Source organism: Sitophilus oryzae, unplaced genomic scaffold (genome assembly GCF_002938485.1).
Source record: "Sitophilus oryzae breed Bouriz unplaced genomic scaffold, Soryzae_2.0 scaffold_88_pilon_pilon, whole genome shotgun sequence".
NCBI lineage: Eukaryota > Metazoa > Arthropoda > Insecta > Coleoptera > Curculionidae > Sitophilus > Sitophilus oryzae.
In genome coordinates this window covers 122,751-255,613 of record NW_022147516.1, presented here as the reverse complement: position 1 = coordinate 255,613, position 132,863 = coordinate 122,751, and the positions used below count along the sequence as shown (strand labels likewise).

Sequence of the window (132,863 nt, the reverse complement as noted above, 5' to 3'; positions counted from 1 at the left end):
TAAATAGCCTATACCATAATAGGACTAGTTGGAGTTGAACACAAAATATATTTTAGTTGAATTTTATTGTTTTTATTTTCATTTTGACGATCTTTTGACAACTGAACAATAACCTCACTTTTTAATGTAACGATTTGAAATTCCGAGTTTTTGTCTCTGTCTGTTGTATCGACTTTTCATATACATATAACCATCTCAATTTCAGATATCTTATATTGGCAACACTTTCTCTACGGAGTGTCTACCGGTCCGTAGGCGGCCGTCCTCCAAATTGTTATCTATTGGATTGATTATTTTGTATGAAAATACCCAAATGTTATATCCTATAGATATCAGGCTCTAGATTGTTTATCTTTTAGATGGTTATTTGTTAGATAAAAGTTATTTATTTATAACTGAAGAGACTAAATAATATATCTTTTCGCAGCTTTAAACTGTTTGTTTAATTATTTTAATTATTCGTAGGGGTACTTGGTAATTATAGTTGTTAGTTTTATAGATTTATTGGGAAAAGCAAATTAATAGTGGTTTACCTGTTTCTGGTAGCGATGCATCTCGCCTACATGGGTGTGTTAATCTAATTATAGCCTTGGTTCAATACATTCAGTGATAAATTAGATAAATTTTCGAATGCCTATGTATATTTTACGAGTATTTAGTTTCTGTCTTAATTTCCTCCTAACGTATAGGTTTAACGGCTGTTAAATATTTACACGTTGGTTACGAAAAGCGTGATCTTGAACTCGTTAATGTTACCTTATGTACCTGTTTGTTGGTTTTGGTAAGTAATAAATTTCATATTCGTGACTAATTCTACTTTACCACGATAATATATTAAAATGTAATAATTATCAAAATTTAGGTGTAGGTATAGCAGAAATTTAGTGAGAAATAACTTTATTTAATACACAGTAATATAATAACAATATTTTTGAAGTGAAACTTCTTAACGTGCGATTGGAGTAAAAATTGAAGGCACAAATTGTGACACAAGAGACGCGAGACGCGAGAGGAAATGTGGTGTCGATCGGAGGTTACAATAAGTTACAACTAAGGTCCGATCGAATCTGGATTTTTAGTCTCGGTCGAGACCGAGACCGAGACACGATAGTGTTTCATTATATTCTTTCTGAATAGTTGTTTGCGAGAGACGCTTGTTGGTGGTGCAGACTAGAAATATACCGGGTACGTCTCAAAAGTGGCTCACCCCCTATAACTTTTTTATTTTTTCAGATAAAAAAATCGAGATTTGGTATGGTAGTATATGACATAAATTAGGATTCATTGACGTATTCAATTGTTTTCGGTCACTTCCTGTTTAACCGGAAATAACTACCATTTTTTTATTTTTAAATGACGGTATTTTGTTACTTTATTCGACAGAAAATGACACTCTGAATAGAATGACATATCATATGTCAACTTTTGACATTTTCAAATATGGTTTATTTGAAATAGCAATATGCGATTCATAACGACTATTTGACTCGAAATACCAAGTGTGTGGAATCAAATTATTCGTAAAAAAATGCTTTTTCCAAATATGCTGATGAGCTTGAAAAAAATTGCGATATTATTAAAAATACGATTGGGGCATATTTTATATACATGGCCAGGACAAGACACTAAAAACATTAGACGATCAAATCTATTTTTCCAAGGCTTCTTGATTAAAAATTAGTGTTTTTAACACAGCCATGGCACTCTAGATTGAAATTTAAAATTCAATTTTGTTTTAAGCGAAAACGTCAAAAGTTGATATATGTTATGTCAATCTTAGGAAATTTTAGGAAAAATATCAATCACATTTTCATATATATTATTATTTTTTTCTAAAACGGTATGGTGATTTGGAAAAGTATAAGCGGGATTAACCATTTTAGAACACAAGAAAAAATTTTGATGATGATCAAGTTATTCTCAAAATGTCAGTAATAAAAAAATGTTTCCTCTTGTAAAGCCAATCCGGGAGCCATACTGTACATATAACAACACTAATGGAACGAATATAAAACGAAATGGTATAATAACAGCAGCAGTATAAAATGAGTCGTTAATACTCGTCTATGCTTATCTCAAACTATCTGAATTCATTATTCAGTTCGTGCTGAAGTTTCTATACACGCTTTGAAATGGTTTGTAAATGGAACCGAATAACAATGAAATCAGTTCCCAGCCAGACATAAATGTTTAAAACATCCGAACAGAATATTTTAGATATATAGAAATGAATTCCGCTTTTAACAATTAGTTTTTTCATCTCTAACCATTCTATTGTTCCAAAAAAGTCCTATATGGGTATTTCGCCACTGCACTGCAAGAAAATCTACAAAATAAAATAGTTATTTTTTGTAAACACTTCTGCGTTAAACCTAAACGGACACTGCTTGTCAGAAGTTATGTTTACAGTTATACAAATTTGCCTAACAAAGAAAAAAAATGCTTAACGTTTCGAAAAGTTTATCTCTTTCCGTCGTCGGAAGCAAGAAAAATACAAAAAATAAAGAAAAAACTATTTAAAATATTTAAATTCATCTATTCCAGACCACTTTACTTTTTTAAAATAGATACGTCTACAAGAAACCGTTGACGTTCTGTTAGAATGACATTATATCAAGTTAAACTTCAAAATTAACAATTACTACTTATAACAATTACTTAATAAAGTAAAACCAAAAAGCCCCAAACCTTCTGTATGATTATTTTTAAATTTTACGTATGTTATGTTTATTTACGTTATGTTCTTTAAAATCAAAGAAGCGATTGCCATACATTACTAACATCTACAGATGCATGAGCAATACTTTATTATTTACGTTATTTTTATTAGATTGAATTAAAAAAGCCTCTTTTATTTTTCTTTTAGAGGCTATCGCTTCTTTCATTATAATTTTGGCGTTTTTAAAATTTATTCTGTGCCCTTTGTCCCATGAATGCTGACAAATCTAGATTTGTGAAAATCTCCCTTTCTTATATAATTTTTATGTTCTTTAATTCTAATATTTAAGGGTCTAGATGTTTCACCAATGTAAAATTTATCACATTCACAATTCACATGGTATTTGGTATATGGTATATTACATTTTTTGTTTGTTGTTCTGTATTCATTGGTTTAGTATGTGATAAAATGGATCTAAGTGTATTTTGTGTTTTGAAAGATGTTCGTATGTTATATTATTTTTCTATCCTTCTTATTTTTTTCCGAAACGCCTCGTATGTATGGAATTGTAAGTTGTATATATTGTGTATTGTTATCATTGTGTCTATGATTTGAGGTTTGTATTTCGTTTAATGTTTTGTCAATAAAATATGGTGGATAGTCGTTGTTTATTAATGTATTTTTTGTGTGGTTTATATCTCTGTTTAGTGAAATTTCGTCTGTACATATTATTTTTGCCCTATCATATAAACTTTTTATAAGACTTTTTTTACACTTATACTGTGATTAGATTGTAACGTTTTTAGTTCGTTACATGTCTTTGATTATGATATATGATGTCTGGCGTATCATCACCGGATTCCCTATCGTTCCGGCCGGATAATTTATTTGACGAATTTTTACGTTCTCTAGTCCACAACCCTGTTATCGTTTGACACAATCCTGTTATCGCTCTGTGGAGGCGCTGTCAACATCGCTTCTGTCAACTCTCTGTGCTGTCGACTGACTTTTGCTTTTAGCGCTCTGTAGCCTAACCTAACCATCCCGGCTTTTAGAAATGGTGATTATTTAAATCTTGCTGTATAATCTGAATAGCTGCTATTTCAAAGCAACAGGTAAAGATGAAATATTATCCTTTTAGATTCGATATTATTACCGCATATTTTTAGGGTAGAGTTTTGGATGTCCCAACCTAACTTGTATTTGTATTTTGCTGGCACGTTGGCGTCCCTTTTCTTTTGTCCTTCAGAATGTCACATTGAAGAAAGGACATGTTCTTTATTATTTAGTGAGCCCTCGGAAGTAATTCGAGGTAGGTTCATTTTGTTTATTAGACCTTGTTTGATTTTAAACAAGAGTTTCGTATTTTTAGGGTCCAAGGTACGGACTATTTACAAGGTACGGGCATTATCCAAGGTCCTAGTAGTATCCAAGATACGGGTAGTGTTCCCCTGTACCGTTGTCTTATGGACGGACTGTGCCCAAGGTTATGGTCCAAGCTACGGACATTATCCAAGGTCCTAGTAGTGTTCCAAGGTACGGGTAGTGTCCCCATGTTGCCACAGTATGGATACAGCGTAAGCCCCATGCTGCTTCGCTCCCATTTCTAAGCCTAGTTAGTAGCTACGGCTGTATTGAGTCATGGTGTCCTCATTCTGGCCCCTTTTTTTGTTTTGGCTAACAGGATCGCCGACAGACAGTACAGAGATATGAGCCTACCTCACGCTGCTACTCTTCGAAACAGGATTGCCTCAAGAACAGCTAAGTGTAGATTTAGGTTCTGATTTTCAGTCGATTTTCAGTCTTAACTTAACGTACATTTTAAATAATATCGTACAGACTATATTTGGTAGTTAGATTATTAAGAACATTTATGTCAATTTAGTATTTAAAATATGATTTAGATCTTAGGTTTCATTACATTATGTCTTGTAATGGTATTACTTTTATAGATATTTAGTACAATTCTTAACACCACTTTTGTTGACATATAACTACTATAATAATTATTAAAATTGTACAATGCTATTTACCATCACAGTCCATCTTGAATAAATATAGTCATTAGTTTTAAGTAATATACAACCGTGTTTTCTTTCTCTGTACATGCGTGGCGCCCAATATCTGTATTTTTTTGTTTATTGTTATTGATTGGTTTTCTCTCTAGTGAAATACCTTACCCACGACTGCTCTCCGATGAAAAGCTGCCGTTCGCAGTGGTAATGTTTATAAAAAAACGCTACAAGATGTGAAATTTAAGTATCTATCTGTGTTTGTGTGTTTGATTAGTTGATTAAAAAAAAACCTTTCAATATACACAGCAGAATAAAAAACTTGGAGAAGAGTAGCTTAAACAGAGAGTGTGTCACAGCCTTGAATTTTTACCCCCAACGCGCGAAAAGAAGTTTTTCTTCAAAAATCAAATTTAACTAATTCAAGAACAAATATTTACAAAGACCCTTTTTTTAAGAAATGAACTTGTTACAAAGGAATAGGCTCTAGTGTGATTTAAACCTAAAATGTGTTAAAATTATTACCTGGTTAAAAATTTAAAAAACTGCATTAAACCTATACCACGAAGAAGGCTATAAAAACGAAATTAATAAAAGCCAAAAGCGACAAAGAGAAGAGCAGGGTGCAATTTGCACGACATTAAACCAACATTACCGACTTTTTAATAGCCCCGTCTCAATGCGTAAAAAACAAGAAAAACATATAAAACGCGTACTAAAAATAACAAGTCGAGGAAGTCGGTACTGTCAGAACTTTTAACGATTTCTTTCGTTTTCTCGGCGGGTCCGTGGTCGCTTTGATAAACGCATTTTTCTGAGTATACAACGCCCAGTGGCGGAGGGGGTTCAATATTTTAGGGGTAAATTGTATGGAAGGGTTGAAGTTAACCACCGACCGCCACCTTATAGATCTATTGTGTCCCCTTTTGTTGAGTTATGGCTCATCATAAACTCTCAGGGCTTTGACAAAAGCCAGTAACTGAGTACGAAGGGTTGTCGTCTCGGCATACCCAGTGATGAGTTGTTCTGGTGTTTCAACAATATTGATCAGCGCTAATTAACATTGAATAACGAAAATCAAACCAATTGAAAGATTCAAATAAATAATATCCAGGTCAGCAATTTGAAGATATTATTTATAACTTTTTTTATTGTGAATTTGATATCTCAGTGTACGATCTAATAATATGCATAATATTAATCGTAGTTATTATAAATATATAAGCTTCTACAAACTAATTTTTAATGCTCTCCATTTTCAAACGGGTTACCAAGATAGCCTTAAGAAAGTGGCTATGAGTATATGCAATTAGTTTTTTGATTTTTAAAAAGTAACGACAGGAAAAAATAAAATTTGATTTTCAAGAATTCCGTTTTTTTTCCAAAAAACTCAGCAATCCTTGAAATTTTTAAAACTCGTTTGATGGCGTCTTGGTGAACAGCCTAAGTGCACGGCCACACAGGAAGCGTTTTTTGCGTTTTTAGCGTGAAGCGTCTTTTGCGTCTAAAACAAAACAACAGGATTATATAGGAGTGGCCCCACCAAAAGCGTCTAGCGTTCGGCGTGTCTCGCAAAAAACGCAAATTTAAACAAATCAATTTGTTTTCTGTAGCGTCTTTAGCGTTTTCTATGAGACCCCGTCATAGGCGGACGTAATATTTAATAATACAATAAAAACAAATTAAATCGTATGCATTTTTTTCATTTTAGCATATTATCTAAAAATATTTTTATAAAGAACATCTACTGTTTAGGAAGATTCTATTAAATTCAAAAATTTGAAGGAAATGTTTGAAAAAATAATGTAGTTTGAAATGTTGGAAAAGTAATAAATTAAAGGAATATTTTCTTACGTGTAAAAAATATTTTTTTCTGCGTAAAAAAAGTTTTTTAACAGAAACAAATAGCTTTTGACGCGTAAAAAATAGTTTTTTACGCATAACAAATAGTTTTTTAAACGTAAAAAATATTTTTTTTTGTAAAAAAGTTCTTTTTATCAGAAAGAATAAGTTTTTGACGCGTAAAAATTATTTTTTTACGTGTAACAAATAGTTTTTTACACGTAAAAAATATTTTTTTGCGTAAAAAAGGTTTTTTACCAGAAACAATAAGTTTTTGACGCGTAAAAAATAGTTTTTTACGTGTAACAAAAAGATTTTTACACGTAACAAATAGTTTTTTACACGTAAAAAATATTTTTTTTGTGTAAAAAGTTTTTTTACCAGAAACAATAAGTTTTTGACGCGTAAAAATGAGTTTTTTACGTGTAACAAATAGTTCTTTTACACGTAAAAAATATTTTTTTTTGGGTAAAAAAGTTTTTTTACCAGAAATAATAAGTTTTTGAAGCGTAAAAATTAGTTTTTTACGTGTAAAAAATATTTTTTACACGGAATTTTTTTTTGCGTAAGAAAGGTTTTCTACCAGGAACAATAAGTTTTTGGCGCGTAAAAAAAGAGTTTTTTACCTGTAGCAAATATATATTTACACGTAACAAATAGTTTTATACGCGTAAAAAATAGTTTTCTACCAGTAACAAATTGTTTTATAGGCGTAAAAAATAGTTTTTTACGTGTAACAGTTTTATTGGCGTAAAATAATAAAAATAGTTTTTTACGTATAACAAATGTTTTTTTTACACGTAATAATTTGATTCACTTTTACAAAATTTGTATTAAAATATCAATATTTTTGATAAACACGTGGATTGCTCCACAAATACACGTCGCGTCACTACGTATTTCTAAGGCGTTAACACGTTTCCTTACAACGAGCTCGTGTGTCAGGGCCGTCTCACTAGCTCGTATGTCACGGCTTTGAATTTTTACTCCCAGCGCGCGTAAAGAAGTTTCACTCCAAAGTGTTTCATAAATCATGTCCTAAAATTGCATTAGCAACTAGAAATATCTACTTATTCTATTATATTATTATAATTATTTATTATATTATTATATTATAATTATAACAAGTACTAAACACTGCAACATAAAAAAACTATACACATAATATAAACTAAAATTCGTAAAATAAATGGCAAAAAATAATTATTATTTTTACTCACACCACTGGCACTAGCAGTAGATTGTGTTTGTCTCCGAATATATGCCCCGGCCCGTCCACAATTCAATCTCAGAATCCTTTATCTTCGTCTCTTCAACGCTAACGACGCCGATCTCGCCTATCTCTTTCTCACAGGATTGATTGTTGGACGGGCCGGGAATACACGAGCTTGCGACGTTACTAATTGACATCTTGTTAGAAACTGCAGACCTGCCGCGACTTTTGCGTGTTTTTAATGGACACAAATCGAAAAAAGCACTTAAAACGGTAAAATCGCAAAAAGCGCTTGAGACGCAAATAACGCAAAACGTTACAAACGCTTTCTGTGTAGCCGTGGGTTAAAGCGCAGTAGAACATTTTTAGCGCATTAGAACAGCCTTTGCCCCAATATCTTTTACAGTTACCGAGATACCAATGCTCATACCCCGAATTTGTAGCATCCTGTATATAATTTAGCAAGGGATTATTTTATTGATAAAATCTATTTTTTGTTTAAGAAAAAAAAGTACCTTTATGATCAGATGTAGATAACTTTACACAAAAAGATACGGCTGGCAAATACCATAAAGTAACCCAATCTACCTCTGATTTATATGTCCGACAGGAAATTTATAGGTGTATTCATTCGATACACCGATATCGTAAAAGCTGCCAAAGAAAGAAGCTCAGTAAATCAGGTTTTGTAGAACTCGATGACATGTTATTTTTACACAAAAACTTATGGTGCATATTCGCTGCTACGTAGCAAGAATCTTGGTTTGCAGGACTATTTTACAACTTTACGTATACAGTTTACTATTCAGTATTTTTTTTATTAGAGTACTTTATAATATTCGTATTTTTAGAATAGAGTTTAAATCGCATTTCTGGAAATCGATTCTATAAAAGTTATTAATGATACAAGTTCGATACGAACATCATAATGACACGCGTGTAACGTTTAACGGCTTAATTACACAAGTTTCATTAAAAAGTTCGTATCGAACGTGTATCATTCAAAATTTAATCTACAACGCGACAAGAGGGACGATCCAAAGAGATGTGATTTAATTTAAAATATCAGAGATATCCTCATAAAAATTAAAATTCAAAATTATCAGGTGCCCATATTTGTCGACGCCGCGCCGTGGTAACCAGTGGTAACCGTGCTTGTTGATTGTTTCCATTTTGACTTTGACAACTCAATTATTGATGTTCAATTTTGTGTTAAACGTTCAGTTTTAGCAAAAAGCAAAAAATAATATTAATATGGGTGATTTTGATTCTGAAAGTGTCCCTTCGGATATTGAAGGCATTGCGCAAAACATTGTCGATTCCCTACTTCCCGAAAAATCAAGACAAACTAACACAGTGGCAGAGAGCTATATAGAAAATTCCAAAGAAAATAAGAAAAAAGTGTCATTTAATATTTTGGGTAACATTTCTGGCAATGATGGGTCTTCAACAAGTTCAAGCACTCAGGAAATAAATTTACTTTCTAAGAATTCAACTTACCTGTCACCGTCTGGAATTAATTTAACCAATTGTACTGATAAGTATAATTAATTTTAATTTACAATAAATAAACGTATTTAGGTACCTTTTCTTGTTTGTTTCTTATTTTAAAATTTTCGTGTTATTATGAATTCATAATAGCACTAGTGCTATTATGAAAGCCATAATGACATCCAAATGATAATGTTAATTTTTGAAGAAAATAGACTGCAAATTGTTTCAAAAATATAAAATTTAATAATACTCCTGTACTTATCCTACTAACTATTACTATCGAGAAAAAATAATATAAACTACACTGTGTTGAAGTTACCTTGATCTAGTTATTAATTGAAGGTTAGATCGCATCACTGTAAATTGATTATGGAAATTAGTAAACGTGCCTTGAATAATTTATAGCAAAATGAAACGCAAAGCTACGGTCGAGTCATCAGTATCTCCATATTGGAAATATTAATACTTTTGTCGGCAAAGATCAAATTGGTTTCCGAATGACATTAAATCCAAGTGCTTTGGATATATCGTGAGTAAACAATCATGTCAATGACGGCTCAGGAAAGTTTTTGTAACGTCACTTTTATAAATTGTAGTGGGTATGGTATTTTTATAAATTGTAGTTGTTTATAATTGTATATAAATCTAGCTGACCCGGCTAACCTCGTAACGTCTTATAGTGAATTATAAAAGAACCTAGTACGCATAATTGTAGCTGTCATCAATGGGAACTACCCCACGGGGGTAAACCTCGTGATATGGAAAATTTCCAAAGACGACTACTACAGAGAGTGCGGAGAGGAAGAAACTATAGAGCACCTGCTGTGTTACTGTCCGGCACTGGAATACAGACGTTTTAAAACTTTAGGACAAGGTTCTTTGGAGGGACTAGAGGAAGCAGCAGAAGCCAACATCAGCGGTATCGGGAACTTTGCAAAGAGCTGGAAGTGCTTTAACTAGAAATGAGCAAAAAATCGCAATTAATATCGCAATCACAACCTGCGATTGGCTGGCAGGAAACTGCCATTGCGATTTCTTCTATTTGCGACTTTCAATTTAGGCAACCATAAGTAAATCTATTTCGATAGTTTTAGAGATATTAATAAAAAAAATATATATACCTATGTATTTTTCAGCCTTCTTAAAAATACAAGAACTGTCCGGAAATCAAAACTATATTAGGTATTTACTTTAGATGGTATATACTTACTTTGCTATAAGTATGGTAATCGTATATCAAACAGGATGTTCTGCGCCAAACTTTCTAAAATATAAAATATTTTTTTTTCATTTTTTTGTAATAAAACACCGTATATTATTTTTTCAATAGACAGAGAATTAAAAAATGAACATTTTTTGAACTTAGAGTATTTCAAAATTTTTAACGGTTTCACAGATATTCGCGATTTTATATTTCATATGTCATTTTCTACTGTGACTTTTTTACCAAAGCTTCTCAATGATTTTTCTCTCGTATTTTACCGTTGAAAGAGCCATGTGAAATAATACTGCGTGTATCTGCGAAACTACAAAAAAATTTGAAAACCTTTAAATACAAAAAATGTTCATTTTTTAATTCTCCATCTATTGAAAAAATAATATACAGGGTGTTGTTTTTTAAACGAAGAAACATTATACAGGGTGGCCCATCGAAAACGTTCCGCAAGACATAACAGCCAGAGTATTTTTTTTTCAGAAAATTCAAAAACACGTCGATTTTGTTTGCGAGGGGGACAAATTTTGTCCCAAAAATGATTGCAAAATCTTCAACCCTCTAAGCGGGGGTGTCATCCTCCCGTTTTTTTCAAATGGGAAGGGGGGTCAAGTGGTACCGCAATGAAAAGGGCTTTCTATTCTCTATACTTTCCCGCTTCGTTTTTGAAAATTGGTCGAGTCACTGAGAAAATATGAAGGATTGAAATTTGAAAAACTTATTTAAACATTTATCAGAGTAAATGATAAGGATAAATTCCTTCGTCCAATTTGCTGTTTTTTCTTATTATTTCTAGATGTTAGGTTGGACGATCAGGTTGCTGTAGTTGCTAGATAGCTGTTCTGTGAATTGTGCGTTGAAGTTCTTCTCAATATCGTTCAACTTTTTAAAAATTATGATGTACTCACATGTAGAAAAAGTGAAAATAAGTTCCACCCGTACAAAATTTAGTTAGTACAAGAACTCAACGAAGACGATTTTGACGATTTCGCTTGCAATTTTGCGAAACTATGAGTGAACGAGTGGCGAATGATAATAATTTCCTATTTAATGTGTGTTTTTCGGATGAGTGTACTTTCTTTTTGAACGGTGTAGTTAATCGGCACAACTGTGTGTACTGGGCTGAGGACAAACCCAGGGTTTTTCACGAGGTGCACACACAAAACCCTCAGAAATTGAACGTGTGGGCTGGTATTTTTGGAAATTCTATTGTAGGTCCTATTTTTTCTTCCTAGAAATCTAACAGGTGATCTGTACTTGGATTTACTGGAAAATACCATCGACCCAGCCCTAACTGACATCATAGAGAACAATCCTGGATACATTGAAGCCGAACTAATATTTCAACAAGACGGTGCACCTCCACATCACTCTCAAAATGTGCGTAATTATTTAAATAATAACTTTCCCGGTCGGTGGATGGGACGAAGGGGTGCAATTGAGTGGCCTCCCCGGTCACCCGACTTGACTCCTTTAGCCTTTTTATCTATGGGGACACATAAAAAGTAAAGTGTATAGCTCCAGTAACCTAACCCGCCTCATTAGAAGACCTCCGAAGACGAATTATTGATGTTGGTTGCGAAGTGACCCCGCAAGTTCTTCAGAATGTTCGAGAACGGTTTGAAAATAATTTCTATTACTGTATGGAGGTTGACGGGCAACATTTTCAAGGCTTTTTCCGAGAGATTGAGATCAGAAAAAGATGCGTGGTTCAGCGTCCGACGAATCTCAGAGAAAAAGGGCTTTCTGAAACACTTTTCCTAACAGTAAAGGCACGGGTATCCAAAGGTGGAGATTTGAAATCCTGTAGAATATACTGTTCAGAGCCTAGTTCGTGTTTTTTTGGCCTTTTCCTGGAATAAGATCACAGTAAGTGTATCTACCATTTTGTATCGCCATGTCTAACTAAATTTTATTTCAGTTATTCCTGTTTTTATTTATTTTGATAATGTTTGATTGTGCATTACTGGTTTGGATCAGCATATAGTTTGGCTATATTTTTGGAATGTGTACAGCTGATTTTCAGACCGTAAGTTATTTTTTTTGGTATTCGGTGACTGTTCTGAGAGTTTTTTTTTATATAGAGTAACTGGCGTATAAGAAAATTGACGTATAAGTAATTGGCATATGAGTAACCACTTTTGAGACAGTATTTATGACTCTACATTTATTCTACTGATATCGAAGACTCCTGCTACTATCGAAGAGTACATCCACTTCCGTTAGTCTGGAGACTGCCTGCCTACCTGTTCACTACGTCACAAAATTAAAAAAAAAAATACAGATAAGTTCTAAGTTCAACACACAAGGTATTCCCTAAATTTTTTTTTACTTTGAGACAATATTTTGAATATCTCTGTAAATTGTTGTCATTTATTCCATATATTATAGTCAAAATTTACCTTTTAGTTAACATTATAAGTCATGCTTTGTCCTTAACGGTACGTTTTACTTCAGTATGATCTTTTATGTGAGAATCGCTAACACGGATTCATTTTTGAAGGTTATTGTACACGACTTGTTTCGAAACATCATCGTTATTGGTACTTACATAAATTTCACCTGTTTATATATTACGTAGTATAGTATACTGGAGAGAACTCTAACTAAATTTGAGTTTACTTAAAGTAACTAACGATTTCATTGGGATAATTGAAACTGGGTTTAAACTGATTGATAATTGTGTTCGTTTTTAAATAAATGTTCAACGTAGGATAGTTATATCTGACTTTTATTCTTGATGAACATAATAGACCCTTATTGCTGTTGATTATTTTATTTTAGCTATTACATGATCAAATTTTCTTACTGGTTTCTTACTTTACCTTTTCATACCCAAAGTAAGTGGCGCCCTTTTTACTGTCTTTGACCATTACTATTTGAATACTTAACATCAGTTTTAGAATCTTTGCAGCCTATACATTATTACTTTTATTTTATTATTTAACAACATTATTAAGTCACCACAGGTCACAAGCCGTACCTACGAACCCAGCTCTCCTCTAACCCTGAGCAACGGATACCTTTTTCTTTCTGTTTGAGTGATGACAGAAAAAGTCGTCACACCCATTTGAAAAAAGTTGGGGGATGACACCCCCGCTTAGAGGGTTAAAGATTTTGCAATCATTTTTACGTCAAAAGTTGTCCCCTTCACAAACAAAATTGACGTGTTTTTGCATTTTTTGAAAAAAATATACCCTGACCGTTATGCCTTGCGTTTTCGATGCATAATTTGGAAAGTTTGGCGTAGAATTTTAAACATCCTGTATAATTTACGTTTACCATATTTTTAGCAAAGTAAGTGCAGACAGAGTAAAGTAAATACCTAATATTGTTTTGATTTCAGGACAGTTCTTGTATTTGTAATAATTTTTTAAGTTAGGTCGGAAAAATATATATTTCTTATTTATTTATTAATATCTCTGAAATTATCAAAATATATTTACTCATATCATAGGATTATGTTAAAGTGATCTGAAAGGAATCCAAAAGTGCAATAATATACAGGGTGTTCCATTTCAAAAAAATCATCCCAATCAACTTTTTTGAGCCACCCTATAGAAGTTAAATATTTTCCTGAAATACATCCTCGTATATACTTTAGGTTAGCACTTAAGCAAAATTCTCTAGATGTTTATTCTAGGAGCTACATATGCCCGACGCACTATTACCGGGCCCTGTATTTATTGGATTATCTTGATTCCCTTTTAATAAATCTTTTCTTTTTATACCTCATTTTGTTTCTACTTTCTTCACGTTCTCTAAGATTAAACTTCTTGTATTAGCCTTGTATGGCCATATAATCCTAATTATAAGTCCGCGTTTGATCTGGGTAATCCACATGTAATGTTTCCAGTTCATGACGAAAATAAAGTGCCACACGAACTGAATTTTATTCTATTTATATCTACCTAGATTCACAATTCACATACATTCTCAGATATAATCAGTTTTGAGTTTGAATTCAAATTTGAGTATACTTTTTGTCATAGAATATTTATTTATTTATTTATTTATTCTACAACACTCTACAGCTTACGCCAATTACAGAGTGGGTTACACACAAAAAAAATTTGTCCGTCGAACCTCCATGGAATCTAGAGAATGTTTCTGCAATAAAGAGCTGTGACAGCAGCCAATTTGCGGGTAAACCCCATCAGTTCTTAAACTCAGATATTTCAGAAAACGACGCTGTACCTGCTCGAGAGCATTAATATGTGCCGCATAAAACGGCGACCATACAACTGATGCATACTCTAGCTTTGATCTTACAAAAGCATAATAGAGTAGTTTTAATGTGTTACTATTGCTAAAATCTCTAGTATTACGCACAATAAATCCCAAGGCCTTAAAACGAAGATTGAACGACTTCAGATATATGCTGAACGAAAGATAGTTTACTGTCAAATGTGACACCCAAATCTTTAAAAACAGATACTCTACCTATCATCGTATCACCGATAGAATAATTAGAAATTTGTGTTTCCGATTTCAAGGTATAAGACATGACTTTACATTTTTCAACGTTCAATGGTAAGTTATTATATGAACACCATGCAACTAATCGATCAACACACCTCTGAAGCCGTTCACAATCATGAGGCGAATCAATGCGGGAAAATATCTTCATGTCGTCTGCATACAGTAAGACACTTAAATCAATTATATCAGTGACACCGTTTATAAAAATGTTAAACAATAACGGTCCCAAAATAGACCCCTGGGGTACACCGGGAGTAGCGCACAGTTCGACCGAATTCTGGCCACAATACTCCACCCTCAACAATCTGTTTTTTAAATAGGACTCAAACAACATTAATAAGTTAGCTGAAAACCCAATCCGATCCAGATGGTAAAGAAGGATCCCATGGTCAAGTCGGTCAAACGCTTTAGAAAAATCAGTATACACAACGTCGACCTGACTCTTTATAATATTGCTAAATTATAAAAGCATGGTCTTTACGTGAAACTCCTTGTTATCTATAAGTATTTTACTAAAAAAGTTTTTACTATAAATAATGGTTTTCCTGGAAATTCATCAAAAATACCGCCAGCAAAGTATTAATAATTGATATGTCTCTTAACTCTATGCTAGTTTGTGGACTAAAATAACTTCCTGTATCTGCTCCTCAGTTTGTAGATATGATATCTTAAAGTAAACTATTCCCAATTTACAAATTAATGTTCCTAGTTAAGATTAAGACTCGTAGCATTCAGTTTATTTTTACACATGCAAAAATAGTCAGTCGACTTTATGAATGGAGTTTGTTCTATTTATAAACACAGTTATTTTTACTACTGTACGGAGTACTTTACATTGTAAAGTATATCGACCTTGTTAGTATTATGTAAATAAACTTTTAATGAATGAATACTACTATTTATAAAACAGTGGAAACTATTAGTATTATTTATGCTGCATTTTTGGATATTGAATCATTAGACAAGACTGAACCCAAGTAGTATTTGGACGTTATCTAACGTTGGGTATACGTCGCATTCAATAAACCCGACGTCGGGTACCAACGTCGGTTCGACCGCCTGACGACCCTTATTTGCACCTAAATGGGGAATACAGATTCGGGTCGCCTCGACGTCGGTATCTGACCTAATAGGGAATGTAATTCTACCAATTACCAACGTCATATTACGTTGGATTTTAGTCACTTAAAATTCGTCGCTAAGCACTTACGTTACGTTTGGTTTCATATTCGCTACCAAGAATACATAAAAACCTAACCAAACTACCTAATTACAAATGGATTCATAATCACTCCTCGAATATAACTATATATAATAATAAGTGCCTATCTAATTTCATATTATAATAATTCTGAATCATTAAACCAGACATCAGTTTTGTCAACGGAAGTCACTTGTTTGATATATCTGATTAAAATACTCCGGAAAACAACGAACGCCTTCAAAATTAGGTAGATTTATGAAATAAAAATATCTATAAAAAAGTAACTCCCAAAATATTTTTTTAATTTTCTAGCTGGTTTAATCATAAAACTGTACTGTGGTTCCCCAAACAATATTATTCTACTAGAAATGGAATGTGAATATAAATTTTAAAAACAAAAAACGATTTTAAAATGGCTGACAATCGGATACTTGTTAAGAATGGCGGATTTCTGTGTCCGACTTAATATGAACTACCAATAAACCAATTCCGACCGGGTCTCCAACACTAGTCGTCTCACACGACCGAAGTCATCAAACCGGATGACCGTCAATCGTATTATGACGTATATAATTCCAATGTACGCCACGTAACCTCACTTTGCGTATCAGTGACACATCAGTGATTTGTGGATTTGTGCAACTATATTTTAGTTTTTGTTTTCTCCTTAAAAAAAATGGGCAGCCACTTTTGTGGGAGGAGGATGGGGTCTGCTGGTTTCCTAAGCTAAAAAATGAAATTAAGATGCACCAGTGTAATGCAGCATCTCTTCCGGATAAAAAGCATTTATCGGTGGAGACAAGACATCACTACTACTATTATTATTTTGCAAAAGCCTCGACCTCTTTCTGTAAAATGTAGATGAATGTCTAAATGCCTTTTTAGTGTTTTTTTAGGCACAATAAAAAAATTAAGTTACGCAAATGCTACTTAATGGGTTGTATTTACAGACGTAAATAGAGATTCGTCCCACATAGCACGTCCAAATGAAATTACGTTTCTACAAGGGAGACACATGAGAAACAACATATGTTAAAGTGAACCTAAGTGTTCATCTAGTTCTAACATATATATATGAGATACACGCAGGTTTATATTGATAGAATTGTGTGATACAGTGTTTACTAGTTGTATCCGTATGCACTCAAGATTCTAAAGAGTTTTTTGTAACGTAACAAATAATTATTAAAATGATGAAATCTGACGTCGGTATATGAGACATACAATGTATAAGTCATATGTATGTGTGATACTTCGTATCATAGTTGTGCCTATAGTACACACCTTGTAAAAATGTGACGTATACACATAATATAAAGATCTATAAGACACTTTGTAATAGTGTACTGTTGTGTCTACATTCTAGCATGAAATGAAGGTGTGCGCATGCGCGGATAGCCTCAGCGTAGACACACCGACCAAGTGTATCTTATGTGTCCTCTCTCCTTTCTTCTTTCTAGGAGTGGTACGTATTAGCAGCCATTATTGTTTTATCATTCGGAAGCTCTATATAAATGTTCTGTTTGTGTGTAGTTTAAAAGAGATTTTAAGGTAAGTACAAGTTTTAATTACCTTGTTACACCTTCCGAAGGGTATTATTAATATTATAGCAGCGACTCTTCCCTTACTCGATACCCAATATACCAAATTTTGACTCCAATGAATGAAAACTCCAAATATTCTCGTATAATGATAAAGAGGTTAGCTGAGTTAGCTCTGCAATATATTTTTTTTTTTAATTTGGAAATAATACAAATCTAAATGGACCATAGAAAGAAAGATTTAAACACTTCAAAGAACTTCTTACACTGATATTCGGTAAGTTATTGATGGATCAATATGCAGGTATGTTTAATATTCAATAATCAGTTTCATATAAAATTTAAGGGTGAGATTGTTAATCTGGAAATAAAATACAACAAAGTCCAACAGAGTGCTCGATGAATGAGTATGCTAATAAACCAACTTCTTGGAGGAAAAGAGGAGAAAAAATGACTAAACGAGGTCCACCAAATTTTGGCGATATACCAGTGTTTACCATTTTAGTATGTTGTTATACTAGGTACTTATATTTTTAATACATTTTGATATAAATTCTGTTCTTTTTTACAGTGTTTTCTTCTTCTGATTTCTACAGTGTAAATAATTATTATTATTGTGTTATTTGCGCTATATTGCGTTCCATGATATAAAAGAAATATAAGAATTTTATTTTTTAACCACTTAATCCATTTTATGGATGAAAAATGGTACATTTAATACAAAACAAAAATGGAACAATTTTAAGGCTACTTCTCTTGAACTTACGATCGAGATACTTTTGGTAAATACAAAGTTTTGCCTTCCTAATTTCGTTCTAAAAAGATATAATTGGTATCATTGAATAAATATTTCTTAAAAGAACGAAAAGTTAGGCATCAAAACTTGTATTATTTCCTAAATTCGTTCATAATAAGTAGTTTTATCTAGCACAAGATGTATATACGAAGCAAAATACATACGTATACACGCGGTAGTCACAACTGCAATGTGTAAACATAGTTTAAACGTAATACACAAGCACTGTGTATCCTACGGCACACTGTGTAACCCTTCCTTTGTGTATACGTAAATGCTATACTGTGGCTACATTGTGAGGCGGACGTTTAACCTTTGTGCATACGTGTTGAACTACAATGTGTAAACGTAGCATATTTACATCGGAGGAATTGTGTCACCCTGTGTCTACATCTAATAATGTAAACACATCTTAAATGTGATTTGATGTGCTGTATGGGGTAAATTAGGTTATAAATATGAACATAAAATACAACAAAATATAATTGGACGTTACTTTAGGGATTATCAGTGAGACGTATCCTATTCGGGCAACGAGTAGACGTCGGGCTAGTTCAAGTATATGTACGTCATGCAAGCCAACGTGGGAACGACGTTGGGAAATTAATAAAAATGGTACGTTGTTATTTTGTACGTCGACAGATCGTTGGAATTACCGACTCGGATCCAACGACGTCGCTTTTAATAGGAAAGCGACGTCACCGGTCGTATCACCAGCAGTTGATCTAAATTTGCACAAAGTCTGACGTCGCTTCAGGTCAGATTTAGTTCGAAGTCAGATAGATGCTACTTGGGAATCTAATAGCTGAAATTTAAATGTGTAACATATACCCACAGTAAAATATGAGGTCTCTCCAGAGAGCGAATACATGACAGTGATAAACGTCTGTCATTTTTTGGATGGCCTCTGTCGAGATCTTCTTTGACTCATTGGCTTGTTTTAATAAGTATTGTTTTTAATACTGATTAAATCAATATTTTGGTGTTTTATGATTAAAATTAATAGCATTTTATTGATTCGTCATTTATCTTTGTTTCAGATGACGCTCACTGAAATACTGAACCGCTCAAATGAGAAAAAGTCGTTTTATTTTATGCGTTGGCAGCTACCCTATTGGATGTATAACATTTACTGTGCAGTGGGCATGTTTGCTTTTGGAGCAGCCTGCTCTCAGCTGACGACTGACGTTATGAAGTACACAATTGGTGAGTAGTTACTCTATGGCACTACAATTTAACTCTAGACTAAGACTTTTGGGTTTTTCGCCACTAGAAGATTATCTACAAAATAAAATAGATAGTTTTTTTACACTACTGAGTTATAACAAACGTATCTGTTAAAAAACTAAAGTGTTATTGAATATTTCCATTTAGATATTTCAAATAGTTTTTTCTTTGTTCTTTGTATTATTTGTTGCTTCTGATGAAGGAAGGATATACAGGGTGTTTCAACACGCGAAAATTACCCTTGTTCAGCCAGCGGTAGTTTCATAAGGTCACCAGCAAGGGCAGTTTGCTTCATATTTGAAAACGAAAGAAGCCAGATCATTAGTGCCTGAGGCATTAGCCAGAAAACGCCACTGCACAGGCGGGTTGGCAACTACTTTGCTTTTGTTAACGAAAAATAGACTAGCGACATTTATTTGATTACTGTTATGAAGACACACTTTCTGGTATTTTTTATCTCTGTATTTTTTGATGTGATTTGAAAGGGGTTGAATAAAATGTAAAGCTATCATATCAGGACAAAAACGATTTTCTGATAAAGAAATCTTAGTGAATGATGAAGGAAGAGTATACAGGGTGTGCCAGAACAAATGCGAAAAACTTCAGGGGTGATTCCTTCTTCACATAAAGGGTAGTTTGCTTCATAAATGTTGGGTCAAAGTCAACCATTAGGGAGATATTGCGGCAGAGAGATGGCGGTTAAATAATGTTTTTATTTTTGTCTTGAAATCCAGCAGAAATAGACTAATAAAATTTTATGGTTTGTTGGCTGAAATGACAATACTCTTTCTGGTAATTTTTCACTTTTAAATGAAGCGTTGAAGGGGTTGAAATAAACTCCTTATCATTTCTGTTAACGAAAATTTAAAGGAAAATCGTATCAAACACATGCAGGGAATATTAATTTGGATAGTTCAGTTTGTTTAGAAACTTTTTTATCTCTTGTATTTTTTTGATAAAACTCACCGATTTGAAATTAAAAAATAAAATGTAAAGCATTACATATCAGGACAAAAAACATTTTCTGATAAAGAATCTAGTGGGCTGCTGTAATTTTTTTAGGAAAAAATCTAGTCGGCCGCTGTTACTTTTTAGGATGTTCCTAATATTATTTTATTTGACATTACTCTATTGCAATACGTTATTATCCAGATGATTATTATTATCGTAATTATCACTAGATTCTTAATCTAAAAATGTTTTTTGTCCTGACATGTAACGCTTTACATTTTATTTTTTAATTTTCAATCGGTGAGTTTTATCAAAAAAACCCAAGAGGTAAAAAAGTTTCTAACCAAACTAAACTATCCAAATTAATTTTTTTGCATGTGTTTGATAAGATTTTTCTTTAAATTTCGTTAACAAGAATGATAGGGGTAGTTTATTTCAACCCCTTCCACTCATTTTAAAAAAGTAAAAAAATTACCTGAAAGTGTGTTTTCATAACAGTAATGCTTCCATAAAATTTCATTAGTCTATCTCTTTTCGTTTACAAGATAAAAAATAAAAACATTATTTTTCCGCCATTTTTGTACCGCGATATCTCCCTAATGGTTGACTTTTGACCCAACGTTTATAAAGCAAACTACCCTTTATTTTGAACAAGGAACCACCCCCTAAAGTTTTTCGCATTTGTTTTGAAACACCCTGTATACATCCTCTGAAACATTAGGTATTTTTTGTCTCTTTGTGGTAGACAACGATTCAGTATTGAAACTAAAAGAATTCCGGACTTCCACTGTCTTTATTTATTTTTTTTATTAATACAACGTTTCGATCAGAAGGATCACTGACAGTTATGAAGTGTAAGCTAAACTAATCCCTAAAACTACTGTTTTTTATATCACAGCCAGGCATTCACTTGTGAAGAAGTTGGGTGCAGGTCAACCGTGAGGTTATCCACTTGTCTGTTGATGATGAGATGGTTTTAAGTTCAGAAATTGAGCCCATTGGCGTAACTATAGTGGTGCCCGGTGGTGCCCCCCCAGGTACTGCTGGGCACCCCCTAGAAAAATCTTGTATTATGACTCTTGGCTACGTATTAATTTTTATTTGCTTGTGATGTAGTAAAAATGACGTTTTCTAGTTTTGTTTAGTTAAAATTATTTTGTTGTGTTCAAAAAATGGTGTTATTTTTTTTTTAATTGTAGGTATTTAAGTAATCTACAGGAACACGGTTTGATAACGAAGTCTATGCAATTTATTGATAGAGATATTTCATGTAAACGTTTTATTCAAAAAATGTGTTTTTTAATATTATTCTTCATTTTTTAAAGAACAAAAGACCTAGGCCCCCCCTGGGCTCAACCTCAAGCCCCACCCAGTATAAATTGCTGGTTACGCTAATGATTGTGCCTGTTGTTATTGCTTTAATTGAACATTGTAGAGATCAACTTCTGGACTTAAAACAATCTCTGTTAAGAGTTACGACCCACAAACAAACTATGGTTTTAATGCTGAAATTTCTTTAAATCATTACCACAAATTACCTATAACAGATGCGAAAGAACACCGAATTACGCGTTCAGGTTTCTGTGACCTTCAGAAAGAGTTATACATAGACAATCCGCATCAATGTATAGTTTGGGTTATTATTTGTTTGGGTGAAAATAATCTGCACCAATATGTTATCGAGGCATATAATCTCACAGTAATTTAATAAATTGCTCGTTATATTATATCAGTTCGTAGGAGATTAGGAAAAAAAAATATTTATAGTATAAAAAATTAATTTATTTAACAAAATTTAATTAATGATGTGACAAAATAGTTACTTTTCTATTGGTTCTATCGGACTTTTTTCGACTATATAATCGGTAATATAATATCTTTATTTTTTGTAAACCTTAATGCATAAAATATTTTCAATCTAATAAATAATTTAATGATGTAAATAAGAGGAAATTTCTCACATGGGTGGTCAAATTCTATAGTTTTCATTATATCAAACAGCCTCTGAATGTTTTCTTCAGTGCAAAACTCATCAAAATTTAATATAAATAATTTTTCCATTTCCAGTAAATAAAATGAACAAATTTTTGCACTTTCATGATCAAAAGGCTTTTTAAATGGGTAAATAATTTCGAGTTATCCAGAGATTCGGATCTTTTGCAAATTTTAGACAAATATCACATTGATGTATTTGAAGACCCTTTTAATTGATGTAGTCAAACATAATTAAAGGCATTTTGAGTTGAAAACGTTTCTCAGAGGCTGTTTGATATAATGAAAACTATAGAATTTGACCACCCATGTGAGAAATTTCCTCTTATTTACATCATTAAATGATTTATTAGATTGAAAATATTTGATGTATTAAAGTTTACAAATAAAGATTTATATAGTCGAAAAAGTCCGATAGAACCAATAGAAAGGTACTATTTTGTCACATTTTTAATTAAATTTTGTTAAATAAATTAATTTTTTTATACTATAAATATCTTTTTTTCCTTATAAATAAACACATTTGTATCCCATTTTAAATAAGATATACAAATTATCAAAACTTAGAAATAACAGTTCAAAAGTTCAACAAAAATCCTACACCCGTTTTTAAAAAGAAACATATAACCACGCACTATGTCATTCCAGCAAGCGAATACGACACAGCATAGGTTTCCGGACTAAACGACTGGTGTATTTACACCACTCAATAGGCGTGTGGGGTTTGCCGAGCGGTTTGCGATGCAGTCGCTTTCTTTCGCATCTGTTGTAGTTAATTTGTGTCATTACTGTCTTCTTTAAAGTCGAATATCTCCAACAAAAATAAAGCGATTTAGATGTATCAAAAAAACAAACTATCGAAAAGAAATGCAACTTGATAAGTGGTTTGTAAATTCTTTACTTTGTTAAACCGTTCCACAAGGTGTTCCACAACTTTCACTAAAATAATAACATTGCGTTTTCCAAATAATTTAGATACAAACTGCTTAAGATAGACTAGAACAAAATATATTGAAATATAAAATATATATGAAAATTTTGTGGTGTTCTTTTTCCTGCAGGTCAGTGTAAATATTTGTTGATATACTTATTATTTTCTTTTTGTTTTAGGAAGACTGAGGCCACATTTCTATACAGTGTGTTTGCCAAATGTAAACTGCTCTTTACCCCAGAACCAACACGTATACCATACGAATTTTGAATGCACCAATCCTTCGTATATATTTAACAAAAGAGTCATGAAAGAACTAAGGTAATAAAAAAAAATTGAAACTTGTTCCATAAAGAATAAAATAATCTAAAAATGTTTTCATTTTCAGGTTATCCTTTCCCTCAGGACATTCATCATTTTCGATGTACACTATGGTTTATTTTGCGGTAAGTGTTTATATGTATCTTAAGTAAAGACTCCTCAGCCATCGTTTGTCGTGACGTCATCACATTTGTCAAATATGAGTTTTAAGGTGTGTCTGAGATCAGTTCATATTGTTTAGAAATGTTTAAGGACGTTCCTGTATTATTGATTGAGCGAGTTCCGTTTTTGGTCGCCCAACTTCGTCACATTTCGGTTTATTTCCAGTTGGTTTGGCCTCGACCTACTCGATTCTTAAAAGTGCCGGAAAACTACTCGTGAGGAGGGCGTGGGGGGATTTTTTTAGCGTTTCCTGTTGCCTCGTTTAATTTTGTTTCGTTTTGACTGTTTTGAGATATTTACAAAACGTGGCGGTATCTGTACCCGAGGCAAAGGGCTTTCTTTTTATAAATCTCAGTGAAATGAATGAAAAAAAAGTAAATCTACACGTTTCTAAAATAGCTGTTGTTACGATGATATTTCGTTAATTACATATTTACATTTATATTACATTTATATTAATATATATTCCACAACATTAATATTTGAACACGCGTTTATAATATGTAGAGGAGATATTTAAGAACAAAACTTTTCACTTAATCTGCAGGGTTATAATTACTAATAATAATATTTTCATTATTTAATTTTATTATAAATCATAATGAATTAGTATATAAAATTGTATATGTTATATTTGTTTAAGCAGCCTTAATTGATTAATATAACAATTAGTGATGGGTTGTTATTTAACTATCTGTTATTTTATAACAATTATTTATAAATAACATAACGCAACCGTTACTACTTCTAAAAAATAACAGATATAAAATAACGACACGTAGAGATCGGCCGCTCGTGAAACGAAAAACGAAGACGGCGCTCTGCACCGCAACGAAATTCTATGCTGCTCGAAGCAATTCCAAAAAACAACTAGTATGGATGGAAAACATGTTATTTCGTCAACCATCGATACAGGCGGCGAGACAACGGACAACGGAGTGGGGAATGCGCTACGGCGAACGTAGTAGCTGCTTCGATCGATGCTGTCGATGGATGGTCGTATTGGGCTTGCAACAGCTTAAAAATAATAGGATATAAAAGAAGCAGGTTTTTTGAAACAGTTGCGGGCATAGCGGCCAGCCTGGCGGTCGAGATAACAGGAGTGGGAAAGGAACGCTGCTGCATCGGTCGATTATCGATGGGGGCTCTCAACGGGTTGGAGAAGCAGTCATTTTAGATACGTTGTTTTTCAACCTGTTACGAGCATAACAGGGCGGCGGTTGAGATAATCGGAGTTGGAAAGGAACGCTGCTGCATCGGTCGATTGTCGATGGAGGTTCGAAGCAGGTTGGAGAATAACGCATCAGTTGTTTTAGATACATTGTTTTTCAACCTGTTACGAGCATAACGGGCGGAGGTCCGGATATTATGGCGCTTGTATGTTTCTCTGTACATACTTATTAAGTTTCAATATTTAGGTATTTATTTATTCTGAAAAATTTTCAGAATAATATTTTAAGATTTTTTAAAAATGTAAAAATTCGACGCGAACGAAGTCGCGGGTACACGCTAGTTTAAGTGTAAAATTAATTCGAACTCTAGTGTGTAGTTGGTTTACTTATGAAGAATATACTACACATTTTCTTATATTGCTATTTTTTTACCGCAAATGGTAAAATCATAACTAAGAGCTTCTCGCCCGTCGAGTGAGATGCACCCTATACACTGCTACGCAATTCAGGATCTACGCGGATCGAGGGGCAGGGCGTAGGTAGATCGGAATGTATAGGTATAGACGAGTGGCGGAATTTTGGCTTTTTTTATATCGCAATTTGTAAACAGCGCTTATTTGTAAACAACCACCGTTTTTAGAGAGGTATTTTAGATAACAATCGATATTTTGAAATGTTTTGACACCCTGGAAATACTACCACCGAGCACGTCATTGTTGCAACTTGCAACTGCGTTAATACGCCTGGCGGTGACCGCCTCATACTCTTTCAGATATTTAGCAATAAAATAAAGAAACCTGTTATTTTTAAGCTGTTATTTTAAGCTGTTTTTTATAAATAACTATAACAGTTTCAACTGTTATCTAAAAATAACAGTTTTGCCCATCACTAATAACAATAGTATTGCTTGATGAGTAATACGGCAACATCATCAATATATCGAGCTGATTGGAAAAATTATTGATTGACCCGATGTCAATAGTATGGTAGACGGACATTTTTAAAAAGCAATCTTCTGTTTTTGATTTTTTGACTTTCCTATAAACCAAATTTCAGGTTTCAATATGCCGAATTCATGATTTAACCAACGCTTATTCAAGATCATGATTTTGTCAATTCTACACGTTTTATTTTTTATCTCGGTTAATATAATAGAAAAATTATATGAGATATGAATGTAGTTTCGAAAAAATGTAATAACATTGGTGGTGCTACATTTAAAGTGCCAAAGATGTTTTTTGACTTTTAGTAGGAAGCGGCAATACTGTAATGCTGAAAATAATTTAGGCAGACGGAGCAGGTGCCTTTATACAAAAATTCAAGTTTTTAACAAAAATACTATCACCGATTCTCCATAAACGTCTAACGTGCCATGGCCGGGAATCACCCTGTATAGCAAAAAGTAAACATAAGTACCTATCATTATTCTCTAAAAAAATCTTGTTTATGTCAGGCGTGTATACAATATGTACGGTACTAAAACGTCAATGATAAAAATCAGCTAACGTGGGCATCCGTTAACGACCACACCACCTTTCCCGTGCCACAAAATCCGCGATAATTAGTGGTTATTATCTTGTAAAACAATACCGTTTATTACGTGCGGTATCGTCGACGCTCATATTTCAAGTTGCAGCTGAAACGTATGTACAATGTGATACACCCAGTAATATTTGCATGTAGGGATTTTGTTACGACGAAGATAATAAATTTATAATTAGAGATGGGCAGTAGATATCACTACATGTGATATTGTCACAGTAAAATATAAGTAGCAGTTGTGTTAATAACAATACAGTTTTGTTAACAATTTAAAATTTATGCGCTGTATGCACTGCATGCGAGAGTCCAAATAGAATACTCTGCTAATTCATAGTCTTAAACAGCGTCTACACTATCCCCGAAATGTTTTACGAAATATTTCTGGAAATATTTTGTGAACAAAAGAATCCCTGAAATCATAAAGTATTGATTTCACAACAATCAAACCTAACCAACTTAAAAATGTGTAGCTCATAAAAGAATAGAGATAATGGGATAATGATGATGATATAATGATTGAAAAAATGAATGTGTTTTTTGTCCAAAATGCCCGACTTGTTTTTTTCCACAGGGTGTTTTGAATTTATTGCAAAAAACAATGTTTTCATTTACCTACCCCGGTATAAATCCATCTAACCGAAGAATATAAGCCATTAAAATAATAAAAAATAATGCCAATAAATTTATCTTCACATTGATACCATAATCTTAAAAATCGGTTTACAAAATAAAAAGTTATGAAACATCAATGTCGGTGTAAGACACGATGAACAGTGCTTTCCATAACATGAATCCCTTACCCGACACAAACGGTACATTGTGAATTGTGAGACAGGAAATTGTAGAGAGAAACAAGCCCTATAACATAGGATACAACATTTTAATGAACAGTGCTTTCCATAACATAAATAAAATGAAAAATATACAAATTAATATACATGTACTGATTTCTTTCGAAAATCGACAACTATGAATCCCTTACCCGACATAAATGGTACATTGTGAGACAGGAAATTGTAGAGAGAAACAAGCCCTATAACATAGGATACAACATTTTAAAGAAGAGTGCTTTCCATAAAATCAATAAAATGAAAAATATACGAAATAATATACATGTACTGATTTCTTTCGAAAATCGACAACTATGCATCCCTTACCCGACACAAACGGTAGCTTGTGAGACAGGAAATTGTAGAGAGAAACATAGGATACAACATTTTAATCAACAGTGCTTTCCATAACATAAATAAAATGAAAAATGTAGGAAATAATATACATGTACTGATTTCTTTCGAAAATCGACAACTGTGAAATTATGTTCCCTTCCTGGACGCAAACGGTACATTGTGAGACAGAAAATTGTAGAGAGAAACAATCCCTATAAGATAGGATACAAAATTTGATGAACAGTGCTTTCCATAAAATCAATAAAATGAAAAATATACGAAATAATATACATGTACTGATTTCTTTCGAAAATCGACAACTATGAATCCCTTACCCGACACAAACGGTACCTTCTGAGACAGGAAATTGTAGAGAGAAACAAGCCCTATAACATAGGATACAACATTTTAATGAACAGTGCTTTCCATAACATAAATAAAATGAAAAATGTAGGAATACATGTACTGATTTCTTTCGAAAATCGACAACTGTGAAATTATGATCCCTTACCCGACATAAATGGTACATTGTGAGACAGGAAATTGTAGAGAGAAACAAGCCCTATAACATAGGATACAACATTTTAATGAACAGTGCTTTCCATAAAATCAATAAAATGAAAAATATACGAAATAATATAGATGTACTGATTTCTTTCGAAGATCGACAACTATGAAACTATGAACCCTTCCCGGACGCAAACGGTACATTGTGAGACAGGAAATTGTAGAGAGAAACAAGCCCTATAACATAGGATACAACATTTTAATGAACAGTGCTTTCCATAAAATCAATAAAATGAAAAATATACGAAATAATATACATGTACTGATTTCTTTCGAAAATCGACAACTATGAAACTATGAACCCTTCCCGGACGCAAACGGTACATTGTGAGACAGGAAATTGTAGAGAGAAACAAGCCCTATAGCATAGGATACAACATTTTAATGAACAGTGCTTTCCATAAAATCAATAAAATGAAAAATATACGAAATAATATACATGTACTGATTTCTTTCGAAAATCGACAACTATGAAACTATGAACCCTTCCCGACGCAAACGGTACATTGTGAGACAGGAAATTGTAGAGAGAAACAAGCCCTATAACATAGGATACAACATTTTAATGAACAGTGCTTTCCATAGAATCAATAAAATGAAAAATATACGAAATAATATACATGTACTGATTTCTTTCGAAAATCGACAACTATGAAACTATGAACACTTCCCGGACGCAAACGGTATATTGTGAGACAGGAAATTGTAGAGAGAAACAAGCCCTATAACATAGGATACAACATTTTAATGAACAGTGCTTTCCATAAAATTAATAAAATGAAAAATATACGAAATAATATACATGTACTGATTTCTTTCGAAAATCGACAACTATGAAACTATGAACCCTTCCCGGACGCAAACGGTACATTGTGAGACAGGAAATTGTAGAGAGAAACAAGCCCTATAACATAGGATACAACATTTTAATGAACAGTGCTTTCCATAGAATCAATAAAATGAAAATATACGAAATAATATACATGTACTGATTTCTTTCGAAAATCGACAACTATGAAACTATGAACACTTCCCGGACGCAAACGGTATATTGTGAGACAGGAAATTGTAGAGAGAAACAAGCCCTATAACATAGGATACAACATTTTAATGAACAGTGCTTTCCATAAAATCAATAAAATGAAAAATATACGAAATAATATACATGTACTGATTTCTTTCGAAAATCGACAACTATGAAACTATGAACCCTTCCCGGACGCAAACGGTACATTGTGAGACAGGAAATTGTAGAGAGAAACAAGCCCTATAACATAGGATACAACATTTTAATGAACAGTGCTTTCCATAGAATCAATAAAATGAAAAATATACGAAATAATATACATGTACTGATTTCTTTCGAAAATCGACAACTATGAAACTATGAACCCTTCCCGGACGCAAACGGTATATTGTGAGACAGGAAATTTTAGAGAGAAACAAGCCCTATAACATAAGATACAACATTTTAATGAACAGTTCTTTCCATAAAATCAATAAAATGAAAAATATATGAAATAATATACATGTACTGATTTCTTTCGAAGATCGACAACTATGAAATTATGAACCCTTCCCGGACGCAAACGGTACATTGTGAGACAGAAAATTGTAGAGAGAAACAATCCCTATAACATAGGATACAAAATTTGATGAACAGTGCTTTCCATAAAATCAATAAAATGAAAAATATACGAAATAACATACATGTACTGATTTCTTTCGAAAATCGACAACTATGAAATTATTAATTATGAACTATATATACTTGTGGTATACTACAGACTCGTAGTGTTGAACTTAAAATAACAAACATTTGCGCAATTTTATAACAAACGCAAATAAATATTTTTTTTGCTCTCTTTCTGTGTAATAATCAATCAGTTGGTTTAGGCAGATCGAATATACCGACTTCAGTTAATTTATAATCTAAATTTCAACTTTTAAAATGTTCAATTCATGATTCTACCAATACTTATTAAAGATTATATTTTTGTCACACACAATTTTACACATGTTTTATTTATTATCACAAAACATGTTAGAGATAGGTATAGATTAGTATAATAGAAAAATTATGAGATATAAAAGTAATTTGTAAAAATGTAATAATATACCGGGTGTTTCCTTTAAAATAAGAAAGATCCTACCATTTTTCAAATAATGCAGCAACATTGTAACGCTGAAAATATTTTAGATAGATCGAGCAGATGCCTTTATGAAAAAATCCAAATTTTCAACCAATATTTTACCTCTTCAACATTGTTGAGCGACCATGTGTTTGGTTTGGTTTGGTAATACCTCACTAAAAACACCCTTTACACAAGATTTTACGTATATTTACGTTCCTATATGCAATACGCTTAAATCAAGGCTTTTATGAAGTGCCTTCCAGTCGGACCATTACTGTACAATGTATTAAACGACATATTGTCTAGCCATATAAAATTGTCCAATTAGCGGTGATTTAATGGTCTGGAAATGAAATTAATGCGCCTCGTTCCGCTGACGTTGCTTGCTGCTCCTTTCAAGCCATTTTAATGCTAATTTCGTGATGCTAAAAGATGACAAATATGCGAATATTTTTGTTTTCTATTTTAGAGTGCATCGAGTTATTTCAAGTTTATGCAATTCAGTTTCAGTTATTTTTTAATACAGGGACAAGTAAAATTACAGGAACTCCTCGTTTTAGGCGGTATATTCACTTATACGCCCTTTTATTAATGCCCTATTAGATAGGGAAGGTTTACATGTATGAAAGCCAACAACGAGAACAACTCAACGGGTTGTCGAATTGTAACCTACAATAATTAGAAACAACCACGTAAATATTGGTGACATTTGGCCAGATATCGTCTCACGCGCAGTTGCTTAAGTATAAGAAACCAAATTAAAGAAATTCTTGATTTAGCAAACCCGTTTGCTGCAGAGGAATTTAATGATTTGTGTTAGGAAGATATAAAGGTACGCGCACACTGACCAGCGCCGCCCTAGCCGCACGCGCCGCACGAATCGCACTTTTTTTTCTTGTCGCGCCCACATTAACTAACCTAACCTAACCTAATCATATCCAAACGCCGCTCTCGCCGCGCCGGCGCCGCACATAGGGGCATTTGGTCTATAAACCTGGCCAAAAGTGAAATATTTTTATTTTCATTTTTTATCTTAACTGAATACAAATCTATAAATACTAAATATAAGCGCGTTTATTAGCTTTGTTTAAGTCGTAAGTTGACTATCAAATAAATAATATATTTCAATTATAAGTATGAATTATCTTGAGTGTATTCTGAATATTTCTAAGATTATAAAATAGTGGAATTGTTTGTAGTGCTTTTTTTGCATCATGGATACAGAGCCAGCGGGCAAGTTCTGTTTTATGCCATATTTTTATTTTGAAACGTTTCCTTCTATTCTATTTCTTTATAATGTTTTATATTTAAAAAATCAGAGGCATTTTTATAAGGTGTAAAACTATTCGGCAATATTCCGCATGGAAATTAATATCCGTTCAATGCTTAAAGTCTCCAGCTTTGGAATATGTACAAAAATCTTGCCAATATTTGCCACTGCCAAAAAAACATTGATTTAAATAGATTCTTAAAGGAAATAGTCTTTACCCTATAACACCCATCCTCGCTCAAATATCGTCTATAATATACAAATTACTTTCTTGTTCTAGCATCCTCATCCAATTGCTTGGTTTTGCACAGAATGGCCCTATTTGATCGGTGGAAAGGGTTTCAGAGTAGAGGAAAAAATATTTTGTAGGAAAAACAAAATGGGGTTGCATATTAGCACCCTCTCCTTTAATAATTAATATTACTAGCAAAAAAGCAAAAAATCATAATAATATATATATATATATATATATATATATATATATATATATATATATATATATATATATATATATATATATATATATATATATAGCTATATATATATATATATATATATATATATATATATATATATATATATATATATATATATACCTATATATATATATATAATTTTGGCCAACTTTTAGTTCTTAATGCCCTCTGTGCGCCGTCGGCGCGTGCAAAAGCAGAAATAAATGAATTTTCGTTCCGGTAAAAGCGAGAACGCCGATGAACGCTGGCAGACGGTGTCTGCCTGCTTTCACAGTGAACTTGCCGATTTTATAATACGCTGTAATTTTTCAAGGTTATAAGCGCGAGGCGGCGCGGCTGTGGCGGCGCTACGATGTACCCATATACAGGGTGTCCCAGAAATAAGTGCAAGTATTTTAACTTAACTGGTAGTATATTTCAACCCCAGAAACACGCCAATGAGGTTTTTTTCTAAATAATTTTTTTTTGAAAATTCGGAATTTTTTGAAATTTTTTTTGGATTTTTTTTAGTTTTTATTTAAAAATTAAAGTTACAAGAAAGAAAATCCAGAAAAGATCCAGTGGTTCTCAAAATTTTAGCAAAAAATCATTTTTTTTGGAAATTTTCAAAGTAAAATAACTCCGTTATTTTGGACTTATTTAAAAAACGATAATGAGAAAATATGTTTCTTTTATCGAGATTAGAGGTGTGTAGTTCGTGAACGAACTAGTTCCAATGAACTATTCCGACCCCTTAATGAAAGGAACTAGTTCCTGGTTTCTCAAAGAACTAGTTCCTCAGAACCTGTTCCGGGATCGAGACTGTGACCGATATAGAATAATATGCGACGGCGACGGATCGGCTAGCGCGCGTAGCCCGATGGTAGGCAGGAGTGGGGAGTGCCAGCCGTACGTTATCGGATCCGGACCTAGAGGAACTAAACTAAATAAAAGACTAGTTTACGTACGCACGGATCGGGCCAGCGCGATCGATGCTAGGCAAGAGTGGGGAGTGCCAGCCGTATGCCGTATGTTATTGGATCCGGACCTAAAGGAACTAGAGGAACTAAATAAAATACTAGTTTATGTATGGATCAGCCAGCGCGATTGATGCTAGGCAGGCGTGGGGAGTGCCAACCGTATGTTATCGGATCCGGACATAGAGGAACTATTAAAAGACTAGTTCACGGGAATCTATTCAGTCGGCAGATCCGCGAATAATACAAGGAGACGACGATGGATTCGGCCTTGTCTATTGCCACAGCCAGCGCGGCGTAATTACCACATTTTTTTAAATATTTTATGAGAATATTTCACTTTAGGTCCCTAAAATTAAGAAATATCTTATAAAATGAAGTAGATATTCTGAATTTTTAGACAAAAACAAAAAGCTTGAAGTGGGGAAAAATACATTTTTTCGTACATTTTTCGTATTATTTCCTCCAATTGATTTGTGATATAGTTTTTAAACTCTGATTTGAGTTTCTATAATTTTTTTATCTGCTATCAAACTTACCTATATGTTTTTAACATATGCAATTACGAAAATTATAATGATCTGTATAATTTTGAATAGTAAACTGGGGGGTGAATAGTTCTGACTGAAAACGAAATCCATTAGCAAGCAACGGGGATGTCAATGTTAGTCGGGAACTATTGTGAACTAAGGACCTAGTTCAAGGAACTATTTTTCTGGAGGAACTAGAACTAAGGAACTAGTTCCTCCCAAGGAACTAGAATTCCCACCTCTAATCGAGAACTACCACCCCTTAAAATACTTGCACTTATTTCTGGGATACCCTGTTTATAACAATACACGTGATGCGTATACGCAAAGTTGCGAACGATGTCAAGAATAGGTGCCCAGATTGGCGCTGACTACCAGTAAGCGGCAAACCTGCTTGCACTGTGTTCGCACACTTAGCATATTGAATTTCTTCTTTCTCTTCTTAAGGTACGCGCACACTGACCAGAGCCGCACGCACCGCATCCACCGAAGAAAAATATTGTTTGCGTTACTTTCAATGAAGGTGCGCACACTAGCCAGAGTCGCACGAATCGCATCGACAAAAATGCGGCCAGCATTGTTGGGCCAGAATGATTTTCTGTAAATGCGGCTGGTGCTGCTGACGTCATACGCAATTCCTTCCACTCTACGTAGCGTAGGTAGCCGAAGAGGAGATTAGAAATTCAATATGCTAAGAAAGTTCGCAAATTTTTCATGGCTCATATTGAAATATTGAAAAATGTTTAATTCATCCTCAATTAAATATAGAAATAATGTGGATTTTTGCCAATATTGTGAACCTATAACTTTCGATTCTTTCTCGTGATTTCTTCTTCTTCTATTAGCAAGGAGCTCATAATTATTTTTTGTTCGTTGTCATTTATCGTCGAGTAATATGAAAAAACACTCTTATCACCGCACAGGACTCCGGAAGCGACTGATGAGAAATGCAATTGGCAAATACGGGTGTAGTAGGGGCAAAAAGAAACAAAATAGCGAATAATGCGGCGCGTGCGGCAATTGGAGCATAATAATGAAACTGAAGAAATAGATGAAGATGTAGTCGTGGAACCACATTAGTTAATTACACTGAAAGCTCTTAAAAATGTCTTACCATATCACATTATCTTTGAAAATGGACGAAAGAATCATGAATTGTCTAAAAAATAGAATTAAAATTAATAGAATATCGTAGCAACAGCTTGCGGTAATCAGTTCTATCTTGTATCCATAGTGAAAGTCTAGTAATTAACTTATATAATATAAACTTTTTATTTCTAACCACATTTTCTGTTGACGGATAATCAAAGGTCAAAATGACATTACTCGCAAATTTTGAAGTATAATTATTAGTGTTAAAAGTTTGTTAACTTTTTCCACTAATTGAAAATTCCTACCACTAATTTGGACGTTGTGAATGCTTACATTGAAATTAGCGGAACGAACTTCTACGCTAATTGAAACCACTAATTTATTCCGCTAATTTCGAGGTTCTGAATGAAGCCTTACTACCAATAATTTTGACTTTCTGAATGCATACATTGAAATTAGGAGAACGAACTTCTACGCTAATTGAAACCACTAATTTATTCCGCTAATTTCGAGGTTCTGAATGAAGCCTTACTACCAATAATTTTGACTTTATGAATGCATACATTGAAATTAGAGGAACGAACTTCTACGCTAATTGAAACCACTAATTTATTCCGCAAATTTCGAGGTTCTGAATGAAGCCTTACTACCACTAATTTTAACTTTCTGAATGCATACATTGAAATTAGGAGAACGAACTTCTATGATAATAATTGAGGCCACTAATTTTTAGGTTCTGAATGATGCTTAAAGATACTGATAACTTTCTACTGTACTCACTTTCATCTATACTAATATATAAAATCCTTAAGTGACTGACATACTGATTAATCACGATCCTGCTCAAACCACTCAACGGAAGAAGCTCAATTTTGACATACAGGTTGATTCTAGGGTGTAGAGGTCCGATAAGAAGGGATTTTTCGAAATTCCAGTTCCAAGAGGTTGAAACCACCCCTCAAATATTACAATATTTTTTATTTAAAAAACGGTCAAGTTTCCAAAAAAACGCTTAAACACGTACCTATATTTTATTTTGTTTTTTTACATATTTTAAGATTTTTTAAAAATGTATACAGGGTGTTTTGAAAAATCTGGTCATTGATTAATCACGATCCTGCTTAAAGCGCTTGACGTAAAATGCTGATTTTTGGAAAACAGATTGACTTTAGGGTGTAGAGGTTCGATAAGAAGGGATTTTTCGAAACTCGAATTCTAAGGGCGCGAAACTATCCCTCAAATATTCAAATATTTTTTATTTAAATACCGGTGAGTTTTTCGGAAAAACTCTTAAACACGTATATTTTATATTGTTGTTTTACATATTTTAAGATTTTTTATAAATTTATACAGGGTGTTTCATAAAATACGACCATTGAATAATCATGATTCTGCTTAAACTGCTTGACGTTTAAAGCTGATTTTTGGCAAACGGATTGACTGTGGGGTGTAGGGGTTCGATAAGGAGGGATTTCTCGAATCTCAAATTCCAAGAAGGTGAAAACGCCTCTCAAATATTACAATATTTGTTATTTAAAAAACGGTTAGTCTTTCGGGAAAACGCTTGGACAAGCATAATTTATTTTGTTTTTTACATATTTTGAAATTTTTTAAAAAATCATACAGGGTGTTCCAAAAAGTTGGGTAATTTCTTAACCACGATTCTGCTTAAACCGCTTGACGTAAAAAGCTTATTTTTGGCAAACGGATTTTTCGAAAGTTAAATTCCAACGAGATGAAACTACCCCTCAAATATTACCAAGTTATATAATAATATCGCCAAATTGTTTTTTCTCGCTGACATAAATGTGAGAAAATTTAATCCAGTTTGTATGTTAATGGAAATTCTTGCTTTGCTTTATCATCACCATTATAAATGATTAATTCGACGCAAACGAAGTCGCTGGTACACGCTAGTAATCCATATAACTAAAGAATATAATTCTGTAAACATTGATAAAACTAAAGCACAGTTAATATTCGGTGACTAAAGGTAATTCAATTCAGTTTTTTTAAGCAAATAACATTATCACCAAATTCCTAACGACAGCAAACAAATAAATCGTAAATTTAAAAATATAGGACTAGCGCCGTTTTAAGTTACTTATCGTGTATATCACCAAATATTTTGTAACTCTTATCGATCTAGAACAAACCCATAATTTTTAAAGAATAATTTCTAAAATATGAGGTATTAAAAATATTCCTATACAATCTGTTTTGAGGTCAAAAAGTTGTATATCTTTTTCAAAAACAGAACATCAATTTTATATGTCTGTGTATTATCAAATTAACATAAATTTTGACTAGAATTTTATTGTACGTTTTCATAAAATGCTCATTTCCACTTTAATTTTTTATTAATTACTAACACCAAAAGATGTTAAAGTAGCCAAATTTTAACTAGAAATATATATTTATTTCTTCTTAAGAATATGCCTTGCCAAAACCATATGTATATAATGCACACTTGAACAGATTCTGGCAAACATTTTATTGGCAAGTAAAAACTTTTCAGAGAAATATAGCTATATTTTTTTTCTTGTGTGTTTTTTATGCTCCTCGTAGGCGAAGCCAAGGTACATACAACCCTTGTATATGAATTTTTAAAGTAGCTCAACCTAAGACGTTTATGGATGTAAAGCACCAGATGGCGGGGCGTATTTCACAGTCTTTTATTACAGAAAAATATTTTTTGTTACTCTGAATTTTGAAGCGACCAATAAAAACAGAGAAAATAAAAATCGATAATTTTCGGACTGTGCCAGTTAAGAAAGAAAAATAAGAAAAGATAAGAAAAAAGATAAAAGAAGAAAGAAAAGATAAGAAGAAAAAATGTTTGTTTAGATAATTTTCGAGATATTTTTTCTTTCTGAATGCACATTTTTAAAGTATTTTATATTCTTTGTCCGCTTGATCTATTATACTGGTTGCACGTATCGAGGTTCTGTTTCTTCTAGTTTTAAAAAATGTTCTTATTTCTTTGTAGTTGTAGTGGTTGTAGTGTAAAATTAGATTAATTTTATTAAGTTTAATTATAATGTTAAGTGTAGAATACCAAAAATAGTTTAGTAGTGTTTTTATAGTTTATTATTTTGCAATTAAGTAGTAGGTGAAAGGATAATTTGGTTATTTTTTCTTTTTGTTTGATTAATTAGTAAGTTTGATATTTTTTTCAGTGTAGAAGTGGTTGAAGTAGTGAAGAAGTAGTTGTGTAGTGTTTTTATAAGAGATTATATTAGTTTATTTTGTAGATGAGTAGTAGGTGAAGGTATTTGGGTATTTTTTCTTTTTGTTTTTCTTCTAATTGTAGTAATTCTAAAAGTATTGTGATAGATACACTATATCTTCCTTCAACTTCGTTGAAAAGTGCGTTATCATATAATTTTGGTTTTCTGGTAGTAGAATATACGAAGAAAAAATCTGATCAAATTTATTTTAAATTAAATTAATCGAGTTGTATTAATCAAATTAATCTAGTCAAATAATAATAGTTAGTTTCTAAATACTAAACAGGGTGAGTTTCCTACGATGTTCTCTGTGGGTATCTCGGAAACTACTGGAGATAGAGTCGGATAAATGGGGAAAAAATTGCAGTTTTGTGGGGCCATAAATATGCGCCTTTCGGATTTTTCGGAGAAATTCAAGGCTTACTAGATATTTCGAAAAAAACAAATTTTGGCTATTTTAAAACTTTGTCTCTAATTCCATTATAATCTACCGTATGATCGAATGAAAACGGCGTCAACGATGGCTATGAAATGAAGATCGCTGTCATTTTATATCTATGTAAAATTATTTGGGAAATATCATCGATCGTCATTTCATAGCCATCGCTGAAGCCGTTTTTATTCGATCATACGGTATTTTAGACAAAAACTTTTCAGATAAAAGTTGTAGATAATCACATACCTAATGAGTTTGTGGTTTCTGTTTTTTTTTTCTAAAGCCTGTCATTTTTGACATATGACACAAACATTATGTTTTTTTAAATGGAAACCATAGTTGGCCATGACTTCATAAAAAGCACCATTTTTTAAGCTTTTCACCGATATAGGTATAATATGTTTTTTTCGAAAAATTACAAGTTATAGCCAATTCTTTGCTTTCTTGGCTAATTTCCATACCAATAATATCGTGCCAATTAGTTGGCTTCAAAAATGTAAAAAGTTTCATGTTTTCAAAAAAAAATTCATAAAATTCGTAAAGCAACTCAATTTAGAATAAAATAATCTAAGAATGAAATGATTCTTTTATAAACCTGCATTAAATCAAATTAAAATAGGTATGTAACTTTTTTTAAAATATTAATTAACAGCAATTAGCATTATCATAAATTATAAATAATGTACCAACATATCGAAATAATAATTTCTTTGTTAATACGGTTTAGAATTCTTAAAATAACAGGCAAAAATAATCCACAATTTACAATAAAACAATAGTTTCGTTTAAATTTCTTAATCAGCTGATCACTATTAAAGTTCGCAGAAACCCTGGCTATATTATTACATTACTCTGAGGAAAATAACGAAAATAATCGATATTTTTGACTCCGCCCCGAAAGGTTCATGATTTGTCCTCCAGTTGGCAGCACATTTTGTCTAGTCGGTTGGGCAACTTTAAGAATATATAAACAAGGATACAACCAAACTTATATGGAATCACTCTTTATTTCTGACTAAACTTTTTGCAAGGAAAAAAATTGGTATATAACTTTAAGATATGGTTTTTTTGTTGTAAATAAACACAATAAAGAATAAACGACTGCTGCGATTTATTTTCTTGTGAATTCTGTGTTCGGTAGTAAAATGACGATTGCCCGATGATTTTCATTCGATCCAAAAAAAAATAAAGAAATTCCTTATGTTGGATTAACAGAAAATTAATAAAATTGACCAGCTAAATTGGTGCCTTCAACATCAAGACTGGACAATTGAGAATTGGGAAATGTTCATTTTTCGGATGAGACCAGAATTGGCCTAAGACCGGATGACCATCGAATTTGGGTTCTCCATTGAGAACTCCAGGAAGACGAGCCAAACTCCAGGCTGCCAAATCTGTACCAAGATATAAAGGAGGAACTGTAATGTTCTGGGGAGGTATTATGTATGCTGGGAGCAAAAACTTCATTGTTACCACTTTAACAAACTTTAACAGGTCGGAGGTATGTTGATTGAGTGCTAGAACCAATCTAATCGTTAGACTTTGGAGAGCTGCAATTGGGGATAATTTTAACTTCAGCACGATAATGCACCTCCCCAGCAGAGTGGCTAGAGAATGTCTTGAAACAGAAGGTGTCATAGTTTTGGACTGGCCTGCATGTTGACCAGATCTAAACCCTACCGAACAATTGTGGGATCAGCTCAAAAGAAGGGTTAGAACTCGTCGAAACAATCCAGGAAATCTCGCACAGCTTTTTGATGCAGCATTAGCAGAATTAGGCCAGTCAATCTGGAGGTTGAGGTGAAAAAAATTAAGTTAAAGCGTTATGAAAAATGTCACTTTAAATAAAAATAAGTGATAATCAAAGTTATTAAAATATACCAATTTTTTGGTTTTCTAATGGTGAAATCGATTTCAATAACAACATTATTGGAACTAGGGAATGCAATCCCGCTGAGATTCCGCGGGATCAAAGTTGCGGGATTTACAGTGCGGGATCTGCGGGATCGACACATTACTACTGGGTAACCGAATCGATCTCGATCAAGGTCAAAAAGCTTCGTTCCGGGCCGATGCCGATGCCTCGACGCTCGGAACCCGGGGGATTCCCCTTACGCCTTGGCTTAAAAATAAGTGAAACAAACACGTTAGTTGTTAGATTTCTTTCTGGCGTATGTGCGTAAGCAGCGTAAGTGAAGAAAAGTGTTTAACTAGTACTTGTGGACAATTTCGTCAAAGAAACTGCCGAGCATAATTATCGGGACAAGCAAAATTTTAAGGTAAATTTAAAGTTGAATATCTCACCAAACCAAACCAAACCAGGTTTTAAATGCATCTATTGTGACTAAGATGCTATGTGGTTTTCGAAAATATATTTAGCGAATTATCGTATACAGGGTGTTTTACAAGAGTGTGAAAATTTGGTTAAGAATCTTATTTACCGCAAATTTACAATTCTTAAAAAATCGAAATTTTTACCAAGTACGACTAATCTGTATTGAAATTAGAAAAAATGGAACAAAAGGAGAATACGACGTTTTTTCGAAAAATATGCATTTTTAGTCATACGTATGGTCCTAAATGGTACAAAAAGCTTTGTACATTCTGCATATGCCAAAAAATTATTGATATAGAGTGTATCTAAAAGCAGATAACTAACACAAGTTAAAAAAAACTTCAACATCAGAATAATATTTTTATTTATAAAATAAGTAGATAAATTATAATAAATAAGTTTATTTAATATTAAATATATTCTTTGAACACCTTGTATACATCAGTCCAAATTTCTGTACAGCTAGTTTAAGATACACGCTATATCAATATATTGCGCGCCTATGCAAAATGTACAATGCCTTTTGTACCATTTAGGACCAAATGTTTGACTATAAATGCATATTTTTCGAAAAAAACTCGTATTTTCATTAAAACAAAAAATTTTAAAAACCCCACCAAATTGTTTTTTTTTCCAATTTCAATACAGATTAGTCGTACATAGTTCAAATTTCGATTTTTCAAAAATTGTAAATTTTCGGTACACAAGATTCTTGGCCAAATTTGTACACTATTATAATTCAGCCGCAGAATATATGTGTAATAAAATAAGGTCAAATTTTAAAGATGACACATTAGACATGTTATCTTTTCTCCGAAAATATTTCCAAAATCAATATGACATGCAACCTTAAAACTATGTGATGTATTTTGTATTGTACCAACAATGTGACGACTTTTTCTGTCATCACTCAAACACAAAGAAAAAGGTATCCGTTGCTCAGGGTTAGAGGAGAGCTGGGTTCGTAGGTAAGGCTTGTGACCTGTGGTGACTTAATAATGTTGTTAAATAATAAAATAAAAGTAATAATGCATAGGCTGCAAAGATTCTAAAATTGATGTTAAGTATTCAAATAGTAATGGTCAAAGACAGTAAAAAGGGCGCCACTTACTTTGGGTATGAAAAGGTAAAGTAAGAAACCAGTAAGAAAATTTGATCATGAAATAGCTAAAAATAAAATAATCAACAGCAATAAGGGTCTATTATGTTCATCAAGAATAAAAGTCAGATATAACTATCCTACGTTGAACATTTATTTAAAAACGAACACAATTATCAATCAGTTTTAAACCCAGTTTCAATTATCCCAATGAAATCGTTAGTTACTTTAAGTAAACTCAAATTTAGTTAGAGTTCTCTCCAGTATACTATACTACGTAATATATAAACAGGTGAAATTTATGTAAGTACCAATACGATGATGTTTCGAAACAAGTCGTGTACAATAACCTTCAAAAAATGAATCCGTGTTAGCGATTCTCACATAAAAGATCATACTGAAGTAAAACGTACCGTTAAGGACAAAGCATGACTTATAATGTTAACTAAAAGGTAAATTTTGACTATAATATATGGAATAAATGACAACAATTTACAGAGATATTCAAAATATTGTCTCAAAGTAAAAAAAAAATTTAGGGAATACCTTGTGTGTTGAACTTAGAACTTATCTGTATTTTTTTTTTAATTTTGTGACGTAGTGAACAGGTAGGCAGGCAGTCTCCAGACTAACGGAAGTGGATGTAGACTCTTCGATAGTAGCAGGAGTCTTCGATATCAGTAGAATAAATGTAGAGTCATAAATACTGTCTCAAAAGTGGTTACTCATATGCCAATTACTTATACGTCAATTTCTTATACGCCAGTTACTCTATAAAAAAACTCTCAGAACAGTCACCGAATACCAAAAAAATAACTTACGGTCTGAAAATCAGCTGTACACCTTCCAAAATATAGCCAAACTATATGCTGATCCAAACCAGTAATGCACAATCAAACATTATCAAAATAAATAAAAAACGGGAATAACTGAAATAAAATTTAGTTAGACATGGCGATACAAAATGGTAGATACACTTACTGTGATCTTATTCCAGGAAAAGGCCAAAAAAACACGAACTAGGCTCTGAACAGTATATTCTTACAGGATTTCAAATCTCCACTTTTGGATACCCGTGCCTTTACTGTTAGGAAAAGTGTTTCAGAAAGCCCTTTTTCTCTGAGATTCGTCGGACGCTGAACCACGCGTCTTTTTCTGATCTCAATCTCTCGGAAAAAGCCCCTTTTCGCAAAACGGAAGTCTTCCAATTGACAGGTCATATGACCAAAGGCAATTAAGTGAACTCTATCGTCTATACTGAATGAAATTTGTTTTTATGGAAAGGAACTGCTACCTGTACTGAATGAAGTTTAACATCTAGCGAATAGATGGCGCCAGCAATATTAAAATTTGGAATTTTATAAAAAGAAAAATAAAACGCTACAACAACTGATATATTTTGTATAGTACCAATATGAAATAAATACTTTTCTGCTACTATAGCCTGTTTTTAATTGCATAAAACCATTATATTAGCAAGTTTAATAGGTTAAGTAGAAAGAGGAGCATTTATTGTTTACAATCCCGCAATTTTGCGGATCCCGCGGGATTGAATGCTTTAATCCCGCGGGTTTGCGGGATTGAGATTTTGGTGCGGGATTGCATTCCCTAATTGGAACAAAATCTTTAAATTTCATACATTTTTATAACATCTCTACAGATATCATTCATACCTGAGATAACATTATAATTTCTCTGAACAGATACGTTCTTAAAAAAACATTCTTCGGTATTGAATATATTCAACACTGTTACATTCTTGATTTCAAGATGCGATAACTATGCTTATATCATTTCCATTTCCCAATAACAGTATTTCAACGAAAGACAAGGCGAAGTTCTTGGTACCGAATACGTTACATTCCTCCTGCTACACGGTACCTTTTCCTGAATCAATTTAAAGATTCGTGATAAAAAGGAGGTGCCAACAACAATGTCGGATGATAATTTCAGAGCCTTTATAATCTGACAAGCTGATCTTTCATCCTCGCGTGCACACATACACATTAACGTACAGGACGGAATCTCTTGAATTTCCATTTAGTTTTTGTTAACTGGTTTTAATTTTAATTGTATTTCGTTGTGGCGTTTCTAGTATCACTATACTATACTCATCTATTAACTCACCCACACTACTACTTATTTTAAAAAATTGTGTATCTGTTTGCAATCTATAGAACATTATGTGGGTAATTGATTATTATAAGAATATGCTCTGAATCTAATCTCATATAGCCCTCATAAATTTGATTGTAAAAGTACCATCGGCAGTATGAAATTTATTTCACGCTGACAAGTATCCATTGTTTTCATATGAGGGCAAGAGTTATGGTAACTACTTCTCTTTGATATTAATATTTAATAAATGCCTTTATGTATAAACTGTATACAGGGTGAGTCTTAAATAAGTGCAAACATTTTCAGGGCTGGTATATCTCGATAAAAGAAATATATTTTCTCTTTACCGTTTTTCAAATAAGTCCAAAACAATCGAGTTATTTTAATTTGAAAACTTCTAAAAAAAATGATTTTTTGCTTAAATTTTGAGAACCACTGGATTTTTTCTGGGTTTTCTTTCTTGTAAATTTAATCTAATACCTATGTTGCCATATTATCAAGAAATTATGTTTTTTAACTAAAAATTAAAAAAAAAACTTTCAAAAAATTCCAAATTTTGAATTTTGTGAAAAAGCTTATAATCGTGTTTCTAGGGTCGAAATATACTACCCTTAAAAATGTTAGCACTTATTTATGACTCACCCTGTATAGTCTAAGATCCGCCTACATGAATATTAAGCTCATTTTAATCAAAACCTAATTTTTACGTATATATATATGAGTAGGAGAATACACTTCTCACAGGGTACCTATCAAAAAGTTACCGCGCAACTAGGTTTAATTAATAATAATAATAACTGATTTTGGAGACGACATTACGCTCATAACATGATTTTGATGATATATATGTCAAATTAAAGCTATTTTTATTCTGTGTATGATGTTAAAAGGGTACCTATCAACACCTTACCGCAAATAGGTGTTGCCAAGGTTCAATGTTTTTTCTACTGGCCGGCAACAGTGCGTCCGGGTTTCTGTAGCTCCCGTAATAAAAAATTTAGTTTGTATTTTTTTGTATAAGTGCCAACCTATAAAGTATATGTTAGGAAAATGTATAAGATGTATTTCAGGAAAATATTTTAACTTTTACAGGGTGGCTCAAAAAAGTGTGTGTGGATCGGGATAATTTTTCTACAGGACAGGACATCCTGTATTATATTATAACTCATCATACAGTCTCAGGGCTTTGACAAAAGCGAGTACCTTAGTCTTATTGTATAGGTATGTACATATAATGTACAGGGTGGATCAAATTCGACGCTTTTAAATGGAAACACCCTTTTCTATTGGAGATGGACGAAAACTAATATCGGTGCCTGGAGCTCAATTTTCATCAAACATGAACACATGATAGTGAAAACCGCATATCGATATCTGTTACCGTTTCGGAGTTACCGGGTGTTTTCAAAAATATGCATTTTTAGCAAATCGCTGTAACTTTTTTGCTATGGAAAATTTTGTATTTTTATGAAAACATTTCCAAAGCACCTTTTTACGTAGAATTTAATGGTTTCAGTATAATTTTTTTAAAATTAACAATTTAAGAATTATCAACAGAAAATTAGATTTTTTATATGGGATATCCTGTATATTTTTAATTTATTGAAAAGAATTTAAAATTACCTTTCCAAAAATATAACACACTTGATATTTTGCTCGATTCCTCTTCGAGATATAGAGTACCTATATAAAAATTCGCTCGCTTCAAATAAGTAGGCTTTGAAGGGCACCGGCTGTAATGCAAAAAAATTCTGGCTGTGAGCATCAATTAAAACGAAAATAATATTTGCTGTGAGAGATGCAGAATTTTATAATGATTTAAAATATATTTACCCAACATCAACACATTTAAACTATATCTAATAACAATAAAAATAAATAGCAAACCAAGACATGAGATTTTGCTACAGGTGTTCAACATATCAACCGTCTTCTGTTATGGACAGACGGGGCAGTTTTTGAACATTTCCGCGGAATTCATTAACTCAGTAGGGGTGAAAGATACCCTCTCATAACTGCTATTTCTAATTCTTCTCTAGATTATACGGAAGAATAAGGAACCTTTATTCTTCCGCAAATATATCCATAGGATTAGATCCATGGACACTAAGTCAGGCGGCCTCGACGGCCAACGGCTGGGATCTTGGTTAGCTATTCAATTATTCTTGAAATTGGCTGCAAAAATTTGCTGATAACTTCAGCGTTCAGAGGCGGTGCGTCTTGCTGGAAAAATATGTTTTCGAGTTCCATTAAGGACATATCATCAATAAGGGGTCCAAAGCCTACTAGTTAAAAGTGGCGAATTTTTAAAAATTCTGTATTTCGAAGGGGATTATAACAAAATATCAAGTGTGCTATATTTTTGGAAAGGTAATTTTAAATTATTTTCAGTTATATAAAAATATAGAGGGTGTCCCAAATAAAAAAATATTTTTTCTGTTGATAACTAACCAACCAAACCATTAAATTCTACGTAAAAAGGTGCTTTGGAAATGTTTTCATAGAAATACAAAATTTTCCATAGCAAAAAAGTTACAGCGATTTGTTAAAAATGCACATTTTTGAAAAACACCCCGTAACTCCAAAACGGTAGCAGATATTAATGTGCGATTTTCACCATCATGTTTTTGATAAAAATTGAGCTCCAGACACCGATATTAGTTTTCGTCTATCTCCTATAGAAAAGGGTGTTTCCATTTAAAAGCGTCGAATTTGACCCACCCTGTACAATGTTTGTTTTTACCTAAATAGAATAATTTTCAAAATATACAGGGTGAGTCATAAATAAGTACATATATTTTTATAGGTAGTATATTTCAACCCCAGACACCCAATTATGAGGTTTTTTGCGAAAAAAAATTAGAAACATTTTTTGGCATTTTTTTTAGTTAAAAAACATAATTTCTGATAATATGACAACATAGGTAGTAGATTAAATTTACAAGAAAGAAAACCCAGAAAAGGTCTAGTGGTTCTCAAAATATAATCCAAAAAATTTTTTTTTTTGGAAATTTTTAAAGTAAATTAACTCGGTTATTTTGGACTTATTTGAAAAACGGTAAAGAGAAAATATGTTTCTTTATCGAGATCTACCAGCCCTGAAAATATTTGCACTTATTTAAGACTCATCCTGTATATTGCAAATAAATCTTTTCCTATTAATAAAAGGCTATTTTCCCTATTAGTTCAGAACTGGCTAGCCATGACAACTAGTGTATTCTGTGTTCCCATTTATATTAGCATTTAAACTTGACTGTTTAAAATTCTATGTATTTAAAACAAACATACTTTATATACCGAACAGTGATAGCAATTTCCATATAGCAATTATCGTCAATAGTCTATGTCCTCCATCTCAAGATTCCAATTCAAAAAGAAATGGCATGTTCGTATTGTTTAATCTCGATATCTGCATAGGTTTGTATTTATTCGTCTGATTCGAAGGCGTGTTTTATTTCTTTGCAGATGAGTCTGCAAGTGCGCAATAAAAAAACAAAAATTGCGAAGAACAGGGGTGTGCACAGATATACCTAATAATATAAGATGATGCAAGCAAAGGGTAGAACATTATTTAATAAGTAGGGCTTTTTAGTCTTTTGACGAATATCTTAACACTAACTTTAACATGCGATCCTTATGTTGAAAAAAAAAGAGTTGCAGGGGCAGTGATTAGAATTAAACACGAGAAAATAGAGTAAAACTTAAATTTATTTTAAACTAGTGAAAAGATACTGTTCCTCTTATAAATGCTAGACAACAACTACTTTCTAACACACGCATCTGGCGAAACCCTTAAAGCCATTGCCAAGAGGCCATAAAACTTTTTCCCAGAAGAAATTAAGATAAGGTCCGCCGACCGAGTGCAAAAGGATCATTTATTGGTTCCTTTTTAAAATGTAAAATATGCATCTTTAAATATTGAATTTCTAACATTCTCCCTCAATATTAAGTGCTAGATACAAACATTCAACTAATTACAACAAACCTTAACAACTAAACATTTTTAGTCATGGTCATATATGTAGTAAAAACAAAAAATCTATTCTAGATTTAATTTCGAACACACAAACTGATGTTTTTTACCACCTAATGACTTGGTCAACATATCCGCGACCATTTCGTTTGTTGGCATATACAAAAGCTTAATATCTTTATTTTTAACTTTATCCCGAATAAAGTGATATTTAACATGTATATGCTTCGTGCGCTTGTGGAAAACTTGGTTTTCAGTTAACTTTATAGCGCTTTGGTTGTCATTAAAAATTACCATTGGCATTTGTAAATTTAAGAAACTATATTTACTACTATTTTCACTAAATATTTCAACGCACAGTGATTTTATATACATGGATTCCTTTACAGCTTCACAAATACCAATATACTCAGCTTCAGTTGAACTTAAAGCTATCGATTTTTGCTTTTGACATTCCCAAGATATTGGACCTTCCGCTAACATAAAAATGTAGCCATAGAAAGATTTTCTATCACTTTCATTATTAGCCCAGTCAGCGTCCACAAAACCAGTTACAGGGTTATTTGATTTTTTAAAAATAATTCCCATATCTTTTGTCCCTTTTAGATACTTAAGTACCCTTTTAGCCCCAACCCAGTGTTCTTTAGTGTGGGTATTGTTGAATTGGCTCAAAAAAGAGACTGAGAAAGAAATGTCTGGTCTTGTGCACACTGAAAGATACATGATAGATCCTATCAATTGCTGGTACGGAACGTCAACAAATTCTCCAGCTACTGAAAATTTCTGATTTTGTTCTAAGGGAGAATTTACCGTTCCGCAATTTGACATTTCGAATCTATCAAGTACCTTTTTAATGTACTGTTCTTGGCTTATCTTTAATTCGCCCCTAGACCGATTTCTTGCAACCTTTATACCTAAAATATTCGATATTGGCCCAAGATCTTTAATATGAAAATGTTTTTTTAATTCAATTTTTAAAGTTTTCGCCTCTTGGTGGTTGCTATAGAAAACAAAAAAATCGTCAACATAAAGGGCAATAATTATAAGCGAATCAGCAAAATTCTTGAAAAAAATACATGGCTCTATTTTTGACTGCACAAAATTTAATTCAAGTAACACATTGTGTGCTTTTTCATACCATAATTTGGCTGATTGCTTGAGACCGTAAACTGCTTTTTTTAGTAAACAGACTTTATTTTCTGATCCCGGCTCTATAAACCCTTCGGGTTGAGTCATGAAAATTTGTTCGTCAATGTCGCCATTTAAAAAAGCAGTTTCTACGTCTAAATGATCTGCTTCTAGATCTAATTCTACTGTCATTGCCAATAACAACCTTAAATTAGTAAATCTGATCACAGGCGAAAACGTTTCTGAGTAGTCTACCCCATATTTTTGGGTAAACCCCTTAGCTACAAGCCTAGCCTTATATGTTACTATATCTCCATTATGATCTCTTTTGATTTTAAAAACCCATTTATTTTTGACAATATTTTTGTTACTGGGCTTGTCTACCAATTCCCAAGCATTGTTTGACTTGAATGCTTCAAGTTCGCTTTTCATGGCTTTACGCCATTCGTCACTTCTCGCGCTTGACAATGCTTCGGAAATGGTAATTGGTTCTAAATCATCAGAGACAATTAACATAGCAAAATCAGAATCGTAATTAGTAATACAGTCACCATACCTGTCAGGTTGTCTTTTTACACGCGTAGGATACCTTGATTCCTGATTTTCGCTCTCACTTGCACTTTCACTTGTACTCTCACTTGCACTATTTTCGTCTTCACTAACCGACACTTCACTTGTTTCTTCTGCTGGGTTTTCCTCTTGAAGATGAGGACCTTCAGCCGCTGCTGAGTTGTCATCACCGTCACTGTCTTCTGATAACTTCAGCGGAATAACCTCTGGTGTAGTGGGTGCAGTAGAGATCCTTGATGAGCCATCTGAGAACTTGTCTTCTAAAAACACGACATCTCTGGCTATAGTTATTTGGGTCTAAAAGCCTGTATCCAACACTTGTCTTGGAGTACCCAACGAAAATATACTCTTTGCTCTTGTCGTCAAGCTTTTTTCGTTTAGCATTGGGTATATGAGCATAGGCACGGCATCCAAAAACTCTAAGGTGCTTTAAATCTACCTTTGCCTATCCATTTTTCTTCTGGTGTTGCACCACGTATTTTCTTTGCTGGTGAACGGTTCAGAAGATACACAGCTGTATTTGCAGCTTCTGCCCACATTTGTTTTTGGCTATTTGAATCAGCCAGCATTGAACGTACTTTTTCAAGTATTGTTCGATTGTAGGTCTCTGCTACTCCATTCTGCTCTGGAGTGTAAGGTACTGTCAGCTCATGCTTAATGCCACGACTTTGAAGAAAATTTCTTAATCGTTCATTACAGTACTCTACTCCATTGTCGGTTTTCAAAACTTTGATTTTTCTACTGTTTGATTTTCTACCATCAAGCAGAAGGTTTTGAAAATTTCTGGAACCTCACTTTTGTTCTCTAAGAAGTAACAAAATACTTTCCTAGTGCTGTCATCAATAAAGGTAAACATATATTTTTTGCCACCCCATGATTCCACATTCATAGGTCCTGCCAGATCTGAATGAATTAGATCAAGTTTATTTTGTGCAACTTGTTTGTCCTTTTTGTAAGGAAAAGGTTTTCTGGACTGTTTACCTTTGATGCAACTTTCACAATACTCCGGTGTTTTACTTTCCTTAAACAACACACCAGTGGCCAAACTATTTTTCAACAAAGCCATGCTGTGATGATTAAGATGACCTAAGCGCCTGTGCCATAGCATCTGAGAATCTGAAGATGTTAGACGAGAGAATGAATGAGAATCTAAATGCTAGCTAACACACTAACTACTTTCTAACACACGCATCTGGCGAAACCCTTAAAGCCATTGCCAAGAGGCCATAAAACTTTTTCCCAGAAGAAATTAAGATAAGGTCCGCCGACCGAGTGCAAAAGGATCATTTATTGGTTCCTTTTTAAAATGTAAAATATGCATCTTTAAATATTGAATTTCTAACACCTTATTAGTATTGTTTATATTTATACCATACGATGGAAAAAAAATCGGCGTCGAAGATAACTGGGGAGTGACAATTGATGATAATTTTGGCAAGGACAAGCCCTAGACATCGTTACTTGGTCTCTACTCTTCTTTATTTGTTAATGGTGCTTACAGCCTTTTGGCCTTAAAAAGGTTGTAATTTATTTTTATATTGAGTGAAAGTGATTTTTAAATAGTGTAGTTTAAAATTCGAGAAGAAATTATTTTTGGGAAAAAGATTAGTGCGTCTGAGAACGTTCTTTTCTATAATCATCTATAATTAGTGTTAATTTCTGACAAGTTTGACGTCAATTTTTAGTAAATGAGTCAAAGAGATTGACCTCGCCAAAATTATCGTCTATTGTCATTCCCCAACCGTCTTTGATGCCGTTTTTTTTCGATCGAACAGTATAAACAGCTGTCAATTACTGTAACACATGACGAAATTAAATCGCGAACAGCATCGCGGGCATCAGCCAGGTTACGATATTTGTATGAAATCTATAAAATTTGTTATAATTAATATATAATGGTACTTATTAACTAGTAGGTACTTTCAGACTTTTGGAGCTGAATTTCTACAAAAAAGGTTAACGGCTGAAGAAAAAGAAGAAAAAGATTACATCTCAAAAAACAAGTTTTTTCAGGAAGCCATTTTATAATACTTAATGTAATGTTACATAAAAACGAGATATTATACATTTGTAATTTATGAACTATTTATTAATATCTCTCATAGGCTCTGTACTAAAATACTTAAAATATACATAAACAACAGAAAAATCTCAAAAGTGACATTTTTTGAAATGTAACCCTCTTCTTCTGGATGAACTATATAGTAAAATTCCTATAAGCCTCCCCGTGCGTACGCTACTGACAGGGGAACGTGTGCAGTGTGCAGGTGTGGTCAATTAAAATCTTCCTTGCCAGACTTTTGTTTGATTTAGACTTGTAATTTCTGCACGACTCTATGTAACATTAAATTAAAATAAAACAGCTAAGTGGTTTAAACAACTTGGTAAGGAAGATGAAACAAAACATTCGATTTGCATAGTTGTATTTACAACTTTTTAACTTAGAGTGTGCATCTTGGTTGAAAGAAACATTTTTTGAAATGTCACGATTATTTACGTTGAAAAAACTTAACGTGTTCGTTTCTTGAAATAAGCTTTTGTATTATAAAAGTAAGTTTTTTCGAATAATACCAAAGTTTAAAATCCAAAAGGAAACTAGCTTTTCAGTGGCTTTTTACTCGTAAAACAAATTTGAGTAACCAACAAAAAATGATTAACTACTTTATCATCAAGATGTATCCTTTCTCGATAGTTTATTTTAGACTCATATCTATATAGCTTTATTTTTATTGGAGATACTGGCTTTTGAAAAGGACATTAGTGATTTACAGCAATTTTAACATTAAAATCATGCCTTTACGCTAGGTTCTCATAAAAAAAATCTATGAAATAGTGCTTCTTGGTTTTGTAATGTTACTGTCATTGAAATTAAAATATTATTATTTTTTTGTTGGCAGTCACTCTAGCAGAAATCGTTTTAAGTCGGTTTTAAGTCGGTTATTTAAGTTGATCTCTACCATGTCCAGTTAAAGTAACAATTGCCGATACAACTTCTGGATTTAAAACCACATCTGACAAATAACTGTCATAACGTGACTTTTGAATGACAGTGAAATTACAAAGACAATAAATAATATTTCATAATTTCTTTAATGCTAAAATTGCTGTAAATCGTTACATCTTTTCCAAAAGCCAATATTTCTTCCCTTCAATAAAAACAGCTATTGAGATCAATCACAAAACAAACTTCGAAAAAGATGTACCCTGATGATAAAGTAGTTTTTAAATTCTTCGTCAAAAACCACTCCATAGGGTATTTAAAACTTTCGCCCAAACAACATTTTATTTTTCCTCTTATAATGAATTTGAATGTTTAATTGAAACCAAATATCTTCAACAAAAAAAAGGCTATTGGAGATGAACCATGGAGATAATTTGAGGTATGAGATAATATCATAAAGTATCGAGAAAAGTTGCACCTTCATAACAAAGTGATTTTAAATTTCTTAATTTGTTAAATCATTATACAGGGTATTTCAAACTGTCACCAAAATAACATTTTAGTTTCCCTCGTATGACAGATGAGGGTTTAATTTTTAATTTAAACACACGCCAGAAAGTCAAATAATTTAGGCTGTACTTAAACTGCCGTTAAACGGTAGCTTACTAAAATGCCGTTAATAGGTATGACGTCGTTGATGTGACGCACTTGACGGCTTTATGAAATATAGGAATTGTATAAGGACTAACCAACGCTATCCACCCCTCCAAATAACCAACTTAACCAACGCAACTAACCTCGACACTGAAAAAATATAAAAAACAAATATAAATTAGTAAAAATCAACCAACCCCACCAAATAACCAGCTAACCAATGAATTAACGCCCTCCAAATAACCACGCTAACCAACCCGCCAAATAACTAAACCAATCCAACCAAAAAGAGTGAAACCAATGCAATAAGATCACGCTATAAGCAAAAAAAATATAAAAAAGTCTTGGTCGGCGTGAGATTTGAACCACGGACCATTCGCTTATGAAGCGATAGCCTCAGCCACTGACCCACAGGTGCTCTCTTTTCAAACATCCTCCACACTTAAATACTTTTGTTTTGTTTTCCTTCACTGCCATCTGACATATGTCTCTAACTAAATCATAAAAATCATATTTTTACTATAATTATCCCAGTTTAGGATAAAACGCGACTTAGACGCCATATTAGTTTTGTATTTCTGTGAATTAGGATTTTAAACAACGTTGCAGTTTGTACTAAATTAGGCTTCTAGCCAACGTCATCCAACGTCGTTTCGACCTAAAAATTATTCTCCAAACTAGTGCAGACTAGGGTTGCCACGAGGTTGTGCCGACGTTGCGCCCCGACGTTTGGTCGCGTGACGCAACGTTGCACAGTGCTTCGTCCCATGGACAAAAATCAAAAAATTAGTTAAAATTTACTAATATCTGAATATATAATTTTATACTTATAGCAATGTTCAACCATCCTGTATATTATTTTTCATAAACAGCGTTTTTGTTAGCAAATATTTTCACTAAAAATAAATTTTGCGATCATTATCTCATCAGTGAAAAGAATAACATTCATAGTAGTTCTGTATATTATGGAGTTAAACGGTACGTACTTAATTGAAAGCCACTATGGATATTGTTAAACAAGGTATGTACTTTAAATTTATTTCTAAACTAGTTCTAAGTTCGTGATTGTTTAGTTTTTATTTATTTTTTAAGATGATTCTTAAATGGGTATAAAAATTTTACGTTTTCAAACTTCAAAAAGGCATTTAAAAAAAACATATCAAAACATATCGTATTTATTGAATATTTTTGTTGCGTTATTCATACACTTTTAATTTTTGTATAGTTCACCTGCGTCGGCTTGCGACGAACTTTATTTTATAATACTTTTCAGATGGAGTAAAATTGATAAGCAATGCCGATTTGGTTAATACTTGGCTTGATCATAAGGACAAGAACTCAAAATTATTTGTATTTCAAAAAATGTGTTTTTTATTAGATATTGATGAACCTTCCAGTCAAATGAGACACCACTTGTGCCTTAAAAAGCCCACTATGTTGGAGCGAAACGTCGCATAAAAAAGTTTCCATCTTTCAATTTATTATAAAACCTCATACCCAAGAAAAGGAAAAAATAATATATGGATATGGTCTATTAAAGAGGTAACTATTAACATCTGAACCCCTCATACCAACAAAAAGAACAGTAACAACGCGAAAAGGTAACATATTAGAAAATGATGTACAGAAATATCTTACATGTGAGGATACTTCATCTACCTGCGATTTGGATACTATAAATTTGGAAGATTCTGTCACCAGTGATTCTTCTGAATCAGAGTAGTTACGATCTATGCATTTTGTTGTCCTAAAGTAAATTTATAGTATCTTAAGTTTTTTTTTAATTAAATATAACATTAATGTTTCTTTTTCATTATAAAGAAAAACATTTTTATCTTATATTAGGCTTATATTGTAGGAATCATGTTCTAATGTTATTTCAATTTTTTTTTATCACAGGAATTTATTTAATACTTACACCGTTTTCATACTATAACTTATTATTTGCTTAGATGGAACACAGCTCCAACATTATTATTATTTATAAGATTTTTTTCTCATAAACGTGGGACTAAGAACATCATCATTTAGTACAATGGGAGTACTCATCATTTGTGTCAAATAAACCTAGTTTGAATAAATTGCTTAGAATAAAAGAGAAGTTTTGGATTTTTGTCCTCTAGAGCCATATGTTCGAAGCACTGTGCGTTGTCCCGACGTCGAAATGCTGCTTGGGTCAAGAATATCAGGAAATTTATATGACATAATATGGAGAAATAAATACATTAGCATAGAGAGTGAAACGCGAATTTATAAGACCTGTATAAGACCATACTGACTTACGCTGAAACAAGAGCAGAAACATCAGACATGAAAATATTACGAACAATAAAAGGGACCACACTGGACGAGAATAACGAATTCGTAACGCAGGCACGCTGAGAGAATTGGGGGTAAAGGACGTTGCCAAATGGGTAAGAGCAAGATACCCCCCTTGGAGAGGCTAAGTAGAAAGAATGGGTCCAGATCCAATTGCCAAGTGGGTCAAAACACTAAGTAACAAGACGTTCAATTGGTAGGCTCCAAAACGCTGGTATGATAGCTGGACATCAACATTACAAGAAGGCAGTTGAAAGAATTCACAAGAAGAAGAATAAGTTAAAAAATTATCAAAACTGGCCTACTAGAACAAAATATATTAAACTTTATTTTAAAATATATGAAAATTTTAAGGTTTCCTTTTTTTGTACCGCTCAGTGTATATCAGAACTAGCCATGGTAGACGGTTTAAAAAAAAGTTATTTTATTCTAAAGCAGTGTCTTTAATTTTAATCTGAAGGTTTATGCTGATAATATCTAATTCAAATTTTAATGATATCAAGTTCAATGAAAATATGCCTCTGTGTGGCCAATTAAGGGTTTTAGTGCCGCAGCTATGTTTAATTTACATTTACGACTTTTATATGGCTACATCTGATCTGTTGCCTAGCAACGATTTACTGGAAACGAATTAGAGAATTTCACAAAGACGCGAAAGAAACAATGAGGGCTTGAGTTCACCATTAAATGTTTTATTATATACGATTACGTATTTATTACGAAATGTTTGTATATTCCTTGAACACACGTATACAATCAGAGTACAATCATCGAGTACCTACATTTCGTAATCGATGAGGCTTTGAACTTTGACAGTTGAATAAATTAGCTACGTAATATAGGGGACAGTAGGGCTCAACTTTCGTTTAGCTGATATCTGTTATATAAAAAATATTCTAGAAGGCGTTAGGAGTACAAATATACAAAAATGCCTCATTTACATTTTTCGGACTTTAGTATAGTCGAAATCTGTTACATCAAAACTAGTCTTCGGGGTGTATTTTAGACATTTTTCTAAACATAAAAACACAATAAAGTGTTTGCGGAAATTTTTTATTTTTATTTTACATATAAAAATCAGCGATGGGAACTATCGAATGAATTAGACTATCGAATGGTTACTGAATGAATGATTTCAACTATCGAATGGTTTTATTCGAATAAAATCATTCATTCATTTGTATACTAAAGCATACGTGACAACCTCGCCGTACCACTAAATGGTTATCGTTGAGCCACGACCATAGACAAACTAACAAAAGCAAGACGCGTCAACGCTGTACTGCAAAACGGTAACAAGTTTGATAAGAGTTTATTACCGCGCTTGCGTCAACTGGCCTTTTAGACGAGGACGGTTTACTTATGGATTGTGTATTTTGTAGTAGCCTTTTAGACAAGGATGTTTAATTAAAAAGCGTTTATTAAAATCAAATAAATTTATTTCCATCGGTAAAATAAAAACAATACTTGGACATAATGATATAAAAAAACAAAAGTTAAATAAACGAAAACGTATTTCTCTCAAAATAACAAAAAGATGATAAAAAACAGTTATGGTAAACGAAATAAAAGCATTCTTCAAAAGGTACAAAAAAATAATTATGTATGTTATAATATTAATAATAGGAACAACAAGAAACATCTTAAAAATATACAACTTTTTCAAATATAAAACAAAAACATAAACTTCACATTTTCACAAGAATTTGCAAAAATATTAACATTTCGAGTCTATTATAAAATATAAAGCACGAAAATTCAAATCATAAAAAGATTAAAAAGATAGAGATTCTTATAACTTACAGTCAATTTGTAGGACCTTCGTTTTGTCTACGTTAGCGATGTAATCACAATAATATGTATAATCACAGTAATTATTATGTTCTTCATAAATGTAAAATGTATTAAATTATTTGTTTTCGTTTTGTACGCTAATAAAATAATAGTAATAACCAAACAAAACGCAAAATCAGGAATTCAACAGTTCGTTCAAGGCAAAAACGTTTTTCGTTTTATTTAGGTTAGGTTTGACGAGTGCGACTGCGCGATGATTTCTGACTCAACTGGCCAGCGCAAAAACAATAATTCGACTTCCTCAATCCTTTGAAAAGTCTTGCTTTTGTTAGTTTGTCTATGGCCACGACTATCGAATGCTTTTGATAAATGAAATTTAGTATCCGTTTGATTTTTGTGTGCGTCAGTGCATTATTAGTTCTTGCAAATTTTTATAACTTCGCCGTATAAATACTGTGCTATTTTTGCGTTTACTAAAATATTTAAAATACTAAAATAGTAGTTTCTTTTAATTGACGATTGTGTGCGTGTGCAGGTGGTCAACATTTTTCCGAAAATTTTTGTGATTTTCCGTAGCCCGATCTTTCAATTATTTAATTTTATATGGTATATGGTCTATTTTTTAATGGAAAATTTTGAGAAGTAGCAATTTTTAAGAGAGATGAGATGAACTTACAATTAATTTTAAAAATAGATATTTGTATTTTAAATAGTTTAATAATATGAATTAGTTGAACTTAATAATCATATTTAAGTAATGTGGTTAAATAAATGTGGTTATCGAACTCAAACTATGGGGTGACAAAATTAAATTGAAAGTTTTACACGTGCCAATTTTAAAAAAAGTTAAAGATGTTTGTATTTTGTTTATGCTAATTCTCTTACATGTAGTTTTATGCGAAGAAATATTTCATTTATTTTTTAAAGTAAATGCCAGTAAAAGTAAATAATATTATTTTTAAATAGTAATATAAAGCACCTAATATAAATAATTTTGGTTTCTAATTTTTTATTTATATTTTCCATCCATTACACTGCATGCTTTGAAAATTAATAAATGTTGATATTTCATGATTTTAAAATTTGTTGTTAATATAACAAATTAGTTCTGTAATTATTATTATTTAAAAAACAACCCTTGCCAAAAAAATTAGAGTCTATATTATTTTTAAATAGGATCTAATATAAATAATTTTGACATCTAATTTGCTGTTTATATTTTGCCACTACTTAAAAAAATGTTTATATTAAATGATTTTAAATTTTGTCGTTAATAGGTATAACAAATTATTACTGTTATTATTATTTATTAAACCAGTCTTAGCTTAAAAGCATTAAAATCATTTTCCTACATCCAAAATAACAAGTATTATTACAGTGTAACAACAGAATATTAATAAAAAAATGCAAAATATATAGACGTACTATCCCTAACTAACTAAAGCCAGACAATAATATTCTTTGCTAATATCAACTAATACCAATATATGGCAACAGCGCCCTTCATAATGTAGTTTTTGTGTAAATACTAGCACCTCAATAAAAAAAAGTAATATGTCCTTATCTTTATCTACTCCGCAAAAAATCAAAGATGCCGCCTTCTTTCATTAGCATTGCCACCGACCGCTGTCGGGTTTCTCAGAAAAAAGAAACCTACGTCGCCGGGCGACAACTAAAACCAGTTAATATTTTATTATAATCGATCCTGACGAATAAATGAATTTCATAAATGAATGAATTTTATAAATGAATGGTTTTTGCTGCCGAATTACTAGAATACAATATTTCAAGGCAGATGACGCGTCTAGTCGATAATTTTTATTCGAATGGTTTTCAACGAATGTTTTCTTACTAGCTATCGAATTATTCGAATGAATTGCAACTATCGAATGTTTCGATAGTATTCATTCGATAGTTCCCACTACTAATAAAAATGCTTTGACTTTAGAATAGCCGAAATCAGTTACATGAAAAATGAACTTATATTTGTTTTATACGAGCCTTTACGAGCAAAGAAATACAAAAAAATTCCTGCGGAAATGGTTCATGTGTCATTTAGTGCACTTTGTTTTTCATACATTTTTCAGTTTACACGCTTACGGGACCCGGGAGCGAATAGGGGTGCTGGGTGGGGTCAAACATATACATATACATACATACAGCCGTTACTCGCTGACGAGTATTCGACACACATAAAGAAAATGGTCACGCAAGGCGTTTTCTTTCATGAGCTTTTCTGTGACTGAAAAGCCCGATACGTGATGTTATCTGCCTACCGCACTCCGGACATTCAAAAATCTCATTGCTTTGTTGCCTCTCTACTTTTTGGTTGCCGCTGTTAACTGAGTTTACAACCCTTCTCCATTGAGTTCTATTGTGAGCTGCTTTTTCCCACTCATTCTGCATGTTAATTCCCTTTAAATTTTCGTGGAAAATGTCCTTGTATCTTTTCAGTTGTCCACCCGGCCTCCTCTTACCGTCCACAAGCTCACCGTAAAGCAGAGATTTTGGTATGCGGTTTTCTTGCATTCTGCATACGTGACCAGCCCATCTTAAGCGGGATTTTGTGACCATGACTTCAATACTCTCGCAGTTAGATTTTTCAAGGACCGATACGTTTGAGACATGATGGAACCACCGGACTCTTAAGAGTTGTCTAAGGTGTCTCTGTTGCAACTTGTTCAATGCGTTCATGTGTCGGCGGTAAGGCACCCAGGTTTCGCTCCCATATATCATGGTGGGGATTATAATTGCTCGGTATACTGCAAGTTTTGTTTTTGTACTCAAGTCATGATTGTAGAAAACCCTGTCTTTTAATTTCCAGAATGCTCTTGAGGCGCTACTAATCCTGTGCTGAATTTCAGAGTCAATATTGGCCTTTTCCGAAATCAAACTGCCAAGGTAATTGAATTCCGCCACATATTCGAATAGTTCTTCTCCGATTTTTATAGCATTGTTGTGATCTTCCGGGGGAGTGCACATGATTTTAGTTTTGCCGATGTTCAGCTTAAGGCCCAAAGCCTCGTATGCCCAGGTATATGTGTTCAACATTTCTTGTAATTGTTGTACCGTGTTTGCAACTAGAGCGCAGTCGTCAGCGTATTGAAGTTCTGTGATAAATTTTGTACGTGTTTTTGCCCTGAGTCTTTTTATGTTGAACAGACCGCCGTCATATCGGTATATGCCCAATCCTCTCTCCTGCAGTTTGCTGTCCACTATAATGGAGAGCGCTGCCATGAATATGTTGAATAGGAGAGGCGCTAAGACCTGCCTAACTCCTGTATTTGTTAGGAATGGGTCGCTCAGTGATCTATGATGTGACACTCTTGACTTGTTGTTGTTATGGAGGCTTTTACACAGTGTAAGAAATTTGTTGGGTACTTCGAACTTTTTCATAATTGCCCAAAGCGCATCTCTGTTCACAGAGTCGAAGGCTTTTGTTAGATCGATGAATGCAACATAAAGTTTAGACTGCTGCTCTATTGCTTTTTCCTGTAGTTGACGGATGGAAAATATGGAATCGACGGTGCCGCGGTTGGTACGAAAACCCGTTTGCGATTCTGGAAGGATTTTTTCTATATATGGGTGCAGGCGGTTTGACATTATTTTTGCAAGAATTTTTCCGCCGATAGCCAATAGCGAAATTCCACGGTAATTTCCGCAATCTGATGCACTTCCTGTGTTCTTAAATTATTCAGTATATTCGCGTTGCGAAAATCCTGAGGTACCTCTCCGCTTTCCCATACGACATCAAAGAGAGCCTTAAGATGACCAATAAGTTCTTTACTTGCACACTTATAGATTTCCGCTGGAATATCGTCACAGCCAGCTGATTTGTTGTTTTTAAGCTGTTTTATGGAGGTCTTTATTTCTTGTTCTGTTATTGGGATGTCAAACATCTTTCGGAGGAATAACAATTCTTGTAGAATAGATAATATAGGTTCTTGTAAACTATAAGTACCTCGGAATGTTGCATTTATTCTTGTTTTTTATTAAAGCTTTACGTAAATAGGGCTGATTCAAAATTAAAAATCATTGGCTCATGCAGTTCTCTTTTATATTTTAATAATTAACTGTGATTTTGCAAAAATATTAGATTGGTTAGCATTTGATTTGCTTTGGTTAGCTTTTCTCTGTGGAGGGTATTAAGCTGTGGTTTTTATATTTTAATAATTAACTGTGATTTTGCAAAAATATTATTAGATTTATTATTAGATTGGTTAGCATTTTAGACACTTTTAAATGATTTTTTTTGGTTCAAAATTGCTTCATCCAAGGATTTTTTTCTTTTAAACTGTTTTATAAGCATAGGACTTTCTGGGTACAAATTCGTGGGTACTTATACTTTACAATAAGGAACAAATGGAAAATGAAAATCAAGCATTTTCAATCAAGAGTTTGTAAACGCTTCTAAAAGGCAAACATATATTTATTTTTTATATAACTGATTTCAGCTATTCTAAAGTCTATTAAATTTCCTCAGAAAATGGATACAGTTTATTTCTGCAGGAAAATTTTTATTTTCCTCAATTCGTGAATGCTTCTAAAAGGCAAAAATATATTTATTTTTTAAATAACTGATTTCAGCTATTCTAAAGTCTAATAAATTTCCTTAGAAAATGAAAACAGCTTATTTCGCAGGAAAATTTTTGTGTTTATATGTTCAGAAAAATATTAAAAATAAAACGCAAAATGTATTTTCTTTATAGCAGATTTCAGTTATTCTAAAGTGCGAAATTTGGAAATTACGCATTTCCGCAGGAAAATTTGTGTTTTCCGTGGTTCACAGTAGCTTTTTAAAGACAACTTTTTTTCTAATAACTGATTTCAGCCAAACGAAAGTTGACCCGACAGTAGTTTAAACCTTACCGCCTTTGCATAAAAGTTTAAAATAAAACCAAATTTTTCGGACTGGTTGGTTGTGATTATTGCAAATATTTAGTTTCAACTCTTGAAAAATCTTTGTTTTAAGAATTTTATTAGCATTATTTTAACAGAAATCAATTTCTTCAAAGCCTTCCAAATGGTACGATTCAGGGAACCGGTTGTCGAAGTCGTATCACTAGGCTTCCTATATGGTACCTGCCATCTGAAATATATCTGAAACGTACCTACATATTCATACTGAACCATAAGTTTAGAGTGGTTTTATACAAAATCACATGAAGCTTTAACTTGTTAATAAATATCATAAATTTATCTTCCGAATCATTATTTTCTGATGCTTTTCAGAAATGCTCTCTAATTTGAGAAAAAAATACTCCTCAGTCAGTTCAGTTTGCAGGTCAAAATGAGTCTGTAGTAATTTTGTCGAGGTCAAGCCCTAGACTCGCACATCAATGCCCCGTTGTAATTTATTTTTATATTGAGTAAAAATAGTATAGTGTAAAATTCGAGAAGAATGTTAATTTTTGACAAGTTTTATGTCAGTTTTTGACGTATAGAGATTAACCTCGCCAAAATTATCAACGATTGTCAGTCCCCAACCGCCGTTGACACCGTTTTTTTATCATACGGTATAACGACCATTTTTTCGTCTACAATCAAGATTTTACTTGATCCATTTTGACTGACAGGTAAAACGTTATGTGTAAACAGTGCTTTACTGGATTCTATATATTTTTTATTTTAATTATAACTAAAAATAGTTGTGCATAATTTAAATGATTGATTCTTTTAAAACCTAGATTTCTTTTGTCTGACGTTTTCATTTAAGGTAACGATAAGTCGAAATTAGTTGAAACGACTTCACCGAAGACGAGCGGCTAAACAAGGCTCTAAATTGCCATTAAGTTGTAATTTACAACGTATAGAATTTACGAGCTGGAATTTCATATTACACGGTTCTAATGTTCCAACATTTTTCTAAAACTACATTGTTTCAAAATATTAAATTGTGTTGTGTGAGGAAGATTTATGTTAAAATTCATGGTTATTAAAGTATTGTTTCTATTGATTGTTTGAAAGTAGGTATTCTCGTCACATATGTTTTCTGTTCTCTGTTTCCCTTCCCATGTTTGTACGAAAATTAAGATATTTTTTTACCAAATTTGTATTTTTATCTTTTATATCCGTTCAAATTATTATCTATTTACGCTATTGAAGGATGCATACAACTTATCTTAGATAGGAACTATCGGAAACAAGAAATATCCATCTTATTTGCTGCAGCCTTAAAAGCGATCAACTCAGTAACCATCCATTCGAGGTTGGTCAGAGAATGTCTATAGAAGCTGAACAAATTAGGCAAAGAAACTAAATAATCCTCCTACCCTGGGTGCTAGCTCACCTATGGATTGAAGGAAACTGAAATAGCAAACGATCTAGCTAGAAAAGGAGCAAAATTTGCACTAACTGGGTCGGAACCGTGCTGCTTCCCAAATGGAAACCAACTGAATGAGCCAGAACTCCGGAATCTGGAACGGTCTAAGACACTCGAAGAGATTTCTCCGAACTTACAACCAAGAAAAATCAAAGATCTTCCTTGATTTAAGTAAGAATAATCTTCGGATTGTCACGGGGTTTTTAACAGAACACTGTTTCCAGAACTTCTCACCTGAGAGGAACCAGAACATCTCATCACTGACTGCGCCGAGATACGTCTCAGATACTGGCTTTTGGCAAAGTCCTGAGACTATCTCCTGAGTTATAACTCAAGAAAGGGAGACACAATATATCTATAAGGTCGCGGTGATTAACTTTACTCCTCCCATATAATCTATATCTGTCGCTCATATGAGATTGATTTCTCTCTTCTCATTTGCACCTATTTAGAATAGTGCACGCTTGCCATATCATACAATTTGTATTAAAAATTAAAAACATGTATCTTCTATCTATAAGTGTCTAATATTACTAATAAATAATATTCTTTCCAGATATACCTGCAAAAACGAATGACATGGGACGGATCGAAACTTCTGAGACACACTCTGCAATTTCTCGCGGTGTTGTCGTCAGTTTTTACCGCAATGACCAGGGTTTCGGACTACAAACATCACTGGAGCGATGTCTTGGCAGGTTTATCTCTTGGGACCATCGTAGCGTGCATCGTGGTAAGTATGGAATGTGATGTCATGTTTGCTAAGAGTGTGCATACCATTTAAAGTAATCGTTTTAAATTCAAAGCTATGGATATGGGTTCATTTTTTTTCTAAATATTCCTTTTTATTACTAATGCGGGGAAAGTAGTATCTATTCGCTTTCTTTTGGAGTCGAAAAGACGCTAATTACCCACTTCACAATTACCACTCGAGTTTTGAGCAAATTTAATATCGATTTGAGTGCGACAAGTAAACTTCTCGCACCCAAATTTTCATTGGCACACGCAAGTTGCCAAGCAAAAAAGACGTAGAAGTGAGGTTGACATTTAACTATTTTGTACTCGCGTTTTACTGTACTCAAAAGAATGAAAACATGAGTAATAATCCCGACTGGATTCCGGAAACTGATCAAAGTGATAATGATGAATTTATATCGCCAGAAATTCTTGAAACACCAAAAAATTCGAAAAAATGATGATAAAGATGTGAATAGTTATTATTCTAACACACAACAACTATATTATCTTTCAATTACATAAATACGATGCCAAGCCGTAACAGTTAAAAAGACAAATCGGTGTGGCATTATTTTGACAGTAAAGTGCAATTAAACATTGCTATATATCATGGGGTATATATCACTTCATATTGGCCTAAAATAAAATCTACAGAAGTAAATAAGCGGATAAACGGGATTATGGTTAGAGCTTACGATTTGTCAAATTTATTGAGGTGCATGAAAGATATTTTTTGGCTTTTAGTACTGTTATGCATTATTTTGATATTATTTTAATCTTTTGGCATAGGTAAAGTGCAATAACTATAAAGTTTTGTCTGACTTTTGAATATTTTGTTTGCCAATTTGTTCGGGTTGAATTATACTGTTTAATATGCGAAGTTTGAAACTTTCGTCATCATTTTCGGCCCCATATTGGTTTTCACGTATTTCCTGACTTGGTCCATGAGTCGTTTATATCTCTGGTTGTAAACTAACAATAACAAAATATTAAATAATGAAAAATTTATTTTAGCCTACCCGCAGTATACAATAAATAAATACGTCCTCTGTTAATATGTTCATGGATCTTATAAGCAGGAATTCCACTGGACAAACGAATGTTGTGACTTGTTTTGCTGCTTTATGTTCTTTGACTTTCACGATTCCTCTGGAACTTATTCTTTGCACAGTCGAGTATGAAATTCCTAAAGCCTCCGATGCTCTCTATAAAACACGTGAATATTTTCGATTTAGTTGCAAAATATTAACTCGGTAGTTGTCCAATTACATCGTAAACAGCCGACACAGGTAAAAGGTTTTTTTCCAGCATCTTTTTCGAGTTTCAAATACTCGATAATTTTAATATGAGCCGTTGTTCTTTTTCACTAAAACGGGACGGCATTTTAAACACAAATTAGATCACAAATAACTAAATAAACACAGAAAATCCCACAAAAAATTACGGGAAACTATTGGAGTCCTTAAAATTAAAATTTAACCACAACTTTGACAGTCGGCAAAGTTATCGTTATGTTCGATTTCGGCGGGTAATACAAATAAGACGAATACGATGTTTGCCTTTTTCTATTCGTGCACATTAGAAAAGGAAGTACGATTCTTTATACGTAATGGTGATCTGTATGTAAAACGAAAAAAATAATCGTACGATGTAAGAAATATAATGAACTTACGTTTTTGACACAAAATTTCCATTTCATGTGATAAACATGGATAAGAGAGAGAATGACAATCTGTGACGAAAGACTCAAACTTCGCAAATTGAACAGTATGTCACTACCACTACACATTTAGAAAATTAATAATACCTCAGTTATAACACTGATACTGCAATTCAGTTAATTATCAAATTCAAGTTATAACACTGATTCGCAACCAAGCCATTTGAAGTGGAGGAATAGGGTCAGGTCAGATAAAAAAACGAGATTTGGTACGTTAGTATATGACATAAATCAGAATTGATTCACGTATTCAATTGATTTTGGGTACTTCTTGTTTCACCGGAAATAACTACAACTTTTGATTTTTAAATGGCACCCTCGGTATATTTCTACTTTATTCGATAGAAAATGTCACTCTGAATAGAATGACATTTCATATGTCACTTTTGACATTTTCGCAAGTGGTTTATTTGAAATTGTATCATGCAGTTCATAACGACAATTTGACTCGAAATGTCAAGTTTGTAGAATCAAATTATTTGTAAAAAAATGCTTTTCCTAAATATGCCAATAAGCCACCCTCGTTCCATTTGAAAAAATTGAGATATGATTAAAAATACGATTTGAGCATCGTTTAACCGGCCAGGACAAGACAAAAAACATTAGACCATCAAATCTATTTTCCAAGGCTCCTTGATTAAATTGATGTCAACATAGCCATGGCACTCTAGATTGAAATTAAAATACGATTTTGTTTTAAGCGAAAATGCCAAAAGTTGACATACGATATGTCATTCTATTCAGAGTGTCATTTTCTATCGAATAAAGTAAAAATATACCGAGGGTGCCATTTAATGTGCAAAATCAAAAATTGTCATCATTTCCGGTAAAACAAGAAGTGACCAAACTAATTGAATACGCCAATCAATCCTAATTTATGTCATATACAGGGTGTCGCAGAAATAATTGCAATTATTTTAAGGGGTTATAGATCTCGATAAAAGAAACATATTTTCTCTTTATCGTTTTGGAGTTATTTTACTTTGAAAATTTCCAAAAAAAAATATTTTTTGCTCAAATTTTGAGAACCACTTGATCTTTTCTGGATTTTCTTTCTTGTAAATTTAATCTACTACCTATGTTGTCATATTATTAAGAAAATATGTTTTTTAACTAAAAAACTCAAAAAAAAAACAAAAATTTTTTCAAAAAATTCCGAATTTTCAAAAAAAATTGTTCGCCAAAAAAACCTCATAGGCGTGTTTCTGGGGTTGAACTATATACTACCAGTTAATTTGCAATACTACCAGCACTTATTTCTGGGACACCTTGTACTAACATACCAAATCTTGTTTTTTTTTATCTGAATAAATAAAAAAGTTATAGGGGATGAGCCACTCACCAGGTATATTTGAAGATATATTTCTTGTAAGACTAGTATCTTCATCTTCGTGAGGCACTTTTTTTATTCTTATTGTTTCTTAAAATTCACTTTCATTCCTGAATAATTGCCACCCACTCATTATTGCCCTATTTTGTATTTTAATATCTGTTTTTATCTACCTCATTAATTCATTTTATTTCCTATCTATAAAAGTACATATAGATAAGATATTTAGAGAGAGAGCATAAATAAATATAAATTTCGAATAAAATTTGATTTAAGTTACTTTGCTTGTAACACACTCGGATAGAGATAATGTGGACATACATATATGTATACCCGACGCCTACACAATAAAACCAATTCTCAATAAGCAAGTCTATTGACGTTTAGAAAACAAAGTTCGAAATGCATTTGAATGAAAATAATTTGCATCGGAGTTGGTTCTGTATAATAATATATTTACAGTAAACTGATGCTAAATGGGCGGGCAAATAAGGAAATTCAAATGTATTTGTATTGTTATGTAAACCTGTAACGGTGTAGATAGATGTATTTGATACTGCATTCCTTTTGTAATGAAAAATGTCATTAGTTAAAAACATGTTGGTTAACAAAATGTATGTTCAGGAATAATATGTTTTTATTATTGTTTTACCGTAATGTTAATAATACTTTTTTTCGGGTTTTAATAGACCGTTTTAGCGTTGTTTGAAGAAATAAGAAGATACGCAACCTTATGGGCGATTTCGTGGTACAAAACCTCTCCGAGATGGCGATACCGTCGCCGCTAGTCAACCTGTGCGAGATTTAGTTTAGCTCTGCGCCGCCGCCGCTGCGTGCTGATAGTCGTTTACAGCGCAGCGGATAAAGAATACTGTACCGTAATTTTGTTGGAGGAGTATATTATAGTACCTACCATTTGATTATATTCTTTTTCAAAAATATAATTTGGAAATCTATTATAAAATTAAATATAAAACGACTAGTAAAACATACCAATCAAAACATTTAAAGCACCCTTGTGAATTTATATCATCTATTAAATACCAAAATTGTATATGTTAGGAGCAAACACCGATTTCGGCCAATGGACGGAAAATATGGCCAAAACGCGTTCTGGCTTTTACCATTTTGCCAATGTCCGAATTATCGCTTTCCGGCTATTTAATGAAGCCCAGAACGCGTTCTGTTCTACTGCGAATGTACGAGGCATGTTTTTTAAGTAAGTACCGTTTTGGAATTAAAAAAAAACGTGCAAAGATATCGCAATAATTTTATTTTTACATGAAAGCCTGTACCTTAATCTACTTTTCTACATAATTTCCGTGAATATTGAGGCACTTGTCATAACGTGGTAGCACCAGTTTTTCAATACCCTCCTCATAAAATTCTGCCGCCTGACTGGTTAACCACTGTATCACAACTGTTTTGACTTCGTTATCGTCTTGAAGACGCTGACCGTCCAGGTGTTTCTTCAAGTGCAGGAATAAATGGTAGTCACTGGGCGCCAGATCATGGCTGTATGGAGGATGATCTAGAGTTTCCCATTTAAAAGATTTGATGAGATCTTTGGTCCGATTAGCCACATGTGGACGGGCATTGTCATGCAGCAAAACAATACCCTTACACAACTTGCCACGTCTTTTGTTTTGGATTGCACGGCGCAGATTGTTCAATGTCTCACAATAAGATGCTGCATTGATTGTCTCATTACGAGGCAGAAACTCCACTAGCAATACTCTTTTCTGTCCCAAAAACTGTGCACATGATTTTCCGGGCAGAAATTGTTTGCTTAAACTTCACTGTTTTGGGTGATGATGAATGTCGCCATTCCATGGACTGTTGTTTCGATTCTGGTGTGACGTAGGCCACCCATGTTTCGTCACCAGTAACAATTTTGTCTAAAAAATCTTCACCTTCATTGTAGTACTGCTCAAGGAAAGTCAATGCACTGCCTAAACGTTGGGTTTTGTGCAAATCCGTCAACATTTTCGGAACCAAGTTCCGGTAATTCAAGTTCTCGGTCACAATGCGATACAAAACACTACGAGAACATTGAGGAAAGTAGTCGCACAATGATGAAATTGTAAAGCGTCTGTTTTTTTTTCACCTTTTCGTCCACTTTCTGCACCAAATCTTCATTAACGACCGAAGGACGCCCACTCCGTTCTTCATCATGCAAATTTGTGCGGCCATCTTTAAATGCTCTCACCCATTTCCTTACCATTCCATCACTCATAATGTTTTGTCCGTAAACTTCACAGATCTCACGATGAATATCGATCGGTTTTACGCCTTTAGCACTAAGAAATCGTATGACAGCCCGTACTTCACAATCGGCGGGGTTCACGATTGTCGGAGGCATCTTAAACACTCAATAAACAACGTATACAATGAAGAATCAGACTGTAGTGGCGTCTGTGCATAGACAAGAGCAGTAGGTTACCAGCGCGCATGTGCGGAACGCCGACCGTAGCGCTGCGGCGGCGGAATCGCAAAACGGTACTTACTTAAAAAACATGCCTCGTACAAACAGAAGAGCTGCAAAAGTTGTGCGATCAGAAGAATTCAGCCGAAAGTGAAGATTAACATGATGAAGATCAACGAGAGAAAAAATATTGTACAATATGCGAAAAAGAAATTTCAGATACTTATCAGTGTTCAGTTTGTTACCTACCTTTTCGTATCATTTGCGGAAAAACTAACGAAACAAATGGAGAGGGTGAGCAGAAAATTACATGTGACCGATGTCTACGAACTGAAAAAATAACTATTGTACGGGACGAGGCTAAAGAAAGACTGGAGAAACAAGCCGAGAAAATGATTGCCCTTTCGAATTCAAAGTCACCACCTATAGATGTAGGAAGAACTGTTATTGTACGAGTACCTGATGTTGACAGAGGTAGACTTGCCCCGAGATATGTGTTAGCTGTTGTACTCAGTATTAACGACTCTGGATTTTATCAGCTTGGTATGTAATAAATGTATGTGAGCTATTTAACATTATAACTTTTAATTCATTTTCAGGATCGAAAGATGAAACTTTGCAGTCGCTGTATTGTCGTGTGTCGTAATGAGTTTACTTTGGCCGACTCAAACTTTATCGACATTTCTTCAGGTCCGTCAACGTCTGTTTCTCTCCGTACAGCTTCTGGTTTAGCATCTGGATCAAAACAGGGCTTTGTACAATGTAATTTGCAAGCGCTATTGCGTCGACAAGAAGTGCGCATGTAGGGCGAAGAAAATAGTATGTAACAGTAAATGTCACAACAAGAGTTCGTGTAAAAATAAGTAGATAGATAAGATGAAAATTGTTTTTTTTGTTGCGCGTTTTAATGTTTTACGTTTCTTTTAAAAATAATGTTAGTTTTAATGTTTGTACGTCGTATTTAAATAAACAATAAAAATAGCTTTTCGCATTGACCATTGAATATTTTTGTGCTTGACTCGTCTTGGCAATGACGCATGCCAGAATGCTTCTGGGCTGATTTGGGAGAGTCAGAATGCGTGCTAGTAAATGCAAAAGGCCCCGAATGCATTCTGTTTTCCCTTAGACAACCGGAAAGCGATATTTCGAACATTGGCAAGTGGCTGGCGGCCAAAACCCGTTTTGGCCATATTTTCCGTCCATTGGCCGAAATCGGTGTTTGCTCCTAAGATTATACACACACATGCTTATCTTGTTACGCACTCCAATTTTTAAAACATTTGATGGAATAAATACTTATTACTAACAATGATTTACTCACAATATACTATACCTATAAAAATTTTACATTAAAACTTTTTTGTATGGTAATTAACAGGTTGCACGCTCTTTTGTGGATGTGAAGTTTCTAATTAGCGTTTTAGAAAATAGAGAAATGTCATTTTTATATGATGTACCGTATACCCTACAATCAAAAAATGTTATGATCTTAATTTTGTGCCAAGTATGTTTTATTTTGTTAAAAATTATTTTTTTATTACTTGGAAATTATAAAAAACTGCAATGATACGGTTGTTACTAAAATGGCATCTCTATATTTTTTATGACTCTTAAAAGTTTTACCGATATAAGTGGCTTAACTGTAGTTAAATAGTTTCAAAGTTTCTTTGAATGTGGTAGACAATGATTCAGTATAGATGCTAAAAGAATTTCGTTTTTTTTACTTACATAAAGTTTCGGGCAAATATATCAGATTATTATGAGGTATATGTATACTATTCTAAATCATAAAATTACTGAGCTGAACTATATGTACATATTGTATACTTGTGCAAGGCATTCACCACTGACGGAGTTGGGTACAATGAAGTGTGAAGTTACATAGCAAAATAAAAACACTAAATCACCACAATACACCAAAACACTTTTACTTTTACACTGGACGCGCGTTTCGCTAACCATGTTAGCATCATCAGCAGATGATTATAAACTAAAGTACAATCTACAAGTTGAGCGTTTATATACTCGCTCAGTGGGCACCGAGCCCTTTCGAATTCAAAGTTACCACCTATAGATGTAGGAAGAACTGTTATTGTACGAGTACCTGATGTTGACAGAGGTAGACTTGCCCCGAGATATGTGTTAGCTGTTGTACTCAGTATTAACGACTCTGGATTTTATCAGCTTGGTATGTAATAAATGTATGTGAGCTATTTAACATTATAACTTTTTTAATTCATTTTCAGGAACGAAAAATGAAACTTTGCAGTCGCTGTATTGTCGTCTGTCGTAATGAGTTTACTTTGGCCGACTCAAACTTTATCGACATTTCTTCAGGTCCGTCAACGTCTGTTTCTCTCCGTACAGCTTCTGGTTTAGCATCTGGATCAAAACAGGGCTTGGTTTGGTTTGGACAGTAAATGTCACAACAAGAGTTCGTGTAAAAATAAGTAAATAGATAAGATGAAAATTGTTTTTTTTTGTTGCGCGTTTTAATATTTTACGTTTCTTTTAAAAATAATGTTAGTTTTAAGGTTTGTACGTCGTATTTACATAAACAATAAAAATAGCTTTTCGCATTGACCATTGAATATTTGTGTGCCTGACTCGTCTTGGCAATGACGCATGCCAGAATGCTTCTGGGCTGATTTGGGAGAGTCAGAATGCGTGCTGGTAAATGCAAAAGGCCCCGAATGCGTTCTGTTCTCCCTTAGACGACCGGAAAGCGATATTTCGAACATTGCCAAGTGGCTGGCGGCCAAAACCCGTTTTGGCCATATTTATATCCATTGGCCGAAATCGGTGTTTGCTCCTAACATATACACACACATGCTATCTTATTATGCACTCTAATTTTTAACACATTTGATGGGATAAATACTTATTACTAACAATGATTTACTCACAATATACTATATCTATAAAATTTTTACATTAAAACTTTTTTGTATGGTAATTAACAGGTTGCACGCTCTTTTGTGGATGTGAAGATTCTAATTAGCGTTTTAGAAAATACAGAAATGTCATTTTTATATGATGTACCGTATACCCTACAATCAAAAAATGGTATGATCTTAATTTTGTGCCAAGTATGTTTTATTTTGTTAAAAATTATTTTTTTATTACTTGGAAATTATAAAAAACTGTAATGATACGGTTGTTACTAAAATTGCATCTCTATATTTTTTATGACTCTTAAAAGTTTTACCGATATAAGTGGCTTAACTGTAGTTAAATAGTTTCAAAGTTTCTTTGAATGTGGTAGACAATGATTCAGTATAGATGCTAAAAGAATTTCTTTTTTTTACTTACATAAAGTTTCGGGTAAATATATCAGACTATTATGAGGTAGGTATATGTATACTATTCTAAATCATAAAATTACTGAGCTTATATGTACATATTGTATACTTGTGCAAGGCATTCATCCCTGACGGAGTTGGGTACAATCAAGTGTGAAGTTACATGTTTTTTTTTAATTTTCTCTAAAACGGTATGGAAATTTCGAAATTTAGAACAAGCAAAAATTTTTATAAAAAATTATTTTTTCTTAAAATGTCAATAATAAGAACATTTTTCTCTTGTATGTCCCCAGGGACATAATGTATATGGAATTGTCAGAGAGAGATCATCTTCCTCAAGATAGCTAACCAATGAGTCTTGCAATTTGATATAATTTTGTGCTGCATCTTCTTAGAGTAACAATACTGAAGCAAATCCATTTTTAATATTTAATTTATCAATAAGGGATGCTTGGTCACTGCATAGGATGTAATTTTGCTTGGACCACAGCAACATACAGCTTGATCTACATTGTTTCACGAAAGAACATTTTGTCTCCCGCATATACAGGGTCCGGCAATAGTGCGTCGGGCATCTGTAGCTCCTAGAATAAAAAACTTGAGAATTTTGTTTAAGTCCAAACCTAGAGTATGTACGAGGATGTATTTCAGGAAAATATTTTAACTTCGATAGGGTGGCTCAAAAAAATGTGAGTGGACCTGGATGATTTTTTTTAAATGGAACACCCTGTATATTTTTGCCTTTTTGTCTTCCTTTCAGATCACTTTACATAACCGTAAGATATGAATAAATATATTTCGATTGTTTCAGAGATATTAAAAAATAAATCAAAAATATATATTTTTTAGCCCTTCTTAAAAAAAATTATTAAAAATACAAGAACTGTTCTGAAATCAAAACTATATTAGCTATTTACTTTAGATGGTCTGTTTTTACTTTGCTATAAATATGGTAATCGTAAATCATACAGGATGTTCAATATTCTACGCCAAACTGTCTAAAATATAAAATATTTTTCTTGGTTTTTTTAAATGGAACACCCTGTATATTATTTTTTTATTAGATGGAGAGTTAAAAAATAAACATTTTTTGTATTTACAGTATTTCAAAATTTTAAACGGTTTTGCAGATACACGCAGTATTATTTCATATGGCGCTTTCAATGGTAAAATACGAGAGAAAAATCATTGGGTGGCTTTGATAAAAATTTACTGTAGAAAATGCCATATGAAATATAAAATCGAAAAATATAATATATATATCTGCGAAACCGTTAAAAATTTAATACTCCAAATACAAAAAATGCTAATTTTTTAATTCTCCGTCTATTGAAAAAATAATATACAGGGTGTTCCATTTAAAAAAACGAAGAAAAATTATTTTATATTTTAGAAAGTTTGGCGTAGAATTTTGAACATCCTGTATAATTTACGATTTTCATATTTATAGCAAAGTAAGTACAGACCATCTAAAGTAAATACCTCATATAGTTGTGGTTTCAGAACAGTTCTTGTATTTTTAATATTTTTTTTAAAAAGGGCTGAAAAATATATTTTTTTTTATTTATTTTTTAATATCTCTGAAACTATCGAAACATATTTATTCATATCTTAGGGTTATGTAAAGTGATCTGAAAGGAAGCCAAAAATGCAAAGATATACAGGGTGTTCCATTTAAAAAAATCATCCCGGTCCACTCACACTTTTTTGAGCCACCCTATAGACGTTAAAATATTTTCCTGAAATACATCCTGGTACATACTTTGGGTTTGCACTTAAACAAATTTCTCAAGTTTTTTATTCCAGGAGCTACAGATGCCCGACGCACTATTGCCGGACCCTGTATACCTACCACTCAACACATTCATAAGGTACCAATGCACTCTTTTTCTTGTTTCGATGTTTCCGGTCTTGTTTTTGTTTAAAAAAAAGCGTCATAGCATAGTTCTAGACTTAAAAACAGGTTTAATGTGATACTGTTTGGCTATTCGACTGATCTTTTTTGATGTACCTGAACCAAACTGAGTGACCGGCCGTAGCTCCAGCGTTAGTGTGTCGATCTGCGGAGCGGAAGGTACTGGGTTCGAACCCCAGCCAGTACGGTCGCTTTATTTATTTAAATAAAAATATTTATTTATCTAAATAGAGCCACCAACGACCCAACACCTCAAGGAAGGCAATGGCAAACCACCTTGAGTATATTTGCCTTGTACAGCCTCTCAAATAGTGCCGTTCGGATTCGGCAATAAACTGTAGGTCCCGTGTACTTGTGAAACACTGATGACACACATCACTTAAAGTACAGTGTGTCCCATTTTGGTTGAAATTATAGGGTATCTCCGTTATTAGTGAAGATAGAAGGGTGCGGTTTACACAAACCTGTCCCACTTTTTCGTCAAACGGAAGATGCTGCAAACAAAATTTTCATAGCCCTCTTCATTTCTGAGCTACAGGGTCTTTTCAAAAATTTTGCAATTTGGGACACCCCCTGTATCTCTGTTATTGTTAAAGGTATCGAGAAGGCGAAAACTGCTTATTGTAGAACATTTTACGTAGAATACAATGGCGTAGTCTGTTTTTCTACCATAAAAATATTTTTGAAAATATGAACTAAAGTTATGTTTTTTCAAATGGAACACCCTGTATATTTATAAATCATATGATCTGTCTTGCTACGAGCTTCTCAAAAATATATATCACTCTATATTTATTTTCACTATTTACTGCAATATTTAAAATATATCATTTTCTTATTAGTAGGCTGTGATAAATAACAAAAAATCAAAATGAAATATTTACTAAAATAGTCATACATATATTAAAATTTATTTGGGATTGATATATTTTACTTTTGAAATAACTGTTACCACTGAAACTGTGAATATATTTTTCTTTTTTTTATAACGGGATGGGTTTGCAAATATCTAAATCTTGAATTATTAAAGCATTTTTCAGGTGTTCGACATTGTTGTAGTGCCCACGATATATTTCGTATTTCAAAAATCCCCAAAATCAGAAATCGAGAACGGCGAAATCCGGGAATCGAGGAGGCTATCAATATGCGTTCATTGGTTCCAATTCATTGATTTGAAAAATAATAATTTAACAGTATTCTAATATTTCCATAGTTATGAGGGGGAATGTTCCCCATCTTGCTGAAAGTATATTTCACGTAAATTAGCTAAAGGAATATCTAAAATTTCCGATACGATAGATTATTCTTACGTATACACGTATTCCAAGATTTACAAATAGCGGTAGAGAGTTAAGTTTCCCTAATATATAAAGAATTTATTAGCGGCTCCCAAAATAAAACAAGAGACAGATAGCAGTATACTTTTAATAATTCTTTAGTTTCTTTTATTATCAATCATGGCCTACTAATAAATATGATCTTTTAATAAAAACTTTTAAATATTGCAGTAAATAGTGAAAATAAATATAGAGTGATATATATTTTTGAGAAGCTTATGGCAAGACAGATCATATGATTTATAAATATACAGGGTGCTCCATTAAAAAAAAACATAACTTTAGTTCATATTTTCCAAAATATTTTTTTGGTAGAAAAATAGACTACGCCACTGTATTCTACGTAAAAAGTTCTACAATAAACAGTTTTCACCTTCTCGATAGCTTTAACAATAACAGAGATACAGGAGGTGTCCCAAATTGCAAAATTTTCAAAAAGACCCTGTAGCTCGGAAACGAAGAGGGCTATGAAAATTTTGTTTACGACATCTTCCGTTTGACAAAAAAGTGAGACAGGTTTGTGCAAACCGCACCCTTCTATCTTCACTAATAACGGAGATACCGTATAATTTCAACCAAAATGGGACACCCTGTACATGCGAGAGGTAGCCGACGCTCTATATAGAGTATGGCACTGTAAGAAGAAGAACTGAAAGATATTTGAAAGAAATCAAGAAATCTGAATCATCAGAAAACTGAAAATATTCGCGATATGACAACCATTCTCAGTGCACAACCTCACTTTCGTCTTTACCTAAATTCGTCAAGGGTGAATGCTTTGCTCTAGTATACAAGCTAAGTAGTTTTAGGATCTAGATTAGTATACACAGGTATTCATTTGATAGCGGCCAATGATACATCTGCCCAAAACATTGTGTAAGTTAAAATAAAGACAATAGTCTGAAATTCCTATAGTTTAGATTCGTTGAAAATAGCAACATTCTGTTTTTAATAAATAAATAATTATGAGAAATCGTTAATGGAAATTATATAAATTCTCAGTTACGCCACTCATCAGTACGTCACTAATTTTGTGATTTTGCAGGCTAATTGCTTTACACGGTATTGGGCGAACAATCACAAATTAAGAGACACGTATATACCGATCTAAATGCGCACGGGCACGCAATCGAATATGTTCGTGGCTAACCAATCCATTATAAGGTATTTTACTTCTATTAAATTTGTAAACAACTTTTGGGCTCGCTGGATCCAAAGCTTTAGACATTTTGCACAAAATTAACAAATTTTCTAATCTAGGTTTCAAATTAACATTTATTATTTATTTTACATATCTTCTTCGTAAGGTGCCGTGTAGATTCCTGCGTAGGCGTTCATCTTTTTCTTCCTCATCAGATGGTTCTATTTATTGCAGCGACCACTACTTGGAGTGCTTGGAAGTCTTGTATGCCGGTCCAATTACGAATATTTCTCAGCCCGGATAACTTCCTAGCCTATTTCCCTTTTACCCCCCTCGATTTTACCCTGGAGAAGTAGACGCTGAAGGTGGTAACGTTCTCCTCGTAGTATGTGTCCCAAATAGTTTCTGAGAATTTCCCAAATTCTTCTGAGAATGTCTTCATTCCTCACACAGTCGACCCAGGACACTCTTAGCATTCGTTGTAGAGTCCACATTTCGAAGGTTTCAATTCTGTTTATTGTTCTACCTTCAGTGTCCATGCTTCCACACCATATAACAAAACGGACCAAACATAGCACTTTACCGTTCTATATCTAAAGCCGAAGTTCAAGTTCCTATCTGTAAGAAACCTTCGAAGTTTTAGAAAAGTTGTTCTTGCTTGCTCGATCCTGCATTTGATCTCCTGATCTGGATCCCACGTTTGGTTAACCATGTATCCCAAGTATTTAAATTGCGTGACCTGCTTGATGACCTCTCCATTTAAGTAAATTCTGGTGTTCGGAATGTTGTTTCTGCTGGCAGCCATAAATTTAGTGTATCTAGTATTAATGTTTAAACCCAGTCTTTGGTTTTCCCTTGTTAACCTTATTTAGAAGGATTTGGAGATCATTTTCATTGTCTGCCAATATCACTGTGTCAACCGCATATCGGATATGGAATGCCATTTATTTTCAGACCAATGGGATTGTCGGGGAGTGGCTCAGTGAATGCTCTTTCCACATTAACTTGTATATGGAAAGCCAAACCAAATAACATTGGAGACAGAATACACCCCTGCTTTACCCCTTTTTTATTTCATAATCTTCTGTTACTCCCACGTTATGTATACGAATTTCAGCTTTTTGGTTCCAGTACAAATTACCTATCAGCCTTATATCTTTTCCATCAAGTCCCAAGTCTCTGAGGTATGATATAAGGAGATTATGTTTATCATTGTCGAATGCCTTTTCATAGTTTATAAAGCACATGAAGACATCTTTTCTCTGATCTTGACAATTCTGCACTAATATTTGAAGACTGAATATGGCTTCACTGGTACCAAAGCCGTTCTTAAATCCAAATTGACTATCTCCACTTACTTACTCACATTTTTTGTAGAGTCTTGTATGCAGCTATTGTACAGTATTGTATGCATACATACATATTTGTCCTAGCTCTCTTAGTTACTGAGATACGGGGTGAATTTTAAATTATTGCATTTTTCTTTTTTTAAATAAAAGGGGAGTTAATTTTCAAATGAAACATGAAGCATTTTTATACTTTTTAATCAATATTTGCGTCTGGAGAATACGTAAATAAAAATTAATTGTAAAACATTTATTTGTAGAATAATTAATAAATAATATTGAATAACTTCTGCTTGTGCCACCAATGAGCATTCGGTTTCATATTGATAATTTATTATAAATTCGTCAGTGTTACGTTAATAAAACTGTATTGATTAAGCGATTACAGGGGCGTTGATAATTTGGAATTGTATATTACTGTGGCATTATTAAGCTGCCAATCTAGTAGAGTTTAGTCATGTTTTTCAATAATAAATAAATGCAGTAGTATTGGATTTTTATCCTGATATTATCCTTGTATATGAATTTTTAAAGTAGCTCAACCTAAGACGTTTATGGATGTAAAGCACCAGATGGCGGGGCGTATTTCTCACAGTCTTTTACTACAGGAAAAATATTTTTTGTTACTCTGAATTTTGAAGCGACCAATAAAAACAGAGAAAATAAAAATCGATAATTTTCGGACTGTGCCAATTGGTTACTAATCGACCAGATACTTTTTGTCTATTAGATATGCTATAAAAGCTGGTAATTATACAATTCGACCATTGCAAATACCCGACAAATTTCGCAAGGCCGACGAGGCCGATGCCTTTCACTGATAAGAAAAAAAATGTTTGTTTAGATAATTTTCGAGATATTTTTTCTTTCTGAATGCACATTTTTAAAGTATTTTATATTCTTTGTCCGCTTCATCTATTATACTAGTCGCACGTATCGAGGTTCTGTTTCTTCTAGTTTTAAAAAATGTTCTTATTTCTTTGTAGTTGTAGTGGTTGTAGTGTAAAATTAGATTAATTTTATTAAGTTTAATTATAATGTTTAGTGTAGAATACCAGAAATAGTTTAGTAGTGTTTTTATAGTTTATTATTTTGCAGTTAAGTAGTAGGTGAAAGGATAATTTGGTTATTTTTTCTTTTTGTTTGTTTAATTAGTAAGTTTGATAATTTTTTCAGTGTAGAAGTGGTTGAAGTAGTGAAGAAGTAGTTGTGTAGTGTTTTTATAAGAGATTATAATTAGTTTATTTTGTAGATGAGTAGTAGGTGAAGGTATTTGGGTATTTTTTCTTTTTGTTTTTCTTCTAATTGTAGTAATTCTATTAAGTATTGTGATAGATACATTATATCTTCCTTCAACTTCGTTGAAAAGTGCGTTATCATATAATTTTGGTTTTTTGGTAGTAGAATATACGAAGAAAAAATCTGATCAAATTTATTTTAAATTAAATTAATCGAGTTTTATTAATCAAATTAATCTAGTCAAATAATAATAATAGTTAGTTTCTAAATACTAAACAGGGTGAGTTTCCTACGATGTTCTCTATGGGTATCTCGGAAACTACTGGAGATAGAGTCGGTTAAATGGGGAAAAAATTGCAGTTTTGTGGGGTCATAAATATGCGCCTTTCGGATTTTTCGGAGAAATTCTAGGCCCCACTAGATATTTCGAAAAAAAAAATTTTGGCTATTTCAAAATTTTGTCTCTAATTCCATTATAATCTACCGTATGATCGAATAAAAACGGCGTCAACGATGGCTATGAAATGAAGATCGCTGTCATTTTATACCTATGTAAAATTATATGGGAAATATCATCGATCGTCATTTCATAGCCATCGTTGAAGCCGTTTTTATTCGATCATACGGTATTTTAGACAAAAACTTTTCAGATAAAAGTTGTAGATAATCACATACCTAATGAGTTTGTGTTTTCTGTTTTTTTCTAAAGCCTGTCATTTTTGACATATGACACAAACATTATGTTTTTTTAAATGGAATCCATAGTTGGCCATGACTTCATAAAAAGCGCCATTTTTTAAGCTTTTCAGCGATATAGGTATAATATGTTTTTTTTTTCGAAAAATTACAAGTTATAGCCAATTCTTTTCTTTCTTGGCTAATTTCCATACCAATAATACCATGCCAATTAGTTGGCATCAAAAATGTAAAAAGTTTCATGTTTTCAAAAAAAATATCATAAAATTCGTAAAGCACTCAATTTAGAATAAAATAATCTAAGAATGAAATGATTCTTTTATAAACCTGCATTAAATCAAATTAAAATAGGTATGTAACTTTTTTAAATATTAATTAACAGCAATTAGCATTATCATAAATTATAAATAATGTACCAACATATCGAAATAATAATTTCTTTGTTAATACGGTTTAGAATTCTTAAAATAACAGGCAAAAATAATCCACAATTTACAATAAAATATAAGTTTCGTTTAAATTTCTTAATCAGCTGATCACTATTAAAGTTCGCAGAAACCCTGGGCTATATTATTACATTACTCTGAGGAAAATAACGAAAATAATCGATATTTTTGACTCCGCCCCGAAAGGTTCACGATTTGTCCTCCAGTTGGCAGCACATTTTGTCTAGTCGGTTGGGCAACTTTAAGAATATATAAACAAGGATATTATATAAAATTAATTTTACAGGAATCCAAGATACGGCAACACAAATTTCAAATTGCCATTACTAACTCACCGGATATTTAACTTAGTCAAAAATAACATACGAGTGAAAAAAAACGGCGTAAAAGTTGGCTTGGAAATGAAGGGTGCTGTAATTTTTTATGTTAAATTATGCGGTAAATGTCATTGATCCTCATTTGCAAGTCATCTTGATGCACTGTTTTTTCTATCACACGGTATATAGGCACTTTAAAATAGATTATATTTATGCAGATGTGAAGATAGCTTTTTGTTGATTAATTTCTTCTTTTTGTTACAGGGACGATGCTTTTCCAATTTATTTGCAAGAAATCGACAAACCGAAGCTCCAGAACATTCTGAATTGACCAATCACAACGGGCACAGCGATTTGAATACGGCTATACGAGTATAAACGAAGTAGGAATTGTCTTAGTTAAATTATTTTAAGAAATGAAAGTGTTAAACAGGTATTTTATAGTAGCAAAGAATATCTTAACCAAACCAAACCAAAACTATAATATTCTTTGATAGTAGCTATATAAGTGCCTACTCTATATAATTGCTGACAGTAGTAAAACAAAGAGTCAATGATAATGTGTCCAGTTTTCTTGCTTGAAACTTGAAAGAGCTCACTAATTATCACGAACCACCATGGTCTTTGTCTATAGCATTCTACAGTATGTCCCCGGATTGTCTTTACAAGAGGAAAAACTTTTTATTACTGACATTTTGAAAAAAATGCATTCTTCATAAAAAAATTTGCTATTTCTAAAAAGGTTAATTTCGTTTATATTTTTCCAAATTTCCATACCGTTTAAGAGAAAATTAAAAAAAAACATGAAGATACAGTTGAATTTTTTCGTCCTAAAAAAGTTTTTTCTAAAAAGTCCCAAAAATCAAAACGCGTTTCTATGGTAATATAATTTCGTTTACATTCTTTGATAGATTTTTATTTCTTTTTTAATTAACATCATATTATTTTTTACTGTTTTAAAATGTTAAAGAAGCACAAAATTTATTTAGTTCAATAGGAGTTCAATGCTATGGGAAGAGTGATAATAGTTACCCAGACAGCACAGTGACATTTTAAAGACATCTACCGGGTTGTTGACCACATACGACACGGAGTATTCCAGAATGTCCCAAATAAGTAAAAAATATTATAGTTGTATTTTTTTTTAATGGAACACCCTGTATATTATTCTATTTTTGGATTCTATGATTGAAATAAAGGTAAAGTTGATTAAGGTTTATCACACTTAAACCTTACCGTTTTTGAAATATTTTCAATTTTGTGAAATTGTAGTAAAAATTTTAAGGCTTCATTTCTCCAAGGGTATCAAAGTTTTTAATACTAAATATTTACTGAAGATTATTTATTGATCAAATATTGTGCTGCAATAATAAAAATTTTACTACCTTATACAGAGTGTCCAAAAATTTATATTAAATAATTACTAGGTTTAGACGGCAATAACTTGTTTAATTTAAATGGAACACCCTATATATTTTACGTGAATCAGATGCGCAATGTAATTGTCTATCAAATTGTATTATACCATTTTTTACCCATCTCTTCAAGTTTTCGTAGAAAATGCATTTTCTTGTAATTTATACCTCATTTATCACTATACCTATGGAATATTGATATTTTAGCTTATTTTTAAAGATGTAACAAATTTTCAAAGGGTACAGATACTAATATTGTCGGTATAGTTCGCTTATTTAATTAAAAAATAAAATAAAAACTGTTTAATTATTTTTTGTTAAAGAGGACCAATTATATTATTGTATATTAATTATATTAATATGATCCCAGTATTTAAACTACATTAATTAACTGTTTACGTTGATTAATAATAAATGCTCCAAATACTAAAAAACGGAATTTTGTGTGTGTATTAGACAGTGTGGTAGAAAGTAACACCTTCTAAATTTTATTTAATTTTTTAACGGATGCTTTATTTATAAAAACAGAGACGTTCATTTTCATAAGTTATTATTATATTGATTTCTGAGCCAAATCCACATTTATTTAGAATACTTTATCAATTAAAACAATTTAAAAGTATGTAATTAACTAATTTTTGGTGTTTTTGGTCGGAAATTAGGTGGTATATTTAATTGGTATACTCTTTTACAAATATTTAAATAGTTTTTTTTTGTATACCAATGGGCTTGCAATATTTACCACCTGTACATTTTGTACATATATGGTACTATAAAAAATCTGAAATGTCAATATTCCATAGGTATAGTGATAAATGAGGTCTAAATTATAAGAAAATGCATTTTCTACGAAAACTTGAAGAGATGGGTAAAAATGGTATAATACAATTTGATAGACAATTACATTGTGCATCTGATTCACGTAAAATATATAGGGTGTTCCATTTAAATTAATCAAGTTATTGCCGTTTAAAGCTAGTAATTATTTAATATAACTTTTTGGACACTCTGTATAAGGTAGTAAAATTTTTATTATTGCAGCACAAAATCTGATCAATAGATAATCTTCAGTAAATATTTAGTGTTAAAAACTTTGATACCCTTGGAGAAATGAAGCCTTAAAATTTTTACTGCAATTTCACAAAATTGAAAATATTTGAAAAACGGTAAGGTTTAAGTGTGATAAACCTTAATCAAATTTACCTTTATTTCAATCTTAGAATTCAAAAATAGAATAATATACGGGGTGTTTCATTTAAAAAAATACAACTAAACAATATTTTTTACTTATTTGGGACACTCTGTATCTTGTAAAAATATTTTTAAATTGTAGCTCTAATAGTCCTTCAACGAACACAAAACTTACAATTTGTAAAAATCTAATTATTCAGCTACAATACTCCGTGTCGTATGTGGTGAACAACCCTGTATAAGACAACTTGTTTCAACATTACTGACATCTCAAAGACGTCTATTTTCGCCTTTAGACGTATTAAAGGCATCTTACCAACGTCCGATGTTAAAAAACCCGACATCTTTAAGACGTCTTGAGTACAATGTATTTATGATATATTTTAACAATGTACTTAAGATGTATTTTAATATGAATGAATATGGGAGACAATGGTGAATTATAAAATAAAACATCTTCTTGGACTGGCATTGTCTTTAATTTTTAAATTAAGCATGTTTCTCTCAGATGTTACACTGACCAATATGAAGTGTATTGAACAGTTAATATTTTATAATAGTGATATATCTGACCGAAACGTTATGTATTGATACTTTCTTCTTGGACAACCACTGGAGGGACATCTTCAGATGTGTTATCATGCGTATCTAAAATATGAATCATAGAAATAAGATAATTGTTCAAATATATCTAACAATCTAAATGTTTTAAACTTACCTGGCTTACCTACAATATCAGCTTTATCTTTTTTGATCAGCTTTAATGATGAAACTTTGGTAAATTCTCTGATGAAACTTTATATCACGTCCCTTTGCCAAACGGTTTTGCGCGCCTTTTTACAACTTCCAACAACGACAAGAACAAACATTTTCCGCGAGGTTTTCCAGAGATTTTAAGGAGATTTTCGATCACATCAACATCAACCACAGAAGATAACTGTCACGCCTGTCAATCGTCATATTTGCGCCTATCAATTAAATCAGGATAATGTTTTTATTTCTATTAAGATTATATCATATTTCGGTCATATTATACCAGATTATACTCTCCTTTTTTTATGATTATCGCCTACTCTAGAAAAAAAACGAGATAAATAGAAAAAATTAATTTAAAATTTCTAATCATTTCTAATGCCGTCGAGACGTCCTAAAGATGTTTTATTTCGTCATCTTATGAATATCTTTAAAATTATGTCCAAAAGTTGTCTTATTTTAGTCTTTAGGCGTTAAGATCTAATTAAGATATAAAAAAGACGTCTTTAAGATATTATGTGCTGTCTGGGTATCAGAAAATTTGATACTTTAACAACATCAAAAAATAATGACATGACGTTATTATTGAATTAATGATAGCCATCTATTTAAAGAATGAAATCTAAATTATATTACCATAAGAACGACTTTTGATTTTTAGGACTTCTAAAAATTCAACCATAATTTCATGTTTTTTTTTTATTTTCTCTAAAACGGTATGGAAATTTGAAAAAGTATAAACGGGATTAACCATTTTAGAACAAGCAAAAATTTTTATGAAGAATGCATTTTCTCTAAAAGGTTTTCCTCTTGTTTTCATACTGTGTTTTTATTGCTAAATCCGACATCAAAGGGAAGTTGTCTAAGTAATGTAATAACGATAGAGATTGTAAATTAATAAAATTACGCCCAGTTGTTTATTTAAATGACATTATTAAGAGATTACCTCACTGTTTATCACTTGTCATATTTAATAAACAGATAAGGTATTGTCTCTTTGTTTGTCAATGTCAATGTGCTTAGAGTTTTATATGCACGATTTACAACTAACTCTAAAAAGCCCTGTTTACACTTTTATTCAGATAAATATCTAGGTGAACTGCCAATATTGATTTGTGGATGTATAATTTTTAAACCTAGGTCATAAATACTTTTGTAGATAAAGCTATAACTCTCCAATTCATAATCTAATAGTATATTACTTAATAAGTGATGTAAAAGGAAGGCTTTTTTTAGTGTATTCTCCGCCGGTGCTGCCATCATCGGAGAATGCCATAAACAGTAAACAGCCTACTAAACAAATATGCGGCTTTAAATAGCGAGTATACGAAAAATTTGTTAGAATATTCATTGAAACGTATTAGTAAATGCAAGTGCAATTTGTGAAAATTCGAAAGAAAAAATAAAAATGTAAACCTTTTGATATCATCAGAATATCTAACGTGTATTATAATTTATTATTCAAGCTAATAAAACTTTTTAGAGTAGTAATAACACACTGGCTGCTTTAACTACGGTAGCGATCATAGTTTTATGCACCGGTTTTGCTAGTTGGACTATAACTAGGGGCTATCTGGACTGTAAAGTGATTATTTAAAGGTACATCGGTTAAGATTTTAGAAGACGTTCATAAAACATTTTAGAACTAGTTTCTTCTTCTTTACGTGCCGTCTCTTTCGTGGAGGTTGGTGATCACATTGGCAAAATCTTCACGATTCTGGGCTTTCCTTATGAGTTCTTCAAAAGTTAGGTGAGTCCTGTTTCTGATGTTTCTCAACCAAGATAGTTTCTTTCTGTCGAGACCTCTCTTTCTTACCCTTAACTATCAATTGTTAAGACGTGGCATTTTTCATTTCTCAATATATGCCCTAAGTATGATGTTTTTCTTATTTTTATTATATTGAGCAATTTTCTTCCTCTGCCTATTCTGTTGTAGACTTCGGTATTTGTGATATGGGCTGTCCATGGAATTTTAAGCATTCTTCGACATATCCATGTTTCGAACGATTCGAGGCGATTCATCTCTTGAACTTTCAGTATCCATGTTTCTGCTCCGTATAATAGGATTGACCAAACATAACAGTTAACGAGCCTAGTTCTCAACTCAAGGTCCAATCTGGGGTTCTAGAGGAGGTTCTTCATTTTTAAAAATGCATTTCTCGCTTGTTCTATTCTGGTTTTTGTTTCCACGTCGTTGTTCAAGATGTTAACTATCCAGGACCCCAAATATTTGAACTTGTAGACCTGTTCTAAGGTATTGCCCTCTATTTTAACTATTTATACTCTATTTTAACTAAAAGTAATTTATTAAAATGAAATATACCATTAATATTGATTAAAGTATATTTTATCCTCATAGTACAGTACGTCTGTCCGTTCTGTAGCTACGGGGTATCCGTGAGAGGGGAAACGATATTCTCTCGATGTTTTTCGTAAAAAAATAGACGACGCGTCCCATCAATAAAAATTCAACAAATTTGTAAGTAGCCAATAAAATGAGTGGGCGGAGCGATTTGCGGTGACGCTCTCTGTACATTGCTGTTTATTTAAATGTTTTTTGTCCGCATTCCTTTCATAGACACAGATCCAGCAGATGTACTGTATATGCCTATTTAATTTTTTGATTATGTAACGGGCACTTTGCTTGCTCACTTATTTCGTCGAACTGCCTGAATCCATTTTTGCTTTTGATCAAAACGGTGTGTGCTATAAACTGTTGTTTCGGGAGAGTTGAGTTATTGAATGGTATTGCACCCAACAATCACGTAATTACGCTCTCCTTTGCGTGTTAATATTTTTACGGCAATTTTATTAACATTTGAAATTTTCAAAACATATTTTAACAATATTTTTTTTTCATTTTCTTTTTTACTTAATTTTTACTACCTGAAACAGCGTTACATCACACAAACCTCGCACCTGAGTGGTTTATAGTTTCAATAACAGCGTTAATAAAAATTATTATACTTAAATATTATGACAAAACAAGGACTTCAACAAAGTGCTCGTTATATAATCAAAAAATTAAATAGACATATAATATATACTATGAGAGGATGAAATATAATTTGCAATATCAATGGTATACTTTTTTAATCAACTAGTGATTAAATGTTTTATGAACATCTTCTATAATTGTAATTATGTACCTTTAAATAATTTCGTTATAGCCGAAATAGCTTCAATTATGCCCCACTAGCAAAACCGGTGATAAAACTATTCTCGCTACCGTTACATCTAATTTTTTTTTAATTGTAATAATAAATTATAATGCAAGTTAGACCTTCGGAAGATATCAAAATATTTACCTTTTTATTTTTTCGTTTACTCGCCATTTAAACCCGTGTATTTGTATGTATTCGTTATTTACGATATTCTCCGGCGGTGGCAGCACCGGCGGAGAATGCACCAAACCTATAAATACTTTTTTTCCTCTCTTAATCCAATAAAATTGTCACTTATAATATCACAAGAGCTTAAATTATTTTCGGAAATTTTTTTGAGGGCACGAATATTTTGAAAATTATCCCGAGTCGAAGACGAGGGATAATTTTCCTAAAATATTCGTGCCCGAGAGAAAATTTCCAGGAATAATTTAAGCTTGCGTGGTATTCGGTAAGAAAATTTCACACCTAAATTTGAAAAAAGAAATATTAATCCAACATGACATTTTAAAATAATTTCAATTTGTTAAGTTGGCCAAGGTATTAATAATTGTGTTTTTAATATTAATAAAACCTATAATTACTAAATGTGTTTCGTTATTATTTTGCTATATTAGTCGATATCATTAAAGATTTGGCATTGAAGATAATTCAACATGAAATAAATTCTAAAAAAATCATATAGATATATCCATTATATTTCGTTAAATAGAAAAATACCAGCTTTAGTTAAATAAAGGCGGCAGAACTATATTTTTTAGAACATGGCAATTTCGAAGAAATTCATATGTAGGTATATCTAACATATTTCCTTAAATAAAAAATATTACCAACCTTAGTTACATCAAATGCTAAAACTCAAATGGGTAATATTTCAATATATGGACATTGTAGTTCATTCACATTATGATTGTAGATCTTATGTTTACCTTTTCAACTGTCAAAAAATTTCCACTAAAGTTTCGTGGCGCCTCGAAAAAATTTCCAGAAATTTTTTCAGTTGCTATGGTAACTAGTCAACATTAAAGCATGTTATTGGTTGAAAAGTAGAGGTGTGAAATTTTCATTTAAAAAAAAATACGGGCAAGCTGATTTTTTTCAGAGTTTGTCAGCAAAATCGGAAATTTTCCCTTGCGGTTTTTGAGCAATATAGGGGTGGTTTATTTAAAACTGTACTACAACAAAATAATTAGACGCAAATTGTACATAAGAACATTCTCTATAAGTTCGCCTAATTAATTTTTTTATAAGTTTATTATTTTCGGACTTAGCGGCCGTTTCATGAGTCCTTTGGGGTGGTTTTCAAAAAGTTTGTTTTACAGCAAATTGACCCTTATGAAAGTTGTTCATAATAAATGGACAAGCGACTTTTCCTCATGAATTTTTTTGTAGCTTGATTATTTTTGGAGATAGCGTCCAGTTCATGAACAAATTGGGGTAGTTTCTATAAATTTAGTTCTACAAATTTACCAACTTAAAGGTGTTCATATTAAAATTACATGCAAACTTCACTATGATATGTATTTATTTCCCCAAAACGAAACATGGAATTCATCAAGTGAATGAATATGATGATATTTTTTTATTTGTATCGTCTTCTTTTGTGTGATGGACCTGGCGTTGGCTCCTCAGATTTATTGTTGGTTTCTTTTGTTACTTCGTATGAAGTAAAGTCGTCGTCGTCAGAATATAGCTCATGTACTCTTATTTTGAACGAGTTCCCTAGGGTGAATTTGCTGAAAAAAGAGTAACATTGAAAACTACCCTAATTTGTTCATGAACTGGACGGTATCTTCAAAAATAATAAAGCTACAAAAAAAATTCACGAGGAAAAGTTGCTTGCTCATTTATTATGAACAACTTTCATACGGGTCAATTTGCTGTAAAACAGACTTTTTGAAAACCACCCCAAAGGGCTCATGAAACGGAAATAATAAACTTATAAAAAAAATCATCAGGCAAACTTATAGAAAATTTTCTTATATACAATTTGCGTCTAATTATTTTGTTGTAGTACAGTTTTAAAAAAACCACCCCTGTTGCTCAAAAACCGCAAGGGGAAAATTTCCGATTTTGTTAATTTTACACTCAGAAGACAGTCGCTGACAAACTCTGAAAAAATCAGCTTGCCCGTAATTTTTTTTATTTTCACTCTCTATACGGCGATACAATTTTACTTGATTATCTTTGTTGTTTATATTTTTAAAGGAATAGGGCTTTCTACAATGAATTTGATCTAGGTTTAAAAATGACAAATGTAAATAAATGTAACCCTTTCCTCGCTGTGATCGTAAATTTAACTATATCGACCTGTAATTTTTGTATAGTTTTTTCTAGAAAAAATTAATTTAAGACCACTGTAATTTAATTTAATTAGTATGGCTCGGATGAGGAATTTTTGCTTTAATTGTGGTTTTAATTTAATGATTATTTCCAACCCAAGAGATTGAATATATTATAGCGTGTTTATGAATTGAATTATTTTTATTAAAATAGGAAATGTAGTTTATTCGGTTTGTGTTGCACAAGAATAAATCTCATGATATTATATATGTAATGATTTTTTAGATATTTTTCCTTTTATTTATTTATTTTGGTTTAGGTATTCAAAGAGCTTATTTTTAGGTATTGTTTCTTTATAAAACTATATTAATAAAGTTGTCACAGTCTAGGCAGAATACAAATAGACAAGAAAAAGTGGTAAAATATCCTAATCCTAAACAACTAGCTATAAATAATAAAAATATAAACTATACAAGAATACTTTTTTCTTGAAGAACTTATTCCCAAAGCAAGAGTGAAAAATCTATTAAGACGATTTAGATCAGATACAGAATAAATAAAGGTGATATAGACTTAAAAATTACTTCTCTCTGACTATATTTATGCGTAAGTAACTTCTAAACAACTGGTATAATATGTCAGAAATATATTTAGAAGCTTGCCTAAGCATCTATAATATAAAAATAAGCTCTTTGTATACCCCTATTAATTTTTCTGTTTCTTCTCTTAGCTGCCGATCTTGCCTCTGTAGTTATCGTTTTCTATTTCATTTGTTTTGCCTGTATTTGTTTCTGTATCCGTATTTTTACACTTTTTCAAACTATTGACAGTAAGATGGAAATGGAGTTTGTGAAACACACGTTTTTTTGAATGAATATACAGAGTGTCTTAAATAAGTCCAAATATTTTGGTATGGGATAGTAGATCTCGATAAAAGTCCAAAATAACCGAATTAATCAAGTATGAAAATTTAAAAAAAAATAAGAACCACCGGATTTTTTTCTGCATTTCCATCCATTTTTGTGCCGCAACCATGATAATATCAGAGATTGAGAAATTATACCGTGGGAAAATTTGCGGTGAACAGACACTTTTAAAAAATGTTATAAAATATACAGGAAAATTTAAAAGAAAATGCACGATTTTCAACATATTTTTTGCTAAAGAACCTCATAGACTTATTCCTGGGGTCCAAATATACCACCTCTAAAAGTATTTGCACTTATTTAAGACTCGCCCTGTATATGCGAGTACAATGAACAAAATTAATCCAAAGGTACATTAAAAAGCACTCGTCTGACATACCTGCGAAGAATTTCTAAAGTGTATTAAATTTGATACAAGTGAAGTCCATAATATTTTGTTTAGGCCCCTAAGGTCTGTTTCAACGAGTCAGGGAAGATTTCGACAGAAAACATCCAAAAAATGACAGAAAATACAGTTGACATGTGAATAAACACAACTGTCACTGTATTCTCTCGTCAGACAAACTTTATCTGTCATTGCGTTGATGCAATACTAATTTAATAAGTCTTTTTTACTCATAAGAGTTTTAATTTTAAACGTTCATTAGTCACTGTCTGTCAATAGTCTTGAAAGATATATATAGTTTATGAAATTTAATAAAATAAAAATGTTTAAATTAAAATTATGTGCCCTATTATAAAGCTCAAAATATACTTCTACCCTGTAGGTAGAACGATTCAGTATGATATATTCATATCATAGACATAAAACAATATATTTAAGTCTATGGTTCATATATTTTTAAATATATGGCATATATTTCATTACTGGGTATAGAAAAAATAGATTCATAACATTTCCTACATGTTTATACTCTAGTTTGTTCTAGTGTTAAATGTGAAATATTTCCAACTTAAATATGAATTATTATTTTCTAAATATATGTTTTCTCATCATAAGTCTGTTACGGACAATGATGTATACAGGGTGCTACAAATTCGAGGTACGAGCATTGCTATCTCGGTAACCGTCATAGATACGAACATGGTTAAAGTGGCGCCCAAGTTGCGCTTTAGGATGTTCACCAAGATGCCATCAAAAAAGTTTTAAAAATTTCAAGGATTGCTGAGTTTTTTTGAAAAAACGGATTTTTTTGAAAATTTATTTTAATTTTTCCTGTCGTTACTTTTTAGAAAATCAAAAAACTAATTGCACATTCTCATAGCCACTTTATTAGGGCTGTCTGATAGTATTTTTAGATTTTCAAATTAGCTGATAATGTGTGAGATACAGAGGCCGACTTAGTTTTTTTAAATACGGACCTGCATATTTTATTTCAGTTTTTGAAAGTACTTGGTCACCTGAGTACAATGATATGCCACACTTGATACTTTTTTTTTGTTTCGGACATTTGAACATAATGCATTACTTTAGGTCATTTGTAAAAGTGAAATCAATATTTTTCAACATTTACAATAAAGATTACAAAATGCATTCGGAAGTATAAGAAGAAGATAATATGTTCAAAGAGCAATAAATAAAATAGAGAATGAATAATAAATTTGTGCAATAGGGAAGGTGGTAACACTTTCGCACATGTAGAGCATTAGAAACCAGTTTGTAGAAGGTGATTTATTTATAATAACTACGATCAATATTATGCATTTTATTAGATCATACACTGAGATTTCAAATTCAATCAATAAAAAAAAGTTAAAAATAAATCTTTAAATTGCTGCGACCTGGATATTATTTATTTGAATCTTTCAATTGGCTCTATTCTCTTTATTCAATATTAATTAACGCTGATCAATATTTTTGCGGTGAATATAATCAGATTAAATAATTTAAAAAACCAGAGTCGGACTTCAAAATATTTTAAATAATAATTAAATAGTTTTGTTGTTGTTAAGGTACCCAAAACAAAAAAGAGTATAAAGTGTGGCATATTATTGTCACAAATTACCTATAACAGATGCGAAAGAAAGCGACTGCATCGGAAACCGCTCGGCAAACCCCACACGCCTATTGAGTGGTGTAAATACACCAGTCGTTTAGTCCGGAAACCTATGCTGTGTCGTATTCGCTTGCTGGAATGACATAGTGCGTGGTTATATGTACTTCTATTTAAAAACGGGTGTAGGATTTTTGTTGAACTTTTGAACTGTTATTTCTAGGTTTTGGTAATGTGTATATCTTATTTAAAATGGGATACAAATGTGTTTATTTATAAGGAAAAAAATGATATTTATAGTATAAAAAATTAATTTATTTAACAAAATTTAATTAAAATTGTGACAAAATAGTACCTTTCTATTGGTTCTATCGGACTTTTTTCGACTATATAAATCTTTATTTGTAAACTTTAATACATCAAATATTTTCAATCTAATAAATCATTTAATGATGTAAATAAGAGGAAATTTCTCACATGGGTGGTCAAATTCTATAGTTTTCATTATATTCATTATATCAAACAGCCTCTGAGAAATGTTTTCAACTCAAAATGCCTTTAATTATGTTTGACTACATCAATTAAAAGGGTCTTCAAATACATCAATGTGATATTTGTCTAAAATTTGCAAAAGAATCCGAATCTCTGGTTAACTCGAAATTATTTACCCATTTAAAAGCCTTTGATCATGAAAGTGGAAAAATTTGTTCATTTTATTTACTGGAAATGGAAAAATTATTTATATTAAATTTTGATGAGTTTTGCACTGAAGAAAACATTCAGAGGCTGTTTGATATAATGAAAACTATAGAATTTGACCACCCATGTGAGAAATTTCCTCTTATTTACATCATTAAATTATTTATTAGATTGAAAATATTTTATGCATTAAAGTTTACAAAAATAAAGATTTATATAGTCGAAAAAAGTCCGATAGAACCAATAGAAAAGTAACTATTTTGTCACATCTTTAATTAAATTTTGTTAAATAAATTAATTTTTTGTACTATAAATATCTTTTTTTTCCTAATCTCCTACGAACTGATATAATATGACGAGCAATCTATTAAAATACTGTGAGATTATATGCCTCGATAACATATTGGTGCAGATTATTTTCACCCAAACAAATAATAACCCAAACTATACATTGATGCGGATTGTCTATGAACTCTTTCTGAAGGTCACAGAAACCTGAACGCGTAATTCGGTGTTCTTTCGCATCTGTTATAGGTAATTTGTGTCATTGTACTCAGTAGACCAAGTTCTTTCAAAAACTGAAATAAAAAATGCAGGTCCGTATTTAAAAAAATTATGTCGGTCTCTGTATCTCACAAATTATCAGTTAATTTGAAAATCTAAAAATACTATCAGATAACCCTAATAAAGTGGCTATGAGAATGTGCAATTAGTTTTTTGATTTTCTAAAAAGTAACGACGGGAAAAAATAAAATTGATTTTCAAAAAAATCAGTTTTTCCAAAAAACTCAGTAATCCTTGAAATTTTTAAAACTTTTTTGATGCCATCTTGGTGAACATCCCAAGGCGCAACTTTGCCCCGATTTAACCATCTTCGTATCTATTACGGTTTCCGAGATACCAATGCTCGTACCTCGAATTTGTAGTACCCTGTATAGGGCATGTTCGATAATACCCTGCCAATAACCCAAGGTAGTACACAGTTTTATCGGTAATATCGTCATAGCCTGGATATTTACGAAAATGGGCATAAATTAAGGTCAGTGTTGAAAATGTTATTCTTTTATTGTTGTTGTCAATCTTTGTCTGGTCAATAACTTTACTGACCACTGACCACATAATATTGGGTAATGTTGAAATACAACAAGTATCAACAGCAACAACAATATCACAGTTTTAACATTTCCTTAATGTTTCTGTTATAATAGCTGTTTAGATTAGATAGCTCCATTGGGTTTTTACGTTACTAATTAACCGGTCAGTAACCACAATGTCCAACCTAAGTAGGTATACAGGGTGTCCCAGACTGAGCGTGCCATTGTTTCATGTCAATAGAGAACAACGGCATACGGTCGAGTCGGCCTACAAACACGTAAACGTTTACGTACGCATGCGCATTTCTTATATTTTTATTTTTTATACACGTAAAAGATTCTTTACGTCTACGTCTACGTGCCAGCAGCGGCCGACTCGACCGTATGCCGTTGTTCTCTATTGTTTCACAGCGATTTCTATCGATTGAATATATTTTTAAGATCGCGGGACTTCCGGAAATATCGAATATGTTGACAGCAACTTTCTAATTTTAAATGGGTACCCCCATTTATTATTACATACTTAATTACATGTGGCTATCTGAGCAATTAAAAAATTATCATAAATAATTTTTTTCAAAAGGAAACCCGGTTTTTTTTTATTTAACTAGTGAAAAGGTTTTTATTTCGTTATTTTTTGATTATACATGATTATACGAGAGTATAATCAAAATATACTTTGGTAATCACTAAATTCGACGTTTAGGCTACACAAAATTTTTTGACAGGCATTTTTTTTCTTCAAAAATTTGAAATATCTTCTTTTCTCAAAAACGGTTAATGTTTACTCATATAGAGTGTTTAATATTAAAATTCATAAAATTTTACAGAGAATTTACAAGAAGAAAGTTCTTGCCCACTGTCCATCCATTTCCGGAAGTGCCGCCATATTGAAAATAATTTTCGTCGATAAATCTTGTTGTGTAACAATGTCTGCTCTAGATATTGTAGTTCTCCAGAAACTTCAAATGCACGCTCAGCCTGGGACACCCTGTATACAAATTTGGCCGGTAATTACTGTTAAAGGCCGGTTTTACATCTTTGTCCGTAACATATCTGAAGTTAATATGTGTTTTATAATATTTTTAATTTATTTAAAATAAATTGTTTTTATGTTGAACATTATTTATTTGTTGTACAATTTCTACTTTTCAAATAATTCTTTTCTTGGATAATATTTAAATATTTTATGTAGTTTGAATTAGAATAACGTAATAGGTGTTGGCTGTCATGGTATTAATACAATAAGTTCGCACATTCTATTGATGTAGGTTTGTTGATATTTTTAGCATATATTTTGGATAGCTTAAAGTGTGTGCTTGAAAAGTAAGACATACTTTCAAATAAAGTATTAAGTGACTTTGTACTAGTAGATTAGTGTTAGATTCGACGAGTACTTAATGTTGAAAACTATATATAAATGAACAAGAATTTAGGCGCTTATAATTTATTTATTTTATATTAATATAAAAATTATTAATAATTTATTTCATTCCTAACTAATGTTAAATTAACGGCTCTAACAATGTAACAGTTTTGTACAGGGTGTTACTCAGAAGTGGCTCACCTTTATAGCTTTTTGTTATTTTTTTCAGATAAAAAACGAAATTTGGTATATTAAAACTAAAAGAATTTCGGACTTCCATCATTGTACTATTTTTTAAGCAAAAATGTCAAAAGTTGACATATTAGATGTCATTCTATTCAGAATAATATTACTATATAATAGCAAAAGTAGCAAAAATCAAAAATTGTAAACATTTTCGGTGAAACAGGAATTGACAGAAAATAATTTAATACGTCAATCAATCCTGATTTACGTCATACATATGGTCATATACTGAATGTCGCTTTTTTGTCTGAAAAAAAAATAAGAAAAGTAATAGGGGGGTGATCGAGCCACTTTTCAAAAATACCAGGTGTAAAAAAGGGCCTCTCTATACAGCAATAAGTTTAATATTGTAATTATTTGTTAAGATATTTATATGTATGACTATTTTAATTTGAAATTGAGTCTATAATGTTTATTTATTATGTATAACATAATTTGAATAATAATTGTAACTTAAAAGCAATGTAAGCAATACGATCTATTTTAAATACACGAAAATTGTTTGTTGCATTTATGTAGATATATTCAGCCATTAGTTAACATACAGTTTACTCAACGCCTATAGACTCACCAAATGTATACAAATACATATGAGACATGCAAGAGAACTGTAATACTACAATAATATTATATTATAATATTGATGTAAAGTCTGACCAAAAAGTCAGCGAATATTTCGATAGATGACGCCCAAAAAATGAGAGAAAATATTTACCTGTGAAGTAAAATGACAGCTACAACTGTCACTGTCGTATGTTTCCTCTCGTTGGACGAACTATAGCATTACTGATATTTACGTGCGGCATGTCTCGTGTATTAGTTGGCGTTTGGTGCATCTTGGTGTTGAATATACTTTAGTTATTTAGATCTGCTCTAGTAAATCTTTATTGATTGAAAGTAAAGAGTTAATTTTGTCTCGAGATATCAGGAAAGTGATTTTCATATTAATGCTTACTGTATTATGATTTTTTTATATGTAGGGTGTAAAAAAATGGTTTACTCTGGAAGGTTTACTCCAAATATGTTCATAGGAACTTTTTATTTTATTTTTATCTGTAGAATCACCCATTACAGTTTGGTACACTATGTTTTCACACCCTGTATAATAAAACATAATTATAAGATTGATTGACTTACCTGGTAAGGAAGATCAATCTTGATTATTCGAGCATCGTAGTCCTTCTATGATAGCTTTTGGTAGGTATCACTTTTCCTATCCCGCGCACAAAGTGGTTCGAAAGAATGTGTAATGTAAACAAACATCCTCAGCTTCGCCCCTGGAGGCGACCCATCGGTCCTTAATTAGTTCATTTGTGACGGAGTAAATCGCACTGAATCGGGTAATGTTTGGGGTATGGAGGGCTCTATCATAGAAGGACTACGATGCTCGAATAATCAAGATTGATCTTCCTTACCAGGTAAGTCAATCAATCTTATAATTATTCTTCGCATCTCCGTCCTTCTATGATAGCTTTTGGTAGATGTTCATAGAAACTTTATTCGGTGCGATATTGGTAAGAAAGCTAGATAATATCTAGTAATATTTTATTATAGAATTATTATCTATAATTAATACAACCTAAATAAAATATTTGCGTATATTATGTTTACCTTATTATGTTTTAACCTAAACAAAAATGTTTGCCCATATTAATCGTAACGATATAGTAGTAAAACAATTAATACCAAAAATAAGAAACAAAATAATTATTTAAATTAAATGACTACGAGTAAACCTCACAATAAAAGGAAACTGACACACAATAAGTCTAATCTTGTTTAGTTTCTTAGTTTTTACGAATTTTCTTAATTATCTATTCTCTTAATAATACAATTAGCAAAATCTGTAGGTTGGTTGTCAAGGGGTAAATTATAAAGTTATTAAATACTTTAGATCTTTCTGTCCAGCCTGCCGTTTTTTTTTAATTAAATCTATGTTAGTCCTGACCTATAAGCTGCTGATGTGGTGGCATAACGGACACTAGGACCCTTAATATGCAAGTATCAATACTACTTCTTTTGTAAAATTTCTTTTTACCCAGCGAGATATGCTTTGGGTCGATGCAGCATGAAGGGGTCGCTGGTATGTAATTAACGTAACAGTGAATTTGTAGAGTTACGATATAACTTAGTCTTATCTAAATAATACATTAATGTAGATGCAACACATAGTCCTGGTTTATCTCTAAAGTATGGAAAAACTAAAACCTTTGTTGTTTCCTTTTAACACCTGAGGTCTTTATTCTATCTGGAATTCTGATCTCGATCTGATCTGATGTTAAATACAGAGCTTTTTGAAATGGTCTGAACTCTGTGGTCCGAAGTAAATAGCAACAGAGTAGCGAGTTTCAATGTCAAGTCCTTTAATGTAAGAGTTTCATTGGGAAAAAGGCTATTAATATAATATCGATAATACTGGATAGGTGTCCCATGTTGACTCATATCTGGGTGTTGCCGGACGTCTGTTGTATAAAGTTTTTAAAAATCTCTTTAGTACTAACTCATCCTCCGTGTAAAATACTAATGAAAATGCCGATCTATAGCAATTAAGAGAAGAATAAGATAAACCATTGTTAAAAATGTATGTTAAGAAGATCAGTAACGCATTTAAATTGTAACTAAAAGGGTTATGACTCCTATCCCAACAAAACTTCCACCATTTTTTATAACAATAAGAATATTGTTTTAAGGTCCTATCTGAAAATGACGATAAAAAAACATTGGAATAGTTTCTTCTGGAAAGGATCTCAATTTAACCATTCCCGGATAGCTTCCCTGCCACCAGGGAAATTTTGTTGAACAAGGAATGTTCTTCTCTGAAAGGAAAGAAAATAGGGTCATCACCTGGTAACAATATTATGGGTTCTTCTATAAGTAGACTCATATATTGTGGATACCATGGCTGTATTGGCCAGTTTGGCACTACAGCTATACCCATTGCTCCTTTATTAGTAATTTTACTAAGTACCCTGTTCGTCAGAGAAAACGGCGGGAAAGCATAAAAGTAATAATTTGCCCAGCTAAAAGTAAATGTATCTACTCGAAACCTATCTGGATCTGGTCCCCGTGAAACATATTTTTTGCATCTTGCATTTATTCTTGATGCAAAAAGATCAATTTCGGGACAACCATATATTTCTATAATTTTTCTGAAAACACTCTGGTTTAATTCAAATTCTACATTTGATTGATGTTTACGAGATAAAAAATCTTCTTTAATATTTTCTTTGGTATTTATATATGAGGCAAAAATAAATATGTTTCTGGACTCATACCAATCCCAGATGTTTCTAGCTATATTGTTTAGGCTTGAATATCGGGAGCTGCCCATTCTGTGGATACATGTAATGGCTATTATCATTATGGCTATTATTATATTATATTATATATGGCTATTATTATTATTATGGCTATTATTATTATTATATCGTAGTCTCTGACATATCAATTCGCAATAGGATATGACAATTAGTTCTTAGTTAAGCAAAATATTTTAATGCATATAATGCAGTACACAGTTCAAGGTAATTAATACGGCATAAAATCTGGGTATTGTCCCAAAATCCCTGTGCCTCCTGGTCAACACACCAAGCCCCCCCAACCTGTATTTTAAGCGTCAGAAAATATTTCTAGAGAGTATGGTGTCGGTTTTATTTGTTTCTCTGAATTATTTATATTAGGTACCTATGTATCCACCAATCTATATCAAATAACAAGTTATTATGAATAATCATATTCAAGCTATAATTATTTCTACTCTGGGCTAATGATTTTATTTTAACTATTTCAAACGACTTTAAATGAAGCCGACCATAAGTAAAAGTGGGTGAAATTGAAACTAATTTGCCTACTACCGAAGCAAACGTTTTTATTCTGCAATTTGTTTTTGTCTTAGTCTCATTAATTTGTTTTTAATATCCTCTGCCTTTTCTATTGGCAGGCCTAACGTCATAAGAACTGAATTGAAAGTAAACCCTAAAAATGTTATATTCTGTGTGGGAATTAAAATACTCTTTTCCAAGTTAAGAATAAAACCTAGGTTATATAAAAGTTCTATAGTATTTTTAGTCGTTTTACAATCGTCATCTAATAAATAACTAAGATATGCCCTCTCTATCTTAATCTCTTTATTGCCGGTTTTAGCAATTTAGTGAAAATAAATAGTGCTATATTTAAGCCAAAAGGCAAGCATGTAAATTCATAAATTTTCTTTGAAAACAAAATCTTAAATATTTTCTATAGTTTTCATTAATGGATAATAGAAAATATGCATTTTTCTATTATCGATATTATCATGAAACAATTATTTTAATTAAGTTTTATTAACTAAGTTATTAATTTCAAAGCGCTTCGATAATCCTCCATCTTAAAATGATGGTTAATAATAAATTTGTTTAATTTTTTTAAATTAAGAATATGAGAATCATGCTCTCCATTGGGCTTCTTTATTAAAAAAAAAATATGAAGACAAAAACTGGGTCTTTTTATAAGAACACTCTAATTGTTATATTAATTCCTTCTTGTTTATATTTGATTAATGAAAAATGTTTGTGATATTTTAATATCATTTATGATGTAGGTATGTATTTCTTGATACTGTAAAAATTATTTGCATTATATTTTAAATTATGAATAAATAATTGATGAAAATTATTTGTAGTTTGGTTTTGCTTAGTAAGTAGATGTCCATCGTAATCATAGAGTAAAAAATAAGATCGGGATTCTACTGTACATATAAAAAACCTGTAAAAAACCCTCTGAATAAAAATTATAAGATATTAAAATATTTTTTTATTCCAAGAAAAAGTTTAACAAGGCAACCAAATATACACAATTTAAGATATGACATGACGTAATGACGTTTCAGAAGTGTTTCAAAATTTTTCTAACCTATATAAATTTGACATCTATTTTTTTTAAGTTTGTGATTGAAAAATAAAGTTATGGCTCAAAATCAAGGAATTATAAACAATTTACGAGTTATTTTAGGCAACGATGTAGAACTAAATATTGTAGAGTATGTTAAGCCTTTAAATTGAAATATTAATACTTATAGATTCAATTTTAAGGTACATTTCTACAATGAAACATGAAGAGGACTTTGAAGAGTTTATGGAGAATATCGTTGATAAAAACAGCCAAGCTCATATCAACGCATATAATGCTATTAAATATATAATTTTTGGTGACAAATTAAAGAAAAACAACAAACAGGTACAGCAAAATCAGAATAAATCTCAGAAGTCAAACAATTCGGAACAATCTAAACACGATCAACAAACATCTAAAAAAGGGAAAAAGAAGTTCAGAGATATAAATGCCTTTCAAGAACAGAAAAAGGAAAAGGAAGGTGAGTTATTAATACCTACTTATCTACTAATGTGAAATATAAATTGAACATTATTGCAAATTAGGCAGACAGATTTGTGATTGTATGGGACAGGAGCATGAATTTATGAATAATTGTCTGGAATGTGGAAGAATTCACTGTTTTAAGGAAGGTCCAGGATCCTGTTTCTATTGTGGAACTCCAGTAATATTTTAATAACTTTACCTGGTTTGATCTAAAAAAAATAACTTTTTACAGATATCAGTTAGAGGAGAAATACAAAACGCTGCCAATAGTAAACCTCTTATGAAGTAGGTTATATTACCTTTCAGTATATTGTAAAATAATCTTTTAATTTTTAGACCAAAGAAAAATACAGTCTTCGATGATGATAATGATTATTTTAAAATAAATGCCAAAAAATCCGAGGGAAGTAAAGGTAAAATGATAGTAGCTCTAGATTTTGCAAGTAGAAAAGTAATTGAAAGTACTCAGGAAGATGTTAGACTTAGAAAAATGTTATTGGAAGACTCAATTGAACATTTGAAGAGAGTTGAAAAATTATATGGTAATATTCAAAAGCTAAATCAAAGTATGGGAGCTTTGGCTTTAAAGGGCAATGTAAGAAAATTTCAAAGAGAAATAAGATTTCTTTTATGGTCTAACTGGACTTTTTAGAAAGACAATGATGAACTGGTAGATATTCTGGTACAAATGAGACACAAAAAACCTGCAGAAAGGGAAAATCTAGGTGATGAAGATAGTATAATGCCAGTTATTAACTATGAGACTAAAATATTTGATGAAGACCTGGCTTCAAATGTAGACCAGGGTTTGTGTCTGAGTATGCATCAACCTTATGCTAGTCTCTTAGTAGCTGGAGTAAAAAGGTATATATGTAACAGATATTAGTTTTTTTTTCTTATATTCTGTTTTATTTTAGACATGAAGGAAGAGTGTGGCCTACTACTCACAGAGGACGTTTGTGGATAGCAGCAGCTTCAAAACAGCCGGAAGATGAAGAGATTATAGCTTTAGAAAACTTTTACAGGGATTATTACAAAGGTAAAACCTTGCCTTAAAGTAGTTCGTGAAAATAAGATATATTAATGAATAATTTTTAGATCCATCTCTAAAATTTCCCAAAGAGTATCCAACCAGTTGTCTTTTGGGTTGTGTAACAATAGACGAATGTTTAGATCAGGAAAACTATAGGAAAAAGTTTGGCGATGGTGGAGAATCTTCGAGTCCGTATGTGATGATTTGCTCAAACCCGATTATTTTACCTATATTTTATCCCATTAGCGGAAAGCACAAAATATGTATGTATTTACTAGATTTTACTTACATTCCTGGATACATTCTTTATTTCTGTTTTTCAGATCCTCTGGATAAAGATTTACACAAATGCGCCAAGATGGCTTTACAACATGCAAAATATATCTGATATTCTTATGAATATGTAATTAAATTATATTTATTTGTAAAATGTTTATTAGATATATAATAATATATAAAATTCTTTCAATAAATAATATATTTTGTATAATCTCTGGCAACAGATTTGTTTGCTATTTGTTGTTTTTATAATTAAGAAATTAAGTTCAAATATTATTAAATTCACAGATTAAATATGAGGCAACCAAATATACACGATGAAAATGACAATCAAATAAACATAACCTTAAACCTAAAATTCTGCCAATGACTTCATGACTTGTCAAATATTTGAATCAAATCGAAGGCTTCAGTGAGTTGATATTCATTTTTGGATTTATTTTCAATAAGAAATGGTAAAGTTGTTGACTATTTCATAGTATATTATTCTTATATCACAGTTTTTTACAGGGTCAGAGTCAGTCAGGCGGTAGTGGCGGTGATAAAAAGGAAGAGAAAGATAAAAAGAAAAAATATGAGCCCCCAATTCCTACACGAGTTGGTAAGAAGAAACGCCGTACAAAGGGGCCCGATACTGCCCTCAAGTTACCGGCAGTTACCCCGCATACTAGGTGTCGTCTAAAGTTGCTGAAACTAGAAAGAATTAAAGACTATTTGTTGATGGAGGAAGAGTTCATTCGCAATCAGGAGAGACTGAAGCCACAGGAAGAGAAGAACGAAGAAGAAAGATCTAAAGTAGACGATTTAAGAGGTATTTTTGTAAAAGTTTACTTTTATTTAGATTTCTACATGGTGTGTTTATTGTCTAGGAACACCTATGTCAGTAGGAAATCTTGAAGAAATAATTGATGATAACCACGCTATTGTTTCCACGTCTGTGGGAAGTGAACATTATGTGAGCATTTTGTCTTTTGTTGATAAAGATCAGCTCGAGCCTGGTTGCTCTGTACTTCTTAATCACAAAGTACATGCTGTAGTTGGTGTGTTAGGCGAGTATTCCAAACCTATTAGAATAGAATTATCATAAAAAATGCAAATTTTGTATTTAGGTGATGATACTGATCCTATGGTAACAGTAATGAAATTAGAAAAGGCTCCACAAGAAACATACGCAGATATAGGAGGTCTTGACAACCAAATTCAAGAAATTAAAGAGTCGGTGGAATTACCGTTGACACATCCTGAATACTATGAAGAAATGGGTAATGTTAATACTTAATAATTTATAATAAACTCTAATATTTGGTGTTTTAGGTATTAAACCACCGAAAGGTGTTATCTTATATGGTCCTCCAGGAACTGGCAAAACACTTCTTGCAAAAGCAGTAGCCAATCAAACATCAGCTACTTTTCTGAGGGTGGTGGGGTCAGAACTAATTCAGAAATATTTAGGAGATGGCCCTAAATTGGTTAGAGAACTATTTAGAGTTGCTGAAGAACATGCTCCGTCCATTGTTTTTATTGATGAAATTGATGCGGTATTTTCTAACACAGTTAAATGTAATTTATTATTTATAACTATCGGTATTGTAGGTTGGAACAAAAAGGTATGATTCAAACTCTGGAGGTGAGAGAGAGATACAACGTACAATGTTGGAACTCTTAAATCAGCTGGATGGGTTTGATTCCAGAGGGGATGTAAAGGTAAGTTAGTCTTAATAATTTTTCGCCTCATATTAAAGATTTATTTTTTTTAACATGAATTTGTTTATTGTAGGTGATAATGGCAACAAACCGAATTGAAACACTTGATCCAGCACTTATAAGGCCAGGGCGTATAGATAGGAAAATTGAATTTCCACTGCCCGATGAAAAAACAAAGAAAAGAATTTTTAATATACACACATCCCGTATGACTTTGGCCGAAGATGTCAATTTGCAGGAATTGATTATGGCAAAAGATGATCTATCTGGAGCTGATATTAAGGTATTTAAGTAGATAAATCAAATTTAGTTAGTAATGCTTTGAAATCTAATATACCTATAAAATTCTCCAGTCATAGTTTTAGTTACTATACTCCTCGTAAACGGCTTGACCGATTTGGATCACATTTTATATGTATATTCAAAAGGTCTGGTTGTTATCTATTTTTTATCCCCCTAAATGATAAAAGTGACCCACCCCAATTTTTTTAAACTGTTCGGACAATTTTTTTTATTTTTTATGATGTGTCATTAAAAAATACATACAACCCTAAATTTTCACCCTTCTACCATCAACCCCTTTTTTGAATAATTTTTGTTACCATACTCCTCCAAAACGGCTTAACCGATTTTGATGAAATTTTATATGTATATTCAGTAGGTCTGAGAATGGGTTGTTATCTACTTTTTATATGCCTAAGTGATAAGGGTGGCCTACCCCAATCTTTTTTTTTATATGGCATTAAAAAATACATACAACCCTAAATTTTCACCCTTTTACCATCAACCCCTTTTTTTAATATTTTTTGTTACCATACTCTTCCAAAACGGCTTGACCGATTTTGATGAAATTTTATATGTATATTCAGTAGGTCTGAGAATGGATTGTTATCTACTTTTTATACGCCTAAATGATAAGGGTGGCCCACCCCAATCTTGTTATTTTTTTATGTCATTAAAAAATACATACAACCCTAAATTTTCACCCTTTTACCATCAACCCCTTTTTTAATAATTTTTGTTACCATACTCTTCCAAAACGGCTTGACCGATTTGGATGAAATTTTATATGTATATTCAGTAGGTCTGAGAATGGGTTGTTATCTACTTTTTATACGCCTAAGTGATAAGGGTGGCCCACCCCAATCTTGTTATTTTTTTATATGGCATTAAAAAATACATACAACCCTAAATTTTCACCCTTCTACCATCAACCCCTTTTTTAATTATTTTTGTTACCAACTCCTTCGAAACGGCTTGACCGATTTTGATGAAATTTTATATGTACTATATTCAGTAGGACTGATAATAGGTTGTTATCTATTTTTTATATCCCGAAGTGATAAGGGTGGCCCACCTTAATTTTTTTTATTGTTTGGATAACATTTTTTGTTATTTTTTTATGATGGCATTAAAAAATACATACAACCCATAAATTTTCACCTTTCTACCGTCAACCCTTATTTTTAATAGCGATATTAGTAATTGAATTATTTTCAACCTCATGCATAAAACTGACTGTTGTCCCATAAAAAATATTTATATAGCAAAACAACGTTTGCCGGGTCAGCTAGTATCCATATTATTTTTTTTAATTTTGTGTTTCAGGCCATTTGTACTGAAGCTGGATTAATGGCTCTCAGAGAAAGAAGGATGAAAGTGATGAACGAAGATTTCAAAAAATCAAAAGAAAACGTGTTATATAGAAAGAAAGAAGGTACACCAGAGGGTCTCTACTTGTAAAAGTTACACAAAATTATTTCCCATTAGTTCCCGCTTTTTATTACATACTTACTTTGTGAAACATTTATAAAAATAAATAATTTAATATTTAAATACTTTTTTAGCATAGATTTGAGATATATGAAACACAATTAAAAAAATACCTTACATTTATTTATAATCAAAAAATAGTTAAATAAAAATGATATAAAGTAGTAGCTAAACATAAAAAAACACAAGGAACTAACAAAAATAACAAAATATTAACTAAAACATTTCACTAACTGAATGCCCCTTTCTTTTTAAGTAGAGTTTTTGTATTTATCCTGTTAACTCTCGAATTTTCGGCTAACATTCTATTTCTAAAATCTTTGGGATGAAAACCTTGATGAAAACCCAATGTGGAAGGTTTCATTTTTTATTTTTTTGATGCCGGCGACGTAGATGGTTTTAAATCTTCAATAGCTGAAGCGTTCCATGAAGTGACGACGTCGGCATTACTCTGCGACGGTTTTATTTTACGCCTGGGTCTGTTCTCAACATCCGTGATAAGTTGATTGACAAGACTAAAACTAGAAGCTATCGGGTCCCTTGTTTGGTTCTTCGATTGTTTCTTTTTAGGTTTCTTTTTTTCTTTGCCTTTTTACTAATTTGCGTTTTTATTCGGCTTTGTATTTTTAGTCAAATCATCAATACTCTTATTCAATCTTCATTTAAGCGCCTTCTCGTTCAGAACGTCCCTCGAATCTTGAACATTATCTAAAGAAGTACTTGATTTAGGTATACTTTCCGGAGTCTCTATATTATGAAAATCATCAGAATTGGTTTGTGAACTTAGAATAATACTACTATCTTCCTCCACGTTTTTCTATTCTATTTCTTTTGAAAGGTTATCATTTTTCGTGTCTTCATATTTCAAAGAGATATTTACAGCAATTTCACCTTTTGATACACAAAAACAAAACGAATCTACCAAAGCATTTATTCTTTTACTTATTCCTAATTCTACTGAACCATGTACCTACTATAATATTTTCGTAGATTGTTAGTGAAGACTTTCTTGGTCTACTTTTTTGATGTGATTATCATTTTTTTAATATAGGCTTCAGATATATAAAACACATTTAAAAAATACCTTACGTTTATTTATAATCAAAAACAATTAAATAATAATGGTATAAAGTAGTAGCTAATTATAAAAAAAACAAGGAACTACAAAAATAACAAAATACTAACTAAAACATTTCACTAACTGAATGCCCCTTTCTTCTTAAGTAGAGTTTTTGTATTTATCCTGTTAACTCTCGAATTTTCGGCTAACATTCTATTTCTAAAATCTTTGGGATGAAAACCTTGATGAAAACCCAATGTGGAAGGTTTCATTTTTTCTTTTTTCGATGCCGGCGACGTAGATGGTTTTAAATCTTCAATAGCTGAAGCGTGCCATGAAGTGACGACGTCGGCATTACTCTGCGACTGTTTTATTTTACGCCTGGGTCTGTTCTTAACATCTGTGATAAGTTGATTGCCAAGACTAAAACTAGAAGCTATCGGGTCCCTTGTTTGGTTCTCCGATTGTTTCTTTTTAGGTTTCTTTTCTTGCTTTGCCTTTTTTACTAATTTGCGTTTTTTATTCGGCTTTGTATTTTTAGTCAAATCATCAATACTCTTATTCAATCTTCATTTAAGCGCCTTCTCGTTCAGAACGTCCCTCGAATCTTGAACATTATCTAAAGAAGTACTTGATTTAGGTATACTTTCCGGAGTCTCTATATTATGAAAATCATCAGAATTGGTTTGTGAACTTAGAATAATACTACTATCTTCCTCCACGTTTTTCTATTCTATTTCTTTTGAAAGGTTATCATTTTTCGTGTCTTCATATTTCAAAGAGATATTTACAGCAATTTCACCTTTTGATACACAAGAACAAAACGAATCTACCAAAGCATTTATTCTTTTACTTATTCCTAATTCTACTGAACCATGTACCTACTATAATATTTTCGTAGATTGTTAGTGAAGACTTTCTTGGTCTACTTTTTGATGTGATTATCATTTTTTAATATAGGCTTCAGATATATAAAACACATTTAAAAAAATACCTTACGTTTATTTATAATCAAAAAACAATTAAATAATAATGGTATAAAGTAGTAGCTAATTATAAAAAAAACAAGGAACTAACAAAAATAACAAAATACTAACTAAAACATTTCACTAACTGAATGCCCCTTTCTTCTTAAGTAGAGTTTTTGTATTTATCCTGTTAACTCTCGAATTTTCGGCTAACATTCTATTTCTAAAATCTTTGGGATGAAAACCTTGATGAAAACCCAATGTGGAAGGTTTCATTTTTTCTTTTTTTGATGCCGGCGACGTAGATGGTTTTAAATCTTCAATAGCTGAAGCGTTCCATGAAGTGACGACGTCGGCATTACTCTGCGACGGTTTTATTTTACGCCTGGGTCTGTTCTTAACATCCGTGATAAGTTGATTGACAAGACTAAAACTAGAAGCTATCGGGTCCCTTGTTTGGTTCTCCGATTGTTTCTTTTTAGGTTTCTTTTCTTTCTTTGCCTTTTTTACTAATTTGCGTTTTTTATTCGGCTTTGTATTTTTAGTCAGATCGTCCAGACTCTTACTCAATCTTCGTTTACGCACTTTCTCGTTCAGAACGTCCCTCAAATCTTGAACATTATCTAAAGAAGTACTTGATTGTGGTTTCCTTTCCGGAGTCTCTACATCATGCAAATCATCAGAATCGGAATTGGTTTGTGAACTTAGAATAATACTATCTTCCTCCGCGTTTTTCACTTCTGTTTCTTTTGGAAGATTATCGTTTTTCGTGTCTTCATATTCCAAAGAGATATTTACAGCGATTTCACCTTTTGATACAGAAGAACAAAATGAATCTACTAACGAATTTATTCTTCTGCTTATTCTTAAATCTACTGAACCATCCACTATAATATTTTCTTGGATTGTCAGTGAAGACTTTCTTGGTCTACTTTGAAGCGATTTGTCTGCTTTGACTGGTGTTTCCGTTGACTTTTTAGCAGGAGTTTGTTGTTCCACTTCTTCACCAATTGGTTGTTTTTCATCAGCCGAGTCGCTCACCAATTGGGAATCTTCTGTTGTAACCGTTTTACTACTTTCATTCACTGAACTATCCAATATAATTACTGAACTACCTGAACTGGTACTTCTTACTGATTCCGTCTTCTTAAGCTGCTCAATTCTTTTGTTTGGCACATTTTTAGTTTCGAAAACTTCAGCATTTCCTTCATCACTGGATGATGAACTAACGCGAATAATTCTAGACTTTCTCTTAACTGGTTCTTTTTTCTTTCCATGTATCTGTATAATCTCATCATCTGGAAGGTTGCTTGGACTGATTATTCTACTCTTCTTAACTTGATTTGGTTCATCTAAATCATACTCATTTCCAGGTAGTAGTTCGTTGCCTTCTTCATCATCGCAAATAAAGGAATCATGTTCGTATTCGTCTTCAGAGCTTCTTTCATCAGATTCACTAAAACCTACAGATTCTCCTTCATCTATTATTTGATTGCTATCTTCAGATGGTGTGTCCTCTTCACCTTTAATGAAAAAAATATCCTAAATTAAAAACAACAATAAAAACAAAGAGCAGTGGAGCCAAGACAAAAGCAAACAAATAAGTACACCAATCAATTTGCCATCGAAACTGCGTGGTCTGGATTTTAACATGTAAGACAGTGATGACAGCTTAATGGAAAATCAAATGTATTAAAAAGAGAAAAAAGTCGGGTTGATACATTTCTTCTATGCGGTATTGCCGGATTTTGCTATAAAATCTCAAACTGCATAAGTAGGCGTTTATGAAAAATGTTACATCTAGGGTTGGAACTAGGATTTTTCACAATTAGTTACTCATTTTACTACACATTACTACACATTATTACAAATATAATATATTGATTATATTTAGCTTAGATATATTATCTTCATTTTTTTCTACACACATTTTTTATTTTGTCTCTCTGTCCGTCAACCGGTCATTTATATTTATCTCTGTCGCATCCATTAAAATTCAGACCACGCAGATGAACTGACCAGGTCTAGTATAAATGAGACTCACGCAGGACCTATTTTTCATCTGGTCGCGCCCTAAGGCCTAAGCAAAAATTCGGGCCCTCTTTAAAATTCAAAAATTCTTTTGTTAGTTTGGGTTAAAAAAATAAAACGTTATTTTTAGATTGGGGAATCGCCGGTGCCGGTATCTTTGATATAAATTTATAAATAATTTTAAAAAATGCATTAATTATATCAATCTAAAGCTTATTTTATTTAATTCTATTTTCCTTATCAGAGGTAACTGTTTTTTATCTCTGCTGTGTAAATTTACATTTGAAATTATGAATATTTTATAACCTTTAACGGGCCCCCAGACCACCGGGCCCGGGCCTTATGGTAAAGTAGACCCTGGACTCAGGGTTGCCACAAGCTACACAATTGTGTACTTTGCTGCACATTTGCTTCAATGATTGCACAGCTACACCACAATCGCCCGAGCTACACATTTTGAGGATTACGAAAAAAACAATATATACAAAAGTACATATTTCGTATAAAAAATAATACCAGAACAGTAAATCAGCTGACAAAAACTGATTTCCTTGCTTTTCAGTTATCTAAGTTAGTACATCAAAAGAGGCTGCAAGTGTAGAAGCTGCTGTGATCAGTGTTCAGGTGTTCAGTAAAATGTCAGAGTATGAAATGGGTCATGAGTCAACGACCAATAACGGTAAATAGACAGGATTGCTTAATCCCTTAAATAATACATAATACGTACTTTGGCCAAATTTCACTGCTCAATTACGTCACTGTAGTTCCCAGTCTCACTTCCATTCGTTTGCATACGTGAATATTATTCAACTCCTATTTCACTTCCTACCATATCAGCAAGGACTGCAGTTTTTATGGACAAATTTGGCCGATTAAACAGTCCTGAATAGTTTACAGTTTTTAAACAGAATTAATCGGTCTAATTTGTCAATAAAATCGTTAGTTTCGTGGCATCAATTTTGACGCCACTGCAATCCTTGCTGGCATGAGAGGAAATAAAATGGGAAATGAATATATTGACGTATACAAACAGTCTTCTCGGACAGTTTACAGTTATTGGTCATGGATGGCTACACAATAATGCTATACATTTTTATGGTCAAGTTCTGCACAATCAAAAATTTTCTTGTAGCAACCCTGATGAGACTATGGGCGCGTTCAGGGACGGTCAGCGGCTGAGTGGCTGAGTAAGCGATTTCCCTAAACGGTCTATTCTGACGAACAGCAACAGTCAGCCGCTGTGCAAAATTCTCGGCGGTAAATATTTAGGCTGAGACAAGTCAGCCTTAATCTATTTTCTTATCTGTGGTCAACTAATGTAAAATAACTAAAAATAACTTTAATTTTCTCAGTTTATTGTTTACTTTTTATGGTTTGTTGAAGTTTGTAATCGTAGTTAATCGAATTTTTAAAAAATATGAGATATTTTTTGCCAAAAAAGTTACAAAGCAGTAGGTTAATCTAAAACGTTCGAAAAAGGCTTGTAAATAGAGATTGAAGAAGTTAAAGAAATAAAGAAAATTCAACTTGATTTTCATCTCATATCGAATTTTCTAAATACGATGAAATTAAGAAAAAATACTACTTTCTGAAAAAAATCTACATCAGCATAAATAACTTTTGATTGTAATTATAATACCGTCTGATCGAAAAAAAATGCGCCTAATTGGCTTAGAAATAACGATCGATAATATTTCTTATAGCCAGTAATAATTATTTTTTTCAAAATAATTTTTGTTCTAATGACTAAAGATCGATTATAGACCGATTTGACGAAGACGATTTATTTATATTTCTCTCAAATTTTTATAGTAGACAGAGAGCACATGAGACAGCTACTGTTTCTTGTTCTTTCTGCTGCTTTGTGCCGTTTAGGGAATATCGTAAGAAATGAAATACCGGGTGTTTTTCAAAAGTGGCTCACCTTTATAACTTTTTTATTTTTTTTAGATAAAAAATCCTGTTTCACCGAAAATGACTACAACTTTTGATTGTTAAATGGTATCCCCGGTATTTTTTTTACTTTATAATAGAATGACTTATGATATGACAACTTTTACATTATCACAAACTAATTTACCACATACTTGGTATTTCGAGTCAAATTGTCGTTATATTTATGGCAATAGCACTCTAGACTGAAATTTAAATTGTTTTTTTTTTAGTTTAAAATGTAAAGACTGAATTTATTAAATGTCATTCTAGTCAGAATGTCATTTTCTACCAATTAAAGTAAAAAAATACCGAGGGTACCTAATACCATAGTATAAGGAAACTAGTAGTTTTACTCCTTGTCAAATCCTTTGTTCTTTTTATGCCATTTTATATAACCTTGTTCTCGCCGCCGTAGCCGACGACGTAGCTGTATAGTCGTGGTCTATTAACTAGGCAAAGTATAGACGTGACACTCGCCATAGTTTCACAGATATGTATTTAGGAAAATATGAGTTCACAATAAAATAAAATAAAAAAAAATGATCATCGAGTAATAACTTGCTTGAAAACAGAATATTTTCACATTTCGTGTAGGTAACAATTCTTCTGTATCTGAAAATCTTCTGATGGGAAGAAATGCGGAAAAATATATAATGACATATTTTTATATTATTATCTATTTCAGAGATTTTCTATGACTTTTTTTATGCTATAGTACACTGTCTTTATTTAAAGCACACTGCGGTGTTGCCATTCTATTTCTAATTTACTAAAACTTTGGTTAAAAACATTATATACGAAAAGTGGTAAAAAACTAGAGTGAATATAACTTTATTAATACTTTGCTATCTTTTCTTAAACATGAAAGATATCGGAATAAATTCGTGTAGAAAAATTTACTTTATCGTATACAGGATATTTTTTATGGCGTCACCAAAATCGTAATATTTAAAAAATGTTGTCTCATTTTTTTAAATGCAACACCTTGTATATTATTTTTCTTTCAGATGTAGAATTAGAAGGTGAACATTTTTTGACAAGACAAGATAGACAAAGATCATATTAGGTGGCTTTGAAAAAAATTTACTGTTGAAAGAGCCATATGTAATATAACACTGCGAATATCTGCGACAGCGGTAAAAATTTAGAAACACTTTAAATTAATAAAAAAATGTTCACTTTTTAATTCTGCATCTGACAGAAAAATAATATACAGAATGTCGCATTTAAAAAAATTGAGATATACCATTTTAAATATTGCGATTTTGGTGACGCCATAAAAAATACCCAATATAGAATAATGTATATAGAATGATGTAAAATAATAAAAAAAATCAAACTAACTTTACCATAACTTTTTCTGTGACACCCTGTATATAACAAAATATTTTAGGATACACCCCTTTATAAACCTTGAAACATATGAATAAAACTTTTTTCACATCTTCGACAACGACGACGATATTGAACTTCTTCGCACTGATGGGCCACCCTGTATATTTACGGTGGTTTAAAGCTAGGTGTGGCACTTTTCTTCCCTCAAATATAAACTCAATATTTTGTCTATAATATTTTGAATATTGTTATATTACGACCACTTATAATAAAAAATAAATAAAAAAAAACATAAAAAAATACACTAAATTTATAAGAGATTATGCTATTATAAAATTCTTTCAATTAAAAAATATGAATAATTTGCGGAGACTTTAGATGTACAAAATATTTACTCTAAAATTGTTTCAAAAACCAATTTATATAAATTATCTCGTAAATTAATATTGGAATGAAAATTTTATGGAAAATCCCCTGACCAAAAAATATTTTTATGCGCATATTTGAAACAACATGTATATCTAAAAAACTATTTTTAAAATCTGCCCACATGTTAAAAAAAATAATAACATTTAATTAATTACATAACATCCGAGCTTCTAAAATAAACAAATATAATTAAATGTTAATTGATAATTACTATCAGCTTGCCGATTTACATCCGATGGAAATCTAAAAAGATTTAAAGAACAATAATTTTTTGAATTATTTCCACAATTAATAGCAGCGCACAGTAAGGCAGTCATTTTTTGTCAATCCGTCCCTGTGCTCGGACGCAACGCTCGAACCTCACAGCTCGACGGACCGAATTCAACTGAAACGCTTTGCAACCTGCCAGCTTGCAAAAACTGGCAGAAAATATTTGCGAGAGTGCAACTACTCTTTTCCTTAAACTATGCTAATACTGAGGTATTTAAAAATCAAAAGTTGTAATAATTTCCGGTAAAACAGAAAGCAAACGAAACTGATTGAATAAATCAATTGATATACCAAATCTCATTTTTTATCTGAAAAAATAAAAAGTTATAGGGGTGAGCCAATTTCAAAAAAACCCTGTATGACATATTTTGTGTTTGCTTCGCTTCCACATGATTATGAAGGATGAAGGTATTAAAAATGATAGGTAAACTTTAAAAATGACACTGATCTTACTGAATCTAGTATTATACTGATTATACCATAGACTTAAAATAAAATATAGACTGAGCTCATTCATAAATAGCTGGAACATGCGGTCAGACAATGTCTTGTTATTGTTTTAGGTTATAACGAGTGCGACACGAGCGATAGATAGGTTGTCTCTGTCGTAACGGTCGTTCCATGACGACTCTGCCGAGAAACACAACACTGTCTTTCGTTTCTCAAGTACACCTGAACTCTCCGTATCATAGCCGGGTAATTTTTTTATTTTAATGAAGCTATAATTAAATTAAAAATATATCGTATTTAAACGTGTTTATATTTTATTAAGATTTAGGACAGGCTTTTAAATAAAAGTTTAGAAAAAACGCCTTAGAGTCCAAAAAGGATAAAAATAATAAAATACACGGTATAGAAGAAATTACGTAATTTTTGAAATAAATAATAAATTATTAATTTTAGTCAAACATTTACAACCCCTAATATTAATCAAAACAGGATCTATTCCACAGATATAATAGAATCGGCGACAGGGAGAGAAAAAAAAATATGATTGTTGTAATCTTTTTTCTGGTTAAGTGATGTCTTATTATGTAAATTAGAGAAAACATAAATCTGTTCCATTAAAGCAAGGAAGGTGATAGGAAGTGGATAAAAGGAAAACTATATTTATTTAACTCGGTACTGTCTTTATTATACCGGGTGCGTCCCAAAAGTGGCTCATCCCCCATAATTTTTTTATATTTTCAAATAAAAAAACAAGATTTAGTATGTTAGTATATGACATAAATTAGGATTGATTGACGCATTCAATTGTTTTTGGTCACTTCCTGTTTCCCCGGAAATGACTATAACTTTTAATTTTTAAACGGCACCCTCGGTATATTTCTACTTTATTCGATAGAAAATGACACTCTGAACAGAATGACATATCATATGTCAACTTTTGACATTTTCGCCTATGGTTTAATTGTAATTGTAACACGCGGTTCATAACGACAATCTGACTCGAAATACCAAGTGTGTGGTATCAATATATTCAAAAAAAATGTTTTTTCCAAATATGCTAATGAGTCACCCTTGTTCCATTTGAAAAAATTGACATATGTATGATTAAAAATACGATTTGTACATCTTTTAACCGGCCTAGACAAGACACGAAACCCATTAGACGATCAAAACTATTTTTCCAAGGCTCCTTGATTAAAACTTAGTGTTTTTAACAACACCATGGCACCCTGGATTGAAATTTAAAATACGATTTGTTTTTAAGCGACAATGTCAAAAGTTGACATATGATATGTCATTCTATTCAGAGTGTCATTTTTTACCGAATAAGTAGCAATATACCGAGGGTGCCTTTAAAAATCAAAAGATGTAATCATTTCGGTGAAACAGGAAGAAACCAAAAACAATTGAATACGTCAATAAATCCTAATTTATGTCATATACCTACTAACATACAAATCTGTTTTTTTTATCTGAAAAAATAAAAAAGTTATAGGGGGTGAGCCACTTTTGAGACGACCCGGTATATTAAAAATATTGTTTCATAATGTAATATCATTTTAAAATTCTTGTATGTTATTTTAGATTCTGAAGATAATTTTAGAATAAACCGGAATATATTTTTAATAAAAACATTATTAATTATTAACAGGTTTATAATTATGATTTTGTTACAATGTAAGTAAGTAAATAATGTAATGCAAGAGAAAAAAATCAGATTTTACATTTTACTAAAATATTAACTAAATAAGCATAATGGGTAAATAGAGAGTTGCCTACCGGTCGAAAGTCGTTTCAAGACTTAAATGGATTATTTAAGTCAAATTTCTTGCAAATTTGGCACTGGCGAACAATATTTTATAGTTCTTGAACAGAAAAAGTCAATAAAATAAACACTTAAGGACTACAAGCTAAGAGAATGCGTTAATACAGCCGGGGCCATAGCGGCAACAAAGCTTTACCGCACACGTGCGACGCGTACTACAAGGTAATAAATGAATGAATAGGCTCCCTCGCCTCTAATCGGTGTTGTCATATTGTAAAGAACTTATCCTTTTTAAACAGTATCTGACTTATAATTTAGTAGTATAAGGATTATTTAATACATCTATGGAATATTAAAACCTACTTTATTAAACTGTAGTATTAATATCTCAATATATGTGTATAACAAGAAAAAAAATATTGATAATATTAAAGACGTGACAACATAGGCTGGATGAGGAAGGCTCGGTCGACTGTACCCAGAAGTAAACATGTGTACAAAAAAGATTGTTTGACCGCGTTGAGATGTAAATAGTGTAGTCTATATTTTATTTTAAGTCTATGGATTATACTCTTGCAAGAACTTCTATAAAAAACAAGAATTTGAGCTATTCGTTGACATTTAATTGTACTTAATTCAATTAGTCTCAACAGTCAAACAAAAATTATATATAAAAGTATTATTCAATAATAATAACAATAGCAAAAAATTCTTACCTTCTTCTGCCATATCATCAATGAAATCGTTGACTTCAACTTTTTCCTCGTCGCTTGAGCTGTCGGCATCCAGTTGGGATTTTATGTAACTATCCAGCTTATTATCAAAGGCTTGCAAACTCGATTTTTTTGATTTATTTTCTTTGCCATCTGAAACACTCTGTACATGTTGAGATGGTGTGGTTGTTTGTTCTTTTTCGTCCTTAACAGGAATATTTGCCTCTTCATTTTCGGGTTCTTCTGTTCCTTTATGTATTACAATGTTTTCTATTATATTTAATGTAGGGGTTTTACTGGAATCACTAACGGGTGAACTGGTTTTAGGATTATTTTCCTTCACTTCCTCATCGCTATAATCGCTGTCATTCCCTAATGTATCATTTTCTTTAGTGTTGTCGGGTTTGGTAATTACTAAGTTCGATTCTTCACTGTTAGAGACATTCTTTTTAGAATCATCACCCCTACTTGCTTCTCTGACTGAAAACGCAACTTCATCAGTTTTGTTTTCAGGCTTAACAGTTTTGTTTTCAGGCTTAACTGGCAAATCATCATTTACTGATTTTTGTTTACATGCATTATCAGTGCTCTTGTCCAAGTCTTCGTTAATGCTGGTATCGCTTTCAGGAATAATGGATTTATTATTGATTTTATCTTCATCAGCTGTATTTTCAGTTGTAATAACTTCCATATTCTCATTTAATATATTTTTCACAGAACCATCTTTCTCAATGGTAGATTCTTTGGTCCTAATTTTAAATTCTTGAAGAACGCTATTATCGTCTTCTGATGTTACAATCCGTTTATCAGATTTTTCCTTTTCAAATCCTTGAATTTCCAAATTTTCATTTAATGTGTTTTGCACAGAATCATTTTTATCAATAATATCGCTTTCTGATCCTATAACCTGCTTATCAGATTTTATCTTTTCTATGCCCTTATCTTCATTAACTAAGTCATCAGGTGTAATAACCCCATCACTATCACTGCTGGTTAGCTTATCACTCTTCTCAAGTTCCAAGTTAGTGTTATTATCGTTTTCTGATCTCCTAGCCTGCTCATCAGAATTCGGATCTTCAGAGTTCTCTTTATTAATACTCACTTCTTGACGACTCCGTGTATCATTTGCTTCGTTTTCTTCATCTGACAGTTCTTTGGTTCCATCGTTTAACTTACTGTCGTTTGCAAACACATCGTCATCTTCGGAAGGAAGATTGAAATCGTAGTGAGTCAAATCTGACTCTTTGGACTCCGATGGCACACTTTCATTTGTTTTAGCAGATACAGTGTTTCTTTCGCTTATTTTTGGGCTATTCTGTATGTCTGAATTATGTAATGAGACCTTTTTGCTCCCTGAGATTGAAGGAGACTGAATTTTAGGTGATGCATTACTAGAACTGAATTTTTCAATACTTTTATTGGCAATGTTTAAATCTTCATTTGCTGACTGATTTATAGGAAATTCTTGTTCTTGTTTGTCTTGTGTTTCAATATGTTGTAATGAAGATGTAGAAACTTCTGTAGTACTAGAAGATGTTCCGTCAGTTTCATTTTTCTTTTGATTGAACTCCAGTGTATTTTTCGAGTTTTCTAGTTCATCAATATCTCTTGTTCTGATTATATCTTCAGTACATTCTACATCTTTTTCCTTATTATCAGTAACTTCCTTGCTAGAAATTGAATCGTTAAAACTAATTTCAGGCTTATTATTTTCTGATAAGCTTTTTTCAAAATCTTGCTGTTCCACTTGATTGGCTAATACAGCAGAATTCAGGAGATGGTGTTTTAAATTTGTTATGGGCTTGGAAATTTCCGTTTGTAATGTGATATTTTCATCAAGTACTTTTTTCTGTGGACTTAAAGATAAATCTAGCTCCTTACGCTCAGATACATTCTTTTCAACTGACATATTAGTTGTAACTGCTTCAGAATTGAATAATTTATTAGTGGTCTGCTTTTCAGGACTGTAGTTCTGCAGAGTTGTACTGGTTGTTTGTAAATCTGGCTGCTTCAAACCGACAACCTCTTCATAGCTTTCACCAGGAATAGGACTTGTGGATTTACTCAAAGACGTGGATTCTTTCCTTGGTTGAATGAGACTAGTAGATATAGTTACATGCCTAATACTGATTTCTGTCAAAGAATTATCTAGTATTTCAGATTCTTTATTACCAATTTCTTTTTCAAATACTCGTGTAAAATTACTATCTTTGGCTTTAGGTTTCATACTGATATTAACTGAATTTCCTGTTTCTTCAATTATGTAGTTTTCGATACTGTCCGTGTCCTCTTTGCCATCCTTTTGCTTGTTTTCCAATATTGCTATCTCCGATGCGCTTAAATCTACATCCATAGGTTCACATGGTTCACAATGCAAATCCGACTGTAACTTAAATTCACTTGAATTAAGTACAGAGTCGGTTATTGATTGGGCACCAGTGGTTGTTACATCAACGTTTTCTTTATTGCTTCCACTACTTTCACCAGAGAGGTTTAATAATTTTTCCTCTTCTGATTTGACCTTATTATCTTGATGACTAATTACTGTAATATTCTCCGAAAATGATAGCTTTTTCGAATGCTTTAAGTCCTTACTTGGTGTAACATCTTTAGACTCTTTTGACATTAACCTAGGCGATTTTCTGGGAGTACGGTTTCCATCTGGACTAGTGCTAGGTCTTTTCTTAGAGACATTGTTCTTGGGAGACGTAGACTTATTTCTGTGTTGTGCATCTTTTTCTGAATGTCCTGTATCTTCGTTAGCATTGACTTTTGAATCAGAATTATCAAGTTTACTGGTGTTGATATCGTCAACGCTTTCATTAATAACGCTCAGGTCTAATTCTGCTTCGACTTTATCTAGAAGCCTAGTTTTTTTAATGGGTGTTAATTTTATAGTTACATTTTGCATTAAAATTGGGGACAAATCTTCATCATTTTTTTCTTCTAGCGTGGTATCGACTACTTGTGGACTCTTTGACATAGATCTTGCATCTTCCTTTTCTGACCTACTATTTGATGAAGTATTTGATTTCACCTCACCGTCTGTAGATACCCGTCGACTTCTTCTTGGCCTGGTTTCTTTCTCTGTATTAACTTCTCCATTCTGGTTTTCAGACTCTGGGCTTCTTTTACGTCTTGTAGTTGGTTTGGGTGGCTGTGAAGACTCCTGAGTTTCCATCTCAACATCTACCGATCTACGTCTTCCACGGGTTTGTGGTTTCTTCTCTGGTTGAGTGGGTTGGTCTGAAGCAGAACTACGTCGACTGCGAACTGGTTTAGGCTTTTCTTCGGGTTTCGATTCCGTTGTTTCAGTGACCGATCCTCTTCTTTCACGTCGAGTCGGCGTCGACTTGGCATCTGGTTTAGATTCATTCTCAGCTAGCAAAGATGCTGTGGGCAAAATCATTATTTACTATATGATAATTTAGTAGATAATTTTAAGGCTACTAAATACAAAATTCTTGCCTTGAGCTACTATATTTTTCAACTTTATAAAATCGTAAAAAGAAAAAAGAAAAAAATTGTTGTGTCCGTCGTTAAGAGGGGAACTAACTCCAACTCCCATGACTGGTTTCTGGGTAAGATATTAAGGATTTTGCGCCAAACGATGAAACAGAGCATTCTTCAGCAGCTTTAATATTATAAATATGAAGGTAAATAAAAGTTTTCTTGCTGCAAGATCTTATTTATTTTGTAGATTCTCTTCTAGTAACGAACCAAGCGACGAAAAATATAAACTTTACACTCAGATGCAAAAAAAGGCTATGTTTTTATGATAACTGGCCAGAATTCATTCAAATAACTCTGTTTAGTATTAAACGACATTATGGAGCGTAGATATCTTAACAGAGACGAAATGCTAAGGGCCATGGGTATGCTCGAAGCTGGAATGCGCCAAATCGACGTAGCTAGAGCATTAAATACAAAGCAAAGTGTAATATCGCGATTAAGTGCACGCTACGGTGAAAGTGGTGATGTTGCTGAAAGGCACACAGAGCGACATCGCATTACTACCCCTCAGCAAGATCATTTTTTACAATTAAATGCTCGACGCCGACCGACTCTAACAGCACCAGAGCTTAGTTTAATTCTCCAGGAAACACATAATGTAACCGTGAGTCCTGACACTGTTCGCAATAGATTAAGAGAGGTCAACTTAAGAAGCAGACGCACTTGGAGAGCTCAACCCTTAACGAGAGGAAATCGAGAGGTACGATATTTGTGGGCTCAAGATTATGTTCAGTGGTCGAATGAACAATGGGCCAATGTTCTCTTCACGGATGAGTCACGCTTTGGAATTCCTCGGGATTCGAGAAGGCTTAGGATATGGAGAGAACCGGGAAATCTTATTCGGTTGGATCATGTTCAGGAAGTGCACCCTTATCAAGGTGGAACAGTTATGGTCTGGGGAGGAGTCCAGTTAGGCCGAAAAACCGATCTCGTTTTTCTTGAAAGGTTTCTAACAGGAATCACATATCGTGATTTAATTCTTGAGCCTATCGTGTTACCATATGCCAATGATTTTGGGAGAAACTTCATTCTCATGCATGCCAATACACGGCCTCATACAGCCAGAGTGGTAAGTGAGTTTATCAATGCTCATCAATTAAACATCTTACCCTGGCCGGCACAATCTCCTGACCTCAACCACATCGAGCACGTATGGGACGCGGTCCAAAGAGGAATTTTGAGAATGGGTATGCCTCGTGAAACTCGTAGGGATCTGGTTCGGGCCGTGAATACAGCGTGGCAGGCTGTACCTCAAGAAGAGATCGAAAACCTGATCAGGAGCATGGAGAGACGATGTAGGGCTGTAATGAACAGTAGAGGAGGCTATACCCTTTATTAAGAAAAAATGGGTTTATCTTTTTTTTTAATTCACAGTTTAGAATAAAAAAAAATGTGTGTATTTTTTTGAATTCAATAAAAATCAAGGTAAATTTGAAAAATTCGGTAAATTGCGCATTTTTATTTCCAATACGTTCTGTAAACTATTTGTTTATTTTAATTTTATTATATGCTTGGTAGGAGGGTTAGAGGTCATGAAGCGGCACTAGCTGCATTAAATAAACTTCGCTTAGTCCTTAAAGAAGAATGGGAAAACATAACGCAATATGTATATATTCATCATTGACAGTATGAAAGGACGCCTACAGGCAATTATAGCAGGAAGGCAATACAGTATTAGAGTATTTTTACCTGTTTTCTTTACTTATAAATTTTTTTCCTGTTTGTGTACTTGGTTATTATAGATGTTTTCTTTAATATTGTTAGTTTTGTTATCAATATTAATGTTTATTAAAACCAGGACAGTATCGTTACTCTTTAACGTTTTTTTTAAAATTTAGTACAGAGTATCCAATGCAGCGTAATATGGCATTACAAAAATAGTCACCAAAGCCACCTTGTCTTATTGAAAAATAACCTCAGAAAGTTCTTCAAGTTCTTCTTGACAGCTCTTAAAAATTAACGAAGGCATGTGTTGACATGAGACAAAAACAAAATGCTCAGGATGCATGGCTTTGACAGAAAAATAATATTTTAGGAAAATTTGCACGTGAAGTTATTGCACAGGGTGTTTTAAAGTTAAGGTAAAAAACAACCATTCTATAAACCCTGTATAATAAATAAAGCCCAATACTATAATTTTATAAAAAACTTGAGTTTTTGCCAAAAAAACTGAATTTGCCAAAAAACATAACACTTTAAATTTGACGATTTTTTTTCCGTTGCATTTTTTGCATCCCAGTGTATAAATATATAACTATTAATTCTTTTAATGAAGAAATTAATCCGGCACAAAGGTATAGACGTTATTTACAAATTATTCAGTGGAGCTGAAGATAATTACAAATTTTTCTATCATTATGTATAAATCTACGTATGCCTAAATTTAGGAGAGGAATTAGGTGATTTATTCATAATTTCATCATAATTTGGTAAACAGATTGCAAGGTACTCTCATTAGTTTCAAAAACTACCTAATTAAATAGATTTTTCTTTAAATAAAAATCTAATTTTCAGTATTTCTGATTTGCAATCAAAAATAAAAAAGAAACTAATCAGTTCTGATTTACCTACTTATTTGTATTCTATAACATCAGACCTTTATCACTGAATATAAGAATAAGAGACCAGGGGAAAACATTATACAGGGTGTTTCAAAAAACATGTGCATTCTCTTGTGGGGAGATTCCACATGTAGAAATAAGATTTAGTTTTCATATCAACATAGGTCTGATTCTGCTTTGTTTCGTAGCTACAGGGTGTTAAAGTCTTAATAATCTTTCAATTTATTATAATTTTCTTTCAAGTACTTTTAGTGATTCGAATGAAATTTTGACGGTAAAAGTTACTATAAGTGCGACATATTTTAATGCTTAAAAGTGGTGATAAATTCATTAGGGACGTGCATAATATGGATTATCACTAGAATATTTAAAAAAAAAACTTGTGCGCCACTGACTTTTTTTGTTTTGATATCAAAATTTTCTCTTGATATTTTGTCTCTTGATATTTTGATATTCTAAATCTCTTGATATTTTGTCGAATTCGGCCTCTTTGATGAGATAACCGAAATTTTATTAATCACAATAAAAATAAAACTAATAAATTATATATTTTACCTAATTTATTATTAAATATTATTACTATTAGTTATTACTACTATTAGTCTAACCTACAGCAATTTCAAATAAAAAAATAATGGTATTTAAGATACATAATTACAAAAAAAACTTAATTTTAAAAAGTTTTAACATCCTGTAACTAAAACTATGCATTTTCATACCCATGTTTATAGGAACTTTTTTTCATATTTTTTGATGAGTACTTATTTGAAACTTTCACAAGTTAATGATATTAAATTTTTTTAAAGGTCTTGTTATTAGACTTGCATCAAGGCAAATTAATAAAATTGCGTTTATCTCATCAAGGAGGCCGAAATCGACAAAATATCAAGAGACCACTTTTAATCGGCATTACACTACTTACACTATTTCACTAACAAGAGAAAAAAGTCAGTGATGTACATGTTTTTTTTTAGAAAAATATTCCAGTTACAATCCATATGCACGTCCCTGGTGAATATGTCCACACTTTTTTAGCTTTAAAATAAGTCGCATTTATAGTAACTTTTACCGTCAAAATTTAATTCGTAATGCTAAAAGTACTTGGAAGAAAATTATAATAAATCGAAGGTTTATTAAGATTTTAACACCCTGTAGCTACGAAACAAAGCAGAATCGGACGTATGTTGATCTTACTTTTAGAGATGGCACATGTCTTTTGGAACACCCTGTATATAAATGTTTTAAGTTATATCTTCATCTTAAATGATTTTAATATTAATTACTAAACCTATCAATAAAGGAAAGGTACCCAACAATTGTAATCAATGTATAAATATATATTTGAAAGAATGTAAATACCTGGTAATAATAATAAAACAGTATATTTCTTTACAAACCTCTACGAGTTCTTGTTAGTGGTTTTGTTTCTATTTTTTCTTCAACATCTGTTGCTGATGACCTTCTACTTCTAGTGATTTTGGCCGGAGCATTATTTTCAGCTTCTGTTTGTGAATTTCTGGAACAAATAAATTTTCGTTAAATCATTCGTACAACAAACTGTCAGGAGAATAAATTACCTTCTTGTGACAATAGCGGTAGGTGTGGATGAATGTGCTGTGGTATTACTGCTTATTCTGCTCGATCTGCGTAGGGGAGAACTCACCGAAGCCTCACTGGCCTGCAGTTCTGCTGTTGGTGTTCTACGGGGCATTCTGAGAGACTTTAATCAGAAGAAAAACAATTAATTATGTATCGAACCTAAATTACTTCACACAAATAGAGTTCACATATATTTCTCAATAATATTACTTGATTTTAGGTTTTGAGTATATTATAGAGAACAGAATAAATAAAAGTATTATCACAGCAATATATTCAGTGCATAACTGGTCAAACAGATTAAGTTTTTTTCAAGAAAATATGTCTGTGGAGCTCCAATGAGAATATTAGCTGTTATCAAAACTGTAATCAGCTCCAATGAGAATATTAGCTGTTATCAAAACTGTAATCAACATTTTTAAATAATCTTAAACATTTTGTTAAAAAATAAGCGACACAATATCTCTTTTACTAACGCTGTAATGTTTTAGGGTACAAAAAAACAGTCTTATCGTTAACAAAAAATGTGACTTCTAACCTGCTTACAACAATAATAGGATTCACTAAACTAATACAAGTAATAAAGGCATTTCTCTCGATTTATATATTACATATATTTTGATTACATTTTTCAAAACCTTACCTTTTCTTTTATACACGTGCTAAAATAAACTTTTTAAAAATACAAACCGTTGGCAGAAACACCGCGCGAGTGCGCAAAATAGAATGACAGACAAACAGCTGTTTCTCTGAATTTAAATCTTGGGACCACAGATAAAAATAGTATGCAAAAATCTCTGATAAAAATCAAGTTAAAATAGTCTAAATTAATGTAAATAAATCATTATTGTGATCTAAATTTTTCGGATGTCGATGAATATAATTGGAGAAATGCAACAAGGGATATTACAGAATATTAGAATAATTGTTCGATTTTATAACGGACCGTTTTGTTGTGTTCGTTGACGTCACCGAGGGACTTGTTGGAGATTCCTCAAAAGATTTAGATTTTTAGATCTTTCATATCACATAATTAATGCAATAAAACTTGTTTCTTTCTCTATTTAGAATGTAGATCTTCTAGAGATGTTGATAGATTGTTTCTAGGATGATTTTTGTACTGTTTTAGCAGTTTCTTTTTTTCTAGAGGAATTAATTTATATTTTGTTTTATTTTATTGGTATCGTACAAATAACACGCTCGGTGGTTATTATCGGATATTTATAAAAAATATGTGGATAAGTAATTGAAAAGTAATACAAGGTTTTTTTTTAAATAGGTGCAAATATTTTGGGCGGTAGCGATAGTTGATATTTATTAATAAAACAAATATTTATTTTTATGGTTTCATCATTTTTAAAGTAAATGCATTTTTAATTTGGAATTTGACCAATTCAAGCATTTTTAATCTTTGCTGTTATAAATCAGAGCAAAATAACGTTTCTTGATAAAATGGCGAAGGAATCGAAATAGTTTAGAAAATGTTTAGAAATATTATTTTTCTCTTAAAAAAAGGCCGACATAAGAGCCTAGGCCTAGAATACATAAGGCATTTTAGAACTGCAACTAAAATACCTAAAATATATATAAATTACCTAAAATAATCAAATAATTTCTTTCTTTAAGTTTTATTTGCTTTAAATTACTAAAAATACTATATACTTATTTAAAGATTTCCTATGTAGAAAGTAGAAAGTTCCTCTAGTGAGAATCTAGTAAAAAATGCGAGACTTGCAAGTCTTGCAGCAAGACCAAGACCAAAATCAAGACCCTGCAAAACCAAGACCAAGAGTAACACTACTTATTAACTGCAAGGTCAAGACCAAGATCAACGGAGTCTGTGTCTTGGTTTTGCACTTGTTCATTTTTATCTATTTTTTATATTTATTATATTTTAAGCACTCAAATATTTTCAAAATTAAACAAATTTCTAGAATTTTTGTTATGAGTCAAGAGCCAGTTGAAAATTGGCGATTTTTGACTGAACGGTGCAAAAATATACTTTTTCTACTCCGCCCTGAATTTGTTATTAAAGGATGATATATCCTAAATTTTTATAAGACAAAATGAGGTTGAGAATTTGTGCAGGACCCCGATATCTTTGTTATCAAAAAATACAACTTTCAAATTATTTTTATTCAAAGTTTTTATTAATTCTGTTAAATTATTGTTAAGACCAGTGTGAAAAGATACTGACCTTTTATTAACTAAAAATCGTCAATAACGTCATGTCTGTTCTAAGTTCATAACTACCAACCAGAGATCTACAACAAATTCTCCCAAAGCACACTACAAATATCAACAATTCTGCAAGTCCAGTAGTGAACAAGCGGCCGGGTGAGAGTCCTGTCAAAAAATATTTCGTTTTTTCTTGATGTTTTTGCGGAAATACTAGCGCGTGGTGACTTTTTGTTATAAAATTATCCTCCTGGGAGTCTGTTGTCTCTATTAAAGGGGTAAGTTCATCGAAATATTGATTTATTTACGTTATTTTGATTATTTTATTGTTGAGTTTTTAACATAAATTTGGCGTCGGCAGCGACTGTCAGGATTTTCATGGCAACGCGATGAAAGTTCTGCGCGTAAAGTACGGCATCGATCGATGATATCGATGCAGCGGGAGATTGAGCGAAATTGTTATGTGACTTCAATGTTAATTTATGAAATTTTTGCCTTGTAAGAAAGATATTTTTATGGCTATACAGGTGTAAAATTGTATTTAAGCTACAGAATGGGGCTTTTCTTATAGATAAAATAAGGTAATAAACAATATTTTTTTAACATTTTCGGTAAAAGAAAAACTTTATTAATTATATAGGGTTTTGTTTATCTTATTTATTTAAAAAACTAAATATTACTTAAATGTAGCTCTTTTGCTTTCGTTAGATTATACAGGGTCCGGCAATAGTGCGTCGGGCATATGTAGCTCTTAGAATAAAAAAACTTGGGAATTTTGTTTAAATACAAACTTAAAATATGTACGAGGATGTATTGCAGGAAAATATTTTAGTTTCTATAGGGTGGTTGAAAAACACCCTGTATATTATTGCATTATTGGCTTCCTTTCAGATCACTTTACATAATCCTAACATATCAGTAAATATATTTCGATAGTTTCATAGATATTAATAAATAAATAAAAATATCCAGCTATTTTTAAAAAAATTAACAGTACAAGAAATGTTCTGAAATCCAAACCATATTAGGTCTTTATTTTAGATGGTCTATACTTAACTTTGATATAAATATGGTAGTCGTAAATCATACAGGGTGTTCAAAATTCTACGCCAAACTTTCTAAAATATAAAATAATTTTTCTTTCTTTTTTTTTAAATAAAAATATTGAATGGTTTAAAAAAGGTCCGATTTTTGCTATATCTCCGAAACTTAAATTTCATAAAAAGTCAAACTATCTCTACAAATTCATTTACCAATAAAATGTATAAAAACATTTTTAGAAACCCGTGTTCAACTAAAACTTTTTTAAAAAGAGTACGATTTTTGCTATAAATCTTCGAAACTAAAATTTCACAAAAAGTCAAACTATTATCAAAAGTCAAGCTACCAAAATCCGTGTGTGTTTTTAGAAGGAGGGCTATTTTTATGATTCTAAATAATTTTGAAGGTGTTAATGTTGAAATTGAGCGTGGAAGTCATTTTTCAACGCCCAAAAATCTTTCAAATCGGTATAAGTGAAAAAAGCTCGATTTTGGCTGGGAAAACTTTCGGAAATTTTCGAATTTTTTTAATGGGGCGATTATACCTAGAGCTACACTAGCTCTATCCGTAGAGGCTTCATTGGTCGTTTAACTATTTACCGTTTCCGAGATATTTTGTGTTTTTCTATATTGGCAAAATTTCGACTTTAAATCGTTTTCTACGAGTCCTTATGAAAATTTAAGAAACGAAAAATTGGCCATGGGAGGCATTGAAATGTTTCATGGGAGGCATTGAAATTAGTTTCAAAGTAAAGGAAATTGAAAAAATTCCTTTACTTTGAAACTAAAAGAACTTCCTATCAACTTTTTGTTAACATATTTTAGTATGAGAGGCTATACGTGCCTCCCAGCGCCAATTTTTTAATAATAATAAATAAGTTATTTATTTTCGAGACTCTCGAAATTTCGAGAATCTCGGATCGTGATCGAGAAATTGACTTCGAGAAAAACATCGAGACGAGAGTTTGTTAATATCTTGTTCTCGATGATCGAGACGAGACGAGAAATTGCCTTCGAGACGAGATTTCTCGTCTCGATGAAACCCTACTGGTAGTATAGTTCAACCCCAGAAACACGCCTATGAGGTTTTTTTCGCGAAAAGAAAATTTGTAAAATTCAAAATTTTTTGAAAATTTGGAATTTTTTTTGGTTTTTAGTTAAAAAACATAATTTCTTGATAATATGGCAACATAGATATTAGATTAAATTTACAAGAAAGAAAATCCAGAAAAGATCCAGTGGCTCTCAAAATTTTCAAAGTAAAATAACTCTGTTATTTTTTACTTATTTGAAAAACGATAAAGAGAAAATATGTTTCTTTTATCGAGATCTTCCACTCCTTAAAATACTTGTACTTATTTCTGGGACACCCTGTATGCCTACAAATTCATTTACTCAATAATATCTATAAAAAACATTTTTAGAAACACTAAGGTATCTACAATAGTTGCTTAGTAAAAATTATTTTTTTTAAAAAGGTCGGATTTTTGCTCGGATTTTTGTTATATCTCCGAAACTAAAATTTCATAAAAAGTCAAATTGTGTCTACAAATTTATCATTACCTCAGCACTCAGAGTAGGAGGGCTTTATTTTCTTTATCTAATTTGTTCTCCGTGCACTCTAGAGAACAGAAGTTAAAAAAATCCCCGATAAAAAAATCGGAATTCCTATTTTCATATTTCATTATAATAATATTTAAGTTTTCTTACAAAAAGCAACGGCCTATAGCTACGTTGAAACACCGGTTCCCATTAGAACACTGAAGTTAAGCGACGTAAGGCGATACTGGTGGATGGACGGGTGACCGGTTCGAAACTCTGTATCGTGCTGTTGTCAGAGGGAAAAGTGTAAAATCTATTGACACACACTGCTCATTCACGCCGCCGCCGGTTCGAGGCCGGATAAGATCGGATATCTTGTGAGTAAGAGTTAATTTAGACATTCCTAAGTTGGCCACTGACCATGATATGGCCGAGGACCGCGGTTTGGATTCCGCGTAAACAAAGTAGGCCCCGTCCAGATTAGCCCTGGCAGCAAAAAGGAGACGTTAACTGAAATCTTTACTTTATTTTTCTCATATTCGAGAGGTGGTTCCACTCCCTTAGAATTCGAGTTTCGAAAAATCCCTTCTTATCGAACCTCTACACCCTAAAGTCAATCCGTTTTCCAAAAATCAGCTTTTTACGTCAAGCGCTTTAAGCAGGATCGTGATTAATCAATGATCAGATTTTCCGAAACACCCTGTATACATTTTTAAAAAATCTTAAAATATGAAAAAAAAACAAAATAAAATGTACGTGTTTAAGCGTTTTTTTCGGAAACTTGACCGTTTTTTAAAAAAAAAATATTGTAATATTTGAGGGGTGGTTTCACCCCCTTGGAACTGAAATTTCGAAAAATCCCTTCTTATCGAACCTCTATACCCTAGAATCAACCTGTATGCCAAAATTGAGCTTTTTACGTGGAGTGGTTTGAGCAGGACCGCGATTAATCAGTGAGTCAGTCACTTAAGGATTTTATGTATTAGTATAGATTTGACTTATGACTTTTTTCTAAAATCATTTTGATTTTAGAAATGACTTAAGTCTTAAGACTTAGATCCTTTTTAAAACTGACTTGTTGCAGCTCTGACCCTAGAGAAAAGAAGTTAAAAAAATTGTCGATAAAAAACGGAGTTCCTTTTTTCATATTTTATTGTAATAATATTTAAGTTTTCTTACAAAACCTTCAGTCAAAACTTTTTTAATACCGCAGCGAACTTTTTTAGCCGGCCGCCAATAAACTTACTAACAAAATTTACCGGTCGAAGACTCCTAAATAAATGATTCAACGCATGCGATTGGAAGGAGTCACGTTGACGGTTTCTCCCTCTTGCATTTCCACGATAATTTCCACCGCCTCCATCGGGAAAGTTTTCCGACGGGGCGCACGTTGAGCACGTCAGTTATTCGGGAAACTCTGCGCGGAAACGTAGTGCTTTTCCGCATTTTCATCGGGAAACGTGGACCAGACGAACGATGAAAATAACAACCGGTTCGATGGAAACTGATGATTAAGTCAGTTCATTTTTCTTCGGTTGCTGTTGGACATTCGAAAATATGATGAGGAAGTATTTTGTGATGTTCGGGTGCATTTTGGGATTTTCACAATGGACATTCGCAGGTGAGGCTTTTTATTTTTTTCTTTTGTAAAACTTGGAAAATAAGTTCGTCATAATAATGCTTTTATTTTTTCACTATTCTAATAAACAATATGCATTCCTTCGGAAACTCTCTATTTATTTATCTAGTAATGCTAAAACACTCTATTTTAAAGTCGATTAGAGAAAATAGTATGATTCATTGGCAAGTAATGTAAATATTTACGATCCGGTAAAATTGTGATGTAAGAGAAGGCTTAGCCTGCTGAAGGCGAGTCAGTAGTTGGTATGCCGGCCGGCTGTTGTGTTGTGTTTTGTCATAGAGCTAATATTTGGGGGTTGAAAGTCTTTTTACTATAAACGTTGCAAGTACTGTAAGGCAACGGGTAGTTTGACCGGAAAAAACCTCTTGTGGTGTGACGTCTTGCCTTCGAGGTTGGTCTTGAGAGTTTGAGGTCTCCCTTGTCTTCTCGATTGACACGATGGGGCGTTGGGGTAGTGAGCTACCCCAATTAGCCTATTCGATTGGGATGCGAATCTGTTTAGCGGCAGATTTGCGTCCGGAGGAAGCTCCTATACTATTTCAGGTGACACTAGCTAGTTGTTGAAGATTATTAACCAATAAATCTGAATAATATTTGAATTAGATGGAATATATAGAATGAGGTATATTGAATATACATAAAGTGTCAGTGATGTCAGTGGCTAGGGGGCGGAGTACCCCCGGGTGAGTCTTACTATTTAACTATCAATTTTATCCAGATCAGTAAATGTTTGTTTTGTT

The 132,863-nt window shown here is 32.3% G+C and overlaps 4 protein-coding genes across 7 annotated transcripts in view; 3 read left to right on the top strand and 1 right to left on the bottom strand.

Annotated features, from left to right (window-relative positions):
- Nucleotides 1–19,498: 19,498 nt before the first annotated feature.
- LOC115890616 (putative phosphatidate phosphatase) lies at nucleotides 19,499–82,504 on the top strand. 2 transcript variants are annotated; one of them, XR_004051670.1, is made up of 6 exons: nucleotides 19,499–19,662; nucleotides 23,737–23,878; nucleotides 23,946–24,003; nucleotides 64,422–64,598; nucleotides 77,678–77,796; nucleotides 82,082–82,160. XR_004051670.1 is itself a non-coding variant. In XM_030910892.1 (5 exons), the coding sequence occupies exons 1-5, from the start codon at nucleotides 19,551–19,553 to the stop codon at nucleotides 82,193–82,195; spliced, it is 603 nt and encodes a 200-aa protein (XP_030766752.1). In that variant the 5' UTR covers nucleotides 19,499–19,550; the 3' UTR covers nucleotides 82,196–82,504. The 2 variants fall into 2 exon arrangements, 1 of the variants encoding a protein (XP_030766752.1); XM_030910892.1 differs by lacking the exon at nucleotides 77,678–77,796 and having other exon boundaries at nucleotides 82,082–82,504.
- A 19,323-nt stretch (nucleotides 82,505–101,827) lies between these two features.
- Nucleotides 101,828–103,799, top strand: LOC115890617 (activating signal cointegrator 1). Its single transcript, XM_030910895.1, has 9 exons — nucleotides 101,828–101,965; nucleotides 102,018–102,298; nucleotides 102,363–102,481; nucleotides 102,536–102,588; nucleotides 102,640–102,898; nucleotides 102,956–103,167; nucleotides 103,221–103,342; nucleotides 103,402–103,599; nucleotides 103,660–103,799. Exons 1-9 carry the CDS (start codon nucleotides 101,892–101,894, stop codon nucleotides 103,722–103,724), a joined length of 1,383 nt encoding a protein of 460 aa, XP_030766755.1. The 5' UTR covers nucleotides 101,828–101,891; the 3' UTR covers nucleotides 103,725–103,799.
- Nucleotides 103,800–103,950: 151 nt separating this feature from the next.
- On the top strand, nucleotides 103,951–107,159 carry LOC115890615 (26S proteasome regulatory subunit 4). The gene is made up of 8 exons (XM_030910891.1): nucleotides 103,951–104,070; nucleotides 104,126–104,426; nucleotides 104,485–104,664; nucleotides 104,725–104,877; nucleotides 104,930–105,153; nucleotides 105,209–105,319; nucleotides 105,393–105,602; nucleotides 106,928–107,159. The coding sequence occupies exons 1-8, from the start codon at nucleotides 104,068–104,070 to the stop codon at nucleotides 107,060–107,062; spliced, it is 1,317 nt and encodes a 438-aa protein (XP_030766751.1). The 5' UTR covers nucleotides 103,951–104,067; the 3' UTR covers nucleotides 107,063–107,159.
- Nucleotides 107,160–109,136: 1,977 nt separating this feature from the next.
- Nucleotides 109,137–132,863, bottom strand: part of LOC115890618 (microtubule-associated protein futsch-like) — a 26,365-nt gene continuing 2,638 nt past the window's right edge. The window contains exons 1-5 of one of the 3 annotated variants that reach the window (XM_030910896.1): nucleotides 126,365–126,452; nucleotides 125,700–125,842; nucleotides 125,520–125,638; nucleotides 118,052–121,441; nucleotides 109,137–110,643 (exon numbers count right to left, since the gene is read on the bottom strand). In XM_030910896.1, the coding sequence (XP_030766756.1) occupies nucleotides 109,262–110,643; nucleotides 118,052–121,441; nucleotides 125,520–125,638; nucleotides 125,700–125,833 (5,025 nt within the window). In that variant the 5' untranslated portion in view covers nucleotides 125,834–125,842; nucleotides 126,365–126,452 and the 3' untranslated portion in view covers nucleotides 109,137–109,261. Of the gene's footprint in view, nucleotides 110,644–118,051; nucleotides 121,442–125,519; nucleotides 125,639–125,699; nucleotides 125,843–126,259; nucleotides 126,339–126,364; nucleotides 126,453–132,863 lie in introns of those variants that run through there. The other 2 variants (XM_030910898.1, XM_030910897.1) reach the window with 2 other exon arrangements.

What these genes read in the sequence shown, in the direction of transcription:
- LOC115890617 (XM_030910895.1), top strand. Translation starts at nt 101,892, where the DNA reads ATGGCTCAAAATCAAGGAATTATAAACAATTTACGAGTTATTTTAGGC. An exon ending in GTAGAACTAAATATTGTAGA is followed by an intron (nt 101,966 to 102,017) that starts GTATGTTAAGCC and finishes TTCAATTTTAAG; the next exon opens with GTACATTTCTACAATGAAAC. An exon ending in CTTTGGCTTTAAAGGGCAAT is followed by an intron (nt 102,899 to 102,955) that starts GTAAGAAAATTT and finishes TGGACTTTTTAG; the next exon opens with AAAGACAATGATGAACTGGT.
- LOC115890615 (XM_030910891.1), top strand. An exon ending in ATTCCAGAGGGGATGTAAAG is followed by an intron (nt 105,320 to 105,392) that starts GTAAGTTAGTCT and finishes TGTTTATTGTAG; the next exon opens with GTGATAATGGCAACAAACCG. An exon ending in TATCTGGAGCTGATATTAAG is followed by an intron (nt 105,603 to 106,927) that starts GTATTTAAGTAG and finishes TTTGTGTTTCAG; the next exon opens with GCCATTTGTACTGAAGCTGG.
- LOC115890616 (XM_030910892.1), top strand. Translation starts at nt 19,551, where the DNA reads ATGCGTTGGCAGCTACCCTATTGGATGTATAACATTTACTGTGCAGTG. An exon ending in CGTTATGAAGTACACAATTG is followed by an intron (nt 19,663 to 23,736) that starts GTGAGTAGTTAC and finishes TTTTTGTTTTAG; the next exon opens with GAAGACTGAGGCCACATTTC. An exon ending in CCATCGTAGCGTGCATCGTG is followed by an intron (nt 64,599 to 82,081) that starts GTAAGTATGGAA and finishes TTTTTGTTACAG; the next exon opens with GGACGATGCTTTTCCAATTT.